Raw genomic sequence first — 142,397 nt, 5'->3', positions numbered from 1 at the left:
CTGCAGGGAGCCCTTCTGGAATGGCTGCAACAGCCAGAGCAACTGCAATCTAGCAGGAATAGGATTAGAAGTTAAAAGATTTTCATGTTCAAGTCATGATATCTTCTTCTATAAAAAAAGAGACAATATAACCAACTGTACACTAACCCCAAAAGAGGGACTAAAAATGAAATAACTAAACAGTACATGAAAATTGAAACAATAGAAGACTACAACATGATGCCTGTGAAAAGCAGGATGCAAGAGTAAATAGAAACATTATATAGATAATAACAAAGCTCATTTGAGAACAAACCTTAAAATAATGAATTGCACCACGCAAGAAACCACCATGAGAAGGGTCACGAAAGTGACCAATATTTACAATCCACACTAAAACACAAATCCCTGCTATAACCTGTAACACAGAAATAAAGGAAACACCATCACAATTTGAAAACAAATGAGATAAGCGAGATTGACAGTTAAAACTTCAGCAATTTGTCACATAAACGTTCCTCTGATATATTTTATTTTCTGTAGCATGATAATTTATAGGAGAAAAATGAGGTTCCCAAATGGAAGGGTTTCATTCATATAATTCTTTTCCCTGCATCAAATGAGCTTTCTCATTAAATGCCAAAAGTAGGGGAAAAAAGGCAAAGTGGTGCTATCAAAGACACTATAACCCAATCTCGAACTCCGAATCTCAACTTTTCAGATGAAACTGTTGATACCAGCTACATTTACCAGGCTGACAAACCAAAAATGCATCAATAGTTGGGTAGCTTATCTGATAAATTATTATAAACAATGCAGTATGCAGCAGAAGAGCAACCCTTCAGTTTGAAATACAGTAAAATTAGACAACTAGCAGTCACCTTGGCCAAAAAGGTACCAAACTCATCCAGCTTCTTTTTCAACGGTGTCACCTCCTGCAACCAATGATTGAAAAAAAAGGTAAGCGCTTCTATAGTTCTATTGTGAGGGCGAGCCCTAGCACGACGGTAAAGTTGCGCCTTGATGACCAGTTGGTCATGGGCTCGAATCTGGAAACAGGTTCATTACATATGCAAGGGGAAGGCTGTATACAATTACCCTCCCCCTTACCTTCATGAAGTGCGGAGCCTCTGTCACCAGGGTACATTAATTTTTTCTATAGTTCTGTTGTGTGTCTAACAGTCAAAAGCAACTTTTCATTTCCATGTAACAGGGAAGAACACAGATGCACAACATTTGAATATTAGAACATTTTGACCAATTAAGCAAGGTCCCTGGCTTTAATACCAAAGCCATAAGCACATAACTGTATGTATATTCTTAAGGTATTTATATACTTGTCTGACAATTAAGTGGCTAGCTGCAGCACGAAGATGTCAATCATGTTAATTTTCACATCACCAATATTAGATTTAAACACAAAAAATCCAGCTTTCTCAATCCATAGATCTATATCCCTCAGGCTATTTTAAAGCACAAAATTCACTAACCACATAGAAGACTAGGACTTAGGAGTCTGTCAAACTTTGTTCAGTTTTCATTTAAACTACCAACTTCTCACCCAACAATACTAATGGATGGCAAAACTTGGAATCCCAAAGCATACATCATATCACCCCAATATATCTACTCTTAAATTCCATGTGCAGCATTACCACCCATGTATCACCCAAGATCATTTTATTCCAGACATGGATGTGTATTATGGAGAAACTTATTTAGTATAGATACATATATATTGCAGTATCATTTAACTTTTGATTACCTGAAAGGAAATCATATGTTGTTTACAAATTAAGATCTGAAATATTATCTGAATCCAGCAGACAAAAATGCCATAAAGATATAACAGTAAAAGCATCAATATGAGCAAACTTCAATGCTTACATCCTCTGTTCGCAACATTGAATCGCGAATGCTGCCCATGGCAGTGTTAGGACCAACTCCCACCACAACAGCTCTTGCCCTACCAGCAACCATAACCGTACCCTGCCAGTCAAAATAAACTCTTATATATATATATATATATATATATTTAAAAAAAAAAGTTTAAAAGAGAAACAATCTCAAATGGCACAAGGCTTCCCCCCCCCAGACTACAAGAAACGGTGTCCTTTAATCATGCCTATTTAAATATTCAAAACCAGGATGTATAGAAACAAACGAGACACTAATGCAAATTGCTGAAGACAGAACTATCAATGTAGCTATCCATCATGTTCAATGTGTCCAATAGTAGTTCATGTCAATTTTACTTTTAAGTAGAAATTTACAAGTATTATAATATTTTGGACTAATCTTATGCATAAGAATATATTGGACTAATACTATGTGTTGGAAAGCTGCCTTAACTGCGGTCACCCCTAGCCCACCTAAGTTGCGGCCTCTTTGGGGACTGCCTTAATTGCAGCCTCAAGGGTGGTGATTTAGTCCCACATTGACTAGAGATATGGCTTAAATACAGCTTATAAAGCTTCGACAATTCTCACCTTACAAGCCGATTTTGTAAGGTTGAGTTAGGTTCTAAACCCAAATTCTAAGACTATGCATAATTGTTCTATCTTTTTTATTAACAATAATTAAGTTTAACTTTTTTAGAAATAAACTTTATGGTTGTTTTTATCATATGTTGAATTTCATCCATTTTTATAAAAGTTTAATTTAAATCATTTATATACCGCTATAACAATTAAAAAGTTTTTTCCAAAATAGGCGACTAGCAATATTTATAGAACTAAAAGATGATGGATTCTCAAATTACTAATGTTGTTAAATAGCCTTAAAAACAAAATTGTTATAAGGTCTTCAATATATAAAAAAATTAAAGGTTCATATTTTTACATGATTTAAAAATTGCATAATAAATAAATTTAAATATTGACTGTCAAGGAAGTCTAACTCAGTTGAGTAGAGTGCGTGAGTTATTGTAAACCCCCAAACTATGCCACTACCTCAAACATAATTACAAATTCAACTAAAGATAATCCAAACCATTAGTAGTCTTAAAAAAAAAAATTTAAACCTTATTAGCCACATGCTGGTTGAACAAAGGATGCAAGTTTCATACCGAGAACAGAATATTTGTTTTGTCTTGGTATACAGCATTTGTTGTTGTGGTTGTTTTAAGCTCTTTCTCCACGGAGCTGCTCTCACCTACAATCGGAAAAAAGAATTTGATCACATTTTAAACCACAGAGATGTTTGATGATAGATATAGCTATGGCCCATGTGTGCAATAAACAATTGATACACATACAGGTATGTAGGATTGAAAACAAATCACTTGATACACTCATACACATAAGTTTTGTTAAACAGAAATGGCCTATTTCCCAAACACAAGGAGTAAGCTTGACATATTTACCTAACAAGGCCTTTTGAAAGTATGGTTAGGCCTGAAAGCCTATTTTAAAGGCTTACTTAGCAATGGGGTCTTAATTAGGCTAAAAGGCATCTTTAAGTAGTCTAATGAGTAGCAATAGTAGTAGTAATATATTTTATATAGTATATTATTTAATTAAATAGGACAACCCATCCAGCCTAAAACTAAAAGGCCTTTAAGCTAACAAAGATTCTAAAAAAGTCTTGGCCAAATTTGTATTATAACCAGACAAAAATATAATTAAGCAAACTGACTAGCCTGTTCCCTCCTGCACATACATGTAGCAGTACCAAAATATAATTAAGCAAAAGCATATACTAGAGAGAGAAGCATTTCCATATTCTACTTTTAAAAAAAAAAGTCATAGTTATTATCAAGGGGTTTACTTTAGTAGTCAAGTTATCCAAATTGACAAGCTAAAATTATTGATTTGTTAACAAGGATAATATCCAATATTACTAATAATAAGAACAAAAGTTGCCTACAATACCTCCCCTCCTCTTATGGATAGGTAGACCAAATACAAACAAATAAACTGCAGAAGTAATACCTAAATTGACAACATGTGTGCGTATGTGCTACATTTTCACACTTTTCAGACACTATCACAAGTGAAGTGATTCCCAGGTGGAAACATTCAATAGTTCCATTTACAATACAAGATATGTGCAGCAGGATTACCTGTAAGAATAGCTTGATCAACCCGCACTTGATTGCTTAGCATTTCAATCATCCTCATATCAGCAGGAATTTTGCACCCCACTATTTAATTTACAACCAGAACAGAGTCAACTTTCAGCCTTCCAGGATTAAATACTCAACTTAACCAGTTTGCTTTTAGGCACTGCATAATCTCATAATCAGCTTACCAGAAACTTCCACAATATCCCCAGGAACAAGTTCAGTTGCAGGAAGTATGGAAAAACAACCTGCAAGAAATAGATTCTGCACACTTCAAAATTTGGACTATAACTTCAACAAGACAAGCCATAACCAATTCAATAGAAATCCCCACAGTATCATCACGGCAGACAGAAGAAAGAAAAACAACCAAAACAATTAAAACACAAATTCATTAACTATTAGGGGGATCCCAGAATGTGCCCCATGTGAAGGAGGGAAGGAGGTGGGAAATGGAAATGAAAAGCAGTGCAGGGGTTTGAAGTTAGAACCCACACTATCCTTGTTTGTTCCATAATCTCCAACAGAGCTATCCAAAGGGAACATTAAAACTACACTTAAGTTTTTTCAGTTTCTTCGTTTCCATTCTTTTTCTCTCCTTTCCATAAAACATTAGGAGGTCTACTCAGAATATGGAGAACAGTTTAGATTTTAGAAAAATATAGAGACACAACAACAACAAATTGGTTAATTAATCATAAAGATTTGTCAACAATGGACACATAACCATAGAGTGCAGGAACAGGGCAAGTATGTCTTTGTAATTTATTTCCAAAGGAACAGAAAAGGGAACTGGATCTAAACTAAATTGTTAATGAAGAAGACACCTTACCAAGTTTGATTCTAACTGGATTCAACGAGTAATGATTTAGCAATATCACTTTATTTATTTATTATACAATAACAACAAAAAGCCTTATCCCATTAGGTGGTATCAGCTATATGGATCACATCACACAACACAATTTGGCTTAACTAAAGACCAAATATTCAAAAGATATTATTCATCATGAGATTTTTCTTACCAACTTCCTCCAATGTCCTTCTAGCCCCTTTTCACAAGACTATATGCAATCTACTCTCAGCACTGGTGCTTCCAGTGGTCTTCTTTGTAGTGTCCAAACTACCTTAATTGATTTTCTATCTTTTCCTCAACCGATGCCATACCAATATCTTCTTGTATACAATCATCTCGATCATGTCCTTTCTTGTGTGACCAAACATATATCTTTCAGCATGCTTGCTTGAGCATCCAATACGGCAATATGAGCGTTTCCGAGATTTTCATGTCAAATTCCAATTTATGTGGAAGCTACAATTCATTGCTTCAAGATTAACGTGATTTTTTCTCAATTGATGCAAAACCAAACATGCATTTAACATTCACATTTATGTTTGTTCTACCTTTTTTCTCCTGTTGTTCCTTTAAAGCCCAACATTTACTACCATAGAATATAGCGAGATATATAGGCAATATGATAAAACTTACTTTTGAGCTAGGTAAGTACTTTGTGATCACAAATAACCCCTAATTCCTTTCTCCATTTTAGTCATCCCGCTTGTATCCTATGTGTGACATCCTCATGAACTTCCTCAGCATTTTATAGTATTGACCCTAGATATTTAAACTTAGAAGCCTGTCGTATGCCATTTTCTTCCATTTTTACTTCCCAAGTCATATTTCTCTTGTCTCTTGTTAAAATTGCAATCATATACTCTATCTTACTCCTACTTAAGCGAAAAACTTTTGTTTCCAAAGTCTATCTTTAAAGCTCAAGTTTAATGTTTCCCTTTATTCCTCAATCAAAGCTATATCATCCATCATGTAATAAGGAATAATCTTTTGTATGTCTCTGGTAAACATATTCAAGACTAAATTAAACAAGAACTTAAGGTTGAGACTTGATGTAAACCTATCCTTAAAGTCCTTAATCTCGCCTCCTGAAGTTTACACTAATAGTTATTTCATCATATAAATGTCTTGTATATAAGCCATGAATACATTTCTTTTCCAAAGTCTTCCACAACACTTCACTTGGCACTCAATCATAAGTCTTTTCCAAGTCAAATAAAAACCATATGTAAGTCTCTTTCTTTACTTCAGTATCTTTCCATAAACCCTTGTAAAATATACATGGCATTTGTTATAGACCTTCTGGCATGAAACCAAATTAATTCTTCACAATCCTCATCTCTTATCTTATTCTATACTCAATCACCTTTTCCCATAACTTCACAAAGTGGATCATAAGTTTTATATCTTTGTAGTTTACAGAATTATTTAATATATCCCTTGTTTGTAAATACAAGAACCAAAGTGTTCTTCCTCTACTCATCTAATATTTTCTTAGATCCCAAAATCTCATCAAAAAGCTTAATGAGCTAAATGATGTATTGTTCTCCCACACACTTCCAAACATCAATAAGAATACCATCTGGACTAACAATTTTACTGTTATTCATCCTCTTAAGATCTCCGTTACCTCTCTAATTCAAATTCTACTGCAGTAAGCCAAATTTTGTTTGTCCTCTTGGATTTCAAGTCCTTCCATATTACAATTCAATCCTTGTCCATCATTGAAATTGAAAAGGTTAAAAATAATTCTCCCATCTCTCTTTCATATCTTGATCTATGACCAAGACTTTCCCTTGTTCATCCTTAATACATTTTACTTTATCCAAATCTCTAGTTTTCCTTTCTCTATTTCTGGTAAGCTTGTATATCTTACATTCTTCATTATTTGTCCAAAGATTTTTTATTATAAAAGAAGAAAATCATTCAAAAGCAAAAGAACAGAAGATACTCTCCTGCCAAAAAAACACACACCCAAAGAAATTCAAGAAAGTAAAACTTCTCAATCTCTCCATATATCTCAAATAAATCCCTCAAAAATTTCCATCAGCACAGCAAAATAAAAAAAAAAAAAAAAAAAAGCTAAGAAGAGCATGTTGTCGGTTTGTCCCATATAAAAGGTAACAGCAATAAATTACCCTTAAAGAAATTTTGATCTTTTACATAAATAACGGTTATGCGATTACCCGATCCTATTATACAATGCAAACACAACTTCATGAGCATAACTTAACTCAAGTCCCTTTATCCAGCCCACCCCAAAAAAAGAAGCAGCAAAAAGACATGACCAAGAGAACAATAAAGCTTATTACTACATATATCTTTTAGGGTTAAAAGCATATCATCAAGATAAGAAACCTTTTACCAAAACTACCACAATTAGCTTAGGTATATTGTAGAAAATTTTAATGAAACAAACTCCAAAATAGAAATTCTGGTTAGTTATTTACAAAAACAATACCAATTAACACCAAACATGTCATAATCAATAAAATGCATCAAACCACTATAGTACTACTCATGCTACAAAGAATTAGACAGGTATAAAAGTTTGTTACCATTGCGCAAGACTGTTGCCACATCAGCTTGATAAGCACGTAGCTCCTAAGATAATATAAAAGAGAAAGGTATGGATAAAAGTGAGCTCAACTTGAAACAACTGAAATAAAAGACTTCACAATAAAACTGACTTTCATGTAAAAAGTTTTGATTCAGTACATAGAGAATTTAACAAACAAATTAGAAACAAGAATGAACTATAGCCTTGAATTTAGGAAAATTCATCCAAAATCAGTGAAATTTGTTGTAGAGAAAATGAAATCATTATCAGTAACATCTTGGAGCTCAAAATTTATCAGGGTTTCAAATTTACCTCAAGAGCTTTTTCAGCGTTTGTTTCTGTAATCACTCCAACCGCCGCATTTGCTGCCAATATCATCAGAATAACCTATGCATATAACAAATTTCTTTTTCTATCAAAAAAACCAGTACAAATAACAAAATTAATCTACGATAATGTTACCAATTTGATATGCCTGATTTAATAAATAGTATAATCAAATAGAAAATAGAAAAAATCAGTACAATCTCTAGTTCAGAAGCATAATTTTACAAGGCACTTTTAGCCACTTGCCAAGAGTTTACCAGTTACATAAGAGGTCATGCAGCATTGTACAAATGTAGTCCATCATAAATTGCAGAAGAACTCGTTTAGCTCATAATGTACAGCTTCTATTGAAAGGATACAGTTTCACAGTTTTACATCATTATGTAAATTATTGTTATTAAGGTATGAACCAATTTCTGGTATGAACCAATTAAAGAAATTGGTTCTTTACCCAATATAACTGTTCACAAAAATATCAAACACAACATATGAGTGCAAATATATCTTACAGAAGGCTCCAGAAATGCCATCAAGCCTGTTTCTCCATTAATTAATGCCAGAATAAAAGATATAAGAGCAGCAGCAATTAGTATCTTTACAAGCAAATCATCAAATTGCTTCAAAACCATTTTCCAAAAAGGAACTCCTGCATATTAAATTTGTTAAGATTTAGTAACAAGTAACAACGAAAACTGATTGAATTTATTTGTTAAACAAAATAATTACAGCACAACAGAGGTAACAACAATGAACTAGAGCTAGAACAGTGAATACCTCGATTAGCAATAATATGAGATGAGATTCATACCAGCTACACTATCATTAATAGGATTTTTTGAATGATCCTCAAACTACTCAGCATCCAATAAAATACAGTAAAGATAAAAACTCTTTTTTTTTTACTATAGCTTGCCAAAATAGACAAAATCAAATGCCAAACACTAACATTTCCATTTATCGGGTACAACAACAAACCATTTTGATGAAATATTATCAGTTCAGATCAAGCTGTAACCATATAATTTGTACTTAACAATGAAAACCATTGAGTTACCTTATCACATAATCAAACAAAATCAAAACTCAAAAGTAAGAGGTACAAACTCCATATACTTACTTTGATCTTCAGCCAGCACTGTGTAGCAAACGTTCATGCAGTAAGAGAAGAAGAAAGAAATGTTAAAAGACAAATAAAAAAAAAAAAACACTTAAAACAAAACTGGTGAACAAGATGTTAACAGTAAATTTATAGAAAGCCAAGTTCAGTAGTGTGATTTAGTTATCCTGAGTGTAATCAATTAAGACTAGCTTGTTACACCGTACACGAATGCAAATTCATTTCAATATAAAACCACATTCCTTGATGTCTCTTCTCTTGTCTACCTAAGTTCAATATCAGTGCATGGCCCTACAGAAGACATACCGTTTTTTCCATAAAGTCTAGCATGCTGTACTACCTGGAAAAGAAGAGTGATTAAATCATTTGAAACCATTAACATCAGAATCGGGCTTATAGAGAAAATACAAGTCCCCATAGTAAGTAGTAACAAGGAAAAAAGGAAATGAAAGGAAATTGAAGTACCTCGGCATCAGATAAACCCTTAGTCGGGTCCACTCCAAAGAAATCAAGGACCTAACAAAATTAACAACAATAATCATCGCTTTCTAGTGGGAATCATCTAATATATAACTTGGCTCTAACAATCTACGTATGAACCGAATCGTAATTGTAAACAGAGAGAAGTGGATGCAGAATTTACTAATACTACTGCAAGAGGCATGCATGTGTGGTCATAGTTTTTGAACATTATCATATTGCGTGATCACAATAACGAAGAAACGTCGAAATTCGCATTGCGAGCAGCTTGCGAGTTAGGATATCCGTATTTTCTTACATTGAAAAATGAAGAATGCTTGGTTCGAGATTTGATGAATAGTGAAGTTAGAATGAGATTTGGGGAATGTGGTAGCGGCAACGAAAATGGAGAGAAAGCAGTGGGAAATTACCTCGGGAATAGATCTGGCAAATGCGTCCTCCATGGAGGAACGAAGAATTGGATCGGGAACGAGAGCCTCGAGGTTCAGAAAGAAAGAGAACGGGAGCACGTGAGTTTCATTTCATGTCAATTGTCAACAATGCCTCAAAGTAACTTGGAGTCCTCCCCTGTTATGTTACTGATACTCCTGATTTGATTTCGCAACCTCGATGAGATCCCAATTCAGCAACTTTCACTGTCATGCGGGACAACACAGCCGTTAGGATAAAGCAACGTCCGTATTGGGCCTGATTTAGCCCATTTCTTTTGGGATTTACTGGGCTCATTTCTAGTTAAACGGACATCACTATCGTCACTACCAGAATTTCTATTGGCACTTCCAAGCCTTAGCAATGGAATCATGAATTCATTATTAAACAATACAATAGAATCATGATTTTGTTATGTATTTTTTACACACCCTTTTGCATAACAGAATCATGATTCTTTGTGTAGTGTGGGGGTAAACAAATATATGCAATGGAAGCATGATTTTCACTGCATATAATACATAACGAAAATATGTTTATGTGAAAAGGGAAATTTTAGAAATAAAAGCCACCCATGTGGGTAGTTTAAATAACAATTGTATAGTGCAAATAGTAATTTCCTGGTTAAACGCGGGGAACTGTTACTCTCGCCCCTGTCAACAACTTCACCCTAATGGCCCAGTTTGTTTCGTTTAATTTTAATTAAATTCTTAATTCTTAACTTTTATGTCTCCTATTACTCCCTAATCCTCACTCTCCCCCTCCCATTCTCTTCTCTCCTAATCCTATACACACACCCCTCAGCCCCACTTGCCTCACATCTCAATATATACTTAAGAAATACTTGTAACATACTTTTTAACTCTCAATTGGTTAAAATATATTGAAAAATATAAAATTTAGTGTAATGAGTATTACTTGTGATTTGGTGGTTTTTAATAAATTTTAATTAATATTAAAAGGTATGTCGAAAAGAAAAGAGTATGTGTTAAGACTCTCTTATACATACTTTTATCGAACTCTTATTGCTTCTCTGACAACGTTTTGTTTTTATCTTTTTTGTATGTGCTAACATAAAGAAAACTAGTTTATGTTATGTAAAAGTAAAAAAAAAAAAAAGTGTATTCTGGAAAGACTTTTATGGAAGTATAAAATATACTTTTGGAAATATATTTTTAAAATATACTAAATTTTTATACTTTTCTCGAAAAGGTATTTCCAAAATTATATTTTTGTACTTCTTAAAAAAAGATATTTTCAGAATTATGTTTTTATACTTCCAAAAAAATCAATTCATCATATTTCTAAAAAAACAAATATTTTTTATGAAAAAAAAGGAAAACAAGGCACTGATAAAATCAAACATATTTACATAATTGCATGTATATCATCATAATAAATTTATTGAATTTATAAGTTTATAATTTATAAATGACAGTTCATTTTTTAATCTTTATTAGACAAATGATAACTTTGGTTTAAAAAATTGTTAAAAAAAACATTATTAATATACTCTTATTAAGATTTTGATTGCACTCCAATATGATTTCTAACCAGGCTATTGGTTAGCAATATCCTAGATATAAATATAGGAGGTAAAAATTATAGGACCAAAATCTTGTTACACATTCCTATGATCGTATTTCAATGCAATGTTTTGTTGTTTTCATTCTACATCTTTACATTCCACTATGTGGATAATGCCGAAAAGCAAGCAAGTGGCAGTCATTGGTTAACTGTAAGTGGCAAACGCCAATTTAGAATGGCCATCAAAAGAGGGATGACTAGTGCGAAAGCATGGGAGTTGTCGGTTTCCCAACATCTAAGCTGCTTTTCCGATAGATCCATGAGTTGGGTTTGAGTCTGAGGAGGATATATAACACTTGGAATAAAAGATTTGGTTGGATATATTCTATGAAAACAAAATTCAATAATTGTACGAGTGTTTTGTTGTATATGGATGACACACTTTAGGTGGGTAGCTATCAGGTGGTGGTGGGGGTGCCTACTTTGGCAGAGAATGCAGCTTGAGTGTTGGTTTCATTTGCATACTTGTCTATTTTTGGTGTCAAGCAGCTTAGGTTACCATATTAACCCACCCTAAGTGGTTGAGAGCTAGGCTGGCAATAGCTGAACTTAATAAAGTAGGTCACCACTCCTTACTAGGCCTTTTTGGTTTCATATATGCTTGCTTCGTCGTTATGAGCAGTCAATCAAACTTCCCTATCTCTCTCTCCTGCCTGCTGCTGGTGCTAAGTTCTTTGGTTGGTGCATATCCTTTGACTGTGTATTTGAATGACTTTTACAAAATTAATTTTAAATGAAATTGATTTTAAAGTAACCTGTTTGTAGTATTCAGTATAGGTATATAAAAATATTTCCAACACAAAAACTACTTATAATGGGTTTGGAAATACATTAGACACGGTTGGATGTGGATCTCTATCGCAACTAATAACGTGTTTGTGTTGGAAACTTGTTAAGAATAGAGTAATCACATTTGTGTAAGTTATAACTATTAACTTTTGAAAATCATATCGGAAACGAGAAAAACCACCTTCAAAACATGGGAATACACATGCTATATATAACTATTTTGCATTAACTTTGATGTGATTTTGCACTAAATGTAGATTCCAATGAGAAACCAAATACACACATATTTAAGGTTGTTTTAATCATTTATCAACTTTAAACTTAAAATCAATTCTTTAAAGTCAAATACAACATGCGAACATTTATTTAAAATTATATTAACTGGTATTTCAATGTAATTCTGGATAATTCAACTATAAATCCTAACATGTGTGTGCATTGGTTAGTTTCCTGCTACCTTATATTCTAATTTAGCAACTCAATGTTTGTGTTCTCGATACCAGGGAAATATATATATAAAAAAAAAAAGACAATTTATGACCATTCAGGCGTGCCTGTCACGGATGGCATCCAAGAAAATGGAATCAGAAACCCTCTTCAGTTTCTTATATTCTCTTATGTTGTTCCAAACTGCATTGGCAGTGGCACAGTAGCAAATATTGAAAAAAAAAACAGTAAAATTACAATAAAAGGGATTTTCCTTTTTCTTTCTTTCTAGAAAAGAATCAAAGGAGTTCTCTTTGTCATTGAACAGCATCTACTCTGACATCCCCTAGACCTAGTCTTTCTTTCCACAGCAGAAGCAAAAGCTACAGATAAAATTTTCATTTCCATCCTTCATCGAAACCACCTATCAGGAGATAAAAGATGCAACAAATGAGACACATGTAACTTAATTATAAAAAGTACACAAACATAAAAACATAATGTACAAAACAATGGATCACCTGGTTCCTCTGAAGCTTGTTTTCCACCAAGAGAACGCTCAAAGAAACTGAAGTGCTTCTGGAATTTAGACTTTTTCTACAGAAATTGACTAGTTTAGCTCAACACAACAAAATGTGCAACCAGGCAATAAGCAAAATGTGATAGAAATATTAATATTTCATTTAATAATAAAACTAGAGGTGTACCTTTATTTTTGTTCCCGAGAAACATGGGGGAAAATCTAGTGCATTTTCCACTGCTCCATTCCCTGAGAAACTGGCTTTCTTCTGTTCAATTAAAAAATAAAACCATTAGCCTCCCTAAAAAAATTGCTGCTAAGGAGAAATTATATACACAAATAGTTTATGCCAATGGAGATAACATTACAATAGCTTTTTGACTTGCCTTGGGACAGTTAAGAACAGGGGAACTGGCAGTGTCATCAAGAGGTGAAGGATGTTGATTGTTACCATATTCTTTGGCCTTCTTGTTGTTGTTCTTCTTCTTTTCTGATTCTTTGGTGTAGTGAGAAGTAGAAGGATACCAATTTACACAGTAGTGTTGACCATCATCTTCATGGTAATGTTGAGGACCAGATGAAGCATCAGAGATCATAGACAAATCTTCTTCCTCTTCCTCCACTCTTGCTCCCTTTCCTCCATGGTCTTCTATCCCACCTCTCATCTGGAAATAACTTTCAGAAAGAGAGGAATGATCCAAGTAATGTGTCCAGCCAGATTCACCAGCACTATTGTATTGTGAACTTGATATATCCATTTAGCCCTTCTTTCTTTGAGTGATTGCTAGGTACCCTACACTCTAATATTGTGTGATCAAGGGAAAGAGTGTGTGTGGAGTAGTAAATAAAGGACCTATTTTTCTCTCTTTCTTTTCTCTCCTTCTTGTGCTTCTCAATGTGGTTCTTCTCAGTTTAAGTAGAAGAGGAGGAACACTAGAGAGTGGAGAAAAAAATAATTCATTGACAAACAAAAAAGAGAGAGAGAGAGAAACAAACGAATCACTAGAATTTTAAACTCCTTGTCCCTTTGCTCACTCCTTTCGCCTTCTTATTTTATCTTTATGCGGATGAATCAACACTGCCAGTTGGCTTTGTGTGCGTGTGTGTACTAAAATGTCCATTAGTGTAGATTGTAGAACGAGAGTGTGTGTGAAAGAGAGAGGTTGTTTGTGGCAGCATAACATTACCAATTACCATAGATAATAATAGGAGTAAGTGCTGTCCTTTCAAGTTAAAAAGTTAATATTAATTTGGTGCAGTCACTACTAATGATGCTTTAATGATTGGTCTTTCGTTCCCGTTAATGGTTCACAAGTGTGTGCTTTGAAACAACCAACAAACTAATTTCTTCACCTTTGTCATTTTTTTAATGTTTTTACTGAACAGCAATTTGTCACTATCACCAACATACACCACATGTGTTTAGTAAATTAATTTCTGCTGTGATTTTCTTTTGGTGCTCATTTATCACATTTAAGGGTTATTTTGGCTTCTTCCACTTTTTTGTTGATAAATAATGGGGTGCTCAGAAAGTTTAGCCATATACGGAGATATGTAAGTAAAGGATTAAACACCACTCTTGGAGTTAGACAGAGCCATGTTTCATAAAGAGGAACCACTGGTAAGCACCGACTTGAATGTAATGCCAACAAAAAACAATTATGCTTACAGAAAAAAAAAAAAGGACTGCCGGTTATTTTATGTAGAATATTCTCTTCAATGCTTAAATACCCTGCAGGGATGAACATGAAAGAGATTTTTACCAGACAAGCACAGGACTCACATGTTCATGTATGTTCTCTTGGACTTTTTTTTTCAAATATATGCAAAAACGTTACTACAGAACACTTAATTTCCTTAATAAATGTATGTATCTGGGGGGTCAAATTAAATGCAGAAAGTGAAAAACAAGGACACAGTAGAAAATAATGTTATGCATCATGTTCATGATGAACATATCCAAGAGACTGGGGCAGGAGGTACTGTACATTAAGATATACCCCGCATGTGTACAATTTGCTTTTTGAGACAAAAACTTACCCTTCCCAAATGGTAGAAAATCCATATGGTACTTATAACACATGAAGGGCCCAGCATAATAGGCCAGCTCTTACTATATATGTGATTTTTGTACACGGAAAATAATGTCATATTTGGGGAACACTGTGTGGCAGGTATTTGCCTAGCTTACTATATCATGCAATGTACGGATAGATACCAATTTAAACAGTAAAAAGTGAAAAAAAAATACAATTCGTGATTGACGTTGGAAACGTGGCAATGACAATAAATTTTGCTTTTCTATATTGGTTTTGGACTTATATTTTAATAATCAATTGAGTGTTTCACCCAGTGATCCTTGCTCAATGCAAGAAGCTAGTGAATCTCAATTCATATATTTATTTATTTTCTAAAAAAAATGTTTAGTATGTAACAAGGACAATGAAATGTGACTTTATGCAAAGATGTCCCACTCTTTTAATAGATTGTTTCCTTTTGCAAATTTCTGATGCATGCTACTCTGTTAAGCACCGGGATTATCAAACTGAAATATCTACACATAGTCAACTAAACCATATTAAATAAACAACAACAGCATGCAAATTCACTTTTAGAATTTGGGGCTCCAAGGTTTATAGAATCAGAACGAGACAATGAGACAGAGTTACTTTATATCAGATCCCCTTTTTCAATTCAACCTCCTTCTTTTTCTGTTTTGTTTTTTTATTTCTTTGGAGAGGACCCGGGGGGCTGTGAATAGTGACCCGTGCTGTTTATATTTTTTCCAATAAACCTTGATGTTATTCTGTTTTTATTTTTTTTTACGAGACCTTGATTTCTAAATCTGTAAATGTAAATTTTGAGATTGACTTTACAAAATTATTCCATTAAATTCTAACTTTTATTCACTCTAGTAAATAAAAAGTCTATAAAGTAAACAATGTTTTAGAAAATTAAGATATATTTTTTTTTAATAAAACTAAGAATTAAAGATTCCCAAACTTACAATCTGAAGTGGAAGTTTACTTTTGTCGTTATAGCTCATATATGTGTGTGTTTAGAAAAATCACTTTGGAAAAACCTTATGTTTAATTTAAGAACAAGGAATAAAAGTGTGTTTTAATTGAAGTCTCTGATAAAAAAAAATATCTATAAAAACTTATAAATTATGAGGACACGGGTTACATGCATTGTTCTACGGCACTATTATTTATTGAAAGAAAAAAGACGCAAATATAGTAGCATGGCGGAGAGAGTGTCTCCAAAATAATTTGTGTTAAGGAGAATCAAGCTCGCATCCATATATGATATATGGATTTATATCCACGGGGAGGATAAGAATAAAAATTTGGTTTTAATTCTTATTTTTATTAAAATATAAAGATAAAAATATATTAAATTTTTATAGGAATTAAAGCTAATATTTCAAAATATTTTGAACAAACAAAAATGTAATTTACCCGTTTACTTTATACAAGGAGAGTCAATCAAAAGTTAAGAGTATATAAAAATAATAATAGTTTTTGCCAAAATGTATTTTGAGGTTTTCTTAAATTTTTAATTAGTTGTGCAAGACCTACTCAAATTTCTAATATTTTTACAATTTTTGTACCCATTCTATACTTTATTTTTGAATTTTTCTTTCCTTTTAATCATCTTGTTGAATCTATCGTTTTCTCTCTTCTTTCTATTTCCCCACCTTATTATGCAGCAATAGTAGAAGTGTGCATGTAACAGCTAGCATGGCTTTTCCAACCGCACGAGCATTGCTATTATAGTCACTTTTTAATTGCATAGTCAAAGATTGCCGATTGCGACGGTGCAAAGCACCGATATATTGCCTATACTCAAAGTCTTTCGAGATTCCCTACCCTTTTCTACCACCAAATTTCTTTACCTTTTCTCACCCGTGATGATCCAATAATCTAGTCTATGTCGCATATCAAATCTCAAGCTCCAATTTCCCTCTACATAAAAAAATAAAAATTGTGATAAGAATTAAGAAGTATTAATATTGGTGACATTCTATTGGAATTTAAATTTTGTAGCTTCTAATAAAATCCCACACATGGCATGCTGATCTCAATTATTATGAAGACTGACTTTAAAGATTGAAAGGCAAGGCATGGAAATCTAGTGTCGTTCAAGACTTTACTTTACTTTACGGACATTGGCAATGGCATGCGCATCTACTACGAGCTCAAAGTGTGACAGAAACTATGACTGGTTCTTCGCCCTCCTGAAAGACGTGACTTAAGCCCAAAATTGCAAAGTGCCAACTACCCTACGACTCTAATGAAACACGTGATTTTAAGTGCCATGGTTTTGTTATTATTTGTCCTCTCATGACTCATCACTGTATTATTATTTTTTTTCCTTTCAGGAATCTCAATCTATTATCTTTTGTTTTGGATGATTTTGGAGGGTCTCTTCTTAAACTATAAACTAATTCCTTAAAATACTTAAATCTGTTTAAGAAATTAATTTCTTTTAACAAATATTTTTCTACTTACAAGGATTAGAAATAGAACCTTCGAGTATTGTAATTAAGAGATATTATTATTTGTTAATTGTATCGCACCATGTTGGTGATTTCTTTTGTTACATTTAATTTTCATTTTATATCATAAATCATGTTAACAATTAATGAGTTTTATGTAAATTAAAGCATTGCAAAGTAATTTTTAATTATAAAAATCCTTTGTTGAGTAAAAATCACAATTTTCAAAGGAACCTATATAAAGCAGGACACAACTGTTAGGTAGATAGTTAAATTTTTAAACATGTTAAAGATTACAACTCTAATTGTGCACTGTATGTGCGTTGAATATGAAAATATTGGAAGAGAGCCAGAAATACTTCAACTTTGGAATAGATTAACATTTGGGAATATCCCTGATGATCACTCAAGGGGAACCAAACAAAAAAGTATTCCAAATATTGTCTTTAGTGCAATAATTGGTTGGATTTTTAATCCTCAGAGTTTTCAACCACAACACAAGCACGTTCCAAGTTCCCAAAAGATGAAAAAGAAATTAAAGAGAGGCAATGTAATTGGAGACAGAAGGAAAGAGTAATTAGAATAGAAAATAGGGCATAGGAGGGAGCGAGCGTGTTTGAGCCTCAAAGCGGCGATCCTATTACAGCTGACCATGTTTTCCGGATGATATACACGTGTGGTGTGATACGGATGCTATTTCTTATAATTTTATCCACACACATGGCAAAACCCACAACGGACCCATGTGAATGTGATTATCCTATCTCGCAGTTTTCATATGCTTACGAGCCTTCTCCATCATATTGCAATTTGCAAAAACACCTGTAATAGGGCTAGCCAATAGGCCATTGCCTACTAATGCTCTAGATTTCGGCACTACAAGGCTACATACAACTTTCCTTCTTGTATTATTTTAGTTACTAAGGTCTTATTTGGGATAATTTCTTAATTTTAGTTTTGAAATTTTAAAAAATTAAAATTAGTTGAGTTTTGAACTTCGATTTTTTTTAGTTTTTAAAAAATATTATAAATTGAAGATAAATAAAATAAATCAAACATTTTATCATATTTAATTTTACTGTAAAATAATGACAATGATAAAAGTAGCAAGATGGAAGTAACATGATAGTCATAGTAGTTATGATAATCATAGTAGTTGTGACAATGGTGATAGGTTGGGAATAGTGGTGGTAACCATGGTTGAGGTGGTGGTGGAATGGTGATGATTGTGTTATAAAACCCGGACAAATCCACTTGGTCATACTAGTTCGACCCCGACCTGGAGGTTTGGTTTGATCGAGTTGCCTTCTAAATTGACCATGCATTGGGTTATGTAAGTTAATTAAGGTTGGATATAAAGTTATAATTTTTTTAAATGAAGATAGGGTCATAAGGCTAATTAGTGACCTACTAATCATTGACTTAGTGACCCAATGTCTTAACCAGGTCAATTATCAGTTTAATTTTTAAAATTATGGGTGGTAATGAAGTGGAATAGTGGCAAAGATGACAATAATGATGATGGAGACAGCAAAATAATGGCGATAGTAACAGTGGAATGGTGGTGACATCGACAGTGCTGGTGGTGATAATGGCGATAACAATGGTGAAATGGTGGTGATGCACAACGACAACCATGATAACAACAATGGAGACGAAAGAATGGTAGCAACAACAATGATGATGGTGGTGATGGTGTTGTGGTGGTGGAGGTGGCAAAGGCAAAATATAATGACAATGGTGATGGTGGTGGAATGATAGAGACAATAGTGGTGGTGGTAGTGGAATGGTAACGGTAGAGACGACAAAGACGGTGTGGTAGCAATAATAATGGTGGTATGATGATGGTGGTTAGAATGTATTTTTTTAACTTAAAATCAAATTCACAAAATATTTTTAGTTGGTTTTGATGATGAATGTAAAATTGTTTTGAAATTAAGTTAAAAACTAATTCAACTTTATGTTTTGTCGAACATGTTTTGTTTTAAAAATTACATTTAAAAACAAAAAACTAGAAACTTACAATCATCCTAAATAGGACCTAAGTTTTCAAATCTTAATGAGGTTTCTATCAGAATAGTGCAAGTGGCATAGACAATGAATTTCTTACTTTTTTGTTTCATCATCAAGCATTTCCACATTATGTTAGGTAATTGGGATATGTAGAAATTACAGGTAAATGATATATAACTACTATTTACAATATGTATCAGTGCGATACAATAAGATATGTGATGTGCTAAAAATACAAAGATATAATCCTTATTGATAATAATAGACTCCTAATACTTTTTTTTTTTAAAAAAGGGGAAATTTTAATGGTAATGAAATGGAAAAATTGATAGATAGTTTTGACCCTTTGAATGCAAACATTTTAAATGAAATAAAAAAAAAGAGAAATGATAATTAATATGGTTGGTGATGATGTGATAGAATAAATGAGTATTTGCATGTTGGGATGTTTATAAATCATGATTAATCCTAACATATAATTAAGAGATAAGAAAACTAATTAATTATAAGAAATTTTTTTCTTTGTTACTATGTTATAGCTAGGTACAAAATATCTATCGATTATATATATGATTAATTTTCATAAAACAATTTAGTTGATTATCTTAACTTTTTTCAATCACAAGACTAATAACTAGTCACATCTAGTTGAATTTCCTCTTTCAAACATTTTTTTTTCTATTCTCATAATTCATATTAGAGGTTCTACTTAAGATGTGAGTGTAATTTCATTCAAACTAACATAATGTTTGTAATTATAAGAGATAATCTAAGATATTTTAGTATTCAATTAAGAAAAATATTATTGTTGGGGATAAATAGGGATGTTCAAAAGACTCAATCTATTATTATGTGATTAAATTTAACTTTAATAAAGAATTATTTTTTTTTCATTGTTGTTTGATTAAATTAAATAGTTAATTTTTCAAGATCTTTTATTAAAATTATAGAATTGTTATCGCTCTGGAGACATTAGATTGAAATGTAAGGGCTGAGGAGGAAGAAATGTTGATGTTTCTTCAATCTCACCAGGATACCAAACCTTGGAGAAATAAGAGGATTGAAGAGTTTGAGAGGGACAATATGGGCAAAAGTGTAAGCCTTCTATTGTCGAACCAATATGAATGTTCCCAATAGGAATGGGAGCAGAAGTAGGAGTCGGAGAATGGTGGTGATAGTGGAAGTAGTTTGGAGCGTGAGCTGGTTGGTGAGTAGGAGGATGAATTGGTGCCTTTATCAAAGGAACAGGAGCCTGAGCTGGAGAATGATGGTGGTTGTGGTGGTGATATCCTAATTGACCACATTTGTAATATCTTACGACAGGCCTCCAACATTATCTCTTGTCAATGATTAGTCTTTTAGCATCAGGGACATGACCGAAAAGATTGTGTTATTGTTCTAGTCTACCTTTCCAAAATCTTGGAATGATTCCATCTTCTTGTTGCCATTGTTGTTCTACAATTTGGCAAAACACATACTCCATGATTCCTTCTTGTTTCATAAACGTTCTCTGCTTCAATATCTAAGTACGTAATTTAAAGAATTTGTTTTTTATGTAGTATATTTTAAGTACAAAATAGATTTGCCTTTAAAAAAAAAGTATAAAATAGGTCTATTTATTATGCTGTATATGTTATGAACACCAATTTTAACTATCAATTTGAGATTTTTTTTATTATAGTCTAACGCGAGGTTTTTTATTTCTCATCTAAAGGAATCAAACACAACATGTGACTCTGTAAGCATTGAGCACTAAGCAGTAAGCACAAAGGACAGAAATGAATTTCTATATGAAAGATTTCTCAACAGTCAACGCGCCTGCTATACCATGTACAACACAATAGTTTTTCATCATGCAAACCAATCCACCACCAAGTTAGTAGCATTAATCTGTTAATCTAGTTCAAGCCTATAGAGCAATCCAACGAAATGCATCAAGTAAAGCTCTTTTGAAAATTGATTAGACACTAAGGTCTTGCATGACTTGGATGGAGTCTGTAATTCTAATGAGAAGTGGCTAGGCCAAACACATACATCTCTAAAAAGAGAAAAGATCATCAACTAAATTGGTCGTGTGAAAATTTATTCTGTGAGGCCCATCAACAACACACGTGCACGGGGTAGTATACGTAAAATTTCACAAACTTGGGCTACCATGGCATAACCGTGACACCACCCTCAACCCCCCTTGGCTCTCTACCTTGGCTTGTAGCTGTATGATCATACATCCAACACGGCAAAGAACAATGTAGGGTATATTACTATATTCTAGCTTCACTTTCCATCCAATTGATATCTTAGTTAATATTGATGAAGATTCACAATCAACCTAGCAACCTTGAGAATCTCTCCATCTTAGATAGATCAACCCATCATGATAGTGTGTGTATGCCCCTGCCACAACCAAGATATGAAAGAGTTGGTGACTGTGGCCAGCAATGTCAAACTTGCCAGGCATCCACCTCTCTGGTATCCTTGTGACATAGATTAGTGCTCCCAAACTATAAAGAACTCCCATTAGTATCTCATAACCAGTAGTTTGCAAGGCCTCAGGTTGATGCTTGTGCAGTATCAGCTTATGTATTATTGGTGCCACACCTGAAAACCCCATTAAAAAGAAGAGGGAAGCGCGGTACTTCCTGAACTCGGACTTTTGGAAAAATGGGAGAAGAGAGAAGACAATAGTAGTAATCCCCATTAGTGTTATGAAGCCCAAGTAGAGGTAGCAAAAAAAGGGATTGCACATAAATGAGTAATACACAGGAGGGTAAAATGAAGTTGCAATCAATGCAGCAATCCCAGCATAGTCAATTCTGAGCATGATGTAGGAAAGGCGCTGTGAGTGGCAAGTAAGGAGGTGGCATGCGCTGCTGGCTAGCAAGCAGAACATAGCCCCACCTAAGAAGGCATAGAAAGGCCACCTTGTAATCGGTTGCATTAAGGGGGATACCATGTTCATGTCACCTTTCAGACCATTCTGTAACAATGTAACAACTGTGATAAGTTAAATTCTCCCAATCTAAATGAATATCAGTGGTGTATAATAACACATGCTTACTCTTTAAACTTACTTAAATACAAGGTATCTAACTCTTCTTATTTACTTTATAAGTAAATAGTTTATGCCATGATAGTGTGTAATATCATCCAATCATAAATCATCATGTATATTAAGTTTGTTGACTTTTATCATACCTTAAAAGTCATACTTATAATACTTACTTTATTGCCATTTTCATAAATTATATAAAAGAATGTAATGTTTTAAAATGCATCAGCTTAAGAACAGATGAACAGAATCTTGCAGGAGATTCCATGAAGAGGAAGAGAAACTTACTAGGGAAAACTGCTCAGGCAAGCAATTGGTGAGAAGTTCCACAAGAGTCCAACCTGATAATGAGGAGAAGTCCAAAGAATAAAGAGATTCACTCAAGTCATTTAATTTGAGAATCTCGGGCATGTTGGGCAGTGAAGCCAGGCATTTTAAGAGATCTAAACGAATCATATTCAAATCAGCTTTCCCTATCATTTCAGACAAATCTTGAACAGAATTGAAATCCACAACCATTGGAGCTCTCATAGCTGTGTATATGGTGAGAAAGAGAAAAAGGAAGAACCCAATCAAATGCCTGAAATAAAGTCATTTACGTTAAGTAATGAAATGTAATTTAGACTAGTTAACTACGCACCTTTGATGTTGTTTCTTATAAAAGAGACATAAAAGTAAGTGATATATGCCATCATCATATATCAAGAGAAAATGTTCAAGCTGTAGCTCAAGTGATTGTGGTGCTGTTTTGCAATTAAAATTGAAGTTTCATCTCACTAATCTATGCTATTATTTAATGTTGACATTTAATGTAAGTTACTAAGATGAAATTTCAACTGAAATTAGAAAATAACACCACAAGCAAAATACACCATTTGCGTTTTGGCCAGTTTGGAAAACTAGAATCAAAATATTGTTGTCAGGTAAACACAAATGACATTAGAAGTTCAGAAAAATAGATCTTTTCATTAGAAGAAAACTCTTAACATAAGTACCTACTCCTCTTTTATTCTCCCACCTTTGGTTAATTCCGCTGTGTGATAAAATACATTATCTTGTAGGATATCCTAATAAGGCTTGTTGGAAAGAAGACTATTATGGCCAGTAGAGAAAATAAACCAAAAACAAGCTCAAATATGGACAACAAATATAAAATGGAAGTAACACTAAGTTAATTCACACTCTTACAATACAAGTTTGCAAAACTAAAAAAGGCACCTAGAGTGGAAAAAATATGATATTAAAAGGGCATCAAGTTCATAAGATAACGAAGGAGATTTGTACTTGAAGACAAAGTACTTACGTCCAGACATTAAGTGTCTCATTATGAATTGAGAAAATGCTAAGGAAGATCTGCTTCAATGGCCAATCTGCTCGATAATAGCCCAATATAAATTCGTTGTCCCTCATGTAGGCTGGCAGTGAATTGTATTCTATAAGCTGATATTTTAATTTTCTCCATAGTCTTACTCCCTTCCGTGACTTTGAACTTGCTCTTTCATCTTCACCATCAACAAAATCATTAATTTTTTTGGGTGTAGCAATCAACCCATCATATGCACCATGTGTCATCTCTGCAATGTGGATACAAGGGAACATATTCAAAATGTCAACTTCAAATCAAGAAATTAGGATGGATATAGAAACCACTTGCCAATGATCAAACACCAATGATCAACTACTAGTTAACAACTTTTCATTCTTGAGAAGGTTAAGTCAGTTTATGAAGGTTCAAGAAATTCTTCACCCTAAAGTGAACCAAAACAGTAGACTAGTTTTTAAGTAAAGGGCAAAAAAAGAAAAGAAAACCCAAAAGGCCAAAACTGCAGAAGCAGACAACAATGAAACACGGTGTTGATCAAATTGATACTCTAAGGTTCCATAGAATCAATGAGCTAACTTCGCTCCTTTGATCTTTGAGGAAACTAACTAATCTTCCACACAGATTTTAAGCATAAAAACTAAGTAGTCTCAAAATCATTGTTACTGTGAATTTTATACTCAAAAGAAAAGGTTTAACGTGAATATTTGCTGGAAAGGCTAAAGTTAAAACTAGCATACTAGATAATCCAGTCAAGTTTTTGGAGAATATATGAGTCTAAAAGCAGTATTGGAACCTTGTAACCGAGTTGGCCAACTAGAAAATAGAAGCCCAGCTTCAATGTTTTTTTTTTATAAAAAAAATGATTAAATATCAAATTCACAATCATTCAGGACTGATCAGCCCATCTTTCCACCTTTCAATTCAAGTTCAAACACCTGTAATTGGATATTTTCGCTCTATTTCCTCTATTTGGAAAAAAAGAAGGGAAATAACGACATCTGACAGAGGCACGTTTGATTTAGAATTCATTAGTAACAAGAAAATAAGTGCCTTCTTGCACCATATGTTCAGAGATGGCTGAAATTGGTCAAAGTTCTTACATGTAAATAAAATATCAAAATTACAACGTACGCAGTGCATCCAATATAAATCAGAACAAACAAATTGTATGAAATTTGGACTTGCCTGATATTTTAGTGGGACTAAAAAAAGATTACCCGAATAAAAAAATTGATATGCCGGGAAAAGACAATATTGATAAGGTGGTACCGGAAGATGGTGTCCCAGTCCCGGCATAGGACATTGCACCATACCAGCGGGTATTAAGAAGGACATTGCATAAACCTCAATGTGGCACCTAATACCTATTTCTTAGTTTCGCAAAGTTGCAACCTCAAATTGAGACAACTCTAAACCTTTAAAAATAACCGTTATTTGCCTTTCATGTACTAATGTGATCCTGTATATTCTCTGGCAGAAAAGGTCAATCCTTTTTCTCTCTCTCAATTGGATTCATCTATTCTAAAATGAGCACTAGCCTCTGATGTGACCACATTCATGAAAACTAAGTAAATCACTTCTCTTCTCAATACAATAATGAATAATGTAATACTATCAAGGATATAATAAATAAATTATTCCCATTGTCCAACATTACTCCTATTAAACAAATGTTATGGGAAATTACATATAAATTGTTTTGAGAAAAAAAATGTGATGAATTGGCTTAAAGGGTTAAAATGAACATCTATAATATAACCAAAGAAGCTGCTTAAAGGGCAGGGAAGAATTCATTGAGTCTACATGGTAATTTATAGAAATCAGCATTCCGACCATCAGCATTATATACACTGAACTTCTCCCACCACTGCAAACCAATGTCCTTACGGACTGCATCATCTTCACGTGAGAGTGTGATGTCCAAAATGAACGCAACCAATGCAGCCACCGTTGTATGCGACATGAAGATCACGCTAACGATATCATTGAACTGCAAATTCATTGAAATCACAATCACTCACAGAGTCATGTATACCACAATCAAATTTGAACAACATCTAGGTACAGTTCTGCATTCGTGTTATTTTCAATGATTGATTTATGTTCAGATATCTCACCCATCCGTGATGATGCTTTACATGAAAATATTCTATGAAATATTGCGGAATGGAGATGCCGAGGAAGAATGAGAGACCCAACACGAATTTGGTTCTGAAACTGTTGAGATTACAGAACTGTAGAAAATCAAGACCTGCAGAAGCTGCACATCCCAAGTTGCAAACTCTTGTCAAGTTCTATGGGTTGCCAAAGCTACAAAGACAGATGGTTAGAGAGAACTTACAGACATAGCCGAAGAATATACAGTTCATTGCTGCTATGATTGGCAAAGGTATAGAAGCTAAAACTGCTCCAAGTTTTCCTGGTTGAAGGGAAAGTGTGTAACATGAGATATCACTAATTAAAGAATAATAATAACATTTCATAGGCAACATTAGGAAGGACAAAACTTAGATACAGTTCTTTAGGTCTTTAATTAGGTCTAATTGGAGAACAACACCAACAGTATTTAAGAAATTGTATGAATGTTTCGCCCCATTGGGAAATTCCAGATTTATTAAAGGAAGATCGTTAAGTTGCACATATTACCAAAGATGTTAGTCTATCATACCAGCAATAGAGAAGAAAATCATAAAGCCGGCTGATATTTGGATGACTCTTCGGCTTCCCGCCTTTGTCAATGCCAATAATCCAGCATTCTCCCTGAAACAAGAGCAATGCATATATGCAAAATTATGCAGATGGATAAAGAGGCTCAACTCCAGCATGGTTTTTGGAGCAGGACTAGGTACTAACAGGAACTAGGATGGAAAAGAAAACTCTATAGCTTTTAGTATTTTTTACCAACATCATATTTTTTTAGTTTAAAGTTTGTGTAGGGAATGTTAAAAACGAATGTTGTTCCACTTTTTCCTGCACAAATTTTATAGAAATGAAAAAGAAAAATGTTTCTTCAAACCAGACAAGCATGCCCTTAAATTGGTTGGACTTGAAATCATGAGTGATATCTGATATGTCAAGGCTCATCTACAAATACATTCAAGGGGGTTTAATGTTGAGCTAAACTTACACTGATGCCGTACATCCGGTTACAGAACCAACAAAGCCATTGACCAAAGAAGCTACTCCCTAAACCAACAATAAGAATGACACGACCAAAAATCAATTGTAAGCTTCCTGTTTATGATTCCAGAAACAATTGCAAAATATAGTGCATGTGTATCTTACCACCCAGCCAGTTCCACGGCTCACAACATGTGGTGGCACGGGTGTTCCACTTCCATATCTTGCCGCAGCATAAAATGTACCAGTAGACTGCATGTAAACATGAAAAATGTTTAAATTTAAAGCAAATATAAGATGGGACTGGATGCATTTTCAAATGTTTTTTCAGTTTTAAGTAGTTTTTGTGATGAAAGACTAGTGAAGTCGCATAGCACCAGCATAATTATCAAGGGTCACGGTGCTTACCTCAAATAGAGAAACAAAAGAAGCGGCTATCATAGCAAGAGCTTCTCCGAAGTTGAAGGTAGGAACCCCCCATGGGAAGGGAACTAAAGGGAGATGAAACCTGTATAAATGCAGACAATTCTTTTAATTAACTTGTAAACATATATGAAAAGCCCCCAAAAGGAGAGAGCATTTTTACTCAAGATCATAAGCTCCTCAGTTCCCCTATAAACCATAAAATCAAGATCTCATTCAAAGAATGAAACTGGGTGGATAAAACTAAACTTGATTCTGAAAGGCACGCAAGTTATTGATCATTAATTGGAAAAACTTAACGAGTCCACAAACTTACCATTCAGAACCACTAATAAGACCAGCACGATCAGTGCGGCAACTATTCTGAGTACTTTCTGGCTTGTGGTTATATGCAGTGCTTGAAGTCAGAAGCTGTGCAAGTAACCATGCACTTGCAATGGAAAACAACAGCGCAAATCGCTCATACATAAGCCTCTTGGTGCTAACAAAATGATTAAGATACTGCAGGACAATAGTTGATAATAAACACATTGTGGACCAAAATTTAAGAATAAAAAATAGTGAATTTAAAATTTAGTATCATATTATAACTGCATCTTTCATGATTTCTTTATATTACTATCACATAAATATTGATGTTAACCAACATTATTCCAAGTGCCTTCATAATATATATTATTATCACATATTCTACAGGACACGAGCAAAATTAACTTGCCTGTGAGATGAAAACCATAACAATCAGTGCTGGAAGCCCCACTTCAACACATTTTGCCAGCTACAGAATAGAGGGAAAGTCAGTACTATAATCCTATTATCAAGTCCTAGACTTACAGTTAACTAAATTGCATAAAAGTTGAGAATTAAGATTCAAGCGTTCAACCTATTTGACTGAAAAATTGAGAGACTAATGTAGAACTTTTTACCATTGGGAATCCAAGATGATAAAGACTGAGTCCAGTAAACGTTACATAAGGTACTACAGAAAGTGGGCTTAGGAACCTAAATCAGCACAAGAAGCAATTAACTAGAGGCATATAAAATGCTAAAATTAATTAAAGGATTTTATTAGCTCTAACAAGCCAAAAAAGATGCATGCCATGCACTTACTAACCTGATAGCAAACCTCCAAATGCCCAAGAATCCCATACACACATGGAAAATTGAACTTATGATCAAGGCGCCTTGTATTCCTCTAATTGTGTGAGTGAACCTCTGTTTATCAGCAACATAATAACGAGGAATAAACATCACCAAGTAGAACCACAGGGGTCCACAGTGAATAAGTCTTTCTATAAGCACTCATAGAAAAAGAAAATAACAAGAAAAAAAATGAAATAAGCTTCTTCCATAAGCTATCAAATCAGCTTTTTGGAGAAACTAAATGATTTTAATTAGCTTAAAAAAACTGATTTTAACTTGTACACAAGTTATTTTTAGCTTGTGAAAGAAGTCTTATTTCGTTTTTCTTTCTTATTTTCTTCTATAAGATAAGCTTATCCATAAGCAATTATAAAAGCATAAAAGATAGTCTCCTTGACCTCATAAGGGTCTGTATAGTTACTGTATCTCTTGGCATGGACAATTGACATTGTGGGTATTATGTAACTGTATGAACCAACAACTACAGTTGGCAATCGTGTTCCGAACCAAGTTTGGAGAAGTGTGCTTAATCCAGAAACAAACAATAGATTCTGTATCACCTTGGCCTTCTCAGCCTACGTTGAATTAATGATTTTCAGTTTACTCACAACATTTTAAAATTTGAAAAAGAAAATAAATGGAAGAAAAAAATTGTTTACATGGCCTCCACCCATTTCAGGAACAATCACAGTTGGAATCAGAACGGTCATGCCAAGAGTCAGAATATAATGCTGGAATCCCAATAGCAGTGCTTGTGCTGAATGCATGGCAATAAAAAATACAGTTAAAATGTTGAAACAAGCAAGAAGATAAATTTTGGTTCATGAAAAGTATATGCATGTTTTTGTTTTTTTTTTTTGGTCGCCCAACAAAACGACACACACACATATATAGCATAAGGAGTGCGAATTACAAAAGAGCAAAATAGAATGCTGCAGTGTATCACATCACACGAAGAACTAGAATCTTGAACTATACATCCATACACATGCATAATATAAGATACAAGCTCCAGGTGATGTAACAATACACTACCATGATACCAAAACACTGGTTCACAAATCACATATCTACACCCGCAGTGCATAATCTGCCCGCCAAAATCGTAAATTCATGTTCCTACAAAGCCTCCTGATTATAAATCCAGCACCACCATCAATCATGGATCCCGTGATAATTATCATTCAGCAGGGATCAATGGTTCTCCCAAATGTACAAATCAGTATATGCATGTTTTTGTTTCAGCCAAAATGTTCCAAAGGAAAATTCATAACATTCTCCAAATAAAAACACTCTGCATTGAACGCTTAGTCATTTCATATTTCTTTGGATTGTATATGTCAGAGAAACAAAAGTGCATGAGTTTTGTTGAATGCATATTAGTCTAGTTTTCAATTTGTTTTGCCATAAAAAGAAAAACAATAAGATACTGACGCCAAGGAGGAGGACTGTTAATGCAATAGTGAACATCAGGTAATTGCTCCATCACTGGGTGTGGTTCAGGTTCAGGAACTTGAATCACTTGAGACTGTGAGTTGCCGCCGCCACGGCCACCGGCACCGGCATGCTCACTGCCCTCAGCCATGTTGTACAAAGAAAAAAAGCAGGCTACAAGTGAAATATAAGACAATAGTAGTTAAATATATTTTCTATTCTCGAATGGAACTTCATCAACTAAATTATTGCAATTGCAAATGACAGTTGCAATGTCATAATGATCAAATATTACAAATTATTATGAGATTTTCAGTTACTAAAACTGAAGAGCATTGCTGTTTATTTAGTACGAAATTTTGAAACACGAATTGCACGAAATTGAAATTGTGTTTGCCTTACATATGTTGCTTTTGGAATGTAGGAAGGTTGCTGTTATCAATTTGGGTGGATATTTTGATATTGATTAAAAGATTTGAAAATAAATAATAGGTGATTTGTTAAAAATCAACTCTTGAGGTAATGACGAAATTTAATTAATAAAAAATATATATAAGGATATAAAATTATTTTTTCTGTTTTTTTAGTAAGAGTAATATTTTATCATTTTAGAGATTCTTCTAATTATAAAAACATATTAGACAAAAAAAATATATTCAATAGCTTAAAAATATAAAACACATCATATTTACTATAATTGAAAATATAAAAGAAATAAGTAAAAAAAAAAGTTATAAAAAAAATTACTCATATATTTCTTCCTGCTGTTGCCCGTAATTTGTAGGACACCCCCACTTCGGAGTACAGTGTAGTATTGTACTTGTAAATGGCGCATGTAATGGACTTATGGCTAACTTAATAGCGTGTTTACTGGACAAACCAGTTTACGGAATCTATTAGAATTGAAATGGGGTCACACATTAAAATATCATTCGTGTGTTTTGTATGAAATTTTTTCATATGTTTAAACATTTTTCAACTGAAATTATAGCTAGATGACAATCAATATTCTGAAACAGTTATTTACCCTTATATTTTTATTATATATATTATATAAAATTAATAAAATGAATTAGAATAAATTATGTTTGATAAAAATTATGTCTTTTTTTCTCTAAAAATATAACCATGACATGTTAATAACACAAGATGATAATTTTTTAACCGAGAACATTTGTTATATGGATTTGATTATATGTCTGAAAATAATATAACAATATTGAAGATATCTTTATCCTTTCTTTATTATAATAAAATAACAAGTCTTAAATGGAAATACTTTTTTTTTATTTTTAAATTTATAAAATTATATAAATATAATAATTAAGGTTATTAGAACAAATATAGCTTTCAAATGTTTTTTTTTTTTACCGTTATTGGTTTTTAAACATAGTGTTCTATTCAGACTCAATAAGTCCTGATGTTTTTTATACGTACCCCACATTCATCCGAGTCCCTAACTTAAAAAAGTCTAACAAGGTTATAAATGAGGAAAAAGAGAAATCATATCTATTAGTTAAAAGATAACAGATACTTTCTAAATATAAGAAATATAGGTTGTTATTATTATGGAAAGATAAGATAAAAATATTTTATTATCATGAAAAATTAAGATTTGTATATCTAATTCTTCCTATATAAAAGAAAGATGATCAAAACCCAGGTATCATTCTCATTCTAACCCATATACTCATATATTTATTTATCTTTATGCTTCTAACTTGAAAGAGTGTTTAAATTTTTCTTACAATAAAAAATAATAATTTTGCATTTAAAAGTTACATTCTATTAAATGTCTCAATAATTAATATAATTTAGCAAATAAATAAAATAAAATAACTAAAAATGAATTGTCTAAAATGCCCTTGTTTTGAACGAGAAAAATGTATCAAAATTTTATTTCTTTATATTATAAAAATGTCATTTTCTTACCAAATAGCATGAGTCATTTTTTTATGATTCCGATATATATTATAATTGTAATAATTATATATTCATAATTTTTGAAACATCAAGCTTTTGCACTACAAATAATTGAAAATAGTCAATTAAGCAATAATTACCGGCTAATACCTTTGTTTTTTAATTTTATTTTTGAATATGAAATTTTTATTGTTAAACATTAAAATTTACAAATATAATAAATGAATGCTTAATAAATAATTAATAAATGCATAATTTAAACACTCATTAATGATTTCATTAAAATCTATCATTCTTTCAATGATAAATAATAATAATTATGCATTTAAAGCTCATTTTTTTTACTAAACATCTCACTAATTTATATGATTTATTAAATAAATAAAAATAAAATATTAAAAAATTGTCTAGAGTGCCCTTATTTTGGGTGGAAAAATGGGCCAAAATTTTATTTCTTTATATTATAAAAGATTTTATTTTTCTCTAATTAGAATCTTTTAAATTAATCCAATTGATATAGATTTAATAAAAAAATTATACATATAACATGAATATTTATTTTACTCTTTTGAATATGTAAATTATATTAATAACGTGAATATTTTTTTCTCTTTTTGAATATGTAGATTATATTAATTTAAGAAATAATTAAGGTTAGTTTATTTCTTCAATTATAAAAAGTAGAACTAATGTCAATATTAATAAAGTTACAAATGAAACTTTCTTATAAGAAATAAAATTAAGTCGGATTTGGTCATTAATTAAAAAACCATTGGTTGAGATTGTCATAAAAGTAATAGATATACAACAAATTGTAAAATTAATCACATCATCAACGAGAAACAAAAAAAAATTACATTATCAACTGTTAATTTTTTAATCAATTGTCATTATTGTACTTTATCCTCTCTAAAGTGTATCTCTTCAGTTTAAAGTTTAAATGAGTCAAATCCATCATAAAAATAATCTCATGAGTATATTTAATGATTTTTTTAAAAAAAGAATCAAATTTAGTCTAGTTATTTTCTCATTATTTAAAAGTCTTTACTAAAAAAATTATAATTTTTTTTCTTCCAAATACAGCAGAAAAGAAAAAAAAAAAACAACACTTATGATTAGTTTATCCAATCAAGGAAACACGCGTAGCACAGTGACAGCTCCATGAGACGAGAGACACATATTTTTGTTGCTGCACTAGTCAAACGATTATTACATCTAGTACACTCATCAATTCAATGTATCCAAAAATTCATTGAGCGTCACTATTTTTTTTTTTCTTTCCTTTTTTCAGTTTTTTGGTCAGCAGGACCAGAGATTAAGATTTGATATCTTTTTCCAGTAAGTAATTAAATGAAAGCGCGTTTCCTTTAAAATGAAATTTGTATCAGCATTCACCCATCAGCAAATATATATATATATATGTATGTGTGTGTGTGTGGGAACATATAGTAGGAGACACTGAATCTAATCTAATCTTAGTTCACTTTCACTCTCAAATTGATTTAAGAAATCCAAAGGGAGATGGCTTACTACAATCAAAATCCTCCTCCTATGTCCGGGGTAATTCCTCCTCCTCAAGGTACATCAAAACCTCGTTAACTGTTATATTTATTTACATATGAATTATCTCAATTAATGTTATTGATATATTTTGAATGATTAATGTTGGGGTTTTAATTAGGGTATCCTCAACCGGGTTTTCAAGGACCACCTCCACCCCAACCTCAAGTTTTTGTTACTCAAGCCCCAGCACAGCCTGCACAAGGTGCAGCAGCTACTACAGGTGTAATGGCTGGATGGTACGTAGTAATATAACACCCATTTTTTTATAAAAAAAAAAATTTATTCAATAGGACCTTATGCATGATTATTGGCTCAATTTCATTATAGAGTGTGCTTATATATGATATGTTATTTTGTGTTATAGCCTTGGCGCGTTGGGCTGCCTCTGCTGCCTCGAGATGTGCTGCTGCCTGGAGGCGTGTGACGAAATATTAGAGTTTATTTTGATGTTATTATCTCATTCTTATGTGGTAGAACTTATGTTACTTCAAATATTACATATAAATTTCAAGACAGTTATTATTAAGTAGAACTGATCGATGTTATTCCTAAAGCAATTTATATATTTTAATTTGTCCAATAAATGACCATTTTCTTCTTCTTATATATTTAAGTCTTTACTACAAAATTATAAAACATTTTCAAACACGGTATAAAAGAAAAAATGATTAATTTATCCAATTAAGGAAACCACAAATATGCCTAATACATTTTTGGTGCACTAATCAAACGATTATTACATCTAAACCCAGTAATTCCATATTAAAAAACGGACCTATATCCAAAATTCCTTTGGCGTTACTGTAATTTGCAAAACCACGGACCCAGAAATTCCTTTTTTGTTGTTTGGTAAGCAGGGCTAGAGATTCTAATTTGATGCTGTACTGTTTTTTCTAGCTTAGGCAGCAGGTGCTGGTGATCGAACAACACCATTTGATTCACATACATTAACAAGAATCATTTGATGAAAAAAATTATAGACCATTTCGAGGTGAGTATTAAATGAGAGCGCGTTTACTTTAAAGTGTAGTTAAATGAAATGCAATTAGCTCCCTAAAGCATATCCTAAACTAGGTTATCAACAGCGGCTATATGTGTAATGGCTGGATGGTGGTACGTACTCTTACCAGGATGTGGCATGCTATCAATGTTATACAATACAAGTTGTTGGTTCCAGTAATTTTAAATATGATATCTAATAAAGTCTTGAAATTTATAAATGAAAAAAAATATACTTAAGAGGAGAGGTTATATTATAGATAATCAACCAGTTTCTTTTATGAAGATTAATTATTAATAAGATTGATGAATATTTTACACTAATATTTTTTTTTTCATTCAACATGAACTTATTATATGGAAAAGTCCTAAAAAAGAAAATTATATGTAATCATGTTTAATTTATTTAGATTAAATTACACGAATTCTCCTTAAATTTATCCTTATTATACTTGATACTTCTTCCTATTTTTTAACCTAAAGAAAAAATCTTAATCTTTAAACTTTTGTTATGGAAATCTTCCTCTTAGGTGTAAAAAGCATTACACCACCCTTTTAGAAGCTCAAAGTAATGTGAAAAAATGAAAATATATTGAGTGTAATAAGAACAAATTTTAAGAGAGGCTCATATATTTTAATTCTATCTATATAAATAGATAGATATCTATAGTAATAAAATTTTATTTGTTGTCCCATCAATCAAATTAACAACTCATTTCTATAGAAGCGATCAATCATAATAATTAATTATAATTTACTTATTTATTTTTCTATATTGGTTTAATTAGTTTTATCTCACAAAATAATAATTTCTCTTTAGAAAATAATTACTCTTTAATTTTTTATGTATATAATCAGAAATGTTAAATTAGTTTATTGTTCTTCTAATTTATATTTATATTTTTTATGTCTGACTTGGTCCTCTATTTTTTTTTTAAATTCAATTTGGTCCTATAATTTTTTAAATCGATTCAATTTGATCTTATGTTTAAATTGGATCAACAATGTTAAAAAATCATATTTTGTGGTAAAACCACTCCATGGTAGTTTTACAAGTCATGAAACACTCATTTAAATTATATGACCAAATTTAAACATATGACTACTCAAGATTAATTTAGACAATGAAATCAAATGAACTGATTTTAATAAATTAAAAGACTAAATCAAAAATCAATTTAAAAATTTAAAAGACCAAATTAAATCAGATAAAGAATAGAGAAACAAATCGAACATAAAAAACAAATTAAAGAAAAAAACTAATTTAACCTAGTCAGAAATTAAAAAAATAAAACTCATAAACTATTTTGCATAACCTTTCGTGAAATCAACTGCTTTCAAATTGATTTTTGTGATTGTATATAAATATAAATTAACTCCTACTTTTTTTAAATCTCTAAAAAATAATCACTAAATTATTTTGAGTTTAATAATCATATACACATAAATCAATTTCACATTGATTTATGATTTTCAAATCATAAATATAAATATAAATTTATTTATTGTAATTTAATAATTTATATTATCATTCAATTATAAGTTATCATTATTATAAATTTTAAAATATTTATTATAAAAGTCAATAAATTTATCATATATTATAAATTAAGATTAAACAATGATGTAAACTGCAGGTGATCCATTCTTTTTTAATCTATAACAAACTATCCAGAATTATTAAATTATTTTAAGTTTGAATCACTTTTATATTTTTTTTTACTTTTTCTTTTTCAATCCTTCAATTTATTAGAAGAAATAAGTAAAATTTAATTAATAATTATTTCCACTAAGGATTAAATTGAGTAATATCCGAATGATTAAATCTTAATTTTAGGGCATTAATTATTTACATCCCATCAATTGATTAATTTTATTTTAAGTTTGAATCACTTATTTTTTTTACTAATTTATAACAAAAACGTCCCAGTTGAAAAACAGGTCCCGGTTTTACCCAGAGCAAGACTATCGTAGAATGCACCGGACTCTGCATATGTTCAACAATCAACAGAGTCGAAATAGAAAGTTGGTTGCACTCATCGTATATTTGGCTGATAAGTTTGGTAGGTGGGAAATGATATTCGGGGATTAAGATGTATGTATATGTATCAATATGAATACAAAAGAGAGTTCATACAAATTCAGTAGCACTGGCTTCTGAATCACATTCAGAATCGCATGCCATTAAGTCTCATTTTTAGTATCCACAACCTCACAGCAACAGAAAACAAAATGACGGATTTTCACACACCCCAAGTCCCCGACCACAAAAAAAAAAGGGATTACCATATTTTTCAAGAGCATTATGGACTCCATAATGATAAAGCAGGAGATATAGCACAAACACATGATACAGAAATATGGAACTTGAGGAAGAGAATATTCATTTGTCATAACTCAAGCATTTCATTTCATTTCATGTCTCAGCTGCAACCACTTCACCGTTGATTTTCTCTTCCTCTGTACTCTTCTCATGGTCACCTTCAAGTTGGCTTAAATTGCCCTTCTCCTTGATCAGTTGGATGTGGTGGTGCTTGCAGTAGAGTTTGCCTTCGTGTGCAATGTAGTTGGAGGGACTAATAACACACCCTCCATGAGTGCATTTGAAACAACTCTTGTGATAAGGAGTTCCATTCACGGTAACCTACACCGTTTCAAAATACTGATTTAGTTTGTATGATATATAGGCATGACAATGGGCCCAACCAATGGGATCCTTCCCAATTTTAACGAAATAAATTTGAGTTGGCTAGGATTTGGGTTGGGTTTGAATTTGTTCGGACAGTCAAAGTCGAATTTAATCCTAATTCATTCCCTTAATAATTAATTTATAAAAATATTCTTTTATATATATATATATATATATATATATATATATATATAACTTAAAATTATAAGATTAGATTTTATGTTATCATATACAATCTAAAAATATGTTATAATTATTATTTAAAATTATTTTTTTATTCTATGGAAAATTATATGTTTTATAAGATTTTATAAAAATGTCGGAGACGAGACGGGTGAAAAAAATCCAATCTTGTAAGGACGGAGATAGGGTAAATCCGGTCGAGTTTGGAAGGCGGGAATATCTCTTTCTGAATTAGAATGGAAATTTTAGCACTTTGCATCAAGGTTTTGGATTAGAGACGGAGGTGCAATGGATGCTTTGCACTTATGAACAGTGTTATTAGATTTGGCTTGACCTGGTGGGTCGACCCGGAAACCAGTCATGTGAACTGTTTGAGTTGCTTGTTGAAATGTGTGATTCAGTATGACTCAAACAATTGCTTGTTGAAAAGGATCAACATGTGACTCGATATGATTCGGAGGATTTTCCACTTACAATAAAATGGCCGAGTCTCTTTCCCATGCTCAATTGTCACTTCCCTGTGCTACTATAAACTTTTCTCTTCCCTATGGTTTCTTTAATTTCATTGTGCTTTTAAATTTAAATTTGGTCAATTTTAGACAGCAGCCCAACACATTCATTTAAGGCATTTAACGAAAATATAAAAAATCATCCCTTGGCTGGAGCTAGATTGAACCTGTAACCTTGAAGAATGTAGGTGCCATTATACCACTGAACTATCACAACTACTTAATATATAAATAAAGGCGGGAATTAATATATATATATATATATTCTGAACTATCACAACTACTTGATAAATAAATGCAGAAATTATATTTTTTTATTAATTATATGTGATGTAAATCAATTAATGATTTATTGGATCAACTTTTGATCCAATGATTCAGTATAGTATCTCTTTTTTATTTTACTTATAAAAAAAATTAGGATAATAACGTAGAAAAAATGATCTCCTTTTTTTTTTGTCTTATATCCATATTTATGATATTAGTCAATCATCATTTAAGTGATAAATATGTTAATGAATGTGGCACAAAAATATCTTAATGGACAAAATTATGGTTGTATTGTTACCTTTTCAGTGGGATACACTGTTTTCTGACAACCCGCACATTTATCTCTAGTTCCACCAAACATACTTGAGACTTTGGTTGCTGCAGGTTTCTGATTAAAAACAGCCCAAAAATAGATAAATGCTTAGAGTTACGGCAACATTCTTTAACAGGGTCTCTGCTATTAGTTACAATTTATTTGAAACTACATAGTCATGGGTAGTACTTATTAACTAAAGAATTACATTTTGTGATTTTAAATGAATTTTAATCAATAAAAATATATATGTTCAAAAGAATATACTGTTAGGGTTGACAGATGCACCTGAGAGGATGTGGGGACCATGGTCTCCATAAGATTTTTTTTATTTGTATGTGTATAATAAAAAAACTTACCCCACTAAAAAATAAGTACCGTTACATATGATAATTTTAAAAAAAATGTAAAATATAAAAAATATTTTGATCATTATTATTTTGTTTTAGTCTTTTTTATATATTTATTTTTTCATTTTTATTCCTATAATATATAGATCATTTATTATTAGTCCTTATTAAATATTTTTCAAATAAACTAATACAAAATGAAAAAAAAAATTATTAGACTAAAATGAAAGAATAAATATATATTAGAAAAAAGTTATTAGACTAAAATGAAAGAATAAATATATATTAGAAGGACTAAAACAAAATAAACAAAACTAAAATTTATGGGGAACTAAAAATATATTTAAGTTTTTTTTAACCAAATTAAAATTATTTCTTATCCTCACATAAATATTTTCTGCATCCGCCCCTAACATTTCTCTAATGTGTTTTGTTGGGCATTAGTAAGTATTTAGATTTAAGATTGGTTACCTCTTCCCCGGTTTTTTCTGGTTTAGCAATTTTTGGTGTCCCTAATAAGCCAAGAGAAAGTAAAGATAAGTGACCCATTAGAAAAATATAGTGTTAATGAGGCTTTGAATATTAGGATTTTGATCCTTTGTTACCTTCGAAGCTTTTGTCAAGACTACCAGTTCTTTTGAACAGTTGGTCAAAGTGTGGCCTGCAGTAAAGAACTCCTTCAAAAGAGTTATAGTTGCTGAGCTGCAATTAAAAGTACAATACTCTGCATCAGTAGATTTGTTCTAAAAAATGCTATATGTAAATATTTTCGTCTAAATATTTTGCTTTTTCCTGGATATTAGGGTTTAAATATCCATGAATTAGATATTTGTTTACTGGCTTCATATAATTCAGAGTGAGTAAACTTTATAAAAATTAAATCCAGTTACACACCTCAATACACCAGAAGACAAAGAGGTACCGATATTATTGCCATAGCCAGTTTTTGAAAACTAACAGAACATATAGGATACAATATCAACCAAAAACTAAAGATTGCCAAATCAATTTCAGTTTTAGTAGAAAAACAGTAAAAGGGAAAAATTATCGTATGATTCAGAATTATATTGTCCTAATCAATCTCTACATTACATATATAATCACATTTTTTTATTTATGAAAAGGTGTTAATAATGTATCACATGTTAATTGGCCAAAACTGATCCCAGACCATACTAATAATTTCTCGTAAAAGGGAGGAGGCAGAGTTAGATCCATCCACCTCAACAATCAAAAAATAAAAAAATAAAAAAAATGAACACAAGTAGATAGTTTTGCCTATATAAATTTGGATGATTTGTGTTCTGAGGTATGATACATGTTTTTTCACTTTTTAATTTCACAAGCTGGCTTATAATTCGACAAAATGAAATCCAGGCGAGTTTTTGGAAAGAAATTAAGAGATAGAAATAACAACAATATCAAGAACAGGTAAGGGTTCTGCCAGGAAGTGTCTTGGGATCAAAATGCTTAATTTTAAAAACACAGAACAATCCATCAAGGCAAGTGCTAAAATTGATGCCACTCGTTTGTTCAGATGATCAACTAGAGACACCAGATCCAAGGACAGAAAGATCTGAACTAGAGTCAAAAACTACATGACCATGAAGAATTATCATAAGGAAATATAAGATTAATTGGATGGTTAAGAAAGAAGAGAAGGAGGAAAAGATCACGGATTCAATCCATAACCGCTAAAAAAACTAACAATTTGCCAATCAAAAATGGAAGAATTATCTGTAGATACAATTACAAATCCAAAGAGGGTATAAGAGAGAGAGACCTTGAGTGTTCCTTTGCAGTGGTGGCATCTGAAGCAAGCCTTATGGTACACTCGGTTATCTGCGGTCAACTTATCAACCAGATAAACTGTTTTGTCACAAGCCATGCACTTCTGAGTTGTTCCTGCAAATGCCATATTTTCTCACCTTACCAAGGTGCAACCAAGATATATGATCCCTTTGTGTGTGCTTTAAATAGAGTTATTGTTTGTTAAGGGGAAGAGCAGAACAATGAAGAGAGGAGATAAGGATAAAGGGGGTGGTGAAATGTGGGAGGCAGGAGACAAAAGCAGACACCCCAACAAATATACTGTCATTGACAATCATTTTGTCCAATATTTTAACCACCTAACTAACGTTTTCTCCTACAGTTTTTTAATGTCTTCAACTGTGAAGTTAAATGGCGTACAAACTAAAGGACAAGAAACAGAGCATAATAACATGTACGCAACAAAAAAAAATATGAAGTTTAACTTTTTAGTCAAGTACAGATGACAGTAACTTCCAATTACGGTGGCAATAGTGGCATAGGGAAAAAGAAAAAAAAAATTACTAGTGTTTTTTTCCTAACTGCCTCGTACCATCATTATTAAATTTATATATTTATTAGCACTATTTTATTAAGATTGGAGGATGGAGACTCATAATGTCACATAATGTAAGATAGGTGGACACCATGACCCTTCCGACCGTAACTCACTGGGGTTTGACCTAAATCTTTTTGCAAAGTCCATTCGATATATTATTGTTCCTTGAACTAAATTATAGAATCACCAACTAAGTCCTTAATTAATTAATATAAAATAGAGTTAGTTTCTGTTAAATAAAATAGATCTCTGATTATTAAATATACGTATTAGATTTGAAAGCCACTTTGTAATTTGGGGTTCGGTTCCATGGCACTGCATTGTTCAACATCTAGCTGGCTTGCTTTCATTCTCGAATCTCACTTTTCAAATATTTTTCTTGAGTTACAAGGGATGGATTGCAATGCAACCCTTACCATTAACTGTATAGACACCTTGGATTTTCATAAGTTGCACTACTTTTACGTTTACCATTGTCGGAGTAAAATATATTGGTGTGGGCATTTTATTAGTTTATGGAAATTAAAGTTCAGAGATCAACGTCAGGGTGTATAACTTAGCACAAAAAGTACCTACAATGATGGGGTTTGGTGTGAGCAAGTGCAATGGTTATTGCAATCTTCAGTAGCACTCCAATTATGATGACAGCTTGGGTTTCATATGTTATTGTCCCACACTGTGCAACTTCACATTTTGCATCCAGCAAGTAAAATTACACCAATAATACGATTTATTTTTTGTTATTTAAATAAAATGTTATAACTAGTATAGAATATGGGCATTTGGTCTAGTGGTATGATTCTCGCTTTGGGTGCGAGAGGTCCCGAGTTCGATTCTCGGAATGCCCCTAAAAGTCTTTTTGTATTCGAGTTATTGGGCTTTACGCCTTTAGCTAGTGCTGGTAGTAAAGAGTTGAATAGCGTTTTTCACTTCTTTTTTTTTTTTCATTTTGTTTTGCTACCCTAATAGACACGAGGACTATTTAAAAACCCGGACCGTCGTATCGTTCCACCGGCGCCGTCAACCTCCAAGGCTCGAACCACCATCCTTCCACTCAACCGCGCACTTGCACTCGTCGGCTCAAGCTACCACCGCAGCACGCCTCAGCCGCCGCCAGTTAACAAGGTATGAGCTCTACCTTAGTTTGTTGCTCTTCTTAGTAAGTTCTTAATCAGTGCGGTGGGTTTGATACTGTTGCCTTTGGGACATCCATTTTTGGACCTTAATCGGTTCTCTTTTTAGTGATAGTAACTTAATATATGTGGTGACAGTGCATTGTGAGTTTGTGACCTCTGTAATTTGCTTGATTAAAATGTTTGAAGTTTTGGGTATTGTTTTGTGCTTGATTCTTAGTCTGAGATGAGTGTCTGATAGCAGTGCATTGTGACCTCTCTAATTTGCTTTTTACTTCTTTATTCTGTTTATCCCATAGTCAGTATTCACAATTGTTTACCTTCTCCCAATTTGTGTGCGTTTCTGGTTTCTAAGGTACTAATAGAATCTTCTTTTTTTGTGCATATTCTGAATTGTTATTGACTATCTTTTTCTTTGTTTTGTTTCCTTAACTGTATGAGATGTGCACATTCTGATGTTTTAACTCATGGATGTCGTTAGGAAGTTTGAACTTGAAGAATAAGCTTATGGAATTATATTAATTTGTGATGAGTTTTTTTTTTTTGGCTTTTTTTAAGACAGACAGAAAATTTTCATATGTTTTTAATACAAACCGGGAATTAGTGACCCATTGGTGTGACCACTGACCCAGTGCCTTGACCTGGTTGGTTTTTAAGTCCACTGCTTGTTCGTCTCATAGATAAGGTTATGGGTTGTTGACATTTGATTAACGACGTGGTACGATGTGGTTCTTTATGTTGTTGAATTCTGTAATTGGAGCCAAATCCCTCTCTCTTCCTTAATTTTTGTTTTCAAATTTTTATTTTCAGTTCATTTTCACGAGCGGTTCTCACTGGTTGCCTTCGTATATACTCGATTTAACAAAATTCTACAGCTGAAATGTGAAAGATAAATTGGTTTAGTAATGGGGATTTAGTTTTGGCATTGGCATTCACCAATGATGGGTATGGGTGCTTTGGCAAATAGCTGTGTAAGGTGTTGGAAGTGCAGTGTGCACCACTTCGTTTTTTTTCATTTTAATCATTATTATTGATTGTGAACGCCCTGTTGGAATATAGATTTTTGAGTTATAGGTGGTGTTGTCTTTGTCCACAATTTTTTTTATTAAGGATGAACAATTTGGATAACTTATTATTGTTGTCAGGCAATTTAAAATAATTGTTAGGTTGGGTGTTACATCTGATGTCTGTTTGAGGTTTGCAGATAGAGATATATGTTCATCTTAGTGCTCATGATTTCTGCTTCTGGTTATATAGTATAATGCAAAGTTATGCTGGTTTGTTTCGTTAGTTTTATCCTGTAGCTTCTTTTACTTGGTTGCACATAGATTGTTTGATAAAATGCCTGGCTGTTTGGTTAAATCAGTTGCTCAGATTCTGTGTTGTCCTTTTACAAGGTTTAATTTTACTTATTTAAGTTTTCAATTTTTATCTTGTTGGGAAATAGCATTTGCTCATAAAGAAGGAAGGAAGATGGTGTTTGGGCAAGTAGTGGTTGGTCCTCCTGGCTCTGGAAAAACAACTTACTGCAATGGCATGTCTCAGTTTCTCAGTCTTATTGGAAGGTAAGCGTTACTCTCTAAAGGGAGATGAAACAGAATATGTTTTTATTATTTTGATTGTTAGTTTTTTACTAATTTGGGAATTGTGTTTGCCTTACATATGTTGCTTTTGGAATGTAGGAAGGTTGCTGTTATCAATTTGGATCCCGCTAATGATTCGTTACCGTATCCTTCCCTCTACCTCTTTCAGACATCATTGTTCTCAAAGGTGTTAAATTTAAGTTGTATAGTTCATACGTGTCACATTTTAGTTGTATAGTTCAATTGTTATTGTTTCCCCTAATAAAGAATATAGCTATGAATGTGCTGTGAACATCGAGGATCTCGTGAAACTAAGTGATGTAATGGTGGAACATTCGCTTGGACCAAATGGAGGTAAGCTGGTTCCTTTTTTTCTTGTTTAAATTATTTATTTATTTTAAGAAATTTGCATTTCTATGTCATGAAACCATTAGTAGACACATGCTGATGGTCTTATGCTGTGTACGAGAAGAAATTCATCGAGTTACTCAGTATGCAAATCAATGGTTATTGTAAAAGGGATTGTGACTTACTGTGTATGCATTCTGAAGCTTTTATTGTTTTGTACTAGCAGGTCTTGTGTATTGTATGGATTATCTTGAGAAAAATATTGACTGGTTGGAAGCAAAATTGGAACCTCTTCTGAAAGGTCAGTGCATTATTATGCCTTAATTTCTAGATGTACAGGCTAAATAATCAAACTATAAATTCCAACATTATCCTTATATAAACTACAAACTACTGCTCTACTTGTTCAGTTCACACACTCTACTCTAGTAACCTGACAATAGTATTCACATTTCAGATCACTACCTACTCTTTGATTTTCCTGGCCAAGTGGAACTTTTTTTTCTCCATTCAAGTGCCAAGAATGTCATCCTGAAGCTCATAAAGAAATTGAACCTAAGGGTATAGTTCTGTTCTTTATGTCTTGCTGATGTCAAACCGTATGTTATTTTAAGAACTCATGTATATGTTCATCTATGCAGCTAACTGCAGTGCATTTGATTGATGCCCATCTTTGCAGTGACCCTGGGAAGTATATTAGTGCATTGATTTTATCCTTGTCCACAATGCTACATCTAGAACTCCCTCACATAAATGTCTTGTCAAAAATTGATTTAATTGAGAGCTATGGAAAGCTAGGTGCAGTAACTACTTATTTTTAGATGTCAGTGGTTAGATGTATTTTATTTTATGCTGGTTAGAGTGGCACTTTTTCATGCTGACTTTATGTTTGAATTATTGCAGCCTTTAACCTTGATTTCTATACAGACGTGCAAGACTTGTCATATTTACAACACCATCTGGATCAGGATCCTCGTTCTGCTAAGTACAGGTGTGATGTGCTATGTGGTGATTCTTTGCCTGCTAACCTTGCTTTTGTTTCTAATAGCATCTTGATGATTTGTACTTTTGTTGATACTTTTTAACCGTTTCCTTTCGTAAAATGTAGAATTCCTTGTTGTATGTTGCTATTTATCTTGTCTATCCTGGCCATTAATACCATTTTGAATTGTTGCAAAGTTACATTGTTTTTAATAGGTTTTGATTACTCCATAAGACTAAAAGGATTAAAGACATAGATTTAAAATTTTAGTGCTTCTTTCAACAGCTTTCTCTTTGATGGAGAGATACTAGTCTAAAATATGAAATAAATATTCATACACCTAGAGTTGGATTCTATGATTTCTCATTGGAGCGCTCCATTGGTTGTAGGCTTGTAGCAACTTATAATGACAAATGTGAAGCAAATGTTTATAAAAAAATATGCCGATTGGGTCATTAGTTCATTTGCCTCACTTGCAATGTTTATAATGTGCTAGGATCCAATCTGTCCAGATGTTGGCATATGCCTATGTGGGTGAATGAATCAAATTCCCTGGTTGATGTTATTATTCTCTCTGAGTACATTTTGAATGTTACCCAGCTTGCTGTTTGAAGTAAAATGCTGGAAATGGTGGTTAAGGATGGTTTAAATGGGTCAGATGGAAATTGTTGTCAGTATGCATCATAATTGACTCTTTCTTATTGATTACCTTCTTGTGTTCTCTAATTAATCCTTAAGATAGACATTCTTTTTATTATGAGTATTATTTATCATAATTATATTTGCAGAAAGCTCACAAAGGAATTATGTGACATTATTGAAAACTTCAGTCTTGTGAGTTTTTCAACCTTAGATATTCAGGTACACCAAGTATGCCCTGGTTTTTCATCTGTTTGTCAAATGTTTGGAATCCTAAGTTGGAGTTTTTTTTTTCAGGACAAAGAGAGTGTAGGGAATTTAGTGAAGCTGATAGACAAAAGCAATGGGTACATATTTGTTGGGATGGAAGCAAGTGCAGTTGAATTTAGCAAGATTGCGGTTGGTCCTGTCAATTGGGATTATTATAGATATCCTTTTTTTTCTTTCTCATGTGTCTAATCTGATACCTCAGGATGATTTATTATAGAAAGTACCATTACTCGCACTATTGCATGACACAACTACCATTGTTCATTGCTTTCCATGCATATACTGTTTTTAACTGCTTCTTGGCAGGCCTCTAGTATCATCTATGATGATGATGTGGTACTATATAAATTATACAGTCATTTTGGACTCTGAATTAAATGCATCAGTAGGCAGAAGTGACTGGTTGAAACATGGAGGATTCATGTAAAACCTCATAGGAAAATGTTCTGGCAGGAAAATTTGTCCTGTTTTTTAAATCAGTTGTCCATGGGAGCATTACATGACCAACGCATTAGAGTCTTTGAACATCATAATGAGCACTGTAGCTCTGTTCTGGTAGGTGGGCATATTTGCAATTATTCCTCAATCATATTTGCAATATATTTGTATTTGTTGTTTATATAAATAAAAAGTTCCTCTGTGTATATGTTTAATCTGATATAGAAATTTCGACATTGCTCTCAATCCAATTAGAAGAATATTTTGTTGCATTATTGATCTCAAATCTCATGAATTACGCACTCGGTCTACATGTCTTGATTTTAGACAATCACTTGGGTGGTCAATCTAAGTCTTCAATGATGCTGTGAAAAGGCTTCCCTGGCTTCATGAAGGATGATGGATATTGAAAAGGAATAGAACAATAGTCTCTAATTGAGCTTGTTAATTCTGAAGTATTAATAAGTGTTCTGATAATCATGCATGTATCAATTATGTTGCCCATGTTCCTTTGACCATTTTCCTGGTCGAAGTCTTACTTGAATTCTGAGCTTCCCTTGACTCAGCAATCTACAGTTGCAGCAGTGCAAGAGAAGTACATGAAGGATGATGAAAATATTGATGATAATGAATGATGGGGAAAGGTAGATGATTGAAAGAGAATAACACCTTGGTGAGTAATTTTACTTTCTTTATTCATTGTTATGTTGCTTTTGTTTTTGTGTTGGGTGACTTGTCATACAATGGTGAACAGTACTTATAGCTTGTGACTCCCATAGAAGATATTGCACAGGTTATTTATTGTGATAGTTTGGATTTCTCGACCTTATAGTAATGAACATCATGAAAACATAGCGGAAGGCAGGGGGAGTTACTACTTTCAAGATATTAGCTAATTCAGGGCTTGTCCAACTGCCAAAGAACAACTTCCAGATTTGGCTAACTTTGTATAATATTATAATTCTGTGGCTTATAGTTCTGAATGAGATTTTTGTTTGTTCTTTGAAGTCAATTCATTTTAACTATCGCATCAAGCGTATGTGTTTTCTCTTTGTTGGAGATGAGCTTTACTTGTGAATGAGTAATATCACAAAGGAAATGAATTACATTTTGTAAAGATAGGGACTGAAATAATTGTTTATAGTTTCAAGAATTAAAATTACAGTTTATTTTTGTTTTTTGAAATGACAGCATAATACATGAAATGTTGGGCGAATGCATTATGCTATCATGTGGTCAGAGTACCCTTCCACCAGAAGCCATGGATAGTTTCCTAAAAGACAAATGATTTATTTGGTCTTTTATTTTATTTTTTCTCAATTTGGTTTTTTATCTTTTAAAAAATTCAGTTTGGTCATTTATTTTATTTTTTAAATTCAGTTAAATCATTTATCTTGTTTTTTTTATTTAGTTTAGTTTTTCAATCCATTTAAGATTGACACCATTAATCATTTAAAAATAAATTTTTTTTGTTAAAAAGTGAAGTGAAGAAGGGGAAAAAATGAACAAAAATGGTTTATTTTTAATTGATTAACAAAGTTAATTTTAAACAGATTGAAAGATTAAATTAAATAAAAAATATAAATAATTAAATTGAATAAAAAAAGATAAAAGATCAAATTGAAAGAAAAAAAAAAGATAAAAGATTAAATGGATCATTTAGGAGTGTTAAAATAATGCAATTGAGTGTCATGAAAATGCCTGTGATAGGATGCTTCGGAGCCAACTTGTTTGATAAAGAATATAAAATAAGAAAATATTGACTTTTGACATTGAACATGTCAAATGATAAGTTAGTTTTCAACCCATATATGAATATTTATTGAGGTTAATTAAGTTTTTCGTACTTAATATAGATAGTTTTTAAATTATTATCTAATATTTATTTTTTCACTTAAGTACCTGGAAAAAAAAATCAGTTTTATTTTACTACTGATTGTTAATCGTCTTTTATTAAGTGATGACGTAATAGAAGACGACGTAACCTGACAAACGGAGTGTCATGTGATCATGTCTTATCACATACATCTCATAAGACATACATGATGTGTCACTTCGTCTATCACGTTATCACTTATAGTAAAATGTAACTAATTTCTTTTTCAAGTATTTGGTTGAAAAAAAATGAATTTTTAGATAGTAATTTAAAAATCGTCTATTTTCCAGGTATGAAAAACTTATTTAAACGATATATAATCGATGTTTTGCGATCTATGATCAATATACACATGTAATATGTTATGTCTTTCCTCACTTTCCTTTACTATTCTCTTGATTTTCTTTTAACTTTGTCCATATATTAAATGTATTCATCTTAATTCTTTAATTTCACTTTTAATATTATCTTATTAATCTAATTCAGTTGATTAAACATGATAAATTGATGTGAGTTATTGTAAATTTTAAATAATATTTTTTTATTCCTACTAATAAAAAATATATTATTAATTTAATGCATATTCTTATTTTGAATGAGAAATTATCTTAAAAAAATAAATAAGATAAAGTAAATTACATATATGTTCATCAAGTTATTTTAATTAATTTTTAGTTTTTTTAACAAGTTTATAAATATTTGATTAAATAAAAGTGTTTGAGAAATTATTTTTTCTTATTAATTTATAAGATTTGCTTTTAAACATAACTTAAATTTACAAATACCATTTTTATTTTTATTTTCAATAAAATAATAAAATTTGTCATTTTATCTCAAATTAAATTATTTATTTTGATAAAACTCCTCGCTATCATTTGTTAACTAAAAAATTATTTTTCAAATTGGCTTAATTAAGTTTTTCATACCTGAAAAATAGATCGTTTTTCGATTACTACCTAAAAATTCATTTTTTGTCAAATAAATACTTAAAAAAATTCAATTTCATTCTATTATCTACCGTTAATCACCTTCCGTTAAATGTGATGAATAGAGTATTATGTTATCACATCTTATTATTGATACGTCATTAAAGGTGATGACATGACAACGAGGTATTTGTGACAAGACATCACACTCTGTCAGTTACATCATCACTTAACAGAAGATAATTAAAGGCAGGTAATAAAATGAAAAAATGATTTATATTTCAGGTATGAAAAATTTAATTAAACCTAGGAGCAAATTTTAATGGAGTGGAATTTCTACATGTTTGAGATTGGTTCTACCTGTACCAGCTTTTACTTATATTAAAAATAACTTTCAATAAAGATTGGGTGGAAGGATAATAAAGGAAAAGGCATCTCCAATAAAGTTAAAAAACACAACAAAACAAATAAGTTAATTAGTTTGTGACTTATAAATCAACAATTTGAATCTAAATTGAAATATATTAGTTATAAACTTGTAGAAATTAATTTATGAAATAAAATATTTAATATTTTGAATTATTTTTTTATCATGATTTATTTCTTAGTTTAAGAAAATAAAAAACCAAAATTTAATTCTATGCGAATTATTTATGATTGAATTATTTGCAGAAAAATTTATTATTAAAATTGAATTATATCCAAGTTTAAATCGAGACCTTATTTAAAAAATTCAAATCTAGTGTCATTTGAACTAACATGTTATTAGTAGAATGTGTAAAATTCCTTATATTTATTATAATTGTCATCTTGAGTTTTTTTACTCATAAAAAATTAATAAATAAATGAAAAAAATAATTTTACAAAATTAATCTCATTATCATTAATTTATTTTCAGTTTTTGTTGTCCATCAAAAAAAAGTATAAATTGAAACAAGTAATTACATTAAAAAAATAAAAATGACAATTATTATAAAACGGAGGGAATACCTGTGAAATTACACATACAAGTTTATCCTTGTACAATACCCCATATGAATTATTAGAGAATAGAGAAACAAATTATCCATAAGAATATACCGATAGAAACTAAAGCAGATTGATTCATTTTTTCCATGAAAACTTTTAGTTAGTCAGTATATTTGTTTAAGTTATAAACGAACCTATTATATATATATATATATATATATATATATATATATATATATATATATATATATATATATATAATGTTTGATTTTATAGGGTGATGGCATGTGATAATTCTATTTGTTTCTTCTAAATAATTTAATTTAATTAATTAATGTAGATTTTATATTTATTTTATTTTATTTCCAATAAAATTTAAAATCAACTATAGAATCTTAAATCAATTATACTACATATTGTTCTATTTATAAAACTTAAAAGTGCAAAATTACTATATAGTATATTTATTCTATTTTTGAGTTATTTAGATCATTCAGTGTAACTAAATCTATTGAATTCTATCTTGTGATAGTAGTGTCACTGTTCACTCATCCAGAGAAAAATATACAAAAACACGTATTACCTTCTTTCTAATTTATTCTATGCAATTAAGATTAAATTCTCGTATTAATTTTACTCTTTATTGATTATTTGGTCATAAAAAAATATTAAATATAAAATCACTGTCTATTATTAAATGGTGAAACTATATATATATATATATATATATATATATATATATATTATTATTATTAATGTAATTAAAACAAATATCATCATCGTTGTATATAATTAAAATAATTAGATTATGCATGTTTATTTGAGAACAACATTACTATTCAGTATGGGAAATCATATAAATGAAATATACCAACAATAAATGCGGATTCACAATCATTTTTATAAAAAAAAATATTAATTAAAATATGAATAAATATAAAAATAGATTTTGATAAAAAAAAACATACTTACGTAAATTTGACAAAAAAAATATAGTAACAAAGAGCATTTTTTTAGAACAATTATGATTTTAATTAGCATGTTTATAATTGAAACATTCAATCTTTATTTAAAAAATATATTATAAAAGATGTATTCATATGCTAAACATAATTATTTTCAAATTTTTGTTTATTTAAACTTTCCAATTATTTAGGTTCAAATATCAAAGTCAGATAATATTTTAATGTAGGAAATACAATTTATTATTATGAGCCAATTTAATACTTTGGGGACAAAAAAATAGAGAGGTTCAACCAATTCTCCCACAACACATTTACTATTATAATTTTAATATTTTAATAACTCCAAAACAAATGCATTTGTAATTTAATAATTTTCTAAAGTAAATAATTAATAGTTTTAAATGTTAGTATAATTTATTTTATTTAAATATATATGGAACATAATTTGTAATAAAAATTAAAATAGATTTAAAAACTTACCCAAAAATAAACTTATTTATTAGAAATAGGATAAGAAATTAATATAAATTAATAGTGATTCTTTACATAACAAAAATCACGGTCAACATTATTTTCTATATACATTTGTTTAAAACTGATACAGAAATAGATTTTTTTGAAATTAATTAATAATATCATTTAATTGAATGAACATGTTTGATATGGAACCAAAATTCACAAAACAAATGTTCATGGTCAAATAAATGTTCAATTAAGTAGGGTAGAATATGTGATGTGTTAAACTTGCTGTTACTTGACTGAAATTTTGATTTGAGTAATTTTTTAAAATCTAAACCTAACTCGATCAAACTTGAAATATGTGGGACATCATTGGATCCACCCAACTTTTAGATGTAAACTATTAATTTTAATATTATGTAAAAAAATATAAAACTTAAATTAAGGTATATTTTATATATATATATATATATATATATATATATATAATTTAATTATAAATATAATATCATGATATAAAAACTATTAACTATTAAATAAAAATTTATTATTATTACACAATTATTTGACAATTTATATCTTTTAAAGAGAATATTAGATACTAAACCGGGTTGGAAAATTTTAAATGTAACACAAACCTATCATAAAAAATACAACAGGTCTAATATTGAAAATTAAATCCGTCCAAATTTAGATGGGATTGAGTTTGCAAACTAATGTAGATCATGCTCACCCCTATATACAATGTGCAAATATATATTTAATTAAAAACATATATAAATATTTAAATATTATACATATATATTTTTAAATATTGATACACATCTATTAATAGATATTTTTTGTAAAATCAGAAAATAATTTAGAAATATAATATAATATATTAAAATTATTAATTATAACCTTAACACCCGTACAAATACATGTTATTACGTTATTTATATTTATATTTAAAATTATTTTATCTATTTTAAAAATATTTGTGTATATATAATAATTCATAATAAAATAAAATAAAAAATTATAAATTATAAAGTATAAATTTAGTATTCGTGCAAAGCACGGGTATTACACTAGTTTAAAATTAAAAAAGTGATAATGATTATAATTAAACGAAAAATAATTTTTATCCCAAAAAAAATTTCTAAAATTAATTTCAGACAAAAATTACCTTTTATAAGTTTAAACAAACGGATGTTGAAATAATTAACATAAATCAAATTGAATCTTTAAATTTGATCATATTATGAATATTTATTTTCTGAATGGGCCGGACAAAATGCCCCTGACCCACAACTAAATTAACTTTCACTAAAGGACAAAATACAGTTTAAATTATGAATATATTTTTGTGTATATCAATCAAAATTAAAAAATTTCAAAATCTAATTACTTGTTTTTTTTTTTTGCTGAAACGATTACTTGCTATTTATAATTTTTGTTGTAAATTAATGTTGCTTAATTTTTTTTTAAAAAAAGTGTTTCCAACCAAACCAAACATTATGGTTTTTTCCTTGCTAACTACCTTTGCTGCGTGAAACTATTACATAATACTGGATTATATAGTCCCATATATTTTTCTTGAAATTCATTATTAATTCACTTTTATAAGTTAGAAAGGCCATGTAATAATTCCTCTTCTGCTGCCACTCAGTTTCAGACTGAGGTTTCAATAAACTCAATTTCCTTAATTAATTCTAGAAGACACGGTTAATTGATTGTTATTAGTAAAATATTGACGGCATTAATGTCAATGTCGAATACACTATTATTAATGAATGACATAGACCTATTCAATATTTAATCAACATCTTCCTCCCCAAGCAACAACTTGCCTATAATTTATAATCCACAATTCATTTTTCTGCGCCATCGTCAGAGAAAAACAACCTAAGCAATGAAGCAACTCTTCCTTTTCTCTCTCGAATAAGTCAAATATGAAGATAGCCACGTTGGAAACTCTTGCATGACTAAATTTCAAACTTTTGTTTTGACCCTAAGGCGTGTGTTGATTATTATTTGATTGGATCCAGTCAATTCATCCTTTCCTCCATGAATAAATACATTTCTCATCTCACCTTTTTGTTTCCCTATAATCTTAAACCCTCCGAAAACTCCCCCCAACAACGTTAATTAACCAAAACCCATCTTTGTTGTTCTTAAGAATTTCCATATGTTGAACAATTTTATTTGTGGCAGTCTCCATCACCCAGAAGAAGATGTACCATGTTCAAGCCCCAAGAAGTCCAAGAGAAAAGAAAGTAGGAATGACAAAAACCCATACTCCAATCGAGGCTTGGACAAATTTTCTGCACTTTTGGATGATCTTGATGAGAGAAGGAAAAAGGTTTACTCACAGATGAGTCCTCAGGACATATCTTTCGTTCGGTTTGCGTATTCAAACAACCATGATATCGTTCCCATAGTGGTCAAAGTGAAAAACAATAAGGATCAGAAGAAGCACAAGAGTGAAGAACTCAAAGCAAGACACATAACATCTTTCTCGGAGCAATTGGAGAAATCTGATGAAGAAGCAACCTTGAAAGAAAGGAAGCAGAAACTCAATAAGTTGGAATCTCATAAGAAGAATTTGAGCTTTTCTTGGAATATGTTGAAGAGGCCATCCTTCTATGTGCCAGCGGTTGTGATGTTGATTTTGGTTTTTTTGGTTGTTTTTGGGAGATCGGTTGCTACACTTTGCACTTGTGTTGTGTGGTATGTGGTCCCCACATTGAGTGAATATTATGATAGTTCAAAACCAAGGAACAAATCGATGATGAACTCTAAGAAGAGAGACTATGTTAGGGGGTGGCTGAATGATAGTATGAAGATGATGAATCCTGAAGAGTTAGCTTCTCCAAGAACTGGTGATTCCAAGGATTATTCAAATGACAAGAATTCAGGGAAACATGGCCACCAGAAAAGTTGGTGAGGATAGATCATTTGATATGATTCGTTCCTTTTCTTTTTCTATTTCCCAATTATTGATTGGAGATAGGATTTTTTTTTTCTTCCTTGTGTAAATATGTGTACGTTTTGTTGGTGACGTTCTTGAGACAGGTTAAAAATTCAATCCTTCTCTTGTTGACGTTTTTTAAATTGTGATATAGTTAGGGCTGATAGATGTGTACATGGAGCCGTTAATGGTTTTGTAAAGTTCTTTAAAATCAAGTGCGGTGACAATCCAATTCCAATTGTAGATCGTTTTAGATGATAGGCAATTTGGTCCAATAAATTAGTTTTAACACTTGGTGTTAGAAGTTAAGATGTAATTTAACAACACACTCAAAGCATTTTTTAACAGGTTAACTCAATCGCTGGTGCGGCAACAGGTTTTACTAGACTCAATTTTTTTTATTGAATTCCTATTTGTATAGTTGTATGTTTACCGGTTGATTTTGAATGAAATGAGATAACAGTTTATGTTAAAAAAAAAAAAAAAAACAGGATACTCATTCTACAAGTTCGTATAGTTTCATTTTTTAAAATTAAATTCTTATTTTTGGGTAAAAACTTAAATTGTTATTATTTTAAATGATTTCAGACAATCCTTAGTTATAAATATTTTTAATTAAATTTCTGGAAACTTCACTCCACTCCGTTAAATCATGCATTACAAGAAAGTCATTTTTGACATCCTGCTCTTAGTATCCCCACTGCATGATTGCATCCTCCTCCAACTCTTCTTCGAACCCCATTTAACCCAATAGAATTAATCAAAACCATCCCCAATGCGTTGCAAAACTTTACTGCTCATTTTTGGTTGCTTCATCATTCTTGGCATGGTATGTGTCAAAACTGATAGCACCATATCCTAATTTCCAAACTCTATCACTAGCTATAATGATTGCACCCAGTTTTTTTTAAAACCAAATTGATTTTGGTTATTAAATATAGAAAATTAATGTAAGGGCACATTTTCTATGTCCTAATTTATTTTCTATGAGAAAATTTGCATTTAGTACTCGATCAAGGAAATGATGGGTGTTTACATCTGCTTGAGGACCGCACCTTCTTTATTACAGTTTTGTTTTTCTTCCTTTAATTAAATTAAATGTATTTATATATGGGGTACTCTTATTATCAAATATAAATGCACTAAGGACATTGATTATGTACCCCAAAAAGGGACATTGTTTAGATAACAATAAATGTACTTTATTAAATGCTTTTATTAGTCATCCCAAAAGGCAAACTTTAGATAGCCAAGTGTTTTATTTCAAGGGATTGCCTACCGTGTGCTGGGTGAATAATATGAGCGCATTAAACATAATTTAAATTATTTATTTTTTATTTTTTACCATGCGACACACATTAAAAAAATTCAATAATTCTTCTTTTATTTTGATTTCCTTAAATAATGTATTAAGGAATGTAATTAGTATTTACCTATTTTTATGAATTTATTCTATTCGTCCCATATTAGTTGTTTTCTTAATGATTTATTAATTACAGAACTATTAATGATAATATATTTTTTTGAAAAAAGCCCCCTTGTTAAAAAAGTTGCTGTGAAATGTAGTTGTTAGTATTAAACATGTCCAAATCCCATTGTGATTGGATCAGAAAACATTAGGTCATGTATATTATTAGTTGCGTAGTGTGGTCTCAATCTCAGTATCATTTATTCCGCTGCTATCGAACGGTCCTCCTTTGTCACCACATACATACACCTTTATTTTCTTAACATGCATCCAACAAACTCCCTACCAACCTAGTTAGGTTTTAAAAATAATTTGAAAAAAAAAGTTATATTCCTCTACAACTTTTCCTATTATCTTGTAAAAATAAAAAATAAATGTATTTAATGACTTAAAAATATAAAATACATTTAAAATTTGCATACAAGAGAAGCAAGAAGATTAATAGAAGAATATTGTAAGAGGATTTAAAATTATTCAAAAAATTTAATCAACGCAGCTCAAGTATAAAGATGTTATTCTTTAATAGAATTTGTAATATATGTATTTTTAATTCTTCTATTCTATTTAAAAATATATTGTAGTTAATGCGTATAAAGAGAGTGAGAAGATTAATTGACCAAGTGTCAAACATTTAAAAAATATTTTTATAACTTTTTATGAAAAACAAATTTTTATCGATTCAACTATTTGATTTAAATTTTAATAAAATAAATTAATTTATATAATTTTAAATTTAATTAACAATTTATCAACACCATGCCATTTTAATATTTTATTTTAATATAATAAAATGTAAATTTAAATTAAGTATTTAAAAAACAAATTTAATCAAAATACTCTTTCAGTGTGAAATTTGTCACACTATCATTTAATTACAAATTATTATATATTGATATTTTCCATAAAAGAAGCATTTTCTACGGGATCCCCAATAACTCGCCATAGTCTTACCAGTTACCATAAATCTAGAAGCTTTGTGATCACAGAAGTCATACTATTAGAGAATATTTTTCCGTTCGCACTACAAAATACCAACATTCAACCAAAGTATATCTTATAGCGCAAAAGCCAGCAGGTTAAGTTTATAGAGTATTGTATCCTTATCATCATTTAATTTGCGACTTATATACAAAGAGGAAATTGATTTTCCTTGAAATTTAATATAATCATTTTTTATTAGTCAATATTAATTTTTTAGTTTTATTAGAATATTAGTAAAAGAATTTGAACCTACATTTCTCTTCTGTTCTAACTCCCTGTAATAAAATCCTTTTAATCTCCCATAGTATTCTTTTTTCTTTGTTTTTTTTTAACATAGAATGATATGGATATATCGGAAAATTAAAATTTAAAGCAGAAAAAGCTACCGCAATTTTAAGATTAAAAAATAATTTGGTATAATTTTACAAAACTTTAAAAATGCTAAGGGTAAATTATCTACATTTCAATTATAAGCTAGTCAAAATAACTTATACTCTGTCTAAGTACCTTGCCAAAACACACTCATATCATATGTTTCATGTTCAAAGATCCACTGATGCACCAACATATAGTAGAGTGTTTTACAGGTGCGTTTAAATGTTTATTCAAGAAAGTATTTATCACGTGAGAGTTTGTACCATAAGTTTTATATTGAAATTTAATTGAATAAGTTAAAAAAACTTATTTTAGTAAATTAAATCAATTTATCGGAATAAGTCAAAAAGATTATATAAGTCCAGAATCATGAAGTGTTTTTTTTTATGGAAAAATATTAATTGTTAGAATGTTAATTTTATTAGTAAAAAAACCTGTGACATTTTTTTCATTTCTTTTTGTTTAATCATCTAATACCTTATATCTAAAAAAAAAATGAAATGTTATTATAACTGTTTGTTCAAGATAATCTTATGCGTGCCATGGGTATGAGTACCACAAAAGAGTGAGAGCCATATCATTTAACAATGATCCCAAATTGTACGATCGAGGCACAACCAGAAATCCAGAACAATCTACAACTAAACGTAAGCTTAGTCTAACTAAAATACTTGGAAGAAGGTATTGATTGGTATAGTTGTGAAGGAAAAACAAAAAAGGAAAAAGTTATGGACTTAAATTTTTTATCAACAAAAATTAATAATTAATATTTGACAATAAAAAAAATGTGTTGGAGTCCTTATCTTTATCCCTGCATCAAATAGGATTTATTGGCAGTAGTGGTAGACAATAAAAATTAGAGAGTTGATTAAAAAGTGCTTAGTTAAATAATTAATTAACAAATGCTTAATTAGCATTAAAAATACAGGAGTTTTATTTAATACGAGTAATTTTTGAATTTTTATGACAAATTGGCACAAGATGGATTTTAAGCAATGAAATGATATATATTATTAACCAATCAGGATGGGGGTTTGGTTTAGAATGAGTTTGTTTAAACAAAGAGTAACTTTAAAATAAATGTTTTTAAAAAACTGTAGATAAGATTTACTTCTTAAAATAAGAAAAAAAATTATTTTTTAAGTAGAAACAGTTTAAACTAACATAATAAAAAAATAGAAAATTACTTATTTTATTAAAACAATCATTTATTTTGACAAATAAATTTAAATAAACTTCTGTAAAAACTCAATAGATAAAATACATGAAGTTATAATTTTATATATTTATTTTGATGTATGAAGATAATGCAATCACTTTATATCTAGCAATGATTTTATTAAGATATTCTTTCCTTTTAGTTCTATTAGAAATTACCCTCACAACTAATCCCTAAAATTATGCATGTAAGACATTTCTTGTATTTATATTAAGAATTATCCTTTGTCGAACACTTAACCCCTAAAGATGATGTAAACATGAATGATACATAAAATTAAAATAAGAAAGGATAATAGGAAATAAAACACATGTTTGCATTGAAGTGTACAATACATCTTTTGACTTTTTAGGCCTGTTAGACCCTAACTAAGGGTTTAACCTCTCATAATCATAAGGAGTCTTACACTTGAAAAAGGTTTAGAAAGTGATAGAAGATAAAGGATGAAAAAAGGACATAAAAGAAAGATTTCCCCTACTAAAGACACTTAGGCTTAGAATGTATTTATTAGAGAGTTATGAGTCTCCGGAGTGGTATTTTTTTCTTTGGCTTGACTCCCTTTTTATAGTTTTTGAGTAACTTGGGTTTCATGCCAAAAATCTGTCTTATTCATATTTTTGATATTTTTTAGATCTTTTTCGCTTTTAATCCCTCATTTTCATATCTGTAAGTCATAAATAAAAAAAATATCAATTCATAACATTTAAGTCAAAAATAACTACTAAATAAATATTTTTAAAGATATTTTTAATATATTTTTATTATAAAAAATAATTCATATTTAGCAATTATCATAAACCTTAATGAAGAAGAGAAAAAAATTAAAGTAGACAACCAATTAAGTTTAACTACGAAATTCATTATGGTATGTTTCTATTAAAAATAATATTTGGCCATATATATATGATAGATCAAATTTTACCAATGTTACTTTGATCATTTTTACATTATTTGTAACTTGATATATGATGCGATTTTTATTAATTTAATCATTGAATTATATCTATATATTATTAAGATCGTTTGTGTCAAATTTTGTCAAAATCAAATAACTGACAAAAAAGTAATCAAATGATCCATATTTTAGTATATTTTAAATATTTATATTAATATAATATTTTGCATAAGTAATTTATATAAAAAAAATTTCAATCCAATAGTAAATTTTAAGAAAAAATTATAGAATAATACAATAGTTATCAAAATTATATCGGTATAATGTAATCCATTCTCAGGATGATCAAGTGATTTTAGTCTATATATAAACGATTTTAAGAATTGAAATTTGAAAACTTAGATAGACTAAATTGTAAAATAAAAAATTAAAAACAAAGCAAATAAGAAAAATCACAATTTGTATAACATAAAAAGAAATATGTGACACGTATTCTTTAATCATTTTAAGTAATAAATCTTATCCAACAATTCCAAATTATTTTATTTCGTTTTTTATTTGGTGTATTTTTTTATTTGTACATTTTTTTGTTGAATTTATTTAAAGATAAAGTCTTGTGCATTAGTGATTATAACTTTTTGTTTCTTAGACATGAAATAAATTAAATTAAAAGAAGAATATTCATCTTATAAGTGTTTATAGTCTTGATGAAGATTAATCACAATAAATATCTCATACTAATTTCATTAAATAATTTTATATATGTTTTTAGCACATATACTCTGGTATTTTTTTCGTTTATTCCGGTTAGCCATACTGCGTTGTTATAACTATGAGTGGGTGACACAAATTTAACGCGGAATGGCCCAACGGAATTTCATAGAACATGCAAAGAACGTAGGCCTTTTATTGTTAAATTATTGTTGTTTTATTTATTTAAGAGTTGTTAAACAATTGTTAATAGCCATATTAATATAGCATCTTACTCATCATCATCCTCAATCCCCATCCATTCCAACGAAAAAGGGGAAGGTAGACAATTCAAAAAAAAAGAAGGAAAACACAGATTGTCGAGGCGTATAGGCCAGGAGAGAGAGGAAACAGAAAGAGAAAAAAAGTTGAGAGAGAGAAAGAAAGAGATCATAGGGTGACAGAGAGAGGGGGGAAGGGGAGAGGGACGAAACGATGGGGTTGTGCTTTGGTTGCCTCGACGGAGGCAACAAGCGTATGACAAAAGAAGAAGAGAGATTGGCCTCTGAAGAAGCGCGTGCTAGAGCTGCTGAAGCCGCCCAGAAAAAGTACTTCCCATTTCTTCTTTCTCATTAAACCATTTCATGCTTATCATCATATTGCATTAATTCTTGCAAATGTTTCATATATTTATTTGGGTTTTCTTTTTAATTATCAAAACCTTGCTCATCATGCATGCTTGTGAAAATTGACCTGTTGCTTTCATTATTATGCATGCTTCTCATCCTTACGTTAATATATATGTTCATTTTTCTACGTAAAGCATTCACCATGGTGATTGTTTATTCGTGCAACTTGGGATTATGGTCTACATTCCATGCGTGAGACATACATATACATGCATGTTCTGACATGTTTGTGGGAGTCCATATAGTGCAAATGTGCAATGAGACTTTTTGTATCCTTTATTCTGAACATACTTTTAGAAGGGGTGCAATGGTAATCCAAACATCGTAACTATTAATTGGTAATGAACGTAGCATAATTGTAGGTAGTTGTTGAGATTGTATGAAAAGGAAAAATAATGTTCTTACAAATGGTATTTTTGTGGGTGATGATATGGGTATATATATACATAGACTACCTTTTAGGTTTTGATTTTTGATTGTTATTGCAGGCTAGAGCAACAAGGAGAGGCAAAGCAACCAGAAACGGTAAAGGAACCTGAAAACTCCAGCAATGGCGAAGCCTTTGTAAAGGTTTAGGGATACAAGGGGGCCACTTGATTTTTGGCAAGTATTAACTCACAATGTTAAATCTCTGCTAAATCACCATCATACAATTCTAGGGAAATTGATCCTTTTATTTGATTAGGAATTTATCTCACTTTTTCTATGTGAAAAAAAAATCTTAAAAAATATTTCCCCTTGATATGCTGCTTTGTTGCCCTTGCCGTTTGGCTAACAACCTGTTCATGAATCCATTAAAGCACATTGATAATATGTTTTGACTTTTCATGTGTTGATGCAGTGGCAGATGGATTGAGGTTAGGCCAACTGTTTATTACATGCAACGTTGCCCCTTTTAAAACTTCTGTTTCATGTAAACAAGATTTTTAAACAAAGTTTTTAATGTAAATGCAGATCATTTTTTAGTCAAAAAACTACAATATAACAATTATTAAGCCAAAATAAAATCTAATTATACAATATTACTGATAAACATATTCAAGATTTTTCCTGAATTCTGTCTAGCGTTGCATATCCGTATCAGCAAAATGCTTACATCACTCTTTCACATGAATTGGGTTAATCCACTGCTTTTCAACATTGTGTTGATTAGGACAATTCCTTAGTTACTATTTAAACCCTCTTCTGTGCACTATGAAATCATTTGTCTCAATGGTTTTTCCTTTCTTGTTATGCAGTACTATGTATAGGTCCAGTCAAATCCTCCGCACTGCCAGCTTTTCCTTGTTCCGGTGATGAACAAACGGTCTTTCCTACAACTGTACCATCGGTCAAATTTGTTGTATTCCAGATCCAGAAAATATTCTGTTTGATTGCAAAGTATTCGTGATGTAAAAGGAAACAAGGATAAGTTGAGAATGTAGTTTGGTGTTTTTATTCCTTTTGTTGGTAACTTGCTATTGAAAAAAAAAAAAAAAAACTCAATTTCCCAAAAATTGAACGCACAACCAAATTACGTCGTCTTTTCTTTTTTTTTTTGGTGGGATTGGGGACTAAGAAGTAATTAAGAACATGGACTTGTTGTATGATTCTACCTTTGGTGAAATACGTGCGACATACTGCCACTAATATTTTGAGCTACAGAGAATGAGTATGACCTAGAAATTAAACGCCATCAGAATAAATGTCAACTTGAATCTGTGATTTAGGGAAATGCGATTGCCTTTTGGCATACTTTAAGAGTTAAATATGCCCTGTATCGTGTAGCTTGCTTCTCTTTTTATGTTCAATCATTTTCCCACCGGCTTCACACCTTCAACAATCCCTTTAACCAACGTTTAGACCTCTGATATTTACTGTATACGCTAAATGAACAATTTGAAATAGGGATGAACAATAGGTAATTTTGTTTCACGGTAAAAGAAAGACACGAAAGCAGTAACAATCAAGACTAGTATTGTGGGAACTTCGACTATCTAGTAGGTGTCATTATTTGGCAGGATATTATAAAACGCATCATTTTACCATTTCTGTCCACTATTAGTTGTACTTGTGAAACAACAAGATTTGATTATAACAGAATGAAGGAAATCTACAGATTAGCAGCTAGATTTAGCTATACATTTTGAGCAAATCAACAACCAAGCAATGGTAATTGTGGGATGAGTATTTTTGTCATCTAGTTGCTGCTCGCATGTTTTCTATCATGCTCTTAGTCAAGCTCACTTTCCCTCAACCAAAAACAATAAGGCTGTTTTTCCAAAGTCTAAATTATTTAAATTCTTGTACTGGAGCAGAAAGCTTCAGTTCATAAGCAGCTTGAAAGAACTCTGCTGCTTGCTGTAATGAACCTTCCATTTTTGAAACCAATCCAAGGTTGAACCAAGCATCATGGTTTGTAGGTTCTAATCGCAAAGCATTCATTAAAAAACTTCTTGCAATCGGAAGTGATTGCATACCAAGTTTCATCAACAATTCTGCAGTGGAAATGATACTGGGAATGTAATCTGGTTCTATTGACAATGATACTGAAAAGGAAACAAATGCCTCTTTGTATAATGATTGAGCTTCTAGCAACATCCCTGCAATTTTGCACAGGGAATTGCATATTAGTTTAGCATGAGCATAAACACTCAATGCAGACACGAGTTCAACCATAAAAACTTAAACAGACATTTTCCTTACCTGTAATATGCCAACTTCTTGGAGAGAAAAATTCTATCAACTGGGCTTTGTCAACACAAGTTTTTGCATCAAGCAAGGAATCGACATCTGTATAAATAGTAGCCAAATCCTGCCATGCTTCCATTTCCAGCTTCCTTTCTGTTAATGCCTGCCAAGTGGGATGGAAAAGTTAGAAGGAGAATTCTTCTCAAGATTTCAGAGATGAGACTAATCATTACTCAAGAAAATAATAGTAATAATTAAAATGAAAAAATTGCACAAAATCATTAATTATCATTCTTCCACTCTAGGCATATATAGGATAATCTTTGGACATCCAAAATGATAATTCTAGCATATAACTTTACAAAGAGCACTAGGAACACACTGTTCCTGACACAGTCTTTCCTATTGGTTAAAATTTATTGAAAACTATAAAATCAAGAGAGGGATTCATTAGATAAGATGTGGAACCCACAAAATGATGCAATTTCTAATAAATTTCAACTAATGATAAAGAGTGTCTTTGGTAGCATTTCTCTTTTTGAAAAGGGGAAGGATTGGGGGGGGGGGGGGGGGGGGTGTGGGTTCTTTTAACAGACATCAAAAGCCCTAAGTAGAATTAATTCTAGGTGTAATCATTGTTTTTAGCAGCTTCCAGTAGACAAGGGTATTGCTTCTTTTCAATCAACTTTAACCATCAGTCTATACAAGGGATGTTACTTCCTTTGAAAGTACTACACACCTCATGCCTGAATGTTTGTCCTTGATCAATGTTGTTATCTTGAATCAAAAGCTCCTTTTTTGCCTGAATTAGCGCTAGCAAGATCCTATATGTCTCTATTGCTTGCTTGGGTTGCCGCTGAGCAATTTGAAGTACTGCTTTCAATCTTAGAAGTTCAAGTTGATCCATCCCACCAGACTCATCTAAAGCACAATCAACTATAGTTTCAGCATCCTTAAATCGCTGCTGTGCAGATACTATGAGTGCTAATAGCTGCCAACCTCTTGAACTGCCAACAGTCATGTCTGAGGACATCATTATGTTGTTGTAAGCTGCATCCAGATTCCTTTGAATTGCATTTTCCAGTCCAAGGCTGAATATCACTTCCAGGTCATCATTTTCACTTACAGCAGCATAGTTTAGAGAGTCCAAAGACTCTCTTTGAAATATACTTCTTTCAGAATCCAGTACAGAAATTCTAGCGGCAGCCCCATAGCAGATGCCAAGAAATTTATGGCCTTGACTAAGAAAATGCTCATTTTGGTGCTTAGCTAGATCAATAACTTCACGTGAAAAGTTAATGCCTTCATGAGCATGGTGAGGGTCTAAGGAACAGAGTTTTGCTCCAAACAAAAATGAAGGAAAATGGGGTCTATGGTTTGCTTCAGAACTGCCGCAAGCTTTCCTCAAAAGGTTCAATGCTACCTCATCATGTCCTGCTGCACTATAACACAGAGCAAGAAAGTACCACCTCTCAGCTCGACTATAAATAACTGGAAGGATCTGCTCTACATGATCTGCCAATAACTCAAACATCCCCGTCACTGAAAGTGCAAAAGTAAGATGATCCATTATTTCAGCATCCCAGTCTATTTCCCGAATTGCCACCTTGCTCATGAGTATTAATAGCATAAGTATTGCTTCTTCAACACTACTCTTGGGTGCAGTTTTACTCCACACCTGCAACTGAGAGGGTAGGCTTACTTCAACACCACCATAGAGTAGTATCATAGCTAAATCTTTTTGTACAGCAGCCAACCTTCTTGGCTCCAAATTCCATGGCTTGACAAGAGCACGATGATATGCAGTGACAGCTTCATCTAGAAACCCTGCCTTGATCCAAAGGCTTGGAAACAACTCCAATGCTATATGAAACATCTCTTGCAACTTACAATCTTCACCAATACCCTCAGGCATTCCATTAGGAAGGGCAGATTCAACCGTATCCAGAATTATTCTGCACTCCTTTGCAGCCTCTAGCAAATGAGAAAGCACTAAACTAATCAGAATGGGCACCCGAAACCTCTCATCCATAAAATCCAAATAATGGCAGTTAAATTCAAATAGAGTAACGTTCAAGATCTCACATGCAAAATTAAATTGTGCAATTTACCAATGAAACGCTTTATCAAACAACATAAAGCACACGAAAGTCCTCCAAAAAGGTAATATAACAACAGTTACCAACCAATGCATTGCCCAAGTTCCTCCAACGATCTTGCTTTAAGCAAAATTGCTTCTAGAAGCAGGCTAACCGAATGCAATGACATCACATTCGGAACCATGATATCTGCCTTGGAACGCGGTTTTCTTTGCTTGGTTCTTTCGGCAATAGCCTTGATCATTCTTGGGGCCAAACCCTTGATGTCTATACCCTGAAATACTTGAAGTGCAGCATCGAAGTTCCCTCTCTGGTATTCAAGCCTCCCCAACAAAGCCCTAGCCTCCTGAAATTCATTCAAAACACACATGATATTTCAATCAAAAATAAATCACACGCACACACAATCCGCCCAGCACGTAGATCAACTGACATAGGATTGTTCCACCTTAAATAGTGGTCTCTAGTTCAGTGAGCAATTACATTAAATACTTAGAAAGGGAATTTTACTCCCTAGTAGTCTTATTCGAATCAAGCAGAATTATCCATGAGAAAGGAAATATTATAAGGTAATTCAGGACCCGCACGTGTCTACAGTCTCAACCCGTAATTTTCAATTTACGAAAGAATTAATAACACTAATTGCTTGTCACATAGATATTAGTCGGACCGTCGTAGTCTTGGACTGTATAGTAATTCCTGAAAAAAAAAAATAGATATGCATTGGTATTTGTTACTACGAACCTCGTAGTTTAAGGAAAGAGCTTCTTTAAGAATAGATTCAGCTTCTTCTACTTGAGTTTCATCGAATTTAGGTTCCCATTCTCCGGTCCTGGAAGAGAGTCCGCTGGCGGAGAAATCCCTGGTGGCGAGGGACTCCGGCGAGTGCGGCGGCTCTTCGAATATGAATTGCTCCCCGGAAGAACAAGCGCACAACATCTTCTTCTCCTCCGTTCAACTTCAACAACAACCACTCCTTTTAAGAAACGCGTTACCGTTAGTTTTAAACTGAAACGCGACTAGTGCATAATGAAGAATGGGACGGTGTTATGATGTATTTTACTACCTTGAAACAGTTACCGAGATAGAGACATGAGAGAAAAAAGTGAAGAGGAGAAAAGATGGCGAAAAGGGCCAGACAAACTATGACAACAGAGCATTGGACTCACCACTCGAATTCTGATGATTTCAACAAACTTTGGCCATCAACGGAGGGACCAATCCCAAATCGGATTTGGAGATCTCAAATACTATCAACTTTATTTATTTTATTTTTTCTGAGCAGGAGCAGCAATGCCAATAGAATGTTGGTAGATTCAAAATCTAAGAGAAATTCTATGAGTTGGAACATTTGGCGTTCAAATATTTTGATTTGAGTTTTTAAAAGGAGAAGGCAACGGGTGAGTAAAGAAATTGACAAATTGTTAACCAGGGTTGGTCTTGGACCACCAGTTTTTGTAAAAGTTAAGCCTACACTAGACCCTACCAAACGAATATTTCGGATACACAAGGAAATAAAAGAAAAAAAGAATAAATGTTTATTTAATATTTTTTAGGCTTTTAATTTATCATTTTTCAGTTTACTGCTTAAAATATTTTTTTTAATAAAAATAAAACTAACAACAGGTGTCAAATGTAAGATTTTAAAAATGTCAAACAGTAAAATAATATATATATATATAGAGGTAATAAACTGAAAAAATGAGTATATTATAAGTATAAAAACATATTTAAATCATATTTTTTATATAAATTATATTTTTAGTTTAGTATTTAAGTATTAATAATATAAAATAATTATTTTAAGAGTCAACATGACTTATCAAACATGTTAGGTTATAATTATATAACTGTATAAAATTTTTCTCTTATCTCTCAAGACAAATTATTATTATCGGTACAAAGACTAAATATCTTTTAAAAGTAATTTAATCATGAAAATAAATAGTATAACATTAAAAGAATAATTTTCTTAAAATAAATAATATAATATAAGAGACAAATCAGGTTTTTTATTAAAAAAATTGAGCTAAAATAAATTCAATCATCATTTTAATCAATGTCTAAAAATTATATAAGTTAATAAATTAAATTTATTTATTAAACATCTTTATAAGTTAGCCAAATAAACTATAAAGTACTGGTCAAACTTTGCGTAAATTCTAAATAAATTGGTATAATCTATATAAATTTGCAAATAAACTATAAAGTAATTACATTTTTTTAAACAAAAAAATCTATAATAATATATCTTGGTGATTTTTTTACGTGTACATGATAAATGCTAACAATTATCACTCTCCATATCATATAATTAAAGTTTTATTCCTCAGTTACACACTTAGATTTTGTAACTTTCTTTCTCACAGTAAAAAAAGAAAACTTTGTTTTTCTATTTCTTTTAGTTTATGTTTTATTTATAAAAAATATAAAGAGGGACAAAGTGCCTTAATCTTTCTTTATTTCATTTTATTAATATTATTTTAAAAATTGTTACATAAATTTATTGAGTCAAAATGATGTTTATGTCTTAAAACGAACAAGACTCTTAATGATTTTTGTTATATGCTAACAAAATATGAATCTTATAAAGAATAAATGAAGTCAAGATCTCATATGTCATCGATTAAATATAAAGAAGTGATTATTTGCTACAAATTCTCCTCCATGTAAGCATTAAACAAAAAACATTTTGCATGAAGAAATGACATGCATTAAATGCACCCAATTGTTCCTTTTGACGGATGAAGATCAAATGAAGATTTATTCATTACGAGACAACAGATACTTGAAGACGAAATCTGTATAAACCAAAAGTTGTGAAGATTGAAGTAATTGATCTTGCACAAATATTTCTTACTCTTTTCCTTCAACAAGACTTTATGTATTCTCTTGTAAAATTAGAAAAAAACTCTCAAAACACCTCAAACATCCTGAGAGAAAAGGACCAAGTGTTGATTTTGGTTATGCATACAATTCAATTTTAGTCTCTCAACAGTCCTTCACAAATCTTGTTTGTGTGATCAAATTTGGTGGAGTTTTAATTTATAAGAGCTAGAAGTGATCGTGAAATAATATTTGTAATTTATGTAAAGTTAGTGAAACTTGATGATTTACCAAGAACTGGACGTAGTCTAAGTGATAAAAATGAACCAGTAACTCTTTGCGTTTACCTTTTGCCTTCTCTATGCTTTTAACTGATCTTGGGTCTGAATTATGTTTCAGTCATTGTTTTTGCGAACTTGTTTTTCTTATGTCTGAAGTGCTCTTCTAATAAAGGTTTGGATATAAGGGATGAAAAGAGAGAAATGACAGACTATAATGGGACGTATGAAAAACACATTTCATTCATAGTCAAGTAATTACAGAGGAGAGAATATATATATAGCCATTCTTTGTGCCTATAACTAAGGATAAGATTAAAATGGAAATAACAACAAATACAATTGGTAAAAATACAAAACAGAAATACAGAATGTGTCCTCAATGAGACAAAACAACAGCCAGTCAAAAGAGCATCTTAGCACACAACTCAACACTTGTACGACTTGGTTGATGTGTGAATTTCTAATTTTGCTAATACCCCCCCACCAGCAGGAGACAGTGGTTTGGTAAACATATCAGCCAATTGGTTAGAAGATGGAACATGAAGTAGCCTCATGAGACCTTGTTGAGATTTCTCCCTGACAATGTGGAAGCCAATGCCAAGATGTTTAGTTCTCTCATGGAAAACAGGATTACCGCAGTATGCAAGGCATGTTGATTATCACAATATAACACAGCAAGGCGATCACAAGAAATGTGGAGATCTTGTAACAGATAAGTGATCCACTACAACTCACATGTAGTGGAGGCGAGTGCACGATATTCAACTTCATAAGACGATTGAGATACTGTCTCTTGCTTCTTGCTTTTCCAAGACACTAACGAATGGCCAAGGAAGAAACAATAACCAGTGATGGACCATCGAGAGTCAATGCAAGTAGCCCAATCTGCATCGCTGAAACATTGAATCTGAATAGAGGAATTGTGTTTGAAGAATAAACCTTTTCTAGGACACCCCTTTAAGTAGCGAAGCACTTTGAGAGTGCCCCGATAGTGAACTTGAGTAAGCTAAGACATGAACTGACTCAATTGCTGAGTAGCATAGGTGATGTCAAGTCGAGTATTTGTGAGATAGATTGGACGTTCAACCAATCGTCTATAAGGAAGGGGATCAACAAGTTCTTCCCCAAAATTATGGTTGAGTTTAAGTGAACTATCCATTGGCGTAGACGATGGTCTTGATCCAAGAAGACCAACATCAGTTAACAAGACCAGACAATATTTTTGTTGGCACAAAGAAATGCCACGAGTAGAATGAGCCCCTTCTAGATCGAGGAAATACTTGAGCAGGGTGAGGTCCTTGATGCGAAAATTAGAGTGAAGAATTTGTTTGATGTTGGATAACTCTTCAGCATAGTTGCCAATCAAAACAATGTCATCCACATAGACAATGAGTCGACCCTTGTATCACTCGATGCTCCCATCAAATCGTCTTTTAATCTTGTACGCCCACTTGCAGCCAGTGGAGTCTCAACAATGTCCCAGGTTTAATTTAACATCAGCGCCTCCATCTCAAATTGCATGGCATCCCTCTAACATTTGAACTGAAGAGCCTTTTGGTAGCTCGCAAGCTCAGTCTTAGAAGACAATGACATGAGAACATGATGGTGAGATGCAAAAATCTGAAAGTAAGAAATGATAGAGTTGAGCAGATATAAACACTTCAAAGATGATTGTGTGAGCATGCTGCAATGGAAATCAGCTAAGTTATCGGGTGGTCTACGAGGTCGAGTTGATCAACAAATAGGAGGTTAGGGTTAGCCGTGAGGAGCAGGGGACGAAATGGATTCAGGCGAGGAAGATGAGGCAGAAGATGGTGATCCAGCTTCACTGGTTTCGGGTTGAAGAGATTGCAGTGGGAGATTGTTAGGCTCAATTGGTAGGGCCTCAATGGAAAAATGATTGTTGTCAATAGTTGTTCCATTTGGGCCAATGGGTGGTGTGGAAAGCAATTTGTCAGGTGAAGTGAGCTGATTAATAAATGGTAAGATAGATTCATAGAAAAACAAAAACTTCCTTTGTGTCTTAGTCTAAAAGAACATAGCCTTTTGTGCCATTTTGAAACCCCAAAAACACTCCACGTCTAGATCGTGGATCGAATTTGTGGCGATTGGCAACATAAATGGATACATAGGCCATACAACCAAAAACTTTAAGTGTTTGAAAATCCAAAATTTGTTCATATAAAATCTCAAAGAGAGTTTTATTCCAATTGGTTGGAGAAGGAAAATGATTCATCAAATGGACACCATTCTTGACAACATAAGACCAAAAATGACCAGGGATGTGAGATTGGAACATTAGGGCTCTTGCCACGTTGAGTATATGTTGGTGCTTTCTTTCAACTCTCTCATTTTGTTGGGGTATTGCAACACAACTTGTTTGGTGTAAAATCTCTTTTCAAGTAAAAAAGTCTTTTAGAAAAAATTTGGGTCCATTATCGGAGTGTATTACTTTAACTTTTGCTTCAAATTGATTCTCAATCATGTGTATGAAAATTTTAACATCTAATTAGACTTCTCTTTGTGACTTTAATAAAACAATCCATGTGTAGTGACTATAATCATCAAGAATGGTTAGAAAATATTAGAAAAAGGTCCCCAAATATCCATGTGAATTAATTCAAAAATTTTAGAGGCTCTACACTTTAAAAAATCAAAGCATTTGTTTAGATGTGCTTAAATAAGAAAAAAAATTAAATATGTATAATGGTAAAAAATTTACTTCTTTAATATATTGTACACAACTTTATATTAGCAAAACATTATGCAAAATGGGATACAAAATGTGTTTATGATGTAACTTACAACAAGGAAAGGAATCAATTCAAAATTTACACTGATTAAAAGTTAAAAGATGACGAAAAAAAAAGTTCTATTCTACACAAAAAATGGGATACTACTATACATTTTTGTGCTTTATAGCATTTCACATAAGCTCCAAAACCGGAACAAGCCTACATTTACATATATCCCACAAACATCTAACAGAAGTGGCAAGCAGAAGACGAACAAGGGAAAGTTGTCACACAAAGGGAGGCAAGACTCAGCTACTCCAGTTATCCTGATCCTCAGCAGTTCCTTCCTGCAGTTTATTTTAATGAGGTCAGACTATGACAGAGAAAATATATACATGATAATCTCGACAAGATTCATTCAAAGTGTGTACCATTTCATCAGCGATTGATCTAGCAGGTGACCAGACAAGAATTTGTCTATCATTTCCACCAGTGTACAGTTCCTGTGACAACAAAGAAAATCATTAAAAAAAGAAAATCGTTAAAAAGTACAAGTAGTTTGGGTTCTAAGTTCTATGAGGAAGTATTGCATTTAATATAGTTAGTATATATAATAAGAAATTAATAAATATTTTCCTCTTGGGGACCATGCAATTCTTGCCAACAGAACACTGACTCTAGTCCAGACAAGCCATGGCTTTCAAAGAAGCAGCAACGAATATTTTCAGTGTAATCAGTACCGGGAATCCGGGATGACTCCCTGATTCACCTTGTGTTTTGTCAGTTGGCTTCTAGTTGATTTGTCATACAAATGGCTTCCTTTTCATCTTTCACCTTTATCATAATTTCATCTTCAAACACGATCACAAAGATTTGTCATTTTTTAATTGTCTCTTTCCTTCCTAAATACTCCTTTTATCAAAGAAGGAAACGGACTAATGATTACATATATACACAAGTTACACTCATTCTATAAAAGAGTGAAATTTAGAAGACAAAATGGAAAAAAAGAGAAAAAAGGTAAAGGTCAACCATAGTTCATAATCGTATGGCTTGATGATACGAGATTAGAAGTGTGTATATGTGTGCAGGACAGGAGATGAATAATGAACTAATAATAAATCTCGATGAACAAAAACGCATATGTCTACTCAGTTTTGCATTTCCTTGATTTGATTTAGAACCACAAAAAAATAAATTAATTGGAAACTAAACATGTTGGCCTGACTAGCCCCTAACAGATTTCACAACTGACACCAGAAGTTGATGAACCACATATAAGGAAGAGTAGGGAAAGAAAATGGACCACCACCTCTTGAACATACCTGATCATGTTGATTAAACCAGCAAGAGTTCACACATTCATAGTGACCACGCAATATCGTGTATGTGTTCCCAGACCACATGTCAAATGCCTGAACAATCAAAAAGAAAGATAAATGTACCTAATTTCTACATCTAATTTATAGTTAAAATAAATAATAATAAATTAAAGGAAATACATACTTTCACAGATCTCATGCATGGAACAAAAACAAGGGCTGAATCTTGAGTGGTGGCTAGTTGAAGAGGTTTGTTTATTTGCAGACGAACTGTTTCAAAGTTCACAAGTGTGTTGCAGCTAGATTCAACATCCCACAACCTCAATCTAGAATCAGACCCTGTGATACAGCATCACATCAATTAGGGAGAGGGAGAATTTAGACAAACAATATTTTGATGAATTTATTGAAAACAAGAAACAAGGATAAGGCTTTGTTGTTCTTGTTATAAGAAACAAGTTTCATATGGAGTCCCATATAAAATGATTATTGCATAGATACTTCTTTCAATTCTATGATATAACAAGTAATGGAAAAACAACCTGCACTTAGTAGATACATGCCATCCTCAGTCGCTTTTAACCCTGTCACAGCACCATAATGAGCAGTCGCACGATCCTGAGTAGACAACATTCCTGGATGTAATCTCTGCTTCATTGGTCCCTTGGATGGAACTCTGCCAATTGGTTGTTGTCTGCTACCACTTCCATTAGCATGTTTCTTCTGAGCAGCACGCAATTTTGTACTTGAATCCTGTGAGTGATAAAGGCTTTGAGATTTATTATAACAAAACAAGCATAAAAACTCACATAACACTACAAGTTGCTATTCCATCTACAAGATTAAAGCAGTCATGACGTGACTAGCTATAACCATTTCTTAGATGCACTATTTGCAGATTTGCAAAACTTAAAAATGAAGAAGAAGAAGAAGAAGAAGAAGAAGAAGAAAACCTTAGTTATCATGGAGCGTTTGAGTATAGGTGGGCGTCTTCCAAGCTGAGTCTGAGATTGATCTAAAACTTGGAAACAGCCAGCGCGTCTGATGTCCCAAAATCGTATTGCACCATCACATCCCCCAGTAACCAAGACCCATTCACTTGAATTAGACCATTCAACAGTCATAACTCCATCTGTCATCACACAAAAACCTTTTTTGAGAAACAGACACACATCTCACTTTCTAGTATTTTACACAACATTAGATCTAAATTGTGAATCAATTACCAGATAATACATTTCATACTTCATGCAAAAGAAGCACAGAACCATACAAATATGTCAGATTACATAATGGTAAACGAGAACAAGCATGGTATAGCTACACACCCCAGTAAGTAACCAATGATCCACTAAACTAACCAATGATGTGATTTATGTTTGAATGTTTTTGTCATAAAATCAAGCTAGGAGTAAAATCCAGTACAAAATTTTGAATCCAATGCAGAAGATCTTCAAAGTTCAACCCAAAATCAATTAAGAATTCTTCTCTAACGGGAAACCAAACATGTGAAATTCTGGACGAGGATCAATTTCCCAACGTGAAACCAAACCCACACATAATGAACAAACTGAATAAATGAAACAGAGCAAGTATTGACATACATACCACGGTGACCGGACAAAGTGTGAGCAAAAGCCCCGGAAGCAATATCACAAAGGCGAACTTGGACATCCTCAGTGGCAGCAGCAATAAGCATGTGAGACGTTGACAAATTGGACATTGCAGCCCTATGAACCTTTCCAGGCATTTTGAAATTCACCACCACCTGCACAATTCAAGTGTCAACTTTTAAAAAAATAATTACTGAAAAAAGTCAACAATAATCAATCTTATCCTAATCCTATGGACCTGGGTGGTATTGGTATCCCAAACATTAATGTGATGATCGTAAGAGCCAGTGACGAACAAGCCAGTGTCAATGGGATACCAAATAGCTGTGGACACCGCATATTTATGGCCTTGCTGATGCTGCTTGTCAACGACAAATATGGAGCTGTGTTTCGATATGCCGCCGCCGCCGCCGCCGCCTGCTTCGTAAACGGTGGGTCGTTGGACGTCGTACACTGCTACCGAGGCATCGGAGGCAGCGGATAGCAAATATCTTCCCTCTGTCGAATCAACCTGAAGGGAGTTGATGGCGCCTTTGTGAGGTGAGACAATGTCTTTGTGATTGGACAACTGGAGTTGCGAAATGCGATTGGATTTTATGCGGTTCGCGAAATGGTTTGCACGCAATTTCCCAGCTTCCCTGTCTCTGATCCGCTTCCACACATGCCTATGCGTTTGCTTATGCATGTTCGAGCATCTTTGATTTCAACTCGATGCCACCCAATCTCCAACCACCTCTCCTCACTCTCTGTCTCTTCTTACACTTCTATTTTCTGCCAAATATGTGCGAGACTCAACTGGACTCCATCATTCGGCGGCCCAATGACCATTACTCTCTTTGAACCTTTTCAGGCCCATTTTCCCTTCTACTTTATATGACCTACTGTTTTCTGATCCAACCACAATGGGATTTAGATATGTTTAATAACAATCAATAGAGGGGAAATAGGAAGAAATGAGAGTTGTTTGGTAGACAGAAATAAAGGAAGAGATAAATAAAAATGTTTTAGTCTTACTCTTACACTTTTTTTCTAATTTGTGCAGAAATAAGTAGGAAAATATGCATGTTATACAATTCATTGGTTGTTTTGTTTCTGGAGATTATAAGTCATGTCAAGAGTTCAAGTTGAATTAGTTGAACAAGATATATATTATAAATTCTCTAATGACTATTTTCATTCTCACATATCAAAGTATAAGTCATAAAACAGTGTTTATTAGCAATTTGAATCGGCTAACAAACATTTTTTATTCTTTCTTTTATTTATATATGATATGATCCTGTTGACGCTATTGCAGGTTCTATAGCTTCTTAGGTTTTCTCTGTTTATTTCATGTACACCACGAAAATTATTTTTGAAACAAATAACTAGCTTATTAAAACCAATAAAAATAATTAATTAGTTAATTTTAATTAATACCTCCATAGAATTAAACAGTTAAAATGGTAATTGTATTTAATAACATAATTCATAATTTAAGTAATAATTTATTTTTCACTAATAAATCAATAAATGTATATACTTTCTGAAATACTTGTCTCGCTAATAAACTTCATAATAAATCAAGAGTATAAAAAAAATATATAATTAACACATTTTTTTACTGTAATATAGGCATTTAAAATTGAGTCTGTGTTTCTATAATTAGAGGACGAAAAATGTATCTATTTCGCTATCTACACATTTTATTTTTTTACTTATTTTTAAACTAAAGAACAACCACACTCTTATGTAGTCTGAACTATTTCACTATCTACAAATATAATAACATATTTCAAAGTCATTTAATAACTCTTTAAATCTTGTGCATAACCTTAAAAAATAAACATTTCGAACCAGATGAAATCCCTTCTCAATAGTATCTATTTGCCATTCATATTATAACATTATAAATCCCATGTCATGGAAATCTACTGTGTAATTGATAAAAGTAACAAGACCAAAGAGTATAAACACCGATAAAATATATGAATTTGTACATCAAATGAAAGATCGAATCTCTAATTGAGACATAATTATTGTTGTTCCCAGTCAAATTCATGCCTCCTCGTCAACCATACCGACAGCGTAGTGGCCGAAGTTTCTGCCCTGTTAATTTAACAAAAGAAATCAAAGAGAAAAAACTAAGCATCGATACAGTATAGGCATGCCGATTAAAGGAAGGCCACAAGGCCACAACATACCGTATAATTGCGTAAATGGAAATTGGCAAACAAAAACAAAAATAAAAATAAACATAGGCGTAATTGCAAGAACAACCAACTTAGCACAAGACAACCATGGCATTCAGAGCCTAAGCTATGCGGGTGCAAACCCAGACACATGGTACATTCTACCCATTCGTTTTTGCAGGAAAATTTGTCATAATTGTGTACATTTCAATTGCATTTAAGTAAACTATTATCAAGTTAAGTAATTCAACGGGGGAAGTAAACGTTCTTTTATATGGTAAGAATGCCAACCTCAGATAATATCCGCTGCTTATTAAGTGATTGTGTCCTAGCCTTGTTCAAAACCGAATTTGGAGACTTAAACATTCTCTGCAGATGGAGGGAATGGAGCAGGTCAGCGCATGATAACAAATGGGGGGGCAACAAAAAAGGAAAGCCATTTTCACAAAGTCAAGATAATTGGGCACAATCACGGACAGCTTACCTTTTCACCACCAGACATTCTGTGTTCGTTGGTATTAAGATACTTTCTCTTCGGTGAGAAACCAAAGACTTCATGTAAGAACTCATTTTCCTGTTTGCCAAGGGAGAAGAGGGAAAAAAAGAAGGGGTAAACATGACTTCAAGATTATACAATAACCAGAAGCATACCAAAGAAAAAGCAAGGGAAATCCAACCTGCATATGCTTAATGAATCCTCCCCCAAGAAAATGCTTGATAAAATTCAACTGCAAAAATCTAGATGTCAAAATGCTGAAATGAAAAAAGAGATTTCTACCACTATATAAAAAGAAAGCACACAAGAAAAACCTGTATCATTTCAGACCATGATGATGCCTGCAGGGAATCACCACCAATCTTCATTGAAATATCCGGGGAGTAACCATACTAGTATCACAAGGTAAGATCAGTACAGAAGCTTCAGCTTCATCAGCAATACATTATTCATTTTCAAATAATAATAACAGTAGTGGTAAAAACAAACTACCTCAAAAAAATCCAAGATATCTCGAAACAAGTTCCTCTGACTATTAAGATCTTTCTTGGCAGAACCTTTTCCACCAGCCTCTATAGAAAGATTTTTGCATTGATTTATCACCTTTCCTTTCAATCCTTGTAAAAATATGTAGCTTTCAAGTGGTTTACTCCCTTCTTGCGTTGTATCACTTGCACTGTCTGACTTGGCAGAAAATTTATCTATAACTCCAATTTCAAAAATTAGAGCCAGTGCTTCACCAGCAGCAATTCGTACAGACCTATCTTCCTTGTCTAGAAGACTAGATAAATAGGATATTGAACTGCATCAACAACAAAACAATAAGTTATGGAATACAATTTTCTATAATAAGGGTATATATTGGCACTGCAAATAAAACATAGATATAATTTAAATCTAAAATATCCTACCGGGACTATAATTCTACTCACATCGTAAGTACCATAAAATTACTAAAAATAAGCAAATGAAATACCTAAACAATTCATGAAAAAATAATGGTAGGATCAATAAAATCAAAAATAGCAGTAGGCATGATGGTTGGCCATTAGGATTGAAATTTTCTCAAGGGTTGAAAATTTAAATATCAAATTTTTATGTTGTTACATACTAAACTTATATGTCAAAATAAACAACGGTTTTAATTCAATGTTTAAACCCAGAGTAGCTATAAAATATTTAAATTCAACTAATATATCCATTTTTCTTAATTAAAGATAGGTTGCATGTTTTGTACAATCCATTTTTATCTTTCACTCATGCAAAAATTATATGCAGGCTTTTCCTCCTCTCTTGGCTCTTTTCTACAATGACAAACAACAAAAGCATCAACAAGTAGGGGAGTCTAGGAAACGGTTGAAGGAGGGTTTCAAATAGAGCCACTATGCCACAGGGTTGCCATTATGCAGCAGTTCAGTGTAATGCTCATTGCAGACAAAATGGTGGCCACAGCGAACAGGATAGTGGTGCTATCTCTTGATTCCAAAAATGGCCTCTGAACACTAACATTAGGGATTGTTTGGGGGGCTATTTTTGGGATTTCAAATTCTAAAACATTTTGCTTATAAAATCAACCAAAAAGGCGCTGTTTCTCACTTTCTCTTGATCCAGCCACCCTCATTTTTGTGTACAATGTCTCTGGCAACTGAATTCTCTTCCTCATTGATTGTTTATCTTCTGTGGCTACTGGTTTCTAACTGGTGACAGGTTTCTCTGCCTCTGTTTTCTCTTCTACGGTGACTGGTTTGTGGTTTCTTTGGCAACTGGTTTCCAGTTTCTCTTCTCTCCGGTGACTGGGTCTGTTAGAGATTGCTGGCTCTTGTTCTCAGTCATGGCAACATGTAGGAAACTCGAATTTGATTTTAGGTGGTATTTACTTGTATGTATTTTTAATTTTTAAGACAGCTGAGTTTTTATTTTGAATTGAATGTCATGAATTTTGAGTAATTTTTATCATTTTTGAGAATATATAAGTATATAGCATACATTATATAAACTAAATAAAAGAATTTAGAATACCAGCTATCCCCCATAATGTTTTTTGGCCCGGCTGCAATGCACCGCTATCCAGGATTTAAAACACTGGGTTAAAGTGATTCAACATCATATTATGAGCAAAATAATTTAGCTAACAGAAGCCTCTAACAAGATGCATGTGTAGAATTAAATAAGAAATATATGCAAAATGACAGACTTCTTACTTTTGCCAATTTTTTGTATTTAGCTTCAAATTGCTCACAGTAGAGAGGAGGAAGGACCACGCAGACACCACATTGGCAATTAATGAAGCAGAAGGTTTGACAGCAACTACCTAAACATATGGGAAAAAATTTATTGTCATTTTACTTAATTTAACACAACTATTATCAAAAACATACAACAGTCAATCTTACTACGAAGCGATGATTAGAAAATACAATAAAAATTAGTATATTTGAAACAGATACCTACATTGGAACCTAATTTGGGATTAATCACTCGCCACATCATGTCCATTGATCGTTCTGTTTCTTCTTGATCGTTCCCTCCAACAAAAGTGATTATAGCCAAACACTCCAGTAACTATAAACATTAATGTCATTATTCAGTGTTAAAGACTGTAAAGAATAAGTTTGAATACAAGTATTTCCAACTCCTACTTACTGATGGTGTCTTTGAAACATCTATCCTAGATGTGAGAGATTCATCCAAAGGACGAATGGATTCCTCAAATATCTCGCGGGCATTGTCACCGCATCCAACAGTCAAGGCCAAACAACCTAACAAATGAATGACATTAAATATTCAATAAAATGAAGTCAATATGAAGCATGCACAAGTTAATCAAATTCTTACCAATGGCATGAGATGCCAAAGCTATCTCCTTAGCAGATGCCTTTTTAGATCCCTTTTTTATTGAAGCAAGACATTGATGTAGTAAGGTAGCAAATCTGATTAAAGAAAGCACCTCAAGGTTATGACAATAATGACTTTAGAGTGACAAATAAATATACGCGTGATTATATATAGATAGTAAGGTAAAATTGCAAGTTAATTTATAAATAGTGCCAGCAATAAAACCTTAAAAAGAAGGATCATAATTGGGAGTTTGGAACACATATCCAAGTTGATCTCATGTCGTGTTTAGCAAAGCAAACTAAAATAATTTATCTGTCTTTTGTAATAAAAACAAGAGTTAAACAGTCATGATTTTTTTACACTGTCAACCAATTAAAATCACCTTTAAATGACTTTTAAGTAGTTATTATAAAAGTCAACAAATTATCTGACAAGTTATGATTGGATGATAATGTAAGCGAACTTTAATTAAATTCTAAAAATCAATAGCATAACAGAAACAAGTTAAAGAAAATAACGATAAAAGCTTACTTCTTCTCCACAAACTCATGCTGCATGTTGCTATTGAAAGCGTCAATGATCGATGACAAAGCTTTCTCCCTCGTGGAACCCCTTCATAAATTAAAAAGACATATAAGAAAACCCCTTTAGCTCCATCCTCCATGTCAATTCAATTTGAATAATGTTAACCAAATTACCTTTTCTCATCTAATGCATCGAGAGCTTGGTCGAGAAAGGAATCTTGAACAAATTGAACATCTTCAGCCCCAGACACCGACATCAAATCAGAAAGAGCAGTTGACGACGAAGTCACGCTACTATCGTCATCGCTATCGAACATCGCAGCACTTTTGCGTTGAGAATTACCTGAACGCAGCAAAAAATAATAATAATAATAATAATTAATTGTTTAAATTAAGCAATCGGAAAATTCAGTTGAGTTGGATCAATAATCGCGGAAGCCCTAGGAATTGAGGAGCTTACGTTTTCCCATGGTAACGGTTTTGTTTGATTTGTTAGTTGGGCTAGTACGGTGTTTATGTTACAAAAAGGAATCAGAATTTGAGAAAGGGAGAGATGAACAAGTATCGAGTATGCGTAGGGCGGAAACAGAATCGAAAGGTATCGGAATTAGGAAGGAAAAGAACAACAGCGACGTCACTGGTTTTGAATCGGATGATGAAAAAGCCATTAAATTTCTACGAGGATCAGAAGGAATTCGAAAGCTTCTCTCAGAGAGAGGAATTGCTTACGATTAAGATTGGGATTTCGTGTTTTATCTAAATAGATAGATAGATGGAACCCTAAAAAAATAAAACGGGGCTTTTTTTGGGACACAAAAAAAATAAAACGAGGTTTTGATTAAAGTCATTTTTAGTATTATTTATTGTGACGAAATAAAGAGAATTATTCTATCGGGGTGGTGGTGTGAATATGTGAATATTCGATGGGTGTATGGTTGCGTGGCGCATTTGTAGCCGTTGATTTTATCAGTTTTCTCCTTTGACTTGTGACACGTGGCTTGAATCTATCGCAGTACTCGCTTCCGCGGCTGCGGGGAACACATGACGTGATAATGTTGTCTTGTCTTCCTGAGTTTCACCAATTTTCTAGGAAGTACGCTTATGTAAGGAACGACCATTCTTGGAATTGTTTAGAAGGTTTGGATAAAACCATTATTAGAAGGTTTTAGACAAAATTGTTTGTTAAAAGCATCCCAACATGATATTTTCTTCTTCTTCTTCTTTTCTTAAAGCATGTTAGGAACATGGTAGAATATACTGATGGAACATAATAATAATAGACACGGAGATACAAAATTATATTCTTTCGGAATTTATATATAAGTAAAATTAATTAATTTTAGATTAATTAAAAAATTAGTTAACATTATTGATTTTTTTTAATCTCAAGTAAAAAATAAAATAGTTTATAAAATGTCTTTTATTAAAACTTGTTATTATCAATAAAACGAAATCATTAAAAATAAAATTAAAATTAAATAAAAAAATATTTTAAAAATAATAACATTAAATAAAATAAAATTAGTTAGATTTGTAATATATAAGATTAACTCTTTCCTTAAATATGAGTTCCAAGGGAATAATATGCAATTCTTCTCAATAAAAAAAAGTATGCAATTTTTGTATGACAATAATACTTAAAAGGTTATTAAATACTAATTTGAATTCGCATTTATCTTTATGTGAGTGGCTTGGTGGGATAAGTTCTTAATTTCATTTTAGAGCTCTAGATTCATCCTGGATAATTTTTTTAGAGAGTGTGTTTATGTGTATAAATTTATTTAGTGGAACAATAAATTTATAATAATCTAACCGTAGATAAAAATCTCTTAATGAACTATTTAATATTATCATAATCCCATTCTCATTTAAATATTTGTATTTTATATATATATGACAATGATCATATTTTTACCTCTAAAAAATGATCACATCTTTAATTCTCAATTGATAATATAAAAGATAATATAATAATTATTAATTGATATTAATCTACAACAAACATTGGTAAACATATATAAATAAATAAAAAACTACTTATTGTTGTACAAAAGTAGTTGGACATGTGTTATTTAATACTATGTTTAAATGTTTAGAGCAAATTCAAACTTCAAGTACTCGTAGCTCTAGTTTAAATATTAGAACCGGTTTGGACAAAAATATATATAGAATATCATATAAGATGTCAGATATGGACCCAAAAAATTGCTATCAGAATATATAGTGTGTACTGTACGCCTTTTGTTATTGGGCTTTTTGCTCTCTTGCTTTGGGCCTCTTTGTATTTTCCTCGTTGGGTTGTCCAATACATTTTCCTCGTCAATTGGGTGCATGGGCATGCCTCTTGGAGCCTCTGGGTGATCCGTCCCTGATGCTTGTGGACATTCCACGTGGCAAAAGGAAAATGACTGACCCAAAACAAGAAATTGGAGTGCTTGGCAATGGCAACGTAAGGAGTGGAACATGTACTGTCCATGTCTATAAGGGAGGACTTGCGTTTGTGTTTTTGCCAATTGAGAATATGCATGTCATTTGATTATTCAATTTTCATCAACAATTTAAATTAAGCACACATAGCCGCAGAACATCTTCGCGCATCACATCTTTAGGTAGGAGAGAAATTTTTTAAGTGTGTTTAAGTTTGAAATTGATAATTAGTCTCATAACCTACCAAAAAACCAATGTTAGTAGGGATATATTGAGACCTCAACGGAACGATGGTTTAAAGATAATTAAAATTACTAGTTTGATCCTTTAAAGGGTTAAATTCTCGTGTTAGTGTAAATCTATTAATTTGAAGTGGAAAAAGAGTGGGGAGAAACATATATTATTTTTTATTTTGTTTATATTATTGTGATGATTTAGTGAAATGCATAAAATAACAAGATGTTATAATATTCAACATTTCTTTCAAAACCAAAAAAAATTAAAAGTAAAAAGTTAAACAAAAATACGGGGGTGACTTTTTATGACGCATATCAACTCAACATAAAAAAAAAAAAAAAAAAAAAAAAAAAAAAAACTTGCACACCTTAATTACATTTTCTCACTATATTATATATTTTGATTGAATGAAGAAAGTAACACTTGGACGGAAAAAGAGTTGTAGCCCGTAGGTACAGAAACAATGATGGTGATACGGGTCCATGAATGATAAGTAAATCATATGGTATGGGGTTTGCTCATCTTATCTGTGTTCAATAAGCCCTAAGCGTTTGGGAGGGATGCTGTTGTCACAAAGTTGTTGTTTTGTGGTGCTACAACACATGCAAACACGTTAAAATGTGAAGGCCCGGGTGTTGGATTTGAAGGGGGAAGTAATGGTGGTTGCAAAATAGGCATGTGAGCACACTGCCCGGTGGGAAATTTGAATAGCAAGAGAAAAGGAATAGTGACAGTCAAAGCATTGGCATTTGGGAATGAATATACCAAACTCCCATAGTATACCCTCTTCTCCTCTGAGTTCCCTGTGAAAACATATACAAGGTAATTTGAACAGCCACTTTTCTTGATAGAATCGGTATGGGAGTTAGTAGCTGTGGGGTTTGCGTGTCAGAAAATTTATAAGGCACCCACCACCACAACACAATCATCCCACCCCTTCTCCCTCCCCTCACAGCCCTAAAAATACGTACACATACATCATTCAATTTTTTTTTTTAAAATTAAATTATATTAAACCTAAAATGATATAATAATAAACGGGGCATACACAGCTAGAGAAAATAAAAAAGTCTCTCTAATACAAGAAGACTTATATCAAGATGCTAAAACAAATGTAATAAATGTGTTTGTCTATACATAAGAAACTTAATCTTGCTAATAACCTTTATTACAGAAAATTGATAATCTTCAAAAATCAGCTTGTTCCTAGACAGCTAGATGCAGTAGACTGTAATTGCTATAATCAGATAACGTAATTTTTCTTGAACACCTGATGTGGATCTGTCCCTACTTAAAGAGTTAGTAGTAATGCACTGTAAAGAAGTGAAACGCCTGCGAAAAGGAGTCAAATCACGGATGTGAACCCAAACTTGGATAAATTTCCTGCAAGAAAAGAACAAATGAGCATTTGACTCAGCCTAATTTGAACATAAAAGGCAGATGAAACCTTTGTTCAAAAAAACAACTTTGCCAAGAGTAAGCAGCCGGTTCCTTTTAGCAAGTCACAGAATCAAAAAGGGGGGATTGTTGGGTTCCATATAACAGAACACCAACCAATAATAGGCTTGACACCTCTAATGTATTCATAGACTTTGCCAACAAGCAATTGTTAATTGGTGCTCTAAGATTAAATCCTTTTTTTGACCTCTGCCAATAAAGTCACTACATCATTCCGTCTTACTTTTACCCGTGCATCACACCTCTTTCCACCTTCAATTCGACATCCCTAATTCACCAACCTCCATATATGTACCTTTAATCTTAATTTACCCTCTATTAATTTTTATATTTTCTTTCCCCATGCTAATAATTTATTTTTTGTGCAATAATTTGGTGACATTAATATTGGTATTGTCATCAATGTAACTTAATTTGGACGTATAAAATCAGTTGTAGGAACCACCCGACTCATGTGTATATAAATGTGTTAAACATTGAATGAGAATTTTATCACTCATAACAATTTTACATGATTTGTATAAAATTGTCTAGAACATACTCGCAATCTAGACAAGAAAAAAATAGTTAGAAGAATAACTTCTCTCTCCCTATATATATATATATATATATAAGGAACGTATAATTAAAGTGATTAAATATAGCATATGCTTTTTTACGATCGTACGTACATATATAATCTAGAAAGTGATACAAATTAAAGTGATAATTGATTAGTGCATGCTTTTATCACCCTCTCGATCTCTCATAATTTGGTAAATCGATAGTTTATATATATATATATATATATATATATATGTCATTATCTGTTTTATTTTTTTATAAAATAGTACAACCAGTGTCATTGACCAGACAATGAGGGCAAATTAATGTGTATTTTCTGCAAGGTGCAGCTTTCAGCAGGAGAGTAGTTCCAAATTGAGTTGTTTGTTCTGGGCTCCTGATCCTCTTTTTGTGCAGGGTTCAATACATGAATATCTACTCGAAATCTAAGTATACTTCTGGAAAATAATTAATTTCAATAAAAAGGAGAATTCTTTTATTGCACGACAAACATATTCAAATAAAAAAAGAAATAGAAGAGGGGCATGTAGCCACTTCACATAATTTCCCTTCCGAGTTCTGTTTACTATGATTTCCCCCCCTTATTGTACATATAAGCGATACGTCTGCTAATCTCTGCCTCATCATCAACCAGATAGCTACGTAGATGATTAGCTCAGCTATGCATGTAATCCTTCAATTCTCTAGCTTAATTTCTAAAAATTCCCTACACCATTGTTTTTTTACCCACCAACATCAATTATTAATTTGTTAATTTTTTTTAATAAAAAAATCTGAATTTATGATTTCTTTCTCCTCGATCTTTTTTAACCTTTTAATCAATTTTATAACTTATAACTTGTATGTCTAGCATAATTAGGTAAGACAATGAAACTAACTTGTCCTGATTTTGACGAAAAATATCCGAGTTGATCGGGTACAGGTTTGGATTCACTTTTTAATCGGGATTGGAGTCGGAGACAAGAATGTTACTACTTGTCCCATACTCATTCATGTATCCGTCTCGATGATGAAATTATTAAAATTTTATTAATTACTTGTTAATTTGTTTATAATTTTTATATAATTTAAGATTCTTTTATTGATGATTTTTGTAGATAAATGTGTTGCAAATACAAGTAGTTAAAAATAAATGTGTAACAATCAATTTTTTTTAATTCAGATTTTCAATTAATACCCGATAGGTACGAAAATGAAATAACAAATTTTAACTCATTCAAAAATGAGTACCAGTAAATGTGAAAGAGTCAGGATAAGAAACTGAAAAAATAATGTCTATCCTCATCTTATCCGATTGTCATGTCTAATTATAGTGAAACGGTTTATCTTTTTCCGGGATTCCTTCTTGAGATCAATTAATTTACTCTGCCAACAATGAAAGAATATGATGAATTATTTAGTTTTTCTAATCAAAGATTAGCAATATGTAGCATGAGATAATTGAAGAAAAAAAGGTGAAATGAATGAGCTGAAAAAGCGTAATAATTTGAGTAAATGAAATGAAAGGGAAAGTTGGATGGGCCAGGGAGGTAAGGATGGGAAGTCTATATATGTTGCCCCATGGATCCGTACCTAACATGTCCTTTTATAAGGGTGACTTACATACATGTCATGAGTCCCATGATATATATATGTCCCAAGAGTTTTGCGCCAGCCTTTCCTTTTCAATGCGTAAGTAAATCTTCTCAGCTTCGCTATCCATCGATACTGCCATATCACCTCTATGCTCAGCCTAATCGCGATCACTTCATATTTAATATTATATCAGGCTAGGCATTGATATGACCTACTTGAATGTGATGTTGCTTCACTACTCAGTGTCTTCGCTAAATTATGATTTGTGATTTCTGTCATTCACTTTTTACTCGTTAACATCAAGTGTGACACGACATCACATCATTTTTGTTAAATACTTCTTGGTGTTGAGAACAAAAATGTATGGAACTTGGTTATTTTTTTTATAGAAAAATATGGCATTCCAAATGTTTAAGGTTCAAATTTTCTTAAAAAGAGAAATATAACATGTCTTGACCAAGATTTTCTTCAAACAATATACTTGTTAAAAAAAGAATAATTAGTAATTTAATTCCTTTTTTAACATATTAATCAAGCTATCACTAAGAAAGTCCACAAGGATAAAAAATTGGGACAATTAGAACAACCAGTCCTTGTTCTAGTTAGGGCAATGAGAATAATTTGTACTAAAAATTAGACCTAAATCTATACAATTAGAATTAAAGTTAGAAGAGAGATCAAAATCAAGCATAAATTAAAGTAAGGAGAATAAAAGTGTACATGTCATTAATAATTTATGTCTTGTCCAAAACTTGTCCAGCTAGGTTACTGGCAAATATCTACTTATTGCAACAGTCTATCGACCAATGGAAACATGTTAAGTTATATACATTGCAAACACCTGTCCATATATATCCAGATCTCGGCAGGTGACCATCATTAAGGATTTTAATTATTCTTGTTGAGTATTGAATAAAAACGTACTATGTGGACTTATTAGACGTTGACTTATAGATTAGCATTCTTCATCGTATTATATATCGAGCAGAAATTTGTTAACTAGTTAAAGAAGTAAAGGTTTCGAGAATAGACTAATTAAATTTAATGTAGACAAATCTGTTTACACTTTAGACGGATTCAAAGAGTAAATTAACATTTAGCCGCAATTTTCTTAATTACTATAAGCACCAAAAACGACGAAATTTGATCACAAAACTAGGTTAATTAATTAAGAAAAGGTTGGAGGAAAAAAAAACACCTATATAAAACAAAGACTATACGACAATAATGCTAGGCTATTATTCATAATACAAATGGGATCAGAATTCAGAAAGAATAATGCGCGTGACATATACATAATATGACTTAACTGTCCCCTTCTCTGCTCTTTGAAGCTATTTTTGCCTCCACAAGTTTCTTCAAAGACTTCAAACACATCAGTTGCCTGTCTTAATTAGTCTTCACTTTTGCTCAAATTATTATAGTCCAAAATGCAACATCATTGAATTGTACCGTTGATTAAGTATCACATTCGTTGGTGAAATGATCCCTATGAGAGAGATTTGTGAACAACTAGAGATATATTATAAGAAGTTAATATTTGCGCTACTTTAGGTGTTTTGGGGATCTTAGTTATTAAAAATAGTGTATTTAGGATGTATTATAAAAATAAGTAAATAATAAATTAAGTTGATGTAGCTTTTCTTAGCCAGGTACCTCACACTACGTGTGTGCATTCAGTAACGTTAATAAGTTATAATTATAAATTATTTTAAAATATATAAATGATGCAGTTTACTAACCTATTTATAGAAAAAAAAGGATTATATATATATATATATATTCTGAACAAAATTAAAATGTTACTATAAGCATTCCGTATCAATATTAAAACTATAGCAGATTATATTGATAAATAAATATTGATATAAAAATTCAATATGCTATTAATACACCATATTATTAATATATTACACCGCACTATAAACATAAATTTATAATCACCATATTAACAGTCCCAATTCTATTATAATTCTAAATTTTAACATTTTTTTATTTGCAGTGTACAATTAAAACGTCAGTTTTTTTAAATAAATTACACGGACTTTCAGTGAAGTTTGTTCTTATTATATACGATAATTCTCATTTTTTTATATATTACTTTGAGTTTCATTAAAGGGGTTGGTTAACCATTTCTATGCCTACGAGAGGAGGTCGATGTAACGAAAGTTCAAAAATTAAGAGATTTTCTGATTTAAAAATAGATGAATATTTAAAGTAATAAGGATAAACCTCAATAGCAAGTCGGTATAATTTAATTTTTTCCAAATAATTACAATAACTCTCTCTATGTATATATTTAATTATCCATTTAATTTTTATAATTTTTATATCTTTTTTTATTTTTTATAGTAAATAAGTGAAATTTTTAGTTTATAAAATTTATATTTTAATTCTCAAAAGGCGTTTATTATTAAAATTCTTTAGTTAACAAAATTAAAATATTTTAATGTAAAAACCTTTTGAGAAAGTAAAATGTAAATATTCGAGACTAAAAAATATACTTATTAATTATAAAAACTAAAAAAATAAGTTTAAAAATTATAAAAACTAAATAGATTATTAAATATATATATATATATATATATATATATATTAATTATCCGCATATTTGGTAAAACGTTTATTATTGATGAATCCACGTTTAGCAGAAGCTATTAAGAGTAGTTTTTGCATTTTTTTTTTCTAATATGACTAGAAAAATTTGGTAAGACTGTTGGCATACACTATCTGTGAGGTTGAGACTTGAGAGGCCATCGTGTTGAATGTAAAAGTACTATTTAATTTTGCACACATATATACATGATATGCCTCCATTTTGGACTTATTTAGTTTCCAGCTGTGTATTTGAAAAAAGAACAAAGAAAAGTAAAGGCACGTTAAATATTGCAGATAGACTTTATTGTCATTAACTGCAGAAAAAGCTTATCATATAACACAACATCAATGGGTACCCAACCATCCTAGCTGTGTTGAAAATAAATAAATTGAAATAAAAAGGAATACTTTCAATTTATCGTTTTCTTTGCACTGCTTCCGGGCTGGGAACAAAATGCATGTGGATGTTGATAATTTCATTTTTGCGGTAAGAATGGGAAAGAGACGAAAGAGGGATAGCAACATTACATAGCATGAGCAGAGCGTTCTACGTTGGGTGGAAATAGGCCAACCAGCCTGTCATGGACTCACGGTTTGATCTGATAAAGGTCTAACTTGGTCTGATCTTATGATGAAATTTAAGTTTTTTTAAAAAAATAATTAAAAAGTTCAAGCCATAAATTTTTTAAAAAACTTTGTAAATAATGGGTCTGTCTAAACTAAATACATCCATATTTTCACTTATAAGTTATTTCACGTGGTCTATCAAAAACTTATCTATAAAATACATGTGATTCACAAAAGTCAAATGATACCTAAGTTTAGAACGGATTTATCACTTTCATTCTTATTTTCATATTCTTAAGCCTTAATACATTTCTACTTCCTTAATTTCATTCTTTTAATAATGAGTCTTTTTTAGACTTTTGATCGGTCAGATGACTCAGGCAAACTTTCAAATCTTTTATATATTTAATTAGATCAGACATTATATATAAGCTTTCCGAAATTAAACTTATACCATAATAAATTATTTTTAACATATAACATGTGAAACTAACATTTAATGATACTGATCTGAGTTAGATTTACCTATTTCCCCTAGCTGTACGTTTTGCGCAGAGGGGGAAGACTTGCATAATTAAGTTTTGTAGTTAAGTGAACTAAGCCCCACTCACGGGGACACAAACTTAGCTATCACATTTCACAAAGTTCGGTATTATGGGAATGCATGGACCATTCTCCCTGGTAGTTTCTCTTCAATGAATTATTCTTCCAACCTCAGTGTAACAATTTTAACTCATGGATCCAGTTGCATTGCATGCGCGACTCCTCTAACATTTCTCTCAATGTCTATAAGATACATGTGCATTTTTTTTTTTCTTTTTACATACCATGGATACATAACATAATTTTACTTGAATCAAATTATTGAAATATAAATGTAAAATAAAGTCTCATTTTAGATATAAATAAAAAAGTTAAAAATTATATAAGTAAAGAAAAAATTTATAAATTTAAATAAAATTTTAAATTAAATTATGATGTTAATTCGTTTGTGTGATGATTCAAGATCTATTGGTGAAAATTTATCCAATATTTAATTTTCTTAATTTTTTAATTATTGATATCAAAGTTCATGCTTGAATCTTTTTAGTGTTTACTTCCTCATATGTGCACAACACAAAACTATTATAAATAATAGTATTTAGTTTTTCACATTAATACATACATAAGAATAACAACATTGCAATGTCACAGATTAAAAGTTAATTAACTAATTAACTAATTGTTTGAAAATTAAATTTTTTTATTTATAATAATCTTATTTAATTTGAGTATAATTATTTCAAATGAAAATATATGCCGTGTATACCAAAAAGTTAGTTAACTTGATCATACATTACTTCTCATTCACTATAATTCAAGCACTTGTTTAGTAAAATACAAATATTTTGCTTACACTAAATATATACCCAAAAATAATAAACACAAAATCAAGTGATTAACTATATATAAATTGAATTGTAAAAAAAACTATGTATAAATTGTAGCTGCCCTTTTGTTCAGTGCAAATGCATACAATTGCCGCTTTAATGAAGACCAACCAAATAAAATATGAATTACTTTTGGTGGATGCGATATGAAAGTTGCAACTAAATATGGGATGTCAGTAGACTAATCGAATGCGGACACATGTTACACATTGATCAACCCAAGGTAAGGCGGGCAACATGGTACATTGATAAACCCAAGGTCTCTATGTCTGTCAACGAATTCATACATTCCTTCTATTATAATTATCCTCTCAGATTATTTTATACATATTAAAAAAAATTAAATAAAATAAGACTTTTATAATTATTAATTTTTTTTAATTTTTATTATTCATATCGATAATATTATAAGAAATATAAATTAGAAAAAATAATTAACATTACACTAAAAAATTAAAATAACAATTATTATGATATAAGTTTTTTTTTCTTATACTATGATTATTATGAGACCAATGAAATATGTAATTTTTTTTTGAGCAAAATATGTTATTCCCTTTATTTCAAAATGATTTATATTTAAAGTTGTTTTACATAGATTTTTAAAAAAAAGTATTCCAAGAAAATAACATTTATTTGGGGGACAATTGGACTAAAATATCCTGATTTTCTTTTTCAATTTCAATAAATATATATTAAGTCTTTTAACACAACTATATTTACTAGAGGATAAATCAGGAATAAATGTTTGAATACCTTGTTAAAAATTGAAAATATAATTTAATTTAAGATTTTTTTTAAAGATTAAAAGTATAATTATTTTGGGACGGAAGAATTATATATTTTGCTAACTAATCCTTTTAGAATATAGATTAAAGAATTATAAAATTTGAAAGATTATTTTAGAAACCATATGGAATCACATTTAAAAGTCATTAACAAATATACTTTTTTTCGTTCCAATAAACACATTTTTTCTTATACTTTCTTAACTCGCACTAGTTAGCATTTGTGTATATTGAATTATAACTTGCATTTTAACACACAACGAGAGCAATAATTTAAAACTTTTTTAACAAAAAGATTTGTTCGCATTTTTAGAGCGGGATTTATTTTTATTTATGAAACGGAAGCTTTGTTTGGTATGCATGAACACGAAGGATGGACTAAGGAAGGAAGGAAGAAAAACTCTCAAAACTTTAGTCCTTTATTTGTTTGGTTGAAAGATTCAAAAGAAGAAGAGATTGTTGCAAGGAATGGAAGGAAGAGTGTTTTATTTTAATACAATAACAAAAATATCCCTAGTTATATTATATTTCATCCTTCATTTGAAGTATTTTTGTTATTTTATATATTTTTTTATTTTCTTCTCACTTTCTGCACAATCAAATAAAAGGAAAAATATTTTTCCTTTCTTTCATTTTCTTTCTTATAAAAACAATCTTAAAAAATCATCACATTTTCTATTTTCTACTCCTTTTCCTTCCTTACTATTTTTTTTTCACTTTCTTTCTTAAACGAAATATACCATAAAATTTCCTCTTTATGCATTTCTCTATAAACTTTATTTCTCTTTTTATTCAGCGAAGAAGTAAATATTAGTAAATATAAATCGTAGGCAGCAAACTGCTTTGTTGATATGATGTATTAGTTGGGCAATATAAAGTTCGTTTAGTTTCAAAAAAAAAAAATCTTAACTATATGATATGGGATTATGTATGAAGAAAATTTGCTCCAATTACCAAAATGACTACAATTTGTACTCTGTGAATTAACTTTTTTTAAAAAAAAAAATAGAATGTGTTTAGCAGCTTTGTTGATATGATGTATTAGTTGGCTTGTATTTACCCGCTCAAAAAGCAAGTTGAGTTGAACTCATTTTCAAAGTGAATTAAAAAATTTAACTCAATTTAATGTGTTTAGCACGTTAAACAAGCCAAATCAATTGATTCAATTCATTTTTCTATCGATATTAAGAATGTTTAATTGAAAGATTGATTTATTTTTTAATGAATAATTAAAATTTTACCCTTTCAATTTCATTCATACTTAAGAATGTTTAATTGAAAGAGTGAAAACTTCCCCCCGCTTAATATAGGTTTACCTGACATTACGGTAAATTCGTAGTAAGGTGCGTACCACGGATGTGGCATGGAAACTTGTGTTAGGCACTGGACCGGGTTTTTATTTTATTTTATGTTGCCTTTTTTCAATGAATTCTTTTTTTTTCTTCTCGTAAGATAGGTTAGTATAGAATATGTATATATTATGTGATAATTAATTTTCATCATAAAATTTAATTATTTTATTTTTAATGATTTTTTAATTATATTTTCTTTTATTTACACGATTCAAATCTTATTTAAAAAGATCGAATATAATATTTCAGATTAATTTCTTTTTAAGATTTTTTTCTTATTTTAAATGAATATCTCAAGCATAAAAGGGATGAGGGTTTACTTGATACCATTTTTATCTGAATATTTTTATTTTAATAATTAACAACTAATTTTTAGACTTGGTAAACTTTGCTAGTCAATCTTTCACAATATATGTAACCTAACTGAAATAAAAATACAGAATTTTTAATTTATAAGTTCTTGGATTTTATAATTTTAATTATTATAAATTTTCAAAAACTAAATCGAATAATTAAAAAATATATGAATAAAAATTGTATAAACATAAACATATGTATGTAAGTTATTTACATAAAAAAAGTGAGTAAATATTCGTCATAAATTATTCAAGTTGGGATACCACGTGCCTAACAAAAACAAAACTTCATTTTATTCCTTAAAAAAAATTATTTATGAATTAAGTCACCCAAATACTAGTTTATCAATCCAGTCACTAAAACTTGAAATTCCTTCATACATTAGGTTTAACGTTATGATCAATTTTTTTTTCTGTAAAAAAAAACGTTATCAATTTTTTAAATTTGTTCCATAATGCTAAACTGACAATATATCATATACAACTCAATTAATTTGATTAAAATAACACTCTCTGAATCGTATATACATCACTAGGGCATGTGTGAGTAACTTTGAGTTTTCTTTAACGTATGCGAAAAATATTAAAATAGTTCCTTAAATAAGATTTTAATTCATATAAATAAGCGTGTTTTTTAAAATTTTTCCCTCATCAATATTTGTTTGTTAGTCTCTATCAATATTTTTTCGTTTAAATTTTTTATATTATTTTTCAGTTTTTATAAATATTGTATTTTTTTATACAGACGTCTCTCATATTATATATCGAAGAAGAGTTTTATTTTAACCTCTAATATTTTTTTTTACAGGAACCTCCAATAATTATTTAGGAAGCATAGATTAAACCTTATGAATTTAATTACAACTAGGTGCTCACAAATATTGATTTTTTTTTTACTTGTAAGCCTTAACTTTAAAAGTTATGTATTTTGAGGAGTTAATCCTTATTTTATAATAAACTAGTTGATTAAGAGTTTGTATAATTTTCACTCTCGTTTATTTTTAAATAAAAATTGAATTTAAATATGAGACATGGAAAGCCTTTGTTTTCAGTCCGGCATATAAGTAAAAAAAAATATTATTCAATAATTTTTTTGGTGAATAATCATTATAAAAAAATTATTTGAATTTTTTTATCATACAAATTACATTTCATTAAATTTATAAAAATATTTTATTGATGATAATTTATTAAATAGTCATTAATATTTCATTATTAACATTAACAAGATATATAGTTGAAATATATAAAAAAACCATTCAGTTATATTTTATTGGTATTTGAATTTTATAAAATTTAATGGATATTTTACCATATTCAATCTTATTTCCATAATATTAAATCGATAAAATTACAAATGAGATAAATTTGTTTTTGTACTTATAACGATGTTAATCAATTTCTTGTATCAAATTATTCATAAACCTTCGTATATTTTTTCCATGTATTTTTTTTTAAAGAGTAATCTTATTTGAAACAAGCCGACTGCATACTGAACAATGGTTGAGGTAGAAAAAAAAAAAGTGCTCAAGGAAAGGAACATATTTCCAGAAATATATTTTTTAGTCTTTCAATTTAATTTTTTTTAATTCTTCAAATTCGTAAAATATTTTTTAGTTCCATTACAGTAAAATTGAAACCGCAAAAAATCAGTCAGTTGAAACTAAAAAATTATTTCACGAATTCGATGACAAAAAAAATTATAATTTGGAAGCCTAAAAATGACAAATCCCAAAATTTAAGAGATTGAAAATACTTTTAAAAAACAACCAGTTTTAAAAATAGATAACTATTTTTTGAGAAAGGTTAAATTAATACGAATATATTTGATATTTTTAATTGAGTGATTCATCTTTAATCTTGTATTAGTTTTTTAATTGGCTATTTCTGTTTAACTATTGTTACGAAAAATAAATTAATTATATGTGTCAATTGTGTGATACTGCAGTAAGATTGTTGTGGGATGGAGTTTGGAGAGATTTATGAAAAAGTACTTGAGTCTAGTGGATTCATAAAGATGAAAATATTGATTGAAGAATCTAATTGATAATACTGAATTTAAAACTTGCAAATGTAAGAATATTGACCTTACATTGAAAAATGTGAATACTTATTACAAATTTACAAAGATGACAGTATCAGATTAAGGAAATAAGCAAGTTAGTGTCATTAATTTTCCATAACGATAATTGGACAGAAAAGTTCAATTAAAAATTGAATATAAGTTGATGAATCTAATTAAAAAAGCAGTTTAGAAACTTAATTAAAAATTATTAAATAATTCATGAACTTACAAATAAATTAAACCTTTTTGAAATTGATAAACAAAAATAGCCTTTATTTTCTCCATTAATTTTTGCTTGTAAGTTAAAAATAAAACCCTAAAATTCAAAGATTTATTAAATATCTTTTTTCCAATATAATAAAATGAGAAAAAAAGTTATGTATTGATAATATAAAAACTTTTTATATAGTTATTTAATCACAATCATAATTCATTATATATGATAAATTTATTAATTTTAAAATAATTTAAATAATAATTATGATAATATAAAATTATTTTACACAGTATATATAGACATTAAACTCATACGTGTAAAAAAAGTTACTAGTTAAATAAAACATTTAAAGGTAGTTACACTTTCTTTGACCATCATCTTTTACTAGGATGGATTATCTCAGTGTATGTATTTTAAAATTTTGGGTGAATCATAAGAACATGCGTATACTGTACGAAATTTGGCACTTTATGAGGCTGTTGCTATGGATGGATCTCATGGAACATCGAAAGTTGTTATGAATGAACAAGTTTTCTCATTTTATTTGTTGAAACAGAAATGGCCATGTTTGACTGGTCAACCGATCATGGTCACGATTTCCGGACCCTCCGGCATGCTATGTATTAAAAGCCCGGCCCGATTCACAGACTTCAGGTTAAGGAATGGCCCACTTACCCGACCCGCAATGGGCTGTTCTCCACGCGCCACAAAGCTCGCGTGGCTGAGACAGTAGCACTCAAAACCCAAAGACTTTATGGGTCAAACTGAAATCAAAACTTGATCCTCCTCAACACTCATCCAAGCCAACATCACACCTTGAACACCGAAACATAACAACAACAACACACTCACTCACTCACTTCCTCGGAACTAAAATCTCGCCTTTTCTCACTAATCCAAGACAACATAATCAATGTTCCCAAATGGTAACCGCTACAACAGCTCTAAGATCTCCACCTAAACTCTTCATAGCCTCATCTTCCTTAATTCTAAACTCTCCTTAGGTAAAGTGGCTTAATCACTCAATCTTATAAAACACTTCAGAGACGACTTTTTCCGCATTGTTGTTCAATTGGGTACCCGAATCTCTTTTCAAAAAAACTTTTTTTTCTTCTTCTTTCAAATGGATGATCTTTCATCCAGCCTTCTGTGCCAAGAAAACGAAACGTGTTTGGAAGAAGGAGGTGAAGAATTAGAATACCAATTCGTTGGATCACAGCATGATTGTGGGGTTTCAGAGGATGAACATGTGGGAATTTTGATTGAGAGAGAGATCGTTCTTGGGTTCAAAAAGGATGAAACTATGGTGATTGGGGACTGGGTGAAACGTGCACGCATGGAAGCAATCAATTGGGTTCTCAAAGTTAGTCCAACGACCCATTTTTTCTTGTACTTTCCATTGAGCTTCATTAATGAAACTGCATTAGGAAAATCGATCTTGATTTTTTTATTTTTTTCCTTTTTAATTTTGTTGTTCATTAGACAAGAGCAACACTGGGTTTTCGCTTCGAAACGGCTTATTTGTCAGTCACATACTTCGATCGATTTCTTTTCAGACGGTCCATTGATGTAAGCCAAAATATTATGCTAATCTTACAATTAATGCCAACATTGAATCTTTGATCACTCTTCATTGATCTTAATTATTCCTTACTTACCCTTTTGGTTGAATGCCACATTTTGTGCAGAGTGAAAAGAGTTGGGCAATTCGGTTGCTATCAATTGCATGTCTCTCTCTGGCTGCAAAGATGGAGGAGTGCATTGTGCCGGGGCTATCAGAGTTCAAATTGGATGATTATTCCTTTGAGGGAAAAGTGATTCAGAAAATGGAGCTTTTGGTGCTCAGCACATTGGAGTGGAAAATGGGAATCATCACTCCATTTGATTTCCTTTCCTATTTCATCAGAAAAATCTGCAAAGAATCCCCACCAAGTCCTATTTTTTCCAAGACCATGCAACTCATCTTCACCACAATGAAAGGTGAACCCTGAGCACTGGAATTTCCTTTCAATCTTTTTTGTCTTTTAAGTGAACTTTTTGACCAATTTTTTCAATGTGTCATATTTCCACATGCATTTAGCAATATTTGTCCCCTTGTGCAGAGGTCAATTTAATGGATCACAAGCCATCAGTTATTGCTGCGGCAGCTACTTTGGTGGCAATGGATCAGCAATTAACGATAGATGCGGTGGAGTTGAAGATGAGTTCAATTCCACAACATAGGCTTCTAGAATCTGTAAGTTCTGTGTTTATTTTTTTTTTAACTTACACCAAAACATATTTTAGCTAATATGATACTGTGAATTAATTTTAGCCTTTTTTTGTTTTTTTCTTCTTAATAGAAAGATGTATTTGAGTACTACAATCTAATTCAAAGATTATACGAGGAGAATACCAAAAGCGACACGCATACGCCAATTGAGATGACAGAGAGCTCCCGAGTTACTTCTTCTGCAGCAATGGCAAAGAGAAGAAGACTCGCATTCAGTGATGATGAAGGAAGTAGTCATGGGAAGGGACCGGGCTAGCAAAAAATCCAAAATTTTGAATTTTTTTAGGGTCTAATTATTTTTGTGACGATTATGTATTGATATTCTTGATTACTTCTAGCACTAATCTCACCCAGAGATAGAGGGAGTGAAAAGTGAAACGCACATGTATTAGCATTGATTGTGACTGCAAGAAAAATTGTTTAGCATTGATTTGATGTCTTCCTCAGAAAGCAGCAAGGAAAAGAGGAACAAAGGGAGGAAGCAAGAATAAAAATACATGTATTAGTTGAGATGTTCAAATCAAATCACAACAAAAGCCAGGTGCTGATCTAGAAAGCTGCAGAATCAGAAACAGCAAGTTAGGACTTAGGCCATTGTTTTTCCTTTTTACCCCTATATTTTCTTGTGATTTTTCTCCATTCTTACTGTTATTATTATTTTTTTTGTTGTTGTTTCGGTTAATCTTTTTAACCTTCATTGCCTATTCGCAACGGATTTTGTTTTGTCATATCTCTTGCAACCTACCTTTTGATGGATGCTTGGGAAGCTTTAGTAATGTCTTCAAAAAGGCTGAAAGGGGGGCGAGAAAACTCTGTTGGTGTGTTTGGGTGCATGCATGGTCTGTGTTGCATAATGGCCATCACAAAAGTTTTGTAAGGATGAATGTGATTGGATTTGTTTGAATGTCTGAGACTACCTTTAAGGCGGGACCTACCCTTTTGCCTGCAAATTTTACATGGCTTCGTTGTGTTCTTGGGTCATGAAACCCGAGATAATAGTGTTTGTGGAACCAAAAGCATTCCTATGTTGATTATGCTTTAAAGCAATGGACTTTTGTATCCTGCCAGTTTTATTCTATAACATCCTAAATTTGGTGTAGCGAGTGTTTGATTTCAAAGTTCAAAAATTGATTGAGTCTAGAACTGATTTTTTTGAATAAATTTATATATGTTTTAGTTTTACGTTGCTGAAAAATTCAAAATTAATTCTGAATTAAAATAACTTTAGAACAATTTTTTATATTAGATCTAAAATTTTATATTAAATTTTCCTCTTAATTTGATTTTATATTAAAAATATCCAAACACAAACTAAGTGCATATTTGGAATGGATGTTGTCAATTCACATACTCATTTTTTCGGGTAAAAAAGGAGTAAAAGGCATAGAAGTTACTCTTTTACGTCCGTGAGCTACAAACAGGTTATCAAACACTTTATGAATCACTTTAAAATCAATTTTAATCAAAATTAATTTTATAAAATCAATTTCATTTTAAAAAAAAAGTTTTGTAACTCTAATCCAAACACACTTTTAGGATTTCACGACGGCATTTATAATGAAAAGAAGAAAATACTGAACTTAAAGAGTGTTTTGTCCAAAACAAGTTCTTTTACTTGGTTGAGATAGAGAAGAATATCAATGCATTCGGTCGCTTGCATACCTGTAATATTTGCAAATTCGACCACTTATTTTTTGGGAAAGACATAGGACGCTTGCATACAGAAGTTTGTTTGTTTATTTCATTTATTTGATTACGAGTGAGGAAGACATTTTGTCACACTTGAAATTGACTCTTCCACGAGTTTGATATGACTGTAAGCCCAGGGTCAGATACCTAGTTGCTCCTTACTCCATAGTATTGGAACAAACAAAGAATGATGAATTTAGAAATGTTGAAGGGTCAACTTGAAGTCCGTGAGAAATGATTGGTGTCAGCGGTCAAAGTAGTACTTCTACTGAACAAGCTGCATAGGAGAAGCATCTTCGATGTAGATGGTTCGTGGTTGAGCCAAAAAGATAACTATTTATCATGGCTTATTTTACTAACTCAACCAGAGGTTGGTTTGAGATGACACATGATCTTGGTATATACAAACGAAGAACCCGTCTAATGCGGCTTCAGTGTGATATGACTGTAAGTACACTCAAAACCGTGCCCACATGAAATTAACCGCCAAAACATCACAGACACCGATACGGTCAACAAGTTAATAATAGTAACAATAAACCAAATACAGTGCTCCCATTTTAGAAACAATAAAAATTTACTGCCTAATATTCAGCGTAGAAGACAAAAAATATGGTCACCAGAGAGAGAAGTTCAGCTTATCCTTTTTTTTTTCTTTCATTACATTATACCTCCTGAACTCATAAACAAAAAAATAATATTATATTAAATTTAAATATAAACAAATTCATTAATTTTATTTTATTTAATATTACTATTCTTAAAACATTTTTCATTTAATTTTACTTTTATTTTCAATAATTTTTTATCCATAATATCAAGTTCTAATGAAAGATATTTTACAAATAACTTAATTTTTTTATTTAAGATTAATAAAATTAAATAATGTCAACTAACTTTTTTAATTAGTGTGAAATTAATAATTATATATATATAATTATTTATTATTTTGTTTCTTATTAAGGGTGTTTGACTATCATATTCATGTTCTTATAGTTTACGTTTACTCTTCTCATTAACCATCCATCAAAGTAGATTTGCTAATTTAATAAATAAAGTTAATTTGTTAATAGCAAGAGATAATCATTAACCCCATGTACTAAGAATGAAGTTAAAGTAGGAAAGAAAGGGTAGGGACATTAAAATTTGCATTTGAAGTTATCTTTTAACCTGTTTGTAGCCTAGCCTGGTAAAAGCACAAACAAGTTAAGGTAGATCTTGTAAGCTTATCCAAAGAAAAAAGGCAGATCTTGTAATGAGCTGTGTAGAAATCCTTTTAACGGCTTTGTATTTTAGTTAGTTCAAGATTAAAATCTTGACCTGCTACTAATTCCAAACAATCAAATAATTTTGTTCCAACGGCCTCAGCACTGAAAATTTTGAGTGCCGAAGAAAAAATATTAAAGCAGATATACTAGCGGTAGCTGCCCAATTCATAGAACAATGTACATTGTGCTGAACTAGAGCGAATGCAATTCTCTCGCAGACCTAATGAACTCCCATCCATTGAGTATCTTACACTCTGAGAAGCCAAAGTTTGCGTCCATAGCCACTGCTCTTCTGGTCTTCACCAACAAAATAATAGGCATCCACGAATTTTCCTGGCTAACTGCATAATCAAAATTATCTTCAATCATACAAGGGAACCAGCCTGCCAGGGAAGAATTCTGATAACGATACGGCAAAGCACGCACACTAAATAGAAAGACCTTCACTTAAACATATCCATGTTCATTTTCCATCATAGTAGATGCCTACCCAATACCTCGAAGCACAAGAACTTTCCCAGTTATAATTGCGCAGTGGTAACTCAAGCAAGTATATTACTCTAGTCTAAAATCCCTAGAAATACGAGTTGCTTTCGCAATTACTACGAGCTACGAGGAGGAAAATGTTGCATTAATTATCTTTATCATTTTAGTTTTGATACATGGTCATCCACAAAGAGTTCAGCGTGAGCTGAAAATCCTAATTGGCATTATCAGAAGTTTTGGTATCCAATCTCAGTTCCTAGAAGAATCCAGCATGGATCCTACATTAAATACCAGAAGCAACCAACGATTGAACAAAGATTCAAAAAAGAATATACACAATAAGCCTTTTCATAAATAACTCTTCTATTCTATGATTTGGACAATCAGGAACATTACAAATGATATCAGAACATACCTTTCTCCCAATACAGTGTGATTCGAGGACGAATCAAGCGAAAGTTGGTGAGCATGTAACACTCCGAACGAATCACATCGGAATGAGAGAGATCCAGAGACTGTACACGTGTGCGACTATATAGTTGAGGATGACTTAAAGAAATTAATTGATATTATCTATACTGATAAGATATATATACTTTTTGTTAGCATATCACTTAAAAATTTCATAGTTAAGCGTGTTTGACTTAGAGTAGTTATGGGATGGGTGACCAGGAAGTTTCTCAGAAAGCGTGTGAATAAGAACAAAACATGCTAAAAATTCTTGTGTTAGTTTATGAGAACAGTCGATAATCCTGAAAGAAGTCGAGTGGTGTCAGAGTTGGTCGTCAATGTCTCAAAAAGAACTACCTACAAAGGATTTTGACTAATGGAGGGTTCTGACCAATGAGGAGTTAAGTGAAGTGTCATCGTATGAAATATCGTAATATGTGAGTCGTCGAGAAGTTGACAATGAGGGATGTTACAAATGGTATTAGAGCAAACTTTTCTCCCAGTACGTTGTGGTTCGAGAACAAATAAGACAGGAAGTTGGTGGGCATATAACACCCCATACGAATCACACCAGAATGATAGGGATCCAGAGTCTGTGCAAGTATGAGACAGTACGGTTGAGGATGACTAAAAGGAATTAATTGATATTACCTATGCCAACAAGATACATCTATTTTAGTAATTTATCACTTAAGAACTTCACAGTTAAGCGTGTTTAGCTTGAAGTAGTTATAAGATGAGTGACTTTTTGGAAAGTTTCTCGGAAAGCGTATGAATGAGGACAAAACATGCTGAAAAGTTTGGTATTAGTTTGTGGGAACAATCATGGATCCTGAAAGCAGCCGAAACAAATTGTCGAGATCTCGAAAAGGACTACTAGATAGCCGAGGTCTTCGAAAAGGCTACCCACAAAGGGTTCTGATTGGTGAAGGATTTTGATCAACGAGAATGTTGAGTAAAATGTCAACGTGTTAAGTGTCATAGTGTGCAAGTTGTCAAGACATCAACAAGCAAAGATGTTACACTTGACGAGGCCACTACTGCCAATGTGGTATATATATATATATTGAAACAAACTGAAATTACAATCTGTATACTTCAAACTCACCTCCTTATATCAAAGGGTTTAATTTAAAGAATATAAATTATTTTGGCTGTGTTTGATTTAGAGGAGATAAATAGAGAAGATAAAAATAGAAAAGGGATAATTTGAAAAAGGAGAAATAGAGTAGAAATAAAATTCAGAGTTGAATTGTTTGGTTGAAGAGAAATAGTGAAAATAGAATGCTAAATATATGAAATTGTTGATTCACCCTTTACAAAGTAGGAACGCACAACCCTCTCAATTATTAGGTAGTGGAAGACCTTTACCGGACTACAAACATCCCCCGGTGTGAGGATAAGGAATTAATGATCTTTTGGATTTTTACGAAGTAGTGGCATGAGGATAAAGCCGCAACTTTTGACAATCACCAGGCACCGGCAGCACCATTGTTATGTGCTCAAAACTGATTCTGGCTTCGAGGGCCAGTGCCTCCTAATAGAATAAAGAAGAAGTTTTGAAGGTAATTTCTCATTGATACTGCCTTATTACAACATTCCTATATTTATACTGATAATGGAATAACAAAATTTGTAATTTTGTGGTAGCAAAATCCTAACAGAATGAAAATGCAATAAGGAAATGGCAGACAAAGCAAAGGTGGGAGCCGACAAGGGTGCCAGCTTAGCAACATTCAGTTAAACGAAATTAGTGAGATAACGTGGGCGAATTATTTGTCGTTTGGGTCATGTAGTGCTTGGTAAGGTACCCAACTGATTCTTCTCTCTCCTAACATTCCCTGACCCATAAAAAACACCTTGTCCTCAAGGTGTTGGGGCTTCAAACCATGGCTTCAAAAGTCAAACCATGATCCCAAATTAAAATGGGTGAAGGAATGAGTGAATGAAGATTAGTGTTGTGGAAGTAGAGTCATTTGGTGGAGTCGATAATGGCGTAGAAGGTGAGGTGGAAAGGGTGGTCAAGTTCCTTGTCTCTTACCTTGGCGGCGAACATGACGGAAGGGGATAAGCGGAGGTCCGAGGGGAGGATGCGGCGGCTTGAAAACTCTGCGCGGATCCGGTGGATGGAAGCCCAAAGGTGGCCGTTGGACAGGCGAAGCTTGCTGTTAGCGAGGAGGTGGATGACAGCAATGGTAAGCGGAGTCGGCAAGGGTGCGGGATGTTGCTGCATGAGTGCAGGGCGTGGAGGTGGAATCGGCATAGGAGGCGGAGTCGGTATGGGGGTGGCTGGTGTCGGTGACTGCACAGGGGAGGAGGATGGAAAGTGTGGAGTAGGATTGCAAAGGTTCAATCGCTGAAGAAGGTCATCCAATTTGGTGGCCATGGTATCTATGTAACGGCGAGTTTGAGTTGACTGGAGGTGAGTTCCGCGATGGCTGCTTCAATGCGGTCCATAGCGGAGTCAGCCATTGATGCTCTCAACGAAAGCACCAAATTGTTATGTGCTCAAAATTGATTCTGGCTTCGAGGGCCAGCACCTTCTAACAGAATAAAGAAGTTTAGAAGGTAATTTCTCATTGATACTAATATTGGAATAACAGAATTTGTAATTTTGTGATAGCAAAATCTTAACAGAATGAAAATGCAACAAGGAAATGGCAGACAAAGCAAAGGTGGGAGCTGACAAGGGTGCCAGCTCAGCAACATTCGGTTAAACAAAATTAGCAAGATAACGTGAGGGAATTATCTGCCGTTTGGGTCGTGTAGTGCTTGGTAAGGTACCCACGAGCAGCAGCATATGGAAGGAGACAACGGAGGCTGCTGGCTGGGTTTACAAAATTGAGAAAGTGAACATACAAAAGGGTAGAAAAGTAAACATGGACTTGCTCACTTTTGTCACGTGATGAAGCATTAGAAAACCCAACTTATTTCTTTTGTAAATAACCTACACCAAACATCCATCCAAAATTCCATCATTGCCCCTCCTTCCTATATCACCGCTACCGAACACAGCCTTTGAGATTTGACAACAATCAAGCAAATCTAACACCAACAACAAATGCCAAATCTAGCCTCTTGTTTGTCAGCCCATGGAACTTCATGCATATAAAACTCTTGTTGGTTTAATAGGTATCTTTTTAAAGAGGCTAGGAGCAAACAAGAGCCTTGATTTACGTGTGAGAATAGAGAATGAGCAAGAATGTACCTAATTTGTCTGCACTGATTTTAGACAGATCCCACAGGGATCATCTTTAGAGCTGCTGCAATTGGCATGCCAAGGACTCCAAAGAGAACACTACCAAACCACTGTTTCAAACTAAGTGGAGATGTGTTTGCAAAGGTTCCCAAGAATTCAACAATTATAATTTGGAAGACGACAGTGCAAGTGAGGACAGCTACGAAGACATAATTCTTCAGTATACCTTGAAAAACATTTACCCTCTCCATATCCCTCGAACTAATCTCATTGAAAACCTGTCAAGATATTTGATCATAAAAAGCACAATCAGAAAACATATCCAGGGAGTTTCACTACTCATACACTCAGATTGGCCTTTAGAAAAGTACTTGACCACAGTATCTTAATATTTCAAAAGTAAGAAGTCAGAACATCATTTTTGAAAAAATATTGTTAATATTTTATAGTTGACAAGAGGAAAACATACTTCCACTATCTGCATATTACAAAGGTAGAAAGAGAAGGCAAAACAAACTTGTCTAGTCTGAACATGAAATCATATCCAGAAAACAAGCATTCTGCATTCAACACAAGATGGTACAGAATTTAAATTTGCCCTATGAGTTTAACAAGAAAAAGAAATGGACAAAGCAAAAGAAGTCAGCAACTTGAACAAAAACAGATATCCAAAGCCAGTGAGAATTTGCAATGGATGTAACTTTTTTCCTTTCAATTTCAGGAGCATATTAGTGAAAAGAAAGACACCAAGTTATGTCCAATACAGTGATGGCTTTAACTTTACCTGACAGAACACAAACGAGTTGAAAATAAGTGTATTCAATATCAGATCAGAATCTGGTCCATCAAGATGAAATGTTACTTTTCCTCTGGTCTGGAGGAACCATATTACAACAAATTGGTATATAGACTGCCCTAAGATATTCCTCCACATCACATTACTGATAAAGTTTCCTTTCCTACCAACAGGTGGTCTTTTCATCAACTCATCGTTAGGAGGTTCAGTGGCTAGTGCAAGTGCTCCAAGAGTGTCCATGATCATGTTGACCCATAGAAGTTGAACCGCAGTGAGGGGAGCATTTCCTAGTAATTCATATATGATGATGGGGAAAATGAGGAAAAAGGTAATAAACTATTGCAAATAAAATAAAAGGATAACTTTGATTAGGAAAATAATAACGGGCAGAATCACAATTACCAGTCAAACAAGCAGAAGAGAAATTGACGATCAAAGCAACAACATTTACAGTTAGCTGAAACTGCACAAATTTCTGAATGTTTATGTAGACCGAGCGGCCCCATTTGGCTACAGTTACAATAGTTGAAAAGTTATCATCTAGAATTATTACATCGGCACTTTCTTTTGCTACCTGAATTTGACAAAAAAAAAAAAAAGAAGTATAAAATATATCATCAAGTACAATTTGGCATAACAATAACTCCAAGGACCAAGACCTCTGCTAGCAACCAATGAAACGGTCTGAAATCAGAGTATTATAAATACAAAGCAAAGCATTTGGTTTAGCTTATTTTAAGGAAATAATAACTTCTTTTTGCGACTTCCTGAAATAGATTTTAAAAAATTATTATTCCCAAAATTAAAGATAAAACAAACATACAAATCAAAGAACTTTACATATAGTCCAGTTGCATTTGGAAATAAAGACGGTGAGGCATACACGCCAAATCCAATTATCTAATTCCCCTGTGAAAAGTAGAACCAAATATAACATCTCAAACAAAACCATTCGTGTTTTAAAATTTCTAGAAAAGAAGAATTTTACTAAAACAAGATCAACATAGGTGTCTTGGCATACCTCAGTTCCAGCAATGCCCATTGCAAGTCCAATATCTGCTTCATGAAGTGCTGGAGCATCATTTGTACCATCACCAGTTACTGAAACAACCTCTTGAAATGTTGTCCTCAAGTGTTTCACCAGGGTATGCTTATCCATGGGTGAAGATCGGGCCATTACCTGCAGATATAGACATATCATAAAATGATTGTAGAAGAATTTCTTCATAGTGAAGAGTAATGTAGGTTCCCAAACCCTTACTTTCAAGGTTCGAGAATCACCCAATATATTCTAAATTCTAATAGTCCATCACTGGCATCCATTTATTACAAATATATTAGTTTTAATGATAGTTGGCATAGATTTACATAGATGGGAAGATTTAAATTAATAAAGTGTGATTCACAGCATATATAAAGCAGGAACAAGCAGACCACTAATCTTGCATTAGGCTGTAAAAGAAAATATCAAACTTCAAATGGGAGGTTTGATGAATTGTTCTTTTGAGATATTGGCATGTTCTTAGCAATCTCTAACTAGACTTTTCAAGTCCAGGACAAGAAGTGAGAAGCCATAAAAATTGATTAAATGACATGTATGTACCTGAATTTTTGGAATGATATCAAGCAATTCCACCTCACTCTTCTCACGAAATTCGGGGCCTTCAATTGCAATACCATCTGTTAAAATTCCACATTCTCTAGCAATAGCCTTTGCTGTATTTATGTTGTCTCCAGTAACCATCCTAACAGCAATACCAGCTGACCTACAAATGGCAACAGACTCTCGAACACCAGGGCGAACTGGATCTTTAATGCCTACAATTGCTATAAAAGTGTAACCCCTAGTAGGAATAGGAGTTCCAACAGAAAATTCATCATCAATATCCAAGTAAGCAAGGCAAAGTGTTCGGAGAGCTTCACCAGCAAATGTTTCAATCATATTATTCAAGTGATTTATGGAGTCTTCATTGAGGGGAACAACCTCACCACTTGAGTCAACAACTTTGTCACATGCAGCTAGAATTATTTCAGAGGCACCTTTGCAGTGTGCTCTGAAACCACCATCAGGAAGCTGGAGAACCACCCCCATGCGCTTCTTTGTAGAATTAAATGGCTCAACTTTCACAAGTTTTGACCTTTGTCGTTCCTTTAGAAAATCACCACCAAGGGACAGCCCCAATTCCAAGAGTGCAGTCTCAGTTGGTGATCCTAGAATTTCGATCTTCTCATCTTTGTTTTTGACAACTTCTCCTCCAGTGTTGTTAAATATTGATTCAAGTAGAACTGCCAGAGCAGAATCATGAATATCAGATGAGAAATCAGAAGAGACTTTAGAACCATTTACTTCTTTAATCTTCCCACATATGCAAACTTTTACGACAGTCATATGGTTAGTAGTTAGTGTGCCAGTCTTGTCACTGCAGATAGTAGTGGCAGATCCCATTGTCTCACAAGCAGCCAAGTGACGAACAAGTGCCTTATCATTCATCATCTTTTTCATTGCAAAAGCAAGGCTTAATGTTACAGCTAAAGGTAAACCTTCAGGAACAGCAACAACAACAATAGTAACAGCAACAGCAAAGAATTCCACAATTTGCATTGCATCATCACCAGACCATGTCCATTGGGATCCTTCTCGCAGCTTGCGGCTAAATAACCCTTGGACCAACACAGAGAAGGTCACAACTGCAAAAAAGAGTCCTATTTTCCCAATAATGGTAGCAACACCATTGAGCTTTACCTGCAAAGGTGTTTCATCATCTCCCCCTTCACTTAGAGTAGCCATTAGTTTACCCCACTGGGTCCTCATTCCAACAGTAGTCACAAGCATCTTGCATGATCCATCTTGAACTTTGGTTCCAGACAGAAGAAAAGGATTAAGTTCACTGACATTCACCGGTTCACTTTCTCCTGTCAAGCTTGATTCATTTATTAACACAGAGAAACCAGACACAAAAAAGCCATCTGCAGGGACCTGATCTCCAATATTTAGATGGACAATATCACCAGGAAGCAGATCATATATTGAAAGCTTCTGCCTACAACTATTTCTCGTGACCTGAACTGTAATTTTTTTCTTCTCTTTATCGAGATCCTTAAACTGCAGTGATTGTCTGTAATCACTTGTGGCAGTGACGAACACTACAAGCAATATGCTAGCAACAATACCAATTCCATCCTGTGCACCCTTGGGCCACCCTTCCATTATTATACCAACCACCAAAGAGACCAAGGCACAGACCGCAAGTATCATGAGGGTTGTATCTTGAAGGGCTTCCCATACAAAAACCCAAAATCCACGGGCTGGACTTTCAGCGAATTTATTAACTCCATAAATTTCTTTTCTCTGATTCAGCAAGTGCTGAGATGTTGATATCCCATCATCAACTGAGGTATTGAGTTTGCTTGTGATAGCATCAACCCCACCATGACTTTTCAACTTCTTCAAATCACGTCCCTCAACAATTGATCCCAGCTCATCAGCACAAATTTCAAAGCCTGCAGTTTTAACTTCTTCTGGTACAGTGTACTCAGTTGACAAATTTAGACCTGGAGGAGCAAAGACTTGCTTATTGTGTAAAAGTGAAAACGTCACAATAATATCAAAGCTCATGCAGGTTGACTTTCTTACCATGGATAAACTGAAGAGCAGCTTGTGAAACCAACACTGCAACTCTGAATTTCTCCTGTAATGTATAGTGAGGGCGGAAGAATTAAGAAATTATGGAATTAAGCTATTAGAGTAATCTTGGAATGTACCAGGGCAGTGAGGGGACAAGACTTGTTTATTTATTCAGATTCAGAAAATCGATGTCTTGGAATTCAAAGTGTTATCCGCTCAAACTTAAGTATGATTGCTGAAATATGTAAAGAATAACTGGCTATGCAAGTTTGAGAACAATTGGTAATTTATCACCTACGATACAAATCACAGCCAACGGTGAAGCATAGGATGTTCTTTAACTGAAGATTGCACTTTATAGTTATTCATTGTCATTTGATTATTATTTGTTTATTACCCTAAAATTAAAAGTCATTACTAACAGAACCCCAAAACCAAAACAATATGCAACATAGACTAGTCTTAAAAACGTATATGGAAAGAAAAGGAAAGGGGTAAAAATTGGCAATAAAATGGACCAATGCAAGCATAATGTTTAGACCCACAGCTAATATTCATTCCATTTCCTTCTTTTGCAGACAAAAGGATAAGGGAAGAACAACTTGGCAGTTTTCAAGTAATTCATATTCAAGTAAAAGGTTCTTTATCTCAGTCCAACCAAGCAGAACTGCCAAGCATAGTCAACGTTATAAGTGCTTGGCAACAACGATACTATCCACAGCCATGCCACCAGAACTACCATAAGCATTAGGCATCAACTTTAAATTTCTGGATCAAAGTAACCAATGCTATCTCTACTGGTGTTGAATTAGCATCGAGATAACTTGATTTTAGGAACCATTTTAATCACCGATCATTCCGCTAACAAAAAAAAAAATGTCTGGCTCAACTCAAACCATATATCATCAGCCCTTCGTTTAAGATAATCAAAACAATAAATACACTGATTTACCATTTCAACTTTCCAGATTAATTATAAGCACTTAGCATAAAAGCGTTAAAAGAGTAAAAATATGCATATTTGCGGACAGAAAACGCCAAAACCAGGACTGAAAGTACATTTCAGTCTTGGCTTGTCTTGATCTGGCAGCAGGAGAAAACGAAAAGTAAAGTGAGGGAGAAAAAGGTAATAAAAAAATAAAGAAAACCTGATTGGAGCGTCTAATAGCCTCAGCTTCAAATCTCTTGGAGAGATTAGCAGTGAAACGAAACCTCCTCTTGTGATTCTTAACAAGCCAACAAGCCTTCCTCCATCTCTGAAGCGCTTCTTCCGATGAGTTCTTTGGTTTCACATCTCCGAAATTCTCACTCAGGTAACTCTCCATCTATCTCTTGCTTTCAACTCAACTTTTCACTTTAACTCATTCAGCCACACAACAAGAACAAAAAGTGTTTTGGAACGAACTAAGCTTTTTTGAAGTACGTTTATTCTTCTTCCGTTGGTGGAAAAGTGGGAGAATATCTGCGGAGACAGTAAGAGACTTGAGTTCCAAGAGAAAAAAGCTTCTTCTTCTTCTTCTTCTTCTATTCTATAGACTTGAAACAGAATCAGAGAGACACGGCAAACAAGGCACAATCGTCAACTTCACTAACTCTAACTCACGCTTTACTCTCCCACGAACACTGTGTGACTCTGTAAAAATTAAATAAACTTAAAAACAATTGTATTATAATATTATATGCAGATCTGCATCTACCTTGGTATCCCTAATAATAAATCATGATTGCGATTTTGATGCTGATTTTAAGTTCAAAAATTATTTTACAAGTTATTTTTTTTAAGTAGTTGAGTTTTTGTCGAAATATTATTTATGATTTTAAAATATTAATTTTTTTAAAACTCTTTATTGAATATTTTTTTAAAAATAACAAGAATATTTTATTTAGTAATAAAATTTTATTAAAACTATTTGTTACACTTTCATATATTTTACATAATGAATGGTTTATTTTTCAATAAAATGTGTCACTTTCGAGTTTCAAATAATTGTTTCTAAGACAAGATTCAAATACTTAAAATTGATATTGATGTTAACATTTTCTTATAATTATAGTAAAAATTGCTATTAATTGTGCATGAATACTGAACCTAACAGCTGCCAAAGTAACTAAACCTAACTCTTAGGTTATTTTCCTTCTAGTATAAAAATAAAATATATTAAATATCCAAATAAGAGAAAAGAGAGGGAGTATTTTTTATAAATAAAAAGTTTAGGTAAGATGAGTTTTGTTGTCTTACTAATAAAGGATAGAACATATCTTTAAGTTTAAATAATAGTTATAATGATATTTATAGAATGTTTATCAATAAAATTCTTATCAATAACTAAAATGAAATTCACATATGAGATATGAGTATTTTTTTTATCAATTAAATCAATATTTATTGGTAAAAGAATCAGAGTATAAAAAAATATAATACACTCTCTAATATGTTTTCGAATACACATTCTCTTATTAATTAATATTTATTAAAAAAATATAAAATAAGAAAAATATTTATTAAGGAAGATGTGAGATCTATAAAATTTTATAATTTTTAATAAACTTAATTAAGAAAAAAATATGTTTTTAAAAGAATGTGTAGTATTGTTGACATTTCTATAAAAAAAATATAAAATTAAGTTTGATCCTTAATCCAGAATCTTCTAAATGAAAAATTAATCATTAAGAAGAAAGATTCAATTAAATTTACTAGTCAAGTTTTCTAATAAATACTACTAAAGAAAGAGCGAGTTAGGTTCCAAGATATTAAACAATAAAACAAGTTGAGTTTATATTTTTACATTCTATTCTAATTTAAAATTTTCATCCTAATTCATTTTTATTTCGTTTCAGCCTCTAACCAAGCACGCCCGAGTGGAGATGTGAATTGTGAGAAGTGAAAGGAAACGACGTTAGAAGGAACCATGCGGGACAGCGCATCCCATGTCAGACATGGGATCCTCGCTTCAATTTTTCTTATTTATTAATTATTATTATTCCAGAATAAAGTATGAGTGAAATACATGTAACAAAAAAAATAAATGTGAAATACGGTATAAATTTAAAAAACTAACAATAACTTCTTTTCAATTTTTCTATTGTATAACTAACATAAATTAAAAAAACATAATATAACTAATATTTTTGTTTGTATTAAAATTGTTTTAAATTTCTTAATACGATTTTTATGTTATTTTATTTATTAATAATATATATAAAATATTTGAAAATTAGATATAAATCAATAATGGTGTCTTGAATTTGTAGATAAATAACTAAATAAAAAAAATTAAAAAGTGAACAACTTTTTCTAAAGTATAAAAAGGGTGGAGTATAATACCAAAAAAAAAAAAAGGTGAGTATGTCTGGCGCCTTTCTTTTTTCTGATCAAGTAAAGTATATGCATAGTTGCATACACAATGACAATGCAAAACACGCCTAAAAGTATAATATGATTATTTGTATGGTTTGGTAGGAACTGACTTTTACACCTAACTAAAACCAGTGACATCTAGAATAATTTAGAAGAAAAAAATATCATTTATAAATGTGTGAAAACCCTCATAAAATTGAATTTCAACATTGTCTATCTAAATTTTTCCCATGCGCTCTTTTTCTCCTTCCTCTTCCATCAGCAGGCATATATGCATGTGACATGTGACAACCCTCATATGCATGGAAACCCCTTTGGATCCGTTTCTCCATTCTTCCAATCCCTCTCATTGTATATATAGTAATGTTTTATGCTGAAATGGATGCATGTTAGCTGCTTTCAACATTTCTAGCTAGCTATATTGGACTTTTCTTGACTCCACTGTCTGTTTTTATTTCTTGCTTCACCTAATTATTTCAGTTCACTTTCATGTTATAATTTTACGTACTCATGCTTCAGCGATTTTAGCACTAGAGAAATTCAGTCTGCTGTTTTAATTTCAAACCAAAATTCCAATATATATGGCCTATTTGTTCGATGACAGAGACCTTGACTTGAATATCGATGGTGAGTCAGCAACAGTTTTTTCCCCCCTTGATGTCTAGTTTTACAACAATTTAATTTGCTAATTAAATTTGGTCTGGAATTTTCACACTGGCGAGGGCTTCATTCATGCTGTTTGAAAAATCTCGCCCCTTTTTTAGGACTCTATCCTAACACTGAACCTTTTCAATATCCTCGTGTTTGACCTGTTCAGTAAAGGAATAAAGTTTTTTTTAGCTTTCCGGGCACAATTTATACATACATATACATGATTGGCGGCTGAGCTATAGAAAATTACTAAAATTATAAAATATTTTTATATTTGAATTTTAATGAAGTGTAGGTTAAAATTATTTGTTATTTTGTTCATATAAATTAAAATCAATGTCATATAAACATTTTAAAATACACTAAATATAAATAATTTAATTTAATTTAAATAAAATTTGACATAAACAATCTTAATAATATATAAATATAATTCAAGTTATAAAAAATGATGTAATAAATATTAATATTATAATGTAATTTCATCTCATATATATATATATATATATATATATATATATATATATATATATATATATATATATTCTGAATGTGAACGGCAAAAGCCCTGAAGTGTATTATTCTAAACATTAATGAAGTACAAGAAAAACAAATTATAAATACGGGTCTTTCATTTAACAAATTAAAAATATGATAAAAGTTATAGTATATTGTAATTTATAATACATTTTTATCATCTCGTTTCATTTTTAAAAATATTTAATAAGGAAGTATTATCTTAATTATTAAGATGATAAATCATTTAAATTGAATTAAAATATTATAATAACAATTATTTAAAAATGTCTATACTAATTAAAATTTACCTAACTAAATGATCAAGTATGGTTTTTTATACTATTACTTTACAGTTTTCACTGATCAGTTAGTTAAATAATTAATTTTATTTACTATTTTTAATTCGATCAACTAATTTAATAACCAATTTTTAATCAGCTTATTTACGAATTTTACGAAATACATGCTGGTTGGAAATAACGAGATTAACTGTAACAGACTCAAAGGGGGTCGCTTTTTCTTTTTCTTTTTCTTTTTGGGGTCAGGAAAACCACTTTTTATTGGTCCATGATAAAGGAAGAAAAGCAACTGAGCTGGCCATTTAGGTTCAAGACTTGTGAACTATGATGCTAATTGGATGGGCTGAACTTTAACATGTGAACACAAAATCCTCATTTATTATTTTGAGGCCGAATTCCTCGTGTTTAAATTTTAAGAGACAATTTTTTACTGCCCCAAAATTGGAGAAGCGACTAAATTAAAAAGAAAAAGTAAGTTAGAGATTAAATTAATCAATTTAATAATACATGGACCAAAATTAAGTTTGACAGAAAGTACTGGGATTAAAATTACTTTTTTCCCCATAAGTAAATAGAAGATTTTTTTTATATAAGAGAAATAAATAATTAAAAAAACTTTGATTCTATAACTATTTACAATTTCTTCTGAATATCAAATCCTTATTAAAGAAAAGTAACTACTATCTCATATTTTTATTAGGACAAAATAAACCAAATCTAACAGTTAACAAATGGACACTTTTCAAAATAATATTATTTATAACTTTGTTCCTTAAATGTTCAATATTTAATAATGTAAATTGTTAAAACCCCACAAGGACAAAATCTTGTAGGACACAAATTAGTAAAAGAAAAATAGTTCATTCTACATTATTTGAACTATTATACACTGTATAATATTTTATTAATATTTGAACTATCATTTAAAACCCCACTTATAAAAAACAACGGAAAAACATGATTGAATGAAATTATACATTGTATAATAGTATTTGATTAATATTTATTTTAAAGGAATGATATTGAGTCATGTATGTCCTAGTCGCACTGAATAAATGCTTAATATCAAAACAGAAAAAATTTCATGTCCATTGAAGATATAGAATGGAAAAGAAATTCAGTAAAAGAAGAAGAATGGAAAAGAAATTAAAATTTAAACGCTAACATGACCATGCTAAAATTGAATACTACTATACAGAATTGAGTGTTGTTATGCCAAAGACAAGTTACAGCAAAGTCGCAAAAATTTGATTTTGCTTTCATTTTATTTTTAGGCGTCAGATTTATATTGAAACATGCCTTGCAGTAATTTTAACTACAAATTAAACATGCATAGCATTGTATGAACTTTCAGTTACTTGTAATCTTGTATTATATGCATATATTTCTTGCTCAACCATTCATTCCATTACATGCCTTCAAGCTTCCCTTTAATTCCCCAATTAAGTGGAACTTCGACATCTCTTGCGATGTTTATAAGGTCACAAAGGTGGAGAACTCTTAGGATTGAGATTGAGTACGAGGTCAAGTCCATTATAAGCTATCGGAGCGTACATCCACAAATCATCAGAGCTTAAAAGCTACAAAACATTAATTTTTTTCCCAAAAAAAGTTAGTTCGATCGTATAAATGTTCCAAAATCTTTTTAAGAAAATAATCACTTGTCAATTTTACGCTATTTGTCTCGTATTACCTTGTTCTGGAGCTGCAAAAATTTCACGTATTGGACTGCCTCTTCAAGCATAGTGCTTATATCAACCTGCGTGACCATACATGAAATAAATCTTTAGTTACATCGATCTCCAATACACTCTATTCTCCAACCAACAATCCCTTAAAATGAAATTTTTTTAAAAAAATATTATATTACCTTTGTTCCGTTGGGGACAAGATTTTGCAGAATTCTTAGCCTGTCATCTATTCTTTCTCTTCTTTTCTTTAAGATTCAAAACAGACAATATGTTAAGTATGGTATCCAATCGCATCGCACAATTAAAGCAAGAAAGAAATTGTATTTCAAGAGAGTGATTAATTACCCTTGCATAAAGGCTCTGAGGATCTGTTGCTGATCCCTTACTAGCTTTTGTTTTCCCTTTGAAGTTGAGAGCAGAAGCATTATCATCCTCTCGAGTGTAACTACTAGAACTGTGTCCATCTGAACCTGCATTAATCTCTTCTGCCTGGTTCCCAATTTTGTCAAGTTTCTGGTTCTTCATGCAATGCTGCTCCTGAAGTTGGAAGCCACACGCAAAATGTTACAAATTCACTGCTCCAAATACGAGTTAACAGAGTTTAGATCATATAGATAAAGCTTACATCTTTTGAAACACGAGGTTTTTTGTTACCATTCCCATGTGAGTTTATTTTATCTTCTACATGCACTTTGAGTTCGGGCATATGATCAGACATCCTTTTGAACTTCAAATGTTTGGCAGGAAAAACATTCTCTGATTTGTCACTTCCCTCATCTTCATTCAAACTGGCATTCTCTTTCATGACAATGTCAGATTGGACAAAAGAGCCAGGGTTTTTCTCATCTATCATGCAAAAATCCATGGATGTACTATTTGCTAGCACATGATCAACATGACCAAAATGGTAGTTTGTATGATCCTCCGGATTGGCCATGAAGACACTATGGCCACAACAAGTGCTATTATTGTGACTGCTTTCTTGAGAAATATACTGCAAACTAGAGTTGTGAGAGTCAAAAGAGTAAAACATATTCTTATTTCCCCCAACATCAAGAGTGGAGCAAAACATGGATTGCATTCCAACATTCCCATCATCTTCCTCAAGTAATTGTGGTGAGCAATAATGGGCTTCATTGGCCAACATTTTGCCAAAGCAATCCCGTTCTCCATCAGGGAAGGCTCCAACACCAGGTCCCATTTTCTTTTCTGTATGCTTAGAAGCCTATGGTATTCTTTTGTGGTCTAATGCCACTGCAAAGAGAAGCTAATTGATGCTTGGTGCTTCAGCAAAAACTTGAGACATATTTATACCCAATTCCAAGAAGAAAAAAATGTTGGTACTAGAATTGATTTCCTCTGCAATCTTATTTTAATTAGTAGTCATTGTCAGGGTTGGTCCTAGTTTCCTGTAACTAAACTCAGGAGTCCTCTGTGCGGGGCCTATGCCAGGTACACGACAACTCATACGGGAATTAAAATTCATGCCATGATAATTTAGAATAATGTTACTTGAAACACCTTAGACTCAATAAAAGTTGAAACTGTCATCAAAAGGGAAGTTGGGGTCTAAGCTTAATCATTGAGAGATGGCTAATTGTGATTAATAAGTCTCTTGATTAATGGTTACAGCAGATTGATAGCGACCTTGTTAGAACTCAAGAAAGCTCTCTTAAGTATTGTTGTAGGAACGTGGGAGTCTCCATGAATGTATAAACAGAAAAAAATTCCATCAAGAAATAAACAAAAAGCAGTTCATGGGTGCCACATTGTGGGGATGAGTCAGACATTCTTTAAATTGCTTTAAAGAACGACACATCACCGTGAACCTCGCTCGTTGTCTCCTGTATATAAGATTAAGATTAAGGATCAATGTACACTTCGTTCTATGGTTAATACCCAATATTGTAATGACTAGGGTGTAAAACTTGTACAAGCTGCAAACGGCCTATGATTGCCCAGGTTATTCAGCTCTTGCCTTCACAAATTCATGTCACCAAGATCAATCACAAATTTGTTGGTGTGTGTTTTTAATTTCGTAAAAATATGATTTTGTTTAATTTTAATTTTATAATTTTAAAATCTTTTAAAAATGATACTATTTATTATCACTTAATTATAATGTGCCATTCATCTAATTATGTTATAGCAATAATCTTTTTTGAGATGACATATAATATAATAAGATCAATTGCATAATGCATCAATGATAAAGATTTAAGCAAAAATATTAGTAAAAATCAAAATTAATAAATGTTTTTAATAAAAGATAAAATAAAATTTAAAATATTAAATAAAAAATATTTATAAAGATCACTAAAAAAATATTTAATCCTTATTTTGTCTAAAAGTAAGTACACTTAAATTGAGAGAGGATTGTGCCAATCATATTTTAATAGATATCTTAATCATAATATATCGCAATTAACTATATGTTTTGTCTAATATTTGGGTATAGTAAGTTTATGCAAGCATTTTTTTTGCCATGTCACTCATAAAAATAATATATATATATATATATATATATATATATATATATATAGGATGATTCAAATGAGAATTTTTAAAATAAAAACAATCAATTACTCTCCTTGAATTACAATTAAGATAGATCTAATAAATGAAAATCAAATCCAATTAAAAAATATCACAACTCCTTTCCCTTTTACCATCAATCATCCTTCTTTGTGAACAAATCGATTCTCCTTCTCAATTCATTCATACCACAATATATGTTCTTCTTCATTTATGATTCTCACTATCAGTATCGCTTGAGTTATTTATTATCATTTATAATTTATCTTTCATTTTAATTCAAGTGGCACTATGAGGGTTCTAGATGAAAAAAAACAAGTGTTGTGGCATGAATGAATTGAGAAGGATGGTCGATTGTGAGAAAAAAAAAGAATTGTGATATTTTTTAATTAGATTTAATTTTCATTCATTAGAGTTATCTTAATTGTAATTTAGGGGTTGAGATTGATTTTTCTCATTTTTCATTTTAAAACTTTTCTCATTTGAGCATTATATATATATATATATATATAAATGCTTTTTATCAATGTGATTTTTTATTTCGTGTTATTATTTGTAATATAGACTAACATTTTAGTTTGTAAATTAATAAATATTTATTTTTAGATAATTAAAATTTATAATAAAAATTATTAAAATATAATTTATATTATATTTAAAATTCATAATAAATTGTGATATAAAATTATTTTTAATTTTTGATAATTAAAAAATATTAAATTTCAATTTAGAGATAAAAATTAAAGAGTGGATTGGAAGGCGTATATGATTTGAAAAAAAATCAAATATACAAATAATGCTAAAGGAGAATAGTATGAGATGATAGAAAGAATATTTTTTTTTTAACAATTACAGGAACATCGCGTATGAAATATAAATCCAAAAGAAAGAAGATACTTCAAGACAATGAGAAGTGACATTATTTTTTTTTTAATAAAAAGTAAGAATTTTATTTTCTAAATATAAGAGTATATCTGATGCAACTAATTACTACTTTGAAACAACATCACCTTTCATAAAGTTGATATTAAGTTCTTTTTCTTGTATATAACCATTTGATTTCTTGATAAAATTAGAAATATTTTTATAAGTTTTGGTCCTTTAAACTGAGACTAATTATTGAGACTAAATCACCGTTAGAGTTCATCAAATCCAGGTGGTTTCCCCATAAATATTATAGAGTAAATTAGCTAAATATCTCAAAATTGTCTATACAAATAATTAGCATGTAGTATTAGCACACACACAAAAGTATTGGTGGATCATTTCAGGGCATAATATAGGTTAGATGTCCCCTTCAATTTTTTCCATTTGCAGAAAGTACAGCATAACATCATATATTCTTTGGGTCTTAATCCTTCGATCCAATAAATATTAAAAATTTAATCTATAAATAAATAAAATCTTACCAAAAATTATTTTTATCAAAAATCAAACTTAATTTAAATAATTTAGCTTTAACATATTAATTACTAATGTGAAATTCCTTGATTCTAGGTAACATCACATAATCCTTCTCGTAATTAATTCTAGTTTGGGTTCAAATTTGGAGTCCTTATGATTTAAATGATTCATTATGACCCTTACGTTTCTTTTTTTTTGAAACATGACCCTTACGTTAATATATAATAATCATTTTGCGCGATCAGGATTTCAATCTACATCCCCTTCAAAACAAAGACTTTGGGGAAAATAAAAATCCAAACTTAGAGCGTGGTTTGAATATTTTTTTTATCGTTAATTATGACAGTAATATTTTCATTCAGTCACCTTGATTTTTCCTCCTCAAACTTGGGTTTTGTTCTTACATGAATTTCTCTCTTCTCTTTCTTGGGATCAACACATGCATATTTCTTCTCTTTGGCACAGTCAACCTTTCAATTCTGCATCAATATGAGAATATACATAGTACTCCGTTTGACGTCACCTTCTTCCCTTAAGAAGCCTAACTCTGCAACCAATGACCTTAATTAAACAGCATGCACAGACAATTAATTCGTCATTCATTTGTTAACATTAATCTTTTTAACATGCAACGAGCCAAGCAATATGTTTGACTTGATACAAATTAATTTCGACACTTTAATTTACTGGCGCTTTCTTATATTTTCAACTTTTCATTAAGATCATAAAAATAATTCGGAGTAGTTGGCACTTGGCACAAAATGGTTCTTTGCGAATCGTAGAATTGTATTAAGGATATGTTTGACTCAACTTTTTTTTTAAAGATAAAACTTAAAATAAGAATTTAATAAATAAAAAGTACAAGTTGTTTGCCATTTTTTTAAAAACTTAAAACTCCTTATGAATTAAAAGTTATTTCGACGTAAAAAAAGTTATTTTTTTAAAATATTTAAGGCTTTGATTTAAAATTAATTCTTTTGTCCAATAAAAAAGTATATGTAAAACGTAACTTAATTTCATAAAATTACTTTAATGATAATAAAAAATAATTAGCCTACAAATATTTAAAATTTTAATTTTTAAAATATCAAAATTTACTTTAGTAAATAAAATTTTATCTTAACGGTTTTTTTAGAAATAATAAAAATCTCAAGTAGGAATTTGGTTAAGAAAAACACTGGTGGAATATTGAAACAGTAAATTGGGTGTTTTAACTTACGAGAACGAAACTTAATAGGAAAAAAAAAACATGCATGTGTTTTAAAAATTTTAAAAGCCATTTTTTTTTCTGCAAAGTTTTTAAAAGTCATTAAAAACATAAATAAAAGTTGGAAATCGAGGGCCGTCCTCCGTAAGAAGTTAGCGAAAAGATAAGAAAAAGCTAGTCAAGATAACTTAATTTAAGACAGCAGAAATTAAGCTTTATATTGAATTAATTTTTAACACAAAGCTATTATTTATTTATTTTATGTAAAGAAAAATAAAGTAATTTTTTACTTTCCTCTCCTGTTTTCCTCTTATAAGGTGTGTTTGGGTGAACATTTATGAAATTGTTATTGATTAAAATAGTAATAGTTTTAAATTTTTAAAAGTTTATCTTGTTTCTTTGGATATTTTTTTTCTCCATTTGTTGTTTAGTCTACTTCACCTCTCATTCAATCTTCACTAAAGGTGGTAAAATGAGCAATTGGCTGACCCAAAACTACCAAATGAAACACAAGTCTTTAACTTTAAATTTTGTTTATAAATTAAATTGAATTTAATGTCTATGCATGATAAGTTTTGATCACTGTATAAAACTTGCTATACTGTCACATGACCCTTTTTCTCAATTAAATTTAGGGCCTTTTATGTCCTAATAACAGCTTATCTTTGATAGTTTTATAAGAGCACACCCGGCAATGGTGTTCGAGTCTAGTAAGCTTAATAATAAGAATGTGCACCGAAAGGAGCGTTTGACATGTTTCAGTGAAGCATCACCCGCTTATTAAGCATTCATCTTAAAAGTTTTTATGGGCCCTACATGTAATATTAAAAAATAATAATAATAATAATAATTGTCAGTATTCGTTAATGTATCCGTTGACATTTTCTATATAATATTGGATGAAATATAACGACAAAAGGCTACTTGAGGAGTCTATTTAGTAATATATAAAAAAGAATTAAAATATTTGTTGAAATAGATAAAAATTAAAAAAAATAAGTGATGCATAATTAAAATGTAAACAAAAGGAGATGTTAGATATTGAGAAATCTTCCAGAAAGTTTTTTTTTAAAAATAAGCTATTATTTTTTATAATAAAAAAAATACCAAACATGCATTTTGACTAGAATAAGCTATTATCTTGAAAATTAAGCCATTATTCGGAAAGGAAAAACGATCTAGGTTTTTGGAGTTATGGTTGGAGATAGCTTCTTAATAGCTTGCAGTAAGCCAGAGCAAAATCAGAAGTCATGTACCTACACAGATCTATCATATAGTCCTTGGACAAAATAAATTCCAAAAGTCATCACACAGAACTTACAAGTTACATGCATTATTATTATATATCCAAAACAACAGCATGAGTTCGTGACTATACGAATCTAAAAGGATCCAATCCAACACTACTCCATATTACTAAACAAGAGAACTTCACTCGCATGAAAAATTACTACATGATCTAAGACTACTACGTACATAAGTTCTTGACCAACTTCTATGTGATGCATAATTAAGTCCTATAATTATCTTTGTAAACTGAAAGTTCCAATTATATACCACATGAAGATTGATCAAAACTATAGAAACACGATGGTCTTAGATTATGTGAGAATTTCTACAACTCATACCGAAGCATAGAGCTTTGGAACAAAAGAAAACCACTTGAAACCACAGCTAAATTTCAGAGGCAAATAGGGGCACCTTGGAAGCCAATCCCAAGTCCTCCTCAGAACACTGTAATACAATATCTCCGGCCACATATAGAAGCAAACGCAGATCATTCCCTCGTGCCAGAAGCAATAAACATGCTCATAGTTATGGTAACAAACCGACACAAATTTTCTACACATAATCTCAGGCAACCCCACCACTTCCACCCAAACCCTTTCACCCTTTATCAATTCCCACAACTTGATGCTCCTCGAGATACCATCGTTCCCAACCCCACCAAGCAGATACAACTTCCCTTCTTCATCACTCACCAGCCTCACGAAAGTGACTTGTTGTGGCAACTCAGCAACGTACCTCTCCCATTCACCACTCTCCAAATCAAAAAACACCACCGAAAACGGTTCAGGGGTGGTGAAATACAACCCCCCATCAAAGAAAGTACCCTGCTGGTGAAAACTGTCGCTGAAAACAACATTAAAACCCTCAAAACACCGCCAAGAGAGTTTACTAGAGTCGTAAACAAAGACACTGGTGTTGGAAGTTGACTTTGAACAAAGAAGCACTATGTAGTAGCCAAGAGGGGTGGTAACAAAAGTGACATGTCCCAAGTGACGAGAGCGAGTTATTGGGGATTCGATTTTTCTAGAGGACCTGACAAAGAGGTTGTGCACAAGAAAGGAAGAAGAGGTGGGGTTGTAGAGACAAAAGAGGCCACCAGAAGAGGAAACAAGAGTGAAGGAAGCAGATAAGTGGAGAGAGTTAGAGAGGGATAGAGAGAGGGTGCGCCAAGAGCAAAGGTTGGAATCGTAGAGACGGAAATAGTGAGGGCACTGAGGGTGGGAAATTAAGAGATAGGAAGAGAAGGGTGAGGAAGAAGAAGAAGAGTGTTTGGAAACAAAGGAAGGTGAAAAGAGGAGAGAGGTGAAGGCCTTGCAAGTGGGTCTGAGATTCAAGAGTGTTTTGAGAGGGAGTAACAAAAGTATGTGTTCCACAACATCAGGAGGTAGTTTGCTCCAGATTCTGGGGTCCATTATTGTTGTTGCTGAAGAAGGGTTCTTCTTTGGAGTTTCCTAATGTTTGTCTTTGGTGTGCTGTTATAAAAGAAAGACAGGCAGGTTTGCCCCTTATGGTGGATGCGGCAGCATGATCAGTTTTGACTAGAAGTAAAACAAAAGCTCGAGGTACGACTCGACTTTGTTTTAAGATTATTCACCCCACAGGTATATGTCATTGAAGTGTATATTTTAATTTTAGTCTAACAATTTTTATTTGAAAAGTAGTTTTTTGATTGAAAAAAATGTATTGTTGACAAAAGTAGCATCCACATGACACGACTAAAGATATTTTAAGTATTTGTAAGTAGGAAAAAATTAACGGACATATCTTGGGTGTAGATATCCAATCATGAGAAATAAGAAGTCTACAAGTGTGGCTTAGATTGTACATATATTAAGTTTAAGTTTAGGATTTTGGAAAAGGAACATAGATTTTAATTGTGATTAAGTTTCACTAAAGATTATAGTATTTTCATAGTTAATTCTGAAGTTTGTGAAGATATTTTTGAGATTTTACTTTAGATTCAAAATTCTAATTACAGTTATTAAAAAAATAATAAATGATAAGAAGAGTGTTCAGTGCAAAAGTAACTTGTAGTAACATGTGTTAGACCTGCATTTTTTTCACATACAAGCATGGGTCCAAACATGAGGTGCTATGATTGGTAATGTAATGTGATAATAAGAAAGTTTTAGAGAAATGAATAGTGTCACAAAAGTGACTACTATTTGGGTAGTATGAGAATCTTGAAAGTACACCTTCATTGAAGTTATTATAGCAATTTTTATGTTAAAATATTGATAAACATGTTAAAATAAACTTAATATAATATTTGTAAATTATACTCCTAATGAAATTAAAATTTTAACGATATTTAATATTATATTAATGACACAGTAAAAAATATATATTACAGTTTATTAATCACATGCCAATTGGTGAAAACTAACGTCTAATTTAAGTTTAAAATATCATAGCTCGTATAATGCGTAAAGGAATCTATTAAAATTTTAGTGATTTTGAAAATTTAGAAAGAAGAAATGAACTATAAGATTATTACCTTCTAAATAAAGAATATCAAAGATAAATTGCAAAGCCATAAACAAAGTTTCATATGATATATCTAATATTATTCTTTTATGAAAAGCTTAAAAAAAAGAAAAGGTCTTTGAACGTGACCCATGATAGGAATCCACGAGTAGAACTGTAAAAGCCTAACGCTGAATACGTAACAGAATTGGTTGCTAATCGTTCGAAAGTACATTAGCAACTGACTATAATTAGTGTCATGGTGGTGCGAACGAGTAAAGTCTTTTAGCCACAGTTGACTAGTGGGGCGACGTTATATATTTTTATATTGAGATTTGAACTGAAATTAATTTGTGTACTGTCAGATGAACACCATCATTGGATAGGAGATTTAACTCGATTGATTAAGCAAGATCCATGAGTTAATGAGTTATTATAAATCTCATGACAATGTTTTCGATTCCCACATATCAAAAATAGATGAACACCGTTACCCAATTATTGTATCTGCAAGAACTATAAATTATTCATATGCCCTACCTGATAGGAAATGTAGGCTAAAATACACCCAAATCCTTCTAAAAAAAATTCGATTCTGGGATGGAGTTAAATTAACCTTTACAGACATTACACTATTCTTTATATTGTAGAGAATTTTGGTATCAAAGAGCTGATTGTGCACTCGATAATGCCACTATGTATGAGCTATGTAACACCATATCTATGCACCTCATTGAACCTTAACCCTGCAAAATATAAGGTTTTAGGCAAAAGCCAAATAGTTACCGAGAAGATTCTGAAGTATGGTATCTTAGCAAGTAAGAAATATGGAATGATTCTCTTGTACCCTTAATAACCACTCATTCCAGAGAAATGCTTCTTCATGGCTCGGTCCTTCTGGTAATGATTGTTTCTTCCTCCTCCCCTTCCCCTCCCTCTTCCTCTCCCTCTCCCCCTTTGATTATTGCTATCCACCTCGGAATCATCGGATTGTTTCTCCTGTTGCTGATGAGATGAAACTTGTTTTCCACCTTCCTTCCTTCCCCTACCAAACGAATTGCCCGAAATCCCTCTCCCTTCCATTTCAGAAACCTGGGATTGGTTATCATCCTCCTTGTAGGAATCAGTCACTTTCTTTACCGCGTCAAGAGGAAGGTTGCCACCACGTCCAAGGCCATGTATCAATTCTTTCTGAGCTTGCGTTATTAACGAAGCTTCATCAGAATTTGCCACTGCTACTGCACCAGCCACTTTGTAGCTGTAGTTCTTACCATCCTTGACATAGTACTGCGGCTTTTTCCTGGAGCCCCATTTTGAATCAGGGGCATTTTTGACAGAGTTTCCACTCCCTGTTGCCCACGAATTCCCTGACTTTGCGTTTATTTGGTCACCCAGTGTCTCATTTTCTTCTACTCCAGAATCTGCTACACTTAGACCCAAGTCATCAAAAGAGTCATCATACTCATCTTCATATTCATATTGTAAAATCATAGCAGCAGTTCTTGATGTATCTTTTTCATCCTTTTTATCCAGAATACTGCGATCAGGCAAGTCAGCTCTAGATTTCCTCACAAATTTTCCCAGTGAAGCAGAGGATGACATCACTGGGCCCTCTGCCTGTTGCTTCCCCCTAACAACTTCTGGATTTGAGGATGCTGGCGTAGAATCAATTAACTTACCTTTTCCTTTATCATTCCCACCCACAGTGGTAGACTTGGCTGGTGGCAATGTCTCTAGTGAGGTGTCCATGTTCTGCAGATCTTCATGAAGGGTTCCCTCTAAAATTCTTTGAATAACCTCTTCTGGATTCTGGTCATAGACCTCAAGACACGCAGCTAAAAAACCTTTACCATAATCAGGGAACAGGTCCCTAATCTGACTGATGTTTGACTCTGAAATTGCAGCATCTTCATCCATCAGCAATGTTTGGTTTGGCGCAGGGGTTGAGGCAGAATACGGCTCCTTATAAACAGAACTCAACATCCCAGATATATATTGAAACTGTTCATCATCAATGAATATCCATCCTGTATCAGAGCAACTGGATTAGAAAAAAGAAAAGGAGCAAGCATACGCTACACTACAAACCATGCAACAGTGTGAAATATAATTTTGAAGGATCAGAGAGATGTAATTCTGCCTTACATCTCATCTCAAAGGGGAATAAAGGTTTAGCCATCTAAAAAACTTTGTTGGATCAAGCTTTTCGCCTTTTTGCCATAAACCATACTAAGCCAGGCAATTTATGCTACAACACATGCAATGATTTATACTACTGTGCAAATAAGATCATTACCACCATCCCTTAATCTCTCAATCCTGCTTAGTATATTGAAATTTCTTTCAACATCTTGAAGAAATGTTTCCTTCAGATGGCTTTCCTGAGAATGTAATGATATCGAATTGATCTCTCTAAATGTTTGAACCAGAATATCTGCTCTGATGACTGGGTCCTCTACATTGGCAGGAAACATCTTTGTGGCAGCTGGAAGAGGGATGCTATCTCTGAACACTTCATCACTTAGATAGCACAAGTGCAATAGTTGCCAACCAAACTTCACCAATCTAATTTTTAACATCTTCAAACTTACTAAGACATTAGATACTGTATCATCTTGTTTGTCAGCAAAAATCACACGGAATCCCTTTTGCAATGATGGAATTAGTGAATCATGCAATCTGGCAAGGAGGCTCAGCAGTTCCTCATTCCCATAACTACAAAATTATACAGAACAGAAAAAACATTTAAGTATTAAAAAAAATCAATTAGAAATCTTAATTATTGATTCTGTTTTGATAAATCAATCAATACAAATATGTAATGCGTGATACACCAAATGCAATGTTTGATAAGTCATATTCTTCCCATGGAAATTTATTGCATTCAACCTAACTGATCATGAAAAACCAAGTTTCAGTACCTCATTTCTACTGGGCAAGAGAAGAAAACAGCTGCTGGTTCGTATACACTAACAAAAGAGTCCATTGATACAATTGCATCATTTATAAAGTCCATTACCTATCACAAAAACAAATGGCATCAATATTATGCTGCATATGCTGAAGAACTAGATAAATTGTGGCTCAACATTTTTCAATGTGAATAAACTAAATGCTACATATTTTAAAGAAATTATGGCAGGGCCAATACACAATTCCCTGGCATGTCATTTGCCACAGAAAAATTCTACTTCAATAGCCTTGAAATATGGGCAGTACTTATTGTACATGAAATATCAGGTTGTAGAAATAGGGCTTTATAAGTGATAGGGAAAATATTATTTATGATTGATTTTCTGTAAATGCCATATATTCAAAGTTTTATGTAGCTATTGTATAATGTCCAGGGTTAGCTGGATTATGCCCAAGACAGTTTGTAGGATTGGCTGCAGTCGCAGGTAACTTCACATATAAGTCAAGGTTAAACAAATGCCTGAGACTAGATTCCACCCGTATAATGGGGAGTATCTGGTTGGAAAAGAAAGTGTAGTCATTCCAGAATCTAGATTGAAGCTCAGCTCAAATGCTAAAGAGCACATGAGATGGTCATTCTCTCTGGTATTCCCACCTTTCTTTACCGCGTCAAGAGGAAGGTTGCCACCTCGTCCAAGGCCCACCTTTCTTGTAAATACTGTCCACTTACAGTTGCACTTGTATGCTGCCTTTCAGTAGATGTATTTTCGCTCTTGGCTCTTTTCCAATAAATGGACCATTAGAAATGGGGAATATAAATTCACTCAAGTTTCTTAGCGGAACTAAGCCAATTAGTTATCCCAGACTGTAGGAGGTTACAAAGATACTGGTTTATCACCCCCATAAAAGAAGATTGGGTTACAACTCAATTTCAGAGGAGAAAAAATAAAGTTGCTCACCTCCAGCAGATCAGCTTGAAGAAAAGCAGCATTATGGTGATCGAAGTTTCCAGAAGAAAACAAGACCTGTACATAATCCCCAAAAAGGAAGTTATCAATTTTAATTGTAATTTTTTCCTTTATACACATGAACTTTCTATCAAGATTTAGACATTCAGCCAATTATCAATGGTTTTCTGAAAGCCATTTCTATCCATTAATGCATTTTAAATAAGTCAAACATTTTATGGAAAGGAGAGAAAGAAGAACATCAGGCACATTATTGGTCTACAGTATGTTCAAAGGGAACTCAAAGATAAAAGTGAAGGAGTCGTACTTAGATACTATATTCTTCTAACAAAAAAATGATGAATTAATAATTTAAATTTATAATATCAAAATATGTATGTTCTGTACATACATCCAAATAATACAGAAACAGTAATGTATGCACATTTTATAAACAAGTTTCTCTCAACACATATCACCCAACAAAGTCTTGTGAAGTATGTCTCTGCCACAGGCCCTATTTCCTCTTCCCACCTTTTCTTTGGATATGTGTGGAGGCATGTGCCTGTCCAAGATTATCTTTTTGTTGTGTTGAAAGTATAAATTCTAACAATAAAATCAAGAAGCTCTTCAGCATAATATAAATAAAACCAAGAGCTGATTATTTTTCTAACAGCAAGACAAAAAAAATGTTGTTGGACTTTATATTATGGTTTCCTTATGAAATGCATTGATCACAAACATACAAATACGAAAAATCCATTTCTATTCTATTTCATTAATCTGCAAATGAATGAATAAATTAAATAACAGCATCTAAACAAACAAAAGAAAAGGGATGAATATTAAAATATTGAGAAGATGTCCATCAAGTAACTTTCATAATTCTTATCAAAGAAAACTGTTTGTTGGACATCAAAACTAAACATATCAATTTAACAAATAATATGATTCATGATGTAATATCTACTTGTGATAACAAGTAACAACCAAAAATAATATTCTCAAAACTAGTTAACCCAAAAAACCTAACGCAGAAAAGAAAGTAGTTTAACATTATGGATATTCAGTTATAATCGGTCAAATTACAAGAATACCTCCAATGATGAACTACAACGTTCATGCATTGTGCTGACAATTCCTAGAAAATGGGATATTACTGCAGTCAGATTATTATGGATCCAAGGCTGAGCATTCAAAGAATTTCTAACCTGAGACACACAGAAGGAGAACAGTAAGCAAGGCAAGTTAAATGCACAGCAGGAAGCAGTTCAATTCCACAACAAAGTTTGCATAGAACAACTAATTAGATTGAGATGACTATATGAACATAAAATGTGTATGAGTGTAATGCACACAAATCACAAGGTCGGATTAATATCCTTCTATATTTTTCTTGACCAATAAAGTAATAGGACCTTCTAGAGACAGTACAACTCAAGTGAACCGAAAAAATCACAAAGATTGAGAGTAAAATAAAACAGAGAGAGCAACAGAATTAAACTGACTGGTCTAATTCAGGAGAGGTAGACAGAACACCAAATATTATCATGCATTCCATTTCACAATCAATAAGGAAAAACATCTTAATGAACTTCATCTACTATTTTGTAAAAATAAAACCAAAAAAGCATCAAAGATATAAACTTGCATTAAAGACACCCATGACAAAATACCAAAAACAGAATTTAACTTGTTGCTTAAGTGATTATTAGTTATTATAGATTTCGACATATTACTGTAATGACAACCATCAGTATCAAGAAGTAGACAATGCTAATAAACAATTCATTGTATTGCATACAGAACCTTAAGTCTCAAATCTGTTTTATTCTCAATACTAGGCAATGAAAAATTCTACTAAGAGATTAACATCTGGAAGCCAGATGGCAAATGATCTACTGATTAACATCATGATAATAACGGTTCTGTCCATTCCACAGAAAATGTCATATCAGTTGGTTGATTATGCACCTGCAGGTGAAATAATGCAAATTCCCTTTTCTGTTAGCACAGTTATCAATCTTGGATAGCAGCAGAGAAGCTGGCCCCAAAAACACCTTAGCAAATATTGGGACAGGCTGAACAGCTGCTATTCTAAGGATTATAAATCCAACATAAGTTATAATATATACATATAAACATGGTAATCAATCTCATTCTCAGATAGCAGTGCATAGTGGCCAGCTCAAAAAAATGCTATAGCAAGATAGTGGGAAGTGCAATGGCTGTTATTTTTTATATTATAATACAAACTAAATAATTTATGCTACATTATATACATATATAAGTACTCAAAAAAAATTGCAAAAGTAAAGAAATTTAAAATAAATAACAAGTCACAATTTACACATACAATCACCATCAATCAAGGAGCAATAAGAAGTTAAGAACATAGTAGTGAAGTCAAAAAATGAAAGATGCAGGTGAAATTAATAGAAAAAGAACATAACAAAGGGTTATTGTATACAACCTTCCCCTTGCATATGCAAAGAGACTGTTTTCGGATTTGAACCCATGACCAACAGGTCACCAAGGCACAACTTCACAGTTGCACCCAGGCTTGCCCTCATACTAAGTAATCCACTGTTAAATAGAAATTCTCACCAGTGATCTTGTCAGTTCTTCATTTTCATGATGGTATATGGCACATATATCCAACAACTTCGGCAATTCAAGCAACTTCTTCTCCTGCAAAAGAACTACAGACAAAATTAGTGAACAACAGTGAATCACAATACAGAAAATCAAAAGGAGGTAATTACCTAATAACATGAATTTGCAATGGAAATAATTTTCCGAAACATCAATAAATGCGATATGTTTAATTATTATACCAATAAATGCACACACTGCCCATACCTAACATGAATTGGCAATGGAAATAATTTTCCCAAACATAAAAAATGCGAGATGTCTTATTATTATACCAATAAATGCACACACCACTAATAAAGTAAGCAGCATGTCCAGACACATTTTTTAATAATCAATTACCACCTTTGCCTGTAACTGACCACTTTTATCAACTACAAGCCAGTTATATGGGCGATTGGGAACTGTACGTTATACATTGTAGCATTCGCAATAACACAAGTCCTGGTGCGGTTCCAGGCATGCCCTATTTCTTATATACACACAACATTTGTGGAACATGTACAAAAACGTTGTTTCAATGCAAGTCCAATCTCTGCCTGTGCCAAGGCATACAAATGAAGCCCACGTGCGCATGCAACGTAAAGTATGGACTGTGTTTCCAAGTAATCAGTAACAAAAAAAACTGTAGCAGAGACTCTAACAAAAATATAATCCATTGTCCACAACATAAACAAGGATAAGGGGTATCCCACCTTCATGGTCTCTCAAACTGAGAGCATCCACAGGTCGTGCACCGGGGTCTTTATTCGAAGAACTGCAAGTCACACGCATCAAAAAATCACAGATCATTAAAGAAAAGAGAGTCCAAATCAGAGCAGGATTCCAACTTATGAGAAACTTACATGCGATACAATACCATGAAAACGCGGCGACTCAACTCGAGCTCCCCAACAATAACACCGGCAACAATCCCTTGCACCCCGCGATGAGGGAAATCATACCACCTGCTCCTGAACTGCAAGAAGCTGTCCAAAAGCTCATGCAGGGAGGTGTCAGTAGCCACTGCAAATACAGTAATAAACAACATTAACACGTACATTACACAATTAAAGAGCAAGTTGAATATTATTAGTATTACAGGAGATTGGGTTTGATTTGATTGAAAAGGATAATTAGAGAAGTGTGGAAGTAGTAACCACCTTGTGTCCAGAATTGCTTGGGTTTCAACTTGAGCAAGCGAGATAGCTGTGTGTTCAAAAGATCTACGACTCTCTGAGATTCGAGGGGATCCAATGCTCCATCTTCGGCGCCGAGACCCGCTGCCACAGCTTCGTCTTGCGGCAAGTATTTAACGAAATTCCCCTTCTGCCCTCTGTTTGGTTGTGTTTGTCTGAGGGAGGTTGAGAGGGTTGGAGTTGGGTTAGGATTGGGATTTTGACTTTGGTTTTTGGGGACGAATTTCTTCTGATTATGGGTTTTGGCGAAACCCTTGTTGTTATTGTTGTCATGTTGTCTACCCTGACTAGATCGATTCGACATTTTAATCGGAAAGGAAATGATCGACCAAAGGGGCGGAAGAGTTGCAAATATGCGGCAGGCAGCGTCTACAGTATCAACTCCTCCATTGAAATACAAAAAGGTAAAGTCACTCTGGATTCATAGGGTGGGATGGGAATGGACAAAAAAAACCTTTTATGAAAATTTTAAGTGTTCTTTCAATATTTTGTAAAAAAAAAATGGTAAATGTATTTAACATCTTAAAACATAAAAAATAAATAAACCGTTTAGCTATGGTTTGGTTGTGTGGAATGAAAAAGAAGAAAAAATATTTGAGAAAAAAATATTTGAATTAAAATAATGTATTTGAAATTTGTTTCTCAATTTTTCTGTGTTTAACTAGATCAAACCATAGCTTAATGTTTTTTATATTTTAGCAAGTGGAAGAATTAGGAAGAAATTGGTATTGCAAGATAATTTGGAATTATTCATTTAAAAAATAATTATATTGTATGATGAAACTAGTTAATGGATGGTATCAATTTTTCTGCTGAAAAGATTGTTTTACAACAATTGCCTTGAATGACAACAATTAAGGTTTCTTTTCTATACAAAGTTTCTATAAGCTAGTGTTTCATTAGGGAAGAAAATGAATTTTATCACCCATAGCATAAGTAAATCTAACAAAACGGGTTACCTAGTTCAATGCGGAATGCAGATTATGGTGGATTGGACAAAAAAAATAGATTCAATTCAAGTCTTTAAAATGAAGACCAAACTCTATAAAAGTTGATTTTCGGCTTTTGACAAGCTAATTTCACATTTTGACCATGATTGAATCAAGCTAAAAAGATTCCATTTAATTCAGACTCAAAAATTTAAATCCAAGCTTTACATTTTATCAGACAAATTTAAACTGGTCTGACTAATCCAACTCATTTTGTCACATCTACCCATAAATTAGTTTGCATAGAACACACGAAGGAGATAACAAGTTAGTTACTTTCAAAGATGTTTTTGGTGGATAATTCAAGAAAATTTGCAATCCCTAACATGATTTTATTGTCCTTCAATTACCAAGAAAAAGGATTGGATACAAGGTCATGAAAGAGAGATTGTCAATGATATAACAATTGCATAGGGTTTGATATTATTGATGTGATAATAATTTTACAAGGTCAAATTTAAAAAATGATGATAGTTGAGAAAAAATAATATGCAATCGCCTATGATTTATTTTATATGTTATTTTATTGTGATTTCTAGATTTATTTCTATAAAACCAGAAATCAACAAGTTCTCTAAAAAAAATGTTATTCTCTAGATTTTTTTGTTAGCATTAGATGAAGATTTTTTTTTTTATTTTCAACAAAGGAATTTAAAAATATTCAGAAGTTGAAAAAATGTCGAAGCTACAGTGAATTTACGTGCGATTTATAATATTTAAATTTAAGCACGAAGTGATTAATTAAATTAATTTGATGGTGGCTTAAAGGCTAGTGCATATTTGTGGCTATACGTTAAGAGCATATCAGTTTTAAGGAAACAGGGAAAGCACAGTCCAATTGAGCATCAGATGGAGTTCCGTTCCTTTCAGTAAACCTTAGCCACTTAGGATGTTCCGCAGCCAAGTGGCAAGCAAGTCCTATATTATAGCCATCGTTCTCTCAATCGTCATTACCAAACGGGACTCACAGAAGATAATAATAATAATAATTGAGCAGAACTGAGCGCGCTCAAACAAAGCACGCTTTCCGTTTCCGCAGCATCAAAATGTATCTTAAGGAAATCTAAGCAGTCATCAATAAAGCTCCTAACAAGAGCCAGCTAATAAAAACACAATCACTTGGAAAAAAGATCAGGCTCCCCCATTAATCAAGACAAATAGCGACTTGTCTCCCAACCTTTCCCGCCCCTGAAATAAGCCAGAAAAAGGAAAATTAGTTTATAGCAATCGATTTTCTGTCGCAACTCTTAAGATTTGGTATTTAAATTAGTCATGTAATGCACAACAAAACATTTTTAAAACTAGTCAATAGCCAGACCAAAAGAATGCAAACGTTATGGCATTTCTGCTAAATAAAAAGTAGAAAAACACCTACATGGACGTAGGTTAATAAGAATCATTAGTGCCTACAACACTTCAGGACCAGAGTCCAGAAGCTCTAATAAACCATGTAGAATATAATCAGTAGAGAGGAATTCAAGTGGTGACAGAACTTTCTTTGAGCCTCCTCCAGCAAGATTTGCACTTGTATTATTTTAAAATCAAACATGTTAGGGCAGGACACCACAACTGATGACCTCCAAACCTGTTTGGATAAGCTTATCCAAAAGCACTTATAGGAGAAGAAAAGATATAGAAAAAAAAATGAAATGAGTTTCTCCATAAGCTCAAATTAACCTATGCACAAGCTAATTTGTAGAAGCATTCTCATCTTTAGAGAAACTATATGAGAAATTTCTACCAAATTAGGGGGAGCCCTATCCTAACCTAGGCAAATATAAAAAAAAGGTTGGAAAGTTAAATTATCTCACACTGACAATAACAGACATTTACTTTCATGTTAATGTTGTCAGTCAATTTTTCAATGCACCACATGATAGTCATTGGAATGTAGTTGTTCAGATCCTGAGATGAATCAAAGGATTACCTGGCAAAGGGCTTATTGATATGGACAAGGGTCAAGCTAACACCATTGTACATAGAAATGCAAATTGGGAAAGAGATGCTAGTGATAGAAGATCCACAATAGGCTATTGTGTTTTTATTGGAGGGGACTTGATATTGTGGAAAAGTAAGAAGCAAATTTAAGCTGCAAGATCAAGTACAGAAGTGTATTGGGCTGTGGCTAATACAACTTGTGAACTACTGTAGTTAAAGCTTATGCTTCAAGAGTTGAAGTTTTGTGAGATGGGCTTCATGGCATTTACTTCAAATGCTATCTTTCATTAGAAGACTAGACATATAGATGTTTTGTGAGCTCTAAGGAACAATTTGCTAACGTGTTGACAAAGTCCTTATGGTCCTAGGATAACTTACATATGTAAGAAGCTGGATTCATCTAACAGATATGCTCCAGTTTGAAGGGAAATATTGAGTGTTATCAGATTTTATTTTTCTTATTAGCTTTCCAAATTACCCGTTAAGAGGACAAATGATTTGATCCAAAATAGTGGGACTAATTATTTTCTTTTTTGGTTTATGCTCATTTGTATAAATACACATACATATCCCTAAAAATATAAATGAAGCATTAAGATTCAAGTGGTGCATAAGTTGATTTTTAACTTAAGAGAAACTTGATTCATTTTACTTATTTATTTTTTTCTCCTATAAGTGTCTGTCTAGAAGTTTATTCAAACAATACCTAAAAAAAACAAATAAATAAATCCAATTGATTTGACAAGTCCTGTTAGGTGTGGTCTTAAATTTGTAAATTTCAAATCAAGTCATTATCCATCGGCTTGGTGCACAAATTACTTTGCACACAGTGCCTACACAAGAATTTTTTAGATTAATGTATCTCAAAACAAAATTTTCAAACATATAATTCAACTTTTACTGTCATTCTTTAGTTTTGCTAACATTGCTTGAGTTCCTAAGAGCAAACTATAACTTTCAAAGATAATAGTCATCCAGATTACAGTGTTTATTTAATTAATTTTTAAAGTTACGGCATGTATTATATATGTAAGAAATAAATTAAGCCAAACAATTAGCCAAGGTGAGGATAAGTATATGTTAAGGCTGTACCTTTAACTCTGGCAATTCAATCACACAAGCACACTCCACAACATGCACCCCAACACGTTCTGCAATAAAGAGAGTAACGAACAGAACAACTAAGAATGTATTGAAATGCTGGTAGTGTTAAGCATTAAACACTATAAAACGCACTTCCAGGTTAAACAGTCACTTGAAAACACCATTATTGTGGTAGATCAAAAGGGTATTATTAGGTTCATTGCCCAGAAGCAAGCTTTTGTCTCTAATTAATAATACATCATGCATGCATTATTTTTCTGAATGCATAAATAAACAGAAAGAAAAAAGATAATCGTGAATGCTAAAAACATTAATAGGATGATCTCTTTTGTGGCTCAATAGGTCCTATATGTCCAGATTTGGTCATTTGCACAACCTCTAAAGACTTTTTTAATCCATAAACAGAAAAATACAAGTTCTTTCTAATATAAGGTACAACAAAACCTCTCTTTCCTACAGCTCTTATTTTTAAGGAGAGAGGCACATCGTATGAAACCAACAAGTGTGACTAGGATGCCAGTCAGGACCCACTCATGGATAGCTATAAGAAGGCAGAAACATTAACAACTTTCACTCAAAGGATTTTCTTTGCTAGCCCATAAAACATTAGTATTGACAAGATTACCTAGAAGCTTAATTGCAGCACCTAACGTTCCCCCAGTGGCAATAAGATCATCTATGATTAGGGCTCGTTCTCCAGGTTGTACAGCCCCTACATGCATCTCCATTTTGTCTGTTCCATACTCCAAAGAATACTCTTCTGAGATAACCTCCCCTGTAAAGATAATTGAAACATGACCATTCAAACAAATCAAAACATCTTCTCTGTCATTGAAACTTCAAGAGCATTTACTGACCACAGTGAAGAAGTACAAAACTTAGAATTAGAGGAACATGCACAACACAGAAATTCAAAGATCTCAAACCATAATTATCTGCTAGGTAGGAATTTCTGACAATGTTATATGCAATTACTTCAAAAGAGAGATACAAAACATATATACCAGGCAATTTATTGGGTTTCCTCATGGGGACAAATTTTGCTCCAATAGCTAATGCAATGGGTGGACCAAATATAAAGCCTCTAGCTTCAACTCCTGCATTGGGTCATAAATACAGGCATCAAACACAAATTAGTAACTCATTTTGACAAAAAGTAAAGGAAATGAACCATGCAGAATTCGAGGAACATTATTACTGATAGGTATCTAATTTTGCTTCCACTATCTTCTGATGTTGGGAGTTAAAAAAAAAAATCCCACTTCGGCAATTTGTATGGAACTCAGTGAATTAATGAATTTTTGCTATTCAAGAGATCATTCCAACAAATAGTATCAGTATTGTACTAGAAACAGGTCAAGAGAAAGACATAATTATGACTTGTGCCCATAGACTATCATCATAAATAACAGGCTACATTCCTAGAATTGGAAGAAAAAAAAGGTATTCATTCTTATAATATCAAAAGCTGAAGAACATAACAGAAACTCTTCTTCACCTAGTACTAAACTCGTGGCATAGGAGCACCTCGTGCTTTACATAGGGCCCATTATGTCTTTTTCTTTCGTAACATGATATTGTCAGTTCTTTACTAACATGAAGTCTTAATCCTTAAATCACTACCACTCCCTCACTATACCCAATTTTGCAATAAATAAGTTGGCTCCACGAGGCAGATGAAACAAATTCATTTGATGAGAAGTGTGCATTACTACATAAGCATGAAATTATGGATAGAATAGAAGTGTGGGAGCGTAGAGTACCTGCGACAACATTGATGTTTTGATCTCTGTACCTCTCAACAAACAAGTCAATGGTGTCTTTGAAAGCCTTTGTATCAAGAAGCAGCGTGGTTATGTCCTGAAACAAAATTCCTGACAGAAACAAGGAATGCAACATAAGCATAACATAAGCACATGATCGGATCAGAGAAGAAGAGAGTAGTAGCGACCTGGCTTAGGAAAGTCGGGGATGACTCGGATTGCAGAGGCGATTCTCGCTAAGCGCGTGTCTTGTTGAGAATTCTTCGAAGCCATTATTGTAACGTGTTGCGCTGCGCAACCAAACACAAACGAAGAAATCGTATTATGTTAGAATAGTCGCGATTGAAGATTGAAGATTGAAGATTGGAGAGAGAGATGTTGAATGGAAATTACACGAAGCAGTGGAACGGAGGGGTGGAGAATTTAGAAAGCGGATCGAAGAGGGTGTTGTTGAAATTGCGATCAGTGGAGGGAATCTAAGACAACTAGGGAAAGCACTCACGCCTGAATTGGAACAACAAACAACCCGCATTCTCTTCACTTCTTGTCACTTTTTTCATTTCCACACAAACTAAACATTAATTCTGCTTTATTGCTCAATACAATTTAATATATGATTCTTTTTTACTAATTTATAAATAATTCATTTTATTATTTATTTTCAAATTATATTTTTCTTATTTCTTATTAATATTAAAAGAAAGAATATGTAAAAAAAATTAATTAATTAATACATTTATAAATTAGTAAGAAATCTTACAAATCTTTTTTAAAAGTAAATCTTATAATTAACAAAGAAATAAGAAGTGATAAATACGGAAGAATTTTATTTATTTATTTGGTTTTTCTATCATTGAAATAAAAGGGCAACTTGGTCCAACCGTGCGTCTGCTCCTAGTGGTCCCTTTCCCTTGGTGGCTCATGCCTTTCTCATTTACTTTCGCAGCACTCAGTCCACCGATTTGCCTTTGATACGCGGTAGGTGAGGTGCATGTTCAATGGACCTTGGACTTCACGAAAATGACGTTACTTTTTTCAGGATTTTTTTATAAAAAAAAGCACTAGTATATTTTGTTATTTTTTATAAACTCTCTTTAATTATATTTATTAAAGATGATGCTCACATTTAGATTATTTTAAAATTGTTTGAAAAATAATGACAATAAATAAATTTAAATTAGTTAAATTTTGTTTATATTTTATTCCACTAAACTTGTGCATTTTTTAGTTTATATTTAAGTTTAATGACTCCTTTCAGAAAAAAAAATTGAGTATGAAGAGAGTAGTGCATTGACCCACCGAAATCCATTAAAAAAAATAATCATCTTAATACCCATAAACTCCTATAATTTTAATTTTAATCAAATAGCAAAATATATATCTATATCTATCTATATATATATAGATATATGATATGCTAAGCAAATTCAATTAGCAAGAATAAAAAGGAAACATTAAAATGATATTTGATAATAAAATGATATTTCTCAACACAAAAACAATAGATAATAATATTTCAAGAGACCAAATACTTTAAATAATTACAAATACACTCATAAGTCATAAAAGCAAGTTAATCTAACCACACAAAATTAATCCTTAAAAATGTAAAAATAAAAATATAAAATGATGAATTTATGGGAAACGGGCCAACCCAACAATTAGCCCACCCAACTCATCGGGTTAGGCAGGTTGATGGGTTAAATTACTTAGCCTACCTGTATTTTTTATTTATTTATTTATTGACCCCTACTTGTCATCCCTAAAAGTCTCATTTTCCTTTATTAATTTCTCTATTTTTTTTTTCTTTCTCCATCCTAGCAAATCACCAAAGCATAGCTACAAAATTCCTTTCCAATCCTTATTTTTATCCTATTAATACAAGCAGCGAAATACTTTTGACAGGAGTTTAAGTTATGCCGAATTCTGAATTCAACACAGATTTTAGCACTATAATTATAAGTTTTAGTATATTAGTGATAGGAGCTCAAGTTAAGCAGAATTTAAGACAAAACATTTATTTTATGACTGTGATTAGGACTTTTAATTTATTGGCAAAACTCTAGTACATTTTACAGCCTTCAATCTTTTAAAGTAATTATGAAACTAATTTTTAATATGTGACTTTGATATTGTTAATTTTTTTTCTTCTCAAGGATGTGTTATGCATAAATCAAAGTCATGTTTTTTCACAAATACTTAAGAGGTGTTTGTTTCAAAGAAAAAAAAAATAGTCCTAAGAATACAAAAAGAAAAAAACAATTAATCATGGATATGTTTTATTCTTAAAAAATTCACAACTTCACATTCATCCAATATTTAATCTCGATAAAAAAAAATAGAAAAAATTTATTCTCAAATGACAACAATTCCTCAGTGTGTGTGAAAAAAATCAGATATACCTTCCTTATTACTACCTAGTGCTTATCCTCACGATGCATTCAGCACAATTATCGCTTTTAACAGTTTTTTTGGTAGTGTCTTTTAACAGTTTATATCTATTCTTAAATTAAATATGGATTAAAAAACGTAGTACTAACCAGAACTATAACATTTTAGTTTAAGAAAAAAAAGTAAATAGTACGTGCAATGTTCAATGTTTTCCCTTTTGATACATGAATATCAATGTTATTTGGTCAACGAATTTTGGTTCTTATTGACAATGAGTAGGGCCAATCTAGAAATCATAGAAAAATGTCTTGGCAAGTGCACGTGCGACTTTGGATGCTTCGCGTTGCTTTCTAAAATCTCATTCCAATAGTTTCTTACTTTCTAGATACTTATCAGAACGGAGGATTTCAAAAGCAGTGGTTGTTCCTCGTTACCCAATTGGTTAATCGGCCTTGTACTAACACTAAAAGTCAAATGCCAAAACTCTCGTAGCTCCTACAATTCTATCATCAAGTAGTAACAACAAGATTAAATTTTCATCCACGTGAAAATTAACATTGAATGGTAAAAAATAAAATTCAATGACACAGATTCTAATAACATTAGTCACAAACAACTTCCTTTCCTTTGTGCTTACTAAAATAATTCAACAAGATGAATAATGAAAAGCATCTTTATGGTATTTTTTCACATGTTTTAAAAATGTAACTATAATTTATTTAAATTTTGGTAATGAAAATTGACTTAAGATTGATTTTAGGTAATTGATTAAGATTAAACTTTCACATCATACAAGTTAATGCTTGAAAGATTGTGAATTGTCTAACTCGGAGGTTGAAAGAGATTCATATTCAGGAACAATAAACACTTAATTTCTTGTTGTGCTTAAAAGGTTGTGGACTATTTGATCTAGAGGCCAATCCACGATGGTAATTGGACA

The 142,397-nt window shown here is 31.9% G+C and overlaps 17 protein-coding genes and 1 non-coding gene across 30 annotated transcripts in view; 5 read left to right on the top strand and 13 right to left on the bottom strand.

The window, feature by feature from the left end:
* The window catches only part of LOC100783509 (calcium-transporting ATPase 3, endoplasmic reticulum-type), a 24,951-nt gene extending 14,935 nt beyond the window's left edge, over positions 1-10,016 (bottom strand). Inside the window, exons 1-14 of one of the 2 annotated variants that reach the window (XM_003523970.5) lie at positions 9,790-10,016; positions 9,365-9,415; positions 9,206-9,239; positions 8,900-8,917; positions 8,292-8,428; positions 7,768-7,842; positions 7,454-7,499; positions 4,231-4,290; positions 4,043-4,123; positions 3,047-3,132; positions 1,867-1,968; positions 861-914; positions 296-397; positions 1-49 (exon numbers count right to left, since the gene is read on the bottom strand). The exon at positions 1-49 is cut by the window's left edge and continues 10 nt beyond it. In XM_003523970.5, coding sequence (XP_003524018.1) covers positions 1-49; positions 296-397; positions 861-914; positions 1,867-1,968; positions 3,047-3,132; positions 4,043-4,123; positions 4,231-4,290; positions 7,454-7,499; positions 7,768-7,842; positions 8,292-8,428; positions 8,900-8,917; positions 9,206-9,239; positions 9,365-9,415; positions 9,790-9,822 — 928 coding nt within the window. In that variant the 5' untranslated portion in view covers positions 9,823-10,016. Of the gene's footprint in view, positions 50-295; positions 398-860; positions 915-1,866; positions 1,969-3,046; positions 3,133-4,042; positions 4,124-4,230; positions 4,291-5,067; positions 5,311-7,453; positions 7,500-7,767; positions 7,843-8,291; positions 8,429-8,899; positions 8,918-9,205; positions 9,240-9,364; positions 9,416-9,789 lie in introns of those variants that run through there. The other variant, XM_014774464.3, reaches the window with a different exon arrangement.
* Positions 10,017-12,766: 2,750 nt separating this feature from the next.
* Positions 12,767-14,214, bottom strand: LOC100781345 (protein SOB FIVE-LIKE 5). Its single transcript, XM_003523967.5, has 4 exons — positions 13,517-14,214; positions 13,318-13,398; positions 13,132-13,207; positions 12,767-13,034 (listed from the first exon to the last, which is right to left on the bottom strand). Exons 1-4 carry the CDS (start codon positions 13,886-13,888, stop codon positions 13,009-13,011), a joined length of 555 nt encoding a protein of 184 aa, XP_003524015.1. The 5' UTR covers positions 13,889-14,214; the 3' UTR covers positions 12,767-13,008.
* Positions 14,215-21,414: 7,200 nt separating this feature from the next.
* On the bottom strand, positions 21,415-24,265 carry LOC100782422 (heptahelical transmembrane protein 4). Its single transcript, XM_041014803.1, has 3 exons — positions 23,997-24,265; positions 22,982-23,273; positions 21,415-22,621 (listed from the first exon to the last, which is right to left on the bottom strand). Exons 1-3 carry the CDS (start codon positions 24,263-24,265, stop codon positions 21,974-21,976), a joined length of 1,209 nt encoding a protein of 402 aa, XP_040870737.1. The 3' UTR covers positions 21,415-21,973.
* Positions 24,266-25,663: 1,398 nt separating this feature from the next.
* Positions 25,664-30,288, bottom strand: LOC100781885 (putative nucleobase-ascorbate transporter 9). Its single transcript, XM_026128333.2, has 12 exons — positions 30,138-30,288; positions 29,363-29,460; positions 29,102-29,278; positions 28,675-28,775; positions 28,469-28,562; positions 27,877-28,019; positions 27,546-27,609; positions 27,342-27,389; positions 26,686-26,773; positions 26,359-26,436; positions 26,135-26,277; positions 25,664-26,007 (listed from the first exon to the last, which is right to left on the bottom strand). Exons 1-12 carry the CDS (start codon positions 30,286-30,288, stop codon positions 25,789-25,791), a joined length of 1,404 nt encoding a protein of 467 aa, XP_025984118.1. The 3' UTR covers positions 25,664-25,788.
* A 3,224-nt stretch (positions 30,289-33,512) lies between these two features.
* Positions 33,513-34,195, top strand: LOC102664926 (cysteine-rich and transmembrane domain-containing protein WIH1). The gene is made up of 3 exons (XM_006577997.4): positions 33,513-33,639; positions 33,742-33,859; positions 33,988-34,195. The coding sequence occupies exons 1-3, from the start codon at positions 33,582-33,584 to the stop codon at positions 34,151-34,153; spliced, it is 342 nt and encodes a 113-aa protein (XP_006578060.1). The 5' UTR covers positions 33,513-33,581; the 3' UTR covers positions 34,154-34,195.
* A 2,507-nt stretch (positions 34,196-36,702) lies between these two features.
* On the bottom strand, positions 36,703-40,983 carry LOC100305720 (uncharacterized). The gene is made up of 5 exons (NM_001248829.2): positions 40,720-40,983; positions 39,542-39,638; positions 39,408-39,448; positions 38,572-38,661; positions 36,703-37,266 (listed from the first exon to the last, which is right to left on the bottom strand). The coding sequence occupies exons 1-5, from the start codon at positions 40,852-40,854 to the stop codon at positions 37,039-37,041; spliced, it is 591 nt and encodes a 196-aa protein (NP_001235758.1). The 5' UTR covers positions 40,855-40,983; the 3' UTR covers positions 36,703-37,038.
* Positions 40,984-42,080: 1,097 nt separating this feature from the next.
* Positions 42,081-42,152, top strand: TRNAP-UGG (transfer RNA proline (anticodon UGG)). Its single transcript has one exon. It is a non-coding gene; the product is annotated as a tRNA-Pro (tRNA).
* A 44-nt stretch (positions 42,153-42,196) lies between these two features.
* On the top strand, positions 42,197-47,907 carry LOC100781338 (GPN-loop GTPase QQT1). 8 transcript variants are annotated; one of them, XM_006577995.3, is made up of 12 exons: positions 42,200-42,429; positions 43,885-44,002; positions 44,120-44,164; positions 44,295-44,374; positions 44,595-44,669; positions 44,826-44,929; positions 45,010-45,166; positions 45,272-45,359; positions 46,139-46,211; positions 46,287-46,417; positions 47,272-47,370; positions 47,889-47,907. In XM_006577995.3, exons 2-11 carry the CDS (start codon positions 43,911-43,913, stop codon positions 47,330-47,332), a joined length of 906 nt encoding a protein of 301 aa, XP_006578058.1. In that variant the 5' UTR covers positions 42,200-42,429; positions 43,885-43,910; the 3' UTR covers positions 47,333-47,370; positions 47,889-47,907. The 8 variants fall into 8 exon arrangements, 6 of the variants coding, with proteins under 6 accessions (XP_006578058.1, XP_006578057.1, XP_006578056.1 ...); XM_006577994.3 differs by lacking the exon at positions 47,889-47,907 and adding an exon at positions 47,530-47,683; XM_006577993.3 differs by lacking the exon at positions 47,889-47,907 and adding an exon at positions 47,491-47,683.
* A 5,907-nt stretch (positions 47,908-53,814) lies between these two features.
* Positions 53,815-55,086, top strand: LOC121174763 (uncharacterized). The gene has a single exon (XM_041014802.1). The coding sequence runs from the start codon at positions 54,066-54,068 to the stop codon at positions 54,822-54,824; it is 759 nt and encodes a 252-aa protein (XP_040870736.1). The 5' UTR covers positions 53,815-54,065; the 3' UTR covers positions 54,825-55,086.
* Positions 55,087-63,167: 8,081 nt separating this feature from the next.
* Positions 63,168-67,410, bottom strand: LOC100780807 (protein NPGR1). Of its 2 annotated transcripts, none has more exons than XM_006577989.4 (6): positions 67,104-67,410; positions 66,679-66,910; positions 66,022-66,280; positions 64,575-65,809; positions 63,851-63,998; positions 63,168-63,747 (listed from the first exon to the last, which is right to left on the bottom strand). In XM_006577989.4, the coding sequence occupies exons 2-6, from the start codon at positions 66,871-66,873 to the stop codon at positions 63,437-63,439; spliced, it is 2,148 nt and encodes a 715-aa protein (XP_006578052.1). In that variant the 5' UTR covers positions 66,874-66,910; positions 67,104-67,410; the 3' UTR covers positions 63,168-63,436. The 2 variants fall into 2 exon arrangements, with proteins under 2 accessions (XP_006578052.1, XP_025983954.1); XM_026128169.2 differs by having other exon boundaries at positions 67,001-67,324.
* A 4,419-nt stretch (positions 67,411-71,829) lies between these two features.
* On the bottom strand, positions 71,830-76,464 carry LOC100815581 (WD repeat-containing protein ATCSA-1). Its single transcript, XM_006577988.4, has 8 exons — positions 74,950-76,464; positions 74,707-74,866; positions 74,052-74,230; positions 73,641-73,851; positions 73,283-73,437; positions 73,102-73,191; positions 72,208-72,279; positions 71,830-72,123 (listed from the first exon to the last, which is right to left on the bottom strand). The coding sequence occupies exons 1-8, from the start codon at positions 75,394-75,396 to the stop codon at positions 72,085-72,087; spliced, it is 1,353 nt and encodes a 450-aa protein (XP_006578051.1). The 5' UTR covers positions 75,397-76,464; the 3' UTR covers positions 71,830-72,084.
* A 92-nt stretch (positions 76,465-76,556) lies between these two features.
* On the bottom strand, positions 76,557-81,473 carry LOC100305376 (uncharacterized). Its single transcript, NM_001251330.2, is given in 13 exon segments — positions 76,557-76,799; positions 77,174-77,251; positions 77,367-77,456; positions 77,560-77,610; positions 77,693-77,770; positions 77,871-78,180; positions 79,580-79,689; positions 79,830-79,940; positions 80,022-80,137; positions 80,214-80,308; positions 80,748-80,828; positions 80,915-81,083; positions 81,201-81,473. Coding segments are annotated over 13 exon segments (1,350 nt in total). The 5' UTR covers positions 81,211-81,473; the 3' UTR covers positions 76,557-76,748.
* Positions 81,474-97,146: 15,673 nt separating this feature from the next.
* Positions 97,147-99,554, top strand: LOC100780266 (cyclin-D5-1). Its single transcript, XM_003523572.5, has 5 exons — positions 97,147-97,737; positions 97,857-97,943; positions 98,063-98,354; positions 98,477-98,610; positions 98,717-99,554. The coding sequence occupies exons 1-5, from the start codon at positions 97,498-97,500 to the stop codon at positions 98,900-98,902; spliced, it is 939 nt and encodes a 312-aa protein (XP_003523620.1). The 5' UTR covers positions 97,147-97,497; the 3' UTR covers positions 98,903-99,554.
* Positions 99,555-101,625: 2,071 nt separating this feature from the next.
* LOC100810758 (calcium-transporting ATPase 1) lies at positions 101,626-111,818 on the bottom strand. Of its 3 annotated transcripts, XR_413781.4 has the most exons (9): positions 111,308-111,818; positions 110,169-110,223; positions 108,138-110,086; positions 107,556-107,714; positions 106,937-107,108; positions 106,523-106,821; positions 105,748-106,016; positions 102,505-102,604; positions 101,626-101,944 (listed from the first exon to the last, which is right to left on the bottom strand). XR_413781.4 is itself a non-coding variant. In XM_041014801.1 (8 exons), the coding sequence occupies exons 1-7, from the start codon at positions 111,482-111,484 to the stop codon at positions 105,768-105,770; spliced, it is 3,060 nt and encodes a 1,019-aa protein (XP_040870735.1). In that variant the 5' UTR covers positions 111,485-111,818; the 3' UTR covers positions 101,626-102,089; positions 105,748-105,767. The 3 variants fall into 3 exon arrangements, 2 of the variants coding, with proteins under 2 accessions (XP_040870735.1, XP_003524005.1); XM_041014801.1 differs by lacking the exon at positions 102,505-102,604 and having other exon boundaries at positions 101,626-102,089; XM_003523957.4 differs by lacking the exon at positions 102,505-102,604 and having other exon boundaries at positions 111,308-111,816.
* Positions 111,819-116,263: 4,445 nt separating this feature from the next.
* LOC100779202 (transcription factor RSL2) lies at positions 116,264-117,940 on the bottom strand. Its single transcript, XM_041014800.1, has 5 exons — positions 117,303-117,940; positions 117,023-117,214; positions 116,857-116,922; positions 116,680-116,745; positions 116,264-116,566 (listed from the first exon to the last, which is right to left on the bottom strand). The coding sequence occupies exons 1-5, from the start codon at positions 117,876-117,878 to the stop codon at positions 116,468-116,470; spliced, it is 999 nt and encodes a 332-aa protein (XP_040870734.1). The 5' UTR covers positions 117,879-117,940; the 3' UTR covers positions 116,264-116,467.
* A 5,150-nt stretch (positions 117,941-123,090) lies between these two features.
* Positions 123,091-124,679, bottom strand: LOC100778667 (F-box/kelch-repeat protein At5g43190). The gene has a single exon (XM_006577987.3). It carries the CDS (start codon positions 124,523-124,525, stop codon positions 123,446-123,448), a length of 1,080 nt encoding a protein of 359 aa, XP_006578050.1. The 5' UTR covers positions 124,526-124,679; the 3' UTR covers positions 123,091-123,445.
* A 1,401-nt stretch (positions 124,680-126,080) lies between these two features.
* Positions 126,081-133,714, bottom strand: LOC100778129 (activating signal cointegrator 1 complex subunit 2). 2 transcript variants are annotated; one of them, XM_003523568.5, is made up of 9 exons: positions 133,237-133,714; positions 132,940-133,099; positions 132,790-132,851; positions 132,047-132,141; positions 130,537-130,650; positions 129,452-129,517; positions 128,501-128,598; positions 127,876-128,294; positions 126,081-127,606 (listed from the first exon to the last, which is right to left on the bottom strand). In XM_003523568.5, the coding sequence occupies exons 1-9, from the start codon at positions 133,574-133,576 to the stop codon at positions 126,429-126,431; spliced, it is 2,532 nt and encodes an 843-aa protein (XP_003523616.1). In that variant the 5' UTR covers positions 133,577-133,714; the 3' UTR covers positions 126,081-126,428. The 2 variants fall into 2 exon arrangements, with proteins under 2 accessions (XP_003523616.1, XP_025983953.1); XM_026128168.2 differs by lacking the exon at positions 133,237-133,714 and having other exon boundaries at positions 132,047-132,130; positions 132,940-133,015.
* Positions 133,715-135,260: 1,546 nt separating this feature from the next.
* LOC100305792 (uncharacterized) lies at positions 135,261-139,630 on the bottom strand. Its single transcript, NM_001249820.1, is given in 7 exon segments — positions 135,261-135,449; positions 137,292-137,350; positions 137,929-138,078; positions 138,308-138,400; positions 139,067-139,177; positions 139,255-139,356; positions 139,460-139,630. Coding segments are annotated over 7 exon segments (711 nt in total). The 5' UTR covers positions 139,599-139,630; the 3' UTR covers positions 135,261-135,392.
* Positions 139,631-142,397: the final 2,767 nt, after the last annotated feature.

Source organism: Glycine max, chromosome 4 (assembly GCF_000004515.6).
Source record: "Glycine max cultivar Williams 82 chromosome 4, Glycine_max_v4.0, whole genome shotgun sequence".
NCBI lineage: Eukaryota > Viridiplantae > Streptophyta > Magnoliopsida > Fabales > Fabaceae > Glycine > Glycine max.
The sequence above is the reverse complement of the archived record's forward strand: the minus strand, read 5'-3'. Positions and strand labels throughout refer to the sequence as shown.

Bases quoted from the DNA above. Each gene is read 5' to 3' on its own strand.
- LOC100781345 (XM_003523967.5), bottom strand. From the start codon at position 13,888: ATGGATATATCAAGTTCACAATACAATAGTGCTGGTGAATCTGGCTGG. The intron at 13,399-13,516 runs GCAAGTCAAAAA...TTAATTGAACAG, and splicing joins CTGTTCTTAACTGTCCCAAG to AAGAAAGCCAGTTTCTCAGG. The intron at 13,035-13,131 runs GTGATCCATTGT...ATCTCCTGATAG, and splicing joins ACAAGCTTCAGAGGAACCAG to GTGGTTTCGATGAAGGATGG.
- LOC100782422 (XM_041014803.1), bottom strand. From the start codon at position 24,265: ATGACACATGGTGCATATGATGGGTTGATTGCTACACCCAAAAAAATT. The intron at 23,274-23,996 runs GTAAGTACTTTG...ACTTTATTTCAG, and splicing joins GAGACACTTAATGTCTGGAC to GCATTTGATTGGGTTCTTCC. The intron at 22,622-22,981 runs GTAAGTTTCTCT...ACATTGTTACAG, and splicing joins TGCCTGAGCAGTTTTCCCTA to AATGGTCTGAAAGGTGACAT.
- LOC100781885 (XM_026128333.2), bottom strand. From the start codon at position 30,288: ATGGCTGAGGGCAGTGAGCATGCCGGTGCCGGTGGCCGTGGCGGCGGC. The intron at 27,610-27,876 runs GTAAGTTTGTGG...CCCATGGGGGGT, and splicing joins CTTATTAGTGGTTCTGAATG to TCCTACCTTCAACTTCGGAG. The intron at 26,278-26,358 runs GTAAGTTCTCTC...TGGGATGTGCAG, and splicing joins TATATTCTTCGGCTATGTCT to CTTCTGCAGGTCTTGATTTT.
- LOC102664926 (XM_006577997.4), top strand. From the start codon at position 33,582: ATGGCTTACTACAATCAAAATCCTCCTCCTATGTCCGGGGTAATTCCT. The intron at 33,640-33,741 runs GTACATCAAAAC...GGTTTTAATTAG, and splicing joins GGTAATTCCTCCTCCTCAAG to GGTATCCTCAACCGGGTTTT. The intron at 33,860-33,987 runs GTACGTAGTAAT...TTTGTGTTATAG, and splicing joins ACAGGTGTAATGGCTGGATG to CCTTGGCGCGTTGGGCTGCC.
- LOC100305720 (NM_001248829.2), bottom strand. From the start codon at position 40,854: ATGGCATTTGCAGGAACAACTCAGAAGTGCATGGCTTGTGACAAAACA. The intron at 39,449-39,541 runs GTAACAAAGGAT...TTGGCTTATTAG, and splicing joins TCTTGACAAAAGCTTCGAAG to GGACACCAAAAATTGCTAAA. The intron at 37,267-38,571 runs GTAACAATACAA...GAAACGGTGTAG, and splicing joins CAGTGTATCCCACTGAAAAG to GTTACCGTGAATGGAACTCC.
- LOC100781338 (XM_006577995.3), top strand. From the start codon at position 43,911: ATGGTGTTTGGGCAAGTAGTGGTTGGTCCTCCTGGCTCTGGAAAAACA. The intron at 44,375-44,594 runs GTAAGCTGGTTC...TTGTACTAGCAG, and splicing joins TTCGCTTGGACCAAATGGAG to GTCTTGTGTATTGTATGGAT. The intron at 45,360-46,138 runs GTGTGATGTGCT...TTATATTTGCAG, and splicing joins CCTCGTTCTGCTAAGTACAG to AAAGCTCACAAAGGAATTAT.
- LOC121174763 (XM_041014802.1), top strand. From the start codon at position 54,066: ATGTTGAACAATTTTATTTGTGGCAGTCTCCATCACCCAGAAGAAGAT.
- LOC100780807 (XM_006577989.4), bottom strand. From the start codon at position 66,873: ATGTTGTGCGCTTGTTCTTCCGGGGAGCAATTCATATTCGAAGAGCCG. The intron at 65,810-66,021 runs GTTGGTAACTGT...CTCATTTGCTAG, and splicing joins GGAACTTGGGCAATGCATTG to AGGCTGCAAAGGAGTGCAGA. The intron at 63,748-63,850 runs GTAAGGAAAATG...GCAAAATTGCAG, and splicing joins AAGAAGTTGGCATATTACAG to GGATGTTGCTAGAAGCTCAA.
- LOC100815581 (XM_006577988.4), bottom strand. From the start codon at position 75,396: ATGCATAAGCAAACGCATAGGCATGTGTGGAAGCGGATCAGAGACAGG. The intron at 74,231-74,706 runs GTATGTATGTCA...GTGTGATGACAG, and splicing joins CACTTTGTCCGGTCACCGTG to ATGGAGTTATGACTGTTGAA. The intron at 73,192-73,282 runs GTATGTATTTCC...TTGATTGTTCAG, and splicing joins CATGCATGAGATCTGTGAAA to GCATTTGACATGTGGTCTGG.
- LOC100780266 (XM_003523572.5), top strand. From the start codon at position 97,498: ATGGATGATCTTTCATCCAGCCTTCTGTGCCAAGAAAACGAAACGTGT. The intron at 97,738-97,856 runs GTTAGTCCAACG...GTTGTTCATTAG, and splicing joins CAATCAATTGGGTTCTCAAA to ACAAGAGCAACACTGGGTTT. The intron at 98,611-98,716 runs GTAAGTTCTGTG...TCTTCTTAATAG, and splicing joins AACATAGGCTTCTAGAATCT to AAAGATGTATTTGAGTACTA.
- LOC100810758 (XM_041014801.1), bottom strand. From the start codon at position 111,484: ATGGAGAGTTACCTGAGTGAGAATTTCGGAGATGTGAAACCAAAGAAC. The intron at 110,224-111,307 runs GTTTTCTTTATT...TATACATTACAG, and splicing joins CTATTAGACGCTCCAATCAG to GAGAAATTCAGAGTTGCAGT. The intron at 106,822-106,936 runs GTAATTGTGATT...ATGAATTACTAG, and splicing joins CTCTTCTGCTTGTTTGACTG to GAAATGCTCCCCTCACTGCG.
- LOC100779202 (XM_041014800.1), bottom strand. From the start codon at position 117,878: ATGGGACCTGGTGTTGGAGCCTTCCCTGATGGAGAACGGGATTGCTTT. The intron at 117,215-117,302 runs GTAAGCTTTATC...TTCCAACTTCAG, and splicing joins AACCTCGTGTTTCAAAAGAT to GAGCAGCATTGCATGAAGAA. The intron at 116,923-117,022 runs GTAATTAATCAC...TGAATCTTAAAG, and splicing joins CTCAGAGCCTTTATGCAAGG to AAAAGAAGAGAAAGAATAGA.
- LOC100778667 (XM_006577987.3), bottom strand. From the start codon at position 124,525: ATGGACCCCAGAATCTGGAGCAAACTACCTCCTGATGTTGTGGAACAC.
- LOC100778129 (XM_003523568.5), bottom strand. From the start codon at position 133,576: ATGTCGAATCGATCTAGTCAGGGTAGACAACATGACAACAATAACAAC. The intron at 128,295-128,500 runs GTACTGAAACTT...ATAATTTTGTAG, and splicing joins TCTTGCCCAGTAGAAATGAG to TTATGGGAATGAGGAACTGC. The intron at 127,607-127,875 runs GTAATGATCTTA...GCTCTGATACAG, and splicing joins TGAGAGATTAAGGGATGGTG to GATGGATATTCATTGATGAT.